The 110541-nt window shown below is 46.4% G+C and overlaps 2 protein-coding genes and 2 long non-coding RNA genes across 4 annotated transcripts; 3 read left to right on the forward strand and 1 right to left on the reverse strand.

Moving 5' to 3' along the window:
• Window positions 1-5433: 5433 nt before the first annotated feature.
• Window positions 5434-19604, forward strand: LOC135369290 (uncharacterized). Its single transcript, XR_010415053.1, has 3 exons — window positions 5434-5537; window positions 8721-8786; window positions 19575-19604. It is a non-coding gene; the product is annotated as an uncharacterized LOC135369290 (long non-coding RNA).
• Window positions 19605-25822: 6218 nt separating this feature from the next.
• On the forward strand, window positions 25823-71423 carry LOC135369199 (uncharacterized). The gene is made up of 9 exons (XM_064602832.1): window positions 25823-25969; window positions 33826-33981; window positions 44177-44447; window positions 49715-49856; window positions 53043-53170; window positions 55207-55324; window positions 55941-56120; window positions 60067-60186; window positions 71180-71423. Exons 1-9 carry the CDS (start codon window positions 25894-25896, stop codon window positions 71369-71371), a joined length of 1383 nt encoding a protein of 460 aa, XP_064458902.1. The 5' UTR covers window positions 25823-25893; the 3' UTR covers window positions 71372-71423.
• Window positions 71424-82310: 10887 nt separating this feature from the next.
• On the forward strand, window positions 82311-86313 carry LOC135369200 (uncharacterized). The gene is made up of 2 exons (XR_010414969.1): window positions 82311-82439; window positions 85838-86313. It is a non-coding gene; the product is annotated as an uncharacterized LOC135369200 (long non-coding RNA).
• Window positions 86314-90335: 4022 nt separating this feature from the next.
• LOC135369129 (uncharacterized) lies at window positions 90336-95681 on the reverse strand. Its single transcript, XM_064602791.1, has 2 exons — window positions 95433-95681; window positions 90336-95210 (listed from the first exon to the last, which is right to left on the reverse strand). Exons 1-2 carry the CDS (start codon window positions 95679-95681, stop codon window positions 90336-90338), a joined length of 5124 nt encoding a protein of 1707 aa, XP_064458861.1.
• Between the last annotated feature and the right edge of the window lie 14860 nt (window positions 95682-110541).

Below are 110541 nucleotides of genomic sequence, written 5' to 3' on the forward strand. Positions count from 1 at the left end.
AATGGAACTGGAATGGAATGGTCTGGGTGCCGCACGGTCAAGGGCGAAATAACCTTGTCTTTGCTTTTTCTGTGATGGGTGATGTCAATCTCCTCTATCAGCACGGTTACCGGCCCCTATTCTTTTATTGATGGAATTAAAGGAATGGAATGGGGTTGCCAGGCCATTCCAGGAGCGGGAATTGGCCATACCTTTTCATCCCTCGGAGTGGAAATGCAATGGAATGGGGGATCCCGTTCCGAAACCCTGGTCGGTAGTGATGAAAAGGCGATGCAGAGAGCGACGGGAGAGTTAAAATTCTCCCACTTTGGCTCCGTCGTCTCCTACATTCCTTGCGCAGATACGCAGCCAGTCAATTGAAGAAGAGTATCTTGTTTGTTCCGTGCTATTGCCGCGATGCAACTGTGGCCATGAGCGGCGTACAGGCATGGACAGATGGAGAGAGGACAGCAGGAAGGAGTAGGGGATAGGGGGGTCAGAATGCGACTTCAGGGGAACCGCGCGGTCATTGGTCTGGAAAGTCTCCGGAAAACTCCAGGGAAAACCGCAGACAGCGCAGCCGGTGGTAAGATTCGAACCCACCACCTCCGAGCCTTCAACACGACCGTGGCTCCCCCCATACGAGCGGGCCGCCTTAACCCGCTCTGCCATGGCTCTCGTGGAGAAGAAACAATGCCTGATGATTGGAAAATTCGCAAGGTGACACCCATTTTGTCATACTAAATATATCGCCCTATTTTATTGACTAGTATTTCACAAACTTCTCGCAAGTTATATGCTCGCACATGGCACTGCTCTTAATAGAAACTCATTTTTGGTTCCAAGAAGACATTATCTTGTGAAACACAACTGTCTTCACTAACACTCGAGCGGCATGACTCACTTCACTGGGGCTCCCAAACTAATTGTACGTTCCTTGATTTCTTTAGAAAAAAGCTGTCGATCAAAGTTCTCCATACCCTCTTGTTGCTGAAGTTAGCTACCGTCAACACAGTCAACACAGCGACTGTCGTGTCAACCATGACTGTCGTCTGTCGTCTGCAAAGCTCTGCCGCATTGTTAGCCGATCACAAGTGTCACTTTTGCTAGTCATATATTAACGCCTTGTGCACAAGCCTATCCCTTCAATAGAATAGAATATATATATGAAACGCTCCATGGATGTCGTGTGGTACGCTTTTCATTCATTGCGTTGTGCCGTGTTTCGTCTCGGGACGTCACGCGCATATTGATCACCCACGGAACGCACGGCCAAAGAACTTGTGTGGTAGACTCGGGTGCTGGGGTTGGGAGGGGGCGCAAAGATCGGAGTGTACCCGCCAGTGCCAAAAAGTTGTCGCAGGCCGTGGCGCTCAACGTATAGACTCGAAATACTGGTTTGGATACAGGAAGGGAGTTGCCTCAGGACAGAAGCCGCCGATATTTCGAACAGAGACTGTTCTTCTTCTGGGCACCGTCCTCATCATTGGCATGGTATTTAAAGGGTTAGGTGTGACGTGTTTAAAGGTTCATGCGAATTGTGGGTCAACAGCCCGGAGGCAAGAAAGGGTCCGTACGGGTTTTTACGGCCGGAGTGAATGGCTGCTTTGTTAGAGTGTGGAGGGGATTATGTGAACGTAGTGATCTAGGCTACAGACCGGTTACAGAAAAATGGAAGGTTCACGAACACGTGGACGGAACGGGACAACAGGGAAGAATTGGCAAGCATAGCGAAAGATAAGGAGGTTATTGGTTACGTGGGGAAACCTCCAGAACGAGCAAAGTTTCTTTTTTTTTTTAATATATATTTATAATACAAAGTTGTGGCATGCAATAAAGAGAGCAGAAAGCAGTGGCCATGCAGAACATAACAGATGATAATGGCAGTAGAAGGGAAAGGCATATTTTATTTGTGAAGCGTTTCTAGGGTGCCTTGTGATTTGTTGATACCGGACGGGTGAAGAGCGTTGAACTTGTATATGAGATAAGACTCTCTATCACGTCTGTCACGTGTGGATCTAAACCCGGTTTCTAGAATATATAGTTTAATGTTGTCAAAATTGTGACCAGGAACGTTAAAGTGTTCGGCGACTGCTTTGGGGAGTTTGTTGGACGTGTCGGTTCTGTGTCCGGTAAGGCGGTTGTTCATTTGTTGGCCGGTTTCACCAATGTATTGCATAGAGCAGTCGCCGCATTCAATGCAGTATATGACATTGGAGCTTGTGCATGTGAATGCGTGGTTAACGGGGTGGGTGTAATTGCTCGCAGTGCTTTTGATGGAGTTAGCGTGTTGAACGTGCTTGCATGTTTTGCAGCGCGGGAGGTTGCAGGGTCGTGTTCCCGTGTATGGGGTGCCCGTTTTGCTGATTTTGGCATTGACCAAGGAGTCTGCCAGGTTTCTTGCGCGTCGGTATGTCACCTGTATGGGATTTGTGAAGATGTTGCTCAGTCGGTCACTGCTTTGTAGGAGGGGCTCGTGCTTCTGTAGAATGGCTTTGATGTTTGGAAGTGCGTTGGAATATCTTGTGATGAAGCTTATTTGGCACGTGTCGGGATTTTTCCGGTTTTCCAGAACCTCGTTTCGATCGAGTGTGAGTGCCTTGCGACGGAATTCGGTTAGGAGGGAGTCTGGATAGTCCCTTTGGGCAAGTGTACTGCAGAGTTCGTCAAGCTTCTCAGCGTAATCTGTGTCGTTTGAACAAATTCTGCGTAGTCTTACACTCTGCCCATTAGGAATTCCAACCTTACAGTGACGCGGGTGGTGACTCTTGAAGTGAAGGTATTGTTGTTTGTCAGTTGGCTTCTTGTACAGGGTTGTGATGAGGTTGCCGTTGTCTAGTGATATCGTGGTGTCGAGGAAGTTAATTAAGTGAGTTGACTGTTGTGATGTGAACTTTATGTTGCTATGCGCGGTGTTCAGTAGATCTACAAACTTTTGAAATTCATGTTCCCCGTGTTCCCATATTATCAGTATATCATCGATGTATCGAAGGTACACCGTGGGTTTTAATGAGAGGGCGCTGAGAACTTTGTTTTCTAAGAACCCCATGAAGATATTTGCGTATGTGGGTGCAACAGGTGTGCCCATACTTGTACCGTGTACTTGTAAGTAGTATTCGCCATTGAACTCGAAGTAGTTCAGTTTAAGGACCAAGTCCATTAGAGCGAGTATGGTTTCCGTGTCTTTTCTGGTGCTTGTTGCAGAAAGGGTATTGCAGAGGGCTGTGATTCCGTCGTTGTGTGGGATGTTAGTATACAGTGATGTCACATCCAGCGTGGCTAGTATTGTGTCCCTACCAAATGTACGAGTGTTGTTTATATCTCTGATTATTCTGAGGAGGTGGGGTGTGTCTTGTACATGCGATGGCAGTGTTGTCGGAATATGGTTTAAATAGTGGTCCAGGAATTTCGAGAGTCTTTCTGTTGGTGTGTTGTTATTAGATACAATTGGCCTGCCGGGGATGTCAGCCGTATAGAGCTCGTTGGCGTGTACCTTGTGGATTTTGGGCAATAAATAGAAACGACCTGCGCCTGTGTGTGATGGGGTGAGATATCTGAGGTCATCACGTGTGATGAGCTTTCGTTCGTGGAGGTCCTGTATGGTATGGGTTATTAGCGCCGTGTATTCCTTTGTTGCATCATGGTCCAGTTTGAGGTAGTGTTGCGTATTGTTGAGTTGCCTATGAGCTTCAGAAATATATTTATCTGTGGGCCAGATGACGATACTCCCACCCTTATCTGCGGGCTTGATAATGATATCATCTCTGTCAGCTAGCGCTTTGATGATGTCACGCTGTGTTTTAGTGAGGTTGTGACCACGCGAGCTTTGGGAAATACCGCGAAGGATGTCGTTGCTTACTTGTTTAATGTACAGGTCTAATGCGGGTTCTCGGCCGTGATTTGGTGTCCAGGTTGATGGTAGTCGGAGGTCGTTGTTGTTTTCTTGTGTTGTATGAGCGAAGAATTCTCTAAGGCGTAGCCGTCTCGCAAAGTCTGATATGTCTTTGTGGATTTCGTATTCGTTAACAGAATTGAGTGTAGGGCAGAATGTTAACCCCCTAGAGAGGACTTGTAGTTCGTCGCTGGTTAGTGAGCGTGATATATCTATTACGGTGCTTGCGTCAGCGTTTTCTCGGGGTGGCTCAGCGATGTTGCGGAGAGTTATGGTTGTGGTGCTGGAAATGATTTGTTCGGCTGCTGCGTGTGGCGTGTTAGTGGGTCCGGTATCCGTGTCGTTGTTGGAATTAGGTTTTCCGAGTTTTGAGTGTTCCTTGTTAACTAGCTCGCGGTTGAGTTGTTGAATGTGTAGTTCGAGAGTGTTTGCCTCCGCGTCGGTGAGATTGATATTGTTCATATGGGCCTGGATCGTAGCGAGTTGCGCGTGGCACTGTTTCTTTAAGATTTCAAGAAATGTACGGGCTGTGTTGTTAAGGGCTGATGCCCACTCTAGCTCTAGTTCAGGTGTCAGTTTTCCTAATGCAGGAACTGTTTTAGGGGTGAGGCCTTTAGGTACTGTGTTGTGAGCCAGGTGGTGGGTGTAGATCCGTAGATGGTGTAGGTATCGGCTACGTTTCTCCATGAGTTTTCGCATTCGTAGAAAGTTCGTTGACTGCATGGTAGGCTGGTGATTAGATAGTCAACGGTGTTTTCTGCGTGATGTGCGCGTGCGTCGTGTCTGTGGGGTCGGTGGCTGGGGAGTCAGTGGCTGTGGAGACTCGCTGTGTTCCTCGATGTCATCTGTCTGTGTTTGCGTGCTTGTGGTTTTCCGTGTCACAGTTTGCGTGAACTTTGTGTGTGTGCGGGTTGTGTTTGGAATGTTGTCGTTTCCCGTGTGTGTATGCGTGGGTGCAGTGGTCGTTGTGGTCCCCTTTGATGCCATCGTGTGTTCTGGCGTGTTTGCGGTGCTGGCACTTAGAGTGTGAGCTGGTTGAGGATGTTGTATTTGGATACATGGTACCTGGATATGGTACCTGGATACATGGATACCTGGTTTGGATACAGTTGTTCTTGAGTGATCATTATCAATTTGTACGCGCCAACAACTCAGATTCCGAACTAATTCCTGTGGTGTCCGGAATCAGTATAAGGCACTTTACTTTTTCTTATTTATAGTAGCGGTCTACCGAAACATTTAAGAAATATTCGAAATATCTTTAAGTTTCCATGATTGGGAAGGTTTAGATGGGTTGGCTCTGCTCAAGTGATGTGTAGCTGGTTAAAGTCCACCATAGTTAATGGTATATTCACAGTTATATTTACAGTTAGCCAGCCATACATCATGATAGTATCGGTAGTTTGAAAAACTATGGCGATGCCATCGACATTCCGATTCACTATATAGTATGCCCCAGGACAAGACGAGGAGGTTGGATGTAAACGCATTGATTTATATGGAACCTGCTATACGATGCATAATATCTCTACTGCTGAGCCACCCGCGGAAGAAGACGCATTGAATGGTCTCGTGCACGTGTGCACGCAATTAATTCGGTTCTTCAGAAGCCAGTTGTTTAGAAGTCTGTCTGCCGTTTGATTCTTCATTTGCAAAAGCAAAATGGGTAAGTGTTCACGTGAACTCAAGCGAACTTCAATAGCTTAGAAACAGCGCCTCTGAGGTCCGCTACTTAGAGAAGGCTCACAACTACGTCCGTATACCGTTACTTCTCACAATGATGTCAGGTCGTACGATGCGCTGACGTTGCGTTTTCAACACTTTTACTAAATCTCGACAACACTAGCGACGAGCAATCCGTGGGCTTAAAATTTCGTCACGGCCTCCAAAAATTTGTTTCATTTTTTCCTTTTTTTTTTTTTGTCGTCATTTAGACCTCCCTTCCGCAAACATTTCTTGTGTCCGACCAATCTGTGTAGCTTATGACAATGTACAAGGTGGGTGTGTTTGATTGCGCCTTCGCATAAACAGTTTCGCAAGGGCTTGGCTATGTTCACAGCAGTCCTGACATATCTAACACTGTAAAATTGTGAGCACCCTTCTCGGTGCAAATGGCGTGTAATTTGGGCCTTAATCGTTTTGCACACCCCTGTTACACCCTTCTGGGCAAAAGAAAAGTTTGCATGGGGGCATTATATGGGTGTAATTACGGAGCCTGATCGTGAGTGGGTATCTGTGGCAACTGGCTTGAAAAGGGTGTAGCTGAGGAAACTGTTTAACATTGTCCTGGAATATGAATGCCGTGTACGCTGAGTCTAAATTTTCCCTCATACCAAAACCAGTAAGAAACACAGACGTTATCTTGATGGTGAGTTGACGCACCAAGGAGTTCCTCACCGCAGTGTTCTTTTGTGGATGTAATCAAATTAAACATAGACATCTCACCCTTCGTTTTGACTGGAAGGCGAGGAGGGATATCAAACTTGCAGACGCGCGCAAGACCAGCAACTTACATAGTGTCTGTTTTCTCTTAGAAAGGAAATGCCATTCTAAGCGAACTTTTGGTTAGTTATACCATTTATGCGATGTTTCCAATTTATAACTAATTTTAAGCGCGTACATCCTTATCTGCATACCAGACATGCATATTAATCTGCATATTAATCCAATAAGGCACCGGTGCTGAATTGCAATTGGGAAAATTTGTCTACAATGCGTTACATTTTCATGTTATGCATTTACTTGCTTTGGTATGCATGATACACTCTCTATGGAAACAAAGCTGCACACGTAACGCCATTGTTTAAGTGTTGATTTACACCGAAAATAGAATCAGTTACGGTACCACTTAATTACACCCCTGATGGTGTCAAATTAGCACCTCTCTTGGAGGACGTACTTCTATCCTCTCATCGCTCATACCTGTAGCTTTTAACTACTACACACTCTCTCTCTCACGTCATCATCATCTCTCACATACTCACCGTAGTTTTGGCGTTCTATGGCCTTTGTTGCCTCTGTGCCATTAAACCCATAATCTCTTTCTCCTCTCTCACTTCCATCTGAAGGTGCTGATCTACACCAAAAACGTACGGTATCATCCAATTACACCCTAGAAGGTGTATAAAATTTTAGAGTAAACAACTACGTGTTTCTTTTCACGTAATGGGGACTGTGTTGATATGCTCCGCCTCACACCACCGTTGCCTAATCAGATTCGGACTTTTTGTTCCTTATTCCGACGCTGTAAGTTCAAGTTCACATTCCTGAGACAGTTTAGGGAAGTTGCTAAGTCAGTTTTCACTGTGTTGCGTTAGGCTTGGGAGTGAGAGAAGGGCCCGTAAAAGCACAAATAATCTTCATGGGTTCTCTACTGGCGCTTGTTGCGGCGGAAAAATTTCGAAAATGCTCTCCAGATTTCTGCTTTAATTAGTGCAATTCAAATGCCGGTCGGTGCAAAGAGCGAATTGTCCTAGTTTGAGTTATAGTCAAGTAGTTGTGCCGAGTTTTATCGTACAGATACGTCGTTATTCCTACTGATCCTTACAAGAAGCAGATCCAGTCCCAGTTACTATTTTTTAAAAACATATTTACTCCAGGCCGCCCGGTTGGCGTAGTGGTAAAAATTGCTGGTGATGTGATTATACAGTATTTACTCGTGTAATTGACGCACTCTAGTTTGTGGAAGAACGTATAGCACCACAGAGGGGATACGCTTGTTACGCGACGAAATTTCTGAGGCATTCGTTCTGTAAGGTGTCGTGGTTGTCATGGGGTGTACGTGCTGAACTTGGGTGCGTGAAAAACGCGGAGGAAAAGTAAGTGCGCGCCAAACTTGGGGATTGGGCTAATTACGCGAATAAAAATTGTTCATCAGCGCAATGTCTTGGGTAAAAGCGAAAACGCCAAAACGGCTGCAGTCTGACGTAAGACTTCTGCCGGTAAGAAAGCCCTAAAAGGACATCTACCGAGTCCCTTTATGGGAGGCCTACCGAGTCACTGCGTTATTAGACATGTATCCGACAGTAAGTTACTTCATTGTAGATGTCATTATTTATTATTGCCTCGTTCTTCGGAGGACCAGTATAGAGGAACCACGTGAGGAAGCCATGTACGTAAAATATGGTCCAGCGTCGGACTGTTTGAGATGAATGTGGATAATGAACGACGTTCCTATACATTCGGTGTCTGTTTTATTGCGAGGCAAGCACGAGCTGTCTCGCCTTGGCGGACGTGCATGCGATCAAGATAAAAATAAGGACTGTTTTGAGGCATGATAAGATGTACTCAGCAAGTTTTTGCCTGGTAACGGTGGCTCGACATCTTTCCTGAACAGAAACCGTTACTGATACTGATGTTACATCAGCGAAAGGACTGTCTATCGAATTCAACCAGAAATAATTGGCGCAGTGACTGTGAGCATTATACAACATGTAAAATAACGTTCTTTTAGCTTTCATTGTGGTCCAGTATGTTGCTCTAAACGCTGCACATAGAGCAGACAACCTAGTGAGCGCAGAAGCATTGGTCATTGTAATCATATCGTGTGCGTGCAAAGAAATCAGATCGAACGCATTGATTCGACGGATCGACGAACGAATGCTTAAGATATGATTACAGGCATGCGTTCAAAGTTAAAATAATAAGACCACCATTGTTGAGCTACCCAGGTAACAATTTAGAGGGCGTCGCCCAACACTTGGGGTTGTATATAGAGGGTCTGTATATTAAATGACTGCATATTTGTCGTTCGCTGCAATGTATTTATGGTATCTGTACCGCCAATGTCAGCCCGAAAAGACAACTGCGCGCAAAATTGATAACATTTCTTGGCTGACCTCTTTTGCAGCTGATATGTCGAGCATGTCAAGCATGTCAAGCATGTCAAGCATGTCGGAGATGTCCGGCATGAGCGGTAAGTCAGCTGAAGTATTTCTAGCTCATTGCGAATTTGATGGCTAGTCACGTGAGACGTTCGCAAAGAGCGTCACGCACAGTGTGGGAACACTGACTGTCTACTCCCTGTGGAAACTGTTGCTGACCAGCAAAATGTGGCTCCCTATGTTGGACGCACAATAGTGGCTCTACAGGGGAGGGGGGGGGGGGAGGATGCGAGCAGTGAAACGGTTACCGGTCACACCATGGATTCGCACAGTTGCATCCTTATTAGCAAGCGGTAGTATACCGCTGATAACGTGGCCGTTAATTTAGCGTGCCTAGTGGAACCAATGACAGAGCTGGATGGTTGCGGTCCGCGCCGGGAACGTGGACGCCCAGTCGGTAATTAGTTTACTGGAGCGCGAGGCTTTCAGAAATACCAAAGTTATAGGACAACCGACCTGCGTTCCGTAGCAGAAAGTTGTGACTTTGGGCAACGCAAAGGGGCATAGCCCTGCGCACGACGACACCGTACCGTCTGGAAGGAAATGGGTTGGCTGAACGAGCGATACGCAACATAAAATTCTACATGACCGTCTACCCTGGTCACCGAGGAGGTTGGAAGGGTGCGTTAGAAGGAGCCGTGCACCACCATAAGAGGTCACACACCGCAGCATTAGGTTGTAGTCTCCACTACGCGGTTCATCGAGCTGCGCCGACGCTCAGGGCCTACCAGGAGTTGGGAATTGCAGACAAGATCCAGCATAGAGAATGTTCACTGACAACTGAGATGGAGGCAGAATACAGGCGACGCACGAAGAGAAACTTCGACCGACTTCACAACAACTTGCTGCCGAAGCTGAAAGTAGACGACATGATACTCGTTCGGTATGGTTTGAGGGGCAGCCGAAACCCGTTCAAGGGTCCGTACCCCGTCAAGAAACTGAAGGTCACCACCTATACTGGACCAAACGTACCAAAAGAGCATCAGCGGAAAACATCATACCCTACCATCCATGAAGGGATGTGAGCGACAAAGAGGATGCGCAAGATCAATAAACGGTCCATCCAAGGAAACGGTTGTCCGGGTCTCTATACGGTAATCAGGCATGCTACATCTTTGTGTCCACCGGGCCGTATAACTTAAAGGTGAGCTATGCCGATATCCCAAATAGTCGAAACGGTTGAGATATTCTGAAATCCCACATCCAGCTCTCCCCAAAATGCACCTTCATTCTCTCAGTTCGGTACGGTACGACGTGAAAAAAAATAGATAATTCATTCCGAAACACACATGGGCGCAGCCATTTTTGTGACGTAATGTACCCGAACGGGCATTGTGACGTGTACGCGCCTTCGTACTTGTCAGTGGATTCCAGCTACGGCTTCTCGCGGCTTCACGTATCTGTGCTTGAAGATAGCGGACAGCCGGGTTCCACCGTTCCGCGATAAGTAAACAGTGCAACAGCTGCGAACTCATCCTCTGTACGATGTTGTGACTGGAATTCGTCGTTTGTGTTTTGTGAGCACGTACAACTTATCAAGTCGCATCTGCGTTAGCCCTTCTACAGCGCTTGCCCATTGTAGAGACTGACGTTTCGACAGCTGTTTTAGCAAGAAAATGCCGACAGCGTTTTATTCTTGCAGGAAAAAAATTGTGCTATGTATGTGAGAAACCGCATACTGCTATGGGACAAGTTTTACGTACGATTTATCAATGTGCAACACCGTCTACGATGGTATGTAACGACGAGAGACGTAAAATGAAATACAAATCACATTTTACACTTTTTGTGGGATTCTGTGCATTTTCCAGAAGCTTTCTTTGAATCACACACTCCCATGTCACGCTGCGTTGTGTGGCACGCTACAAACTACTGCATTTTATGTCTAACATCTGGATATGTTTGTAATGAGCATCGTAGCCAAAAACATGCACACGAAAGCTCCAGAAGCCATGTGGTTGCACACTATGCAGACGCAAAAGAAGTACCAGAGCACATATTGCCACTTAGAAATTGTGTTTTTAGAAATGTGGTGTCTGAAGAGTTAGGGCATAGCATAGATCCTAGAAATCAGGTGCACCTTATCCTTCTGTAGAGTGCTGTTTCTATTCATAACTCAGCCCATGGGGTGTAAAAGTGTTAGAGGCAATTATGTGACTTGTCGTCCTGGGTGACATCACTGGCCAGCCTCGGAATTAATTCCGTGCTCATGAATTATTGTACAAATCACTTTGTATTTAATATTGATCACGTAGGACATGATAAGCAATATGTAAATTGGAACCCCGTCTGCAGCATTCTCGATCGCGTCTTACGTTAGAGACACGTTACCAAACCATTTGCAAAGTGCGCTCTTACAGGGGCCGTGTAATATAAAATTTATATAAAATAAAAAAATTTATAAAAAGAATTTATAAAAAAATTAATAAAATGGCTTCTTAGAAGCATGCGTTAGCATACCCATTGCACATGATGCACAATTATATATGCTTGGACATCATCTAATTAATCTTCTGAACCATATGTGTGGCCGCATACGAAGTTTTTTATGCGCATGCTCTACCTTCCTATTCCTACATGTGCACACGAATAACAGTGAATATGTGGCAAGTGGCAAAAAGCAATGCTAGACTCTACCATCTTTGTGCCCCTTTAACTTTTCCACATTTATGTCTGGTTAACAGGGGATATCTCACTAGAAAAGAAGACATTTGTGCATTGTTTGGCGAGCAAATAAATATATTTATTTACATTTTCCATCAATCAACTATGTTGTGACCTGGTGCAAATATTAATGTCAAGGAGGAAAGTACTTACAAATTATTCATATGTACTCAAATGCAGATATGACAATTCTTTTTTTTTTTGTACTTCAGCACAGTACAGTTTCGAAATTAACAAACTGCACAGCATCAGCAGTCTTAAAGTATCTCAAGAGGAGAATCACATAAAGCTCCAATAATAGACTGTGCAAACAAAGCTAAAAACAAAAACAAAGTACTTCAAGAAAAATATGCATAATCGGTTACCGTTGTGATATGTACTACTATATGCACAGTTCATGAATGGAACATGTTACCTCATTGCATTGACTCCATGTGAGCTTTTTAGGTCGCTCTTTTCGTATTTTTCTATGGTGTTTTTTGTTTTCTGCTTTTGCAATAGCAAGCATGGCCATAGTGAAACACAAGCAGCCAAGGACAGGATGAGACATCTACAATGTGACTGCAAGCTCTCAACTGATATATTTATTAGCAGACCCTGGAATATACACATATATGCTGTTAAGCAAATGACAATTTAACCAATAGAATAACAGATAAGAAAAAAGGGTTATATATCTCCCCTTCTCCTCATTCTATTTCACAGGCTGCCCTAGTATCATTCTGAGTGTGCCCCTGCGTCCCCTTTGAGATAACGTATCTCGGACAGAAGCAAATCCAACAGCGAACTGCTTTCACATGCAACTGTCTTGGACTTCTCTAACCACTTGTTATTTAACTGCTGCCTTGAGCTCTGTGTTCTGGAAATTTAGGCAGCATCCAGAGTCCCTGTAATGTGTTGTCATGTTTCTCGAGGGCATCAAAAGTCTGTCCTTGGCTGCCTGTGTTTCACTATGGCTCTCAGATACAAACTACCCCATTTCAACACAGTAGGAAACACAGATTTGTAAATAGCATATGTTGATTGCACTGTACCTACCCTCCATATAAAGGATCATAGTGGATTCTACATCTTGTGCGATAATGTCAGGAACACAAAAAAGCTTGATTTGAAACCACTCTTACGTCGTAGTAATAGTATTTGTGTGAAGCTACGCAATTCCTGTCCTGCAAATAATTTAAACCATATGTTTCATCTGCCAGCGTGATGATCCCCTGAAAAGCAGTTCACACTTGGCCGGAACTACCGGTTCTGAAACCTATCCCTGACATGTGTAGACGTCAGGGAGGAAACCCAAGGGCTGTGGTGAAAAAGACACACACACCGGGTTTGTTCTCACTGTGTATCAGCTGCTCTGGCTACTGAGAAGAATATGTTCCAAATTAATACAACATGGCTTGACATGATACGCCGGCGAAAGCGAACCAATAAATTAGTAGTTAAATGTACAATACATAAACACTTGCCATAACATGACAGTTTCCTTCCTGCATTCATGCGCTACCATTCAACCCACATAAACAGTGCACCGATTTTTTTATAGTATTACACGCTCGTTTGACAAAACTTGGACAAGATCACATAGCACACGATAAAAGTAGAGTGAACATAATGTGCAGAAAAAATGACTAGGAAGCAAGCGAGTTGAAGATGATGCATGATGTAAAACCTCGAGACTTGGGAACACAAAGGGACGTGTTTGTGTCTGTCCCTAGTCTTGGGGTTTTACATCATGCATAATGTGCAGCTTTCCATTCATGCTTAATGGCCGTAGCAGTAATGCATGAAGGCCACTGCTAAGTTGTGTTGAGAAACATCACTTTATGTTTGACATGTCTAAATGAAACGTACCTGACCTGATCCAAATTAACCGTTCTGAGTCTGGAACACACAAAGAGAAAAACTCAACACACGCCACAACATTAACAGATAGGCAAATGAGCTATGGTGAGCTCCACCTTGGGACAAAGTCAGAAGTAATTCACCAAAAGTCAATGAGTGCCTGAAATGTAACATCTCTGACTAGTAGCCAGGACGGTCCACGTTCAGTTCCTGGTGCCAGCACTGACTGGCGTTTTCATGAATCCAGCTAACAGTACCAAAAATGTGCGAAAGACAAATTAACTGAACTAATGTAACATGCCTCCTACAGGGTGTCTCAGATAAATCCCCGGGCTGAATAATTCGGGAACGGCGCCGTCTATCGGGAAACTTCCTTTTTTGTTACCATCTCTGAGATATCGTCCACTAGCCATGCAGTGTGAAATTGATGTGCGCACTTTCATTAATTAGCTAAAAATAAAAATCAATTACCCGGAAATGACAGCTTTCGAAGTACGCGTCCGACGGTACCGCGACATCTACGCCTCAGAGAAAAAAAATCATCGAGTCTAGTCATTTTCGCGAGTAATTAATTAGTTTCGGTTTACGTATTTCCCTCGCGTAGGACCGCAAACACAAGTTCTTTCACATTGTTATCCGCCTCGGAATTAAGTGTTCTTCCGCATGTTTTGCAGCAGGGAGTGCTGATAGAAAAGTAACAGCCGCAGAACCCGCTACGCCAACCTTCCTTCCTGTTTATCTGATTGATGTACAGTCCGCTCTATGGGGCCGTCGTGTAGTCGAGGTAACCCAAGCAGCACAATGTACTCAAAGTCGAGTGCAATAGGGGTGGACGGTATGTGTGTTATCAACGTTCTTTAGCGCTATGAGTCTGTTCAAGGCCTTCCACCTACCCGTCCACCCCTATTGCACTCGACTTTCAGTACATTGTGCTGCTTGGGAACGTGCTTTTGTCGCCAAAACAAAGAATGTACGCACGAAACAAACAAGCAAAACAAAGGAGTGAAGCAGGGATTCTGTTGTTGTCCTGAGCTTTCGTACCATGAAGTAACAAGCCATCTGACCAATTGACCTTCTATTCACTTTCAATCTCGAAGCGGGAGAAATTATGCGTATCATGCCATTTCCTCACTTGGTTTCGGCTCTGTAATGTCATATTCTCTTAATGTCCATAGACGACCATTGGACGATGTATCGACGGTGGTGTGACAGTGCAGAGAGCGATGTGCTCCTTATGCACCGCCACGATGTATTCTTGTGCTTGCAATCGCAATGAAGATTCGTTCTTTACTTATAATGAAGGCAACCTCTTAAGTTCAAACTACAAAATTAGGAAAACACAAATTTGATTGATTGCGGCACAGAAATCACAGGACGTGTTCAAAATACCTTCCTTCCGCGGCAAAGCACATACGGAGCCGCTTTTCACTAGGTCGGGCAAAGACATTTCGTCGAGGTAGTCTTGGACAACGTTCCCGAGCACTTCACCGATGTACCTATGTGAAGTTAGGTGCCCGTCAAAAATGTATGAGCCAATGACGTTGTCACCATGAATGCCACACCGGACATTAAATGACTACTGCCACTGGTACTTAACATGCAGCAGCCAGTACGGGTTAGTAGGATCCCAGTAGTGCCGATTCTGGGTGTTGACATTTGCGTCCCGCCCAGATCGCGATTCTGCCGTAGTCTTCTGCCCGTTCCGCGCAGATGGCTCTCTCGTATGGGGCGTGACGAAATTGCCGTAGATACACTGCACTGTACATATCCACACTTTCTGCAGGGGAATTTAGAGGCCTATTGGGATGGCGGAAGGGGCTCCGGGGGCTCCTCCCCCCCCCCCCAGATATCCTCAAGGGGCTTAAATATTCCCCTGCAGAAAGAGCGCGAGCTATGACGGTTCGCTATGAGCATGACACGTGAATTCGCTTTGTGTATTCCATTTCACGTAAAGGCTCACCGTGCCAGAGCTCGAAACGGGATACAAATCCGCAGTGCATGTAAGAAGCGCCGCATTAACCTGTGCCGAGGACAAAAGCGTCTGCTACTCATTTTCTTTTCTTTATTTAGACTAGCTCGAGTTTGAGGGACGTAGGCATGAATTGAAAGTGCATGGTGGTTGTTTCTCGGCTGGGGGAGGGGGACACCGTTTAGCAGGTACCCAATAAATTCCGTACGTTGTGACGACCCTGGTGAAGTCAAGTTTGTCTTGACAATGATGTGCTGATTTCACTAAGGTGTGCACACAGTGAGACTGGCCTTGATCAACGCGATCTGCCAGCACCTGACTTCGTACGTGGCATTGATAGGGTAGGATAAATCGCACTTTATCGCACATGTGACACTGATATGTCTTCTTGTTTTCATTGAGCGCAACTTCCCAAGTAGCACAATGTACTGAAAGTCGAGTGCAATAGTGGTGGACGGTATGTGTCTTATCAATGTTCTTCAGTTTCACGAGTCTGTTCAAGGCCTTCCACCTACCCGTCCACCCCTATTGCACTCGACTTTCAGTACACTGTGCTGCTTGGGTTTGGTTTGGAGGCAATAAAAACCCCAGAATATTGCGCCATGTCAAATGTCAAGATATGGGTTCCTACGCCAACGAAGAACGAGTGGACATGATCCTGGCCTTCGGGGAATCTCAAAGGAGCGCATCTTTGGCTGCAACAATTTACGCCCAGAGGTTTCCCCAGAAGCGCCACCCGGATCATAACAAAATATTATCCGTCTACAGAAATTTTTCAATCTACGGCACCTTCGTCAAGCCCCACACGAGAGAGCCATCTGGGCGGAACGAGCAGGTCACGTCCAGTGTTCTCGAACATATCCGCGATCATCCACATGCAAGTGTCCGTTCCACAGCAGCTGCCCGTGAAGTGAGCCGAGCGACAACATGGCGCATATTGAAAAAGGCCGGTTGACATCCTTACCATTCCACATACATCAAGGACTCATTCAGGCTGACTACGCCATGCTAGAGGGCGACGAGGACTTTCTATCAAAAGTCATATGGACCAATGAAGCGCGATTTGGGCGCGATGCAAATGTCAACACCCAGAATCGGCACTACTGGGCTTCTACTTACCCGTACTGGCTACTGCCTGGTAAGCACCAGTGGCAGTGGTCATTTAATGTCTGGTGTGGCATTCATGGTGACCGTGTCATTGGCCCATGCTTTTTTGACGCACACCTAACTTCACATAGGTACGTCGGTGAAGTGCTCGGGAACGTTGTCCGTGACTACCTCGACGAAATGCCTTTGTCCGACCGACGCGGCGTCTGGTATCAGCACGACGGCGCCCCAGCTCATGCATCGCGGACGTCCTGCCTATGGTTAGACTCCGTTTTCGGAGACAAGTGGATAGGCGCAACAGGTCCTGTTCCCTGGCCAGCCCGATCCCCTGACCTGACTCCTTTGGACTTTCTTTTGTGGGGATACATAAAGGACAGTGTACGACACCGATCCAGCGATCCGGAAAACTTGAGGCGAAGGATCGAGGAATGCTGCACACAGATAACCGTCGAGCAGCTACGAGAAACCGTGGAATCAATTGAAAAGCGGCTCCGTATGTGCCTTGCCGCGGAAGGAAGGCATTTTGAACACGTCCTGTGATTTCTGTGCCGCAATAAATGAAATTTGTGTTTTCCTAATTTTGTAGTCTGAACGTAGGCGGTTGCCTTCATTATAAGTAAAGAACGAATCTTCATTGCGGTTGCAAGCACAAAAATACATCGTGGCAGTGCATAAGGAGCACATCGCTCTCTGCACTGTCACACCACCGTCGATACATCGTCCAACGGTCGCCTATGGATATTCAGATAATATGGCATTACAGAACCGAAACCAAGTGGGGAAATGGCATGATACGCATAATTTCTCCTGCTTCGAGATTGAAAGTGAATAGAAGGTCAATTGGTCAGAAGGCTTGTTATTTCGTGGTACGAAAGCTCAGGACAACAACAGAATCCCTGCTTCACTCCTTTGTTTTGCTTGTTTGTTTCGTGCGTACATTCTTTGTTTTGGCGATAAAAGCACGTTATCTCGTCTACACGACGGCCCCGTAGAGCGGACTGTATACTCTTAAAAATGAACTTCACCGCATAGCACGCTCCTAGCCAACCATTATCTCGAAAGATATCGTTATCTGCCCTGATTTGTTGAAAACGGGAGGCGTACGCCTACCGTTTTCAACGAATCGGGGCAGATAACGATAATAACGATTCGAGGTAATGGTTGGCTAGGAGCGTGCTATGAAGTGAAGCTCATTTTTAAGAGTGTACATCAATCAGATAAACAGGAAGGAAGGTTGGAGGAGCGGGTTCTGCGGCTGTTACTTTTCTACCAGCACTCCCTGCTGCCAAACATGCGGAAGAACACGTAATTCCGAGGCGGATAGCAATGTGAAAGAACTTGTGTTTGTGGTCCTACGCGAGGAAAATGTGTAAACCGAAACTAATTAATTACTCGTGAAAATGACTAGACCCGATTATCTTTTTCCTCTGAGGGGTGTGTACACAAGATCCCCAATGCTGTAGTAGATGTCGCGGTACTTTGAAAGCTGTCGTTTCCGGGTAATTGATTTTTATTTTTAGCTAATTAATGAAAGTGCGCACATCAATTTCACACTGCATGGCTGGTGGACAATATCTCAGAGATGGTAACGAAAAAGGATGTTTCCCGATAGATGGCAGAGTTCCCAAATTATTCAGCCGGGGGATTTATCTGAGACATTATGTATACCAGACAGTGAAGCTTGTAACACCCCATCCACAGGAACCAGTGTCCAGACAGCAAAAGTGCTTGAACTGGGAGATAGCAGCTAATCGGAACGGCGACCTTTGTTTTCCACCCTGAAAGCACAGGTTGTAACTTTGAGGGCAGATTTAAAAGTGGTGTCAAGATGTCTGCATGCGAGCGCACATGAAAAGTTGAGCATAGATGAATACTCAAATTATAACATCACATTGTCATACCTGTTGGTGGAAGTAGACTGCAACTGACGTGTCAGCAATTTCTTGCACCAGATGCAAGCCAGATCCTGCTTCATTTCCGCCTTCAGCGTGCACCTGTGATAATTCAGAAGTTAGGTTGTCAATACTATTGTGTTGTTAATCGTGGTTATATCGGAGTAGGTGCAGTAGGACGGCTGCACAATCGATTCATTAAGCTTGCTACTTTTTATATCTGAACCTCGACTTACCTTTTTTGCTCTCGTTTTTTTGCCTTGATCCTCCGTGGCACGTTCAAAATGTTTTGCGTCGGGCACCTCAGATTTCCATCAGACGATTTCGTGCCAAATTGCCTGTGGAGTCGCGCGTAACCTATGATAACATTCGCGGGCGAAATCCTTGCAGTGGAAATTAGGTAACTCTTGAATGCTCCGATGAATTGTTCTATCAGCGTAGCACCGTCGCATCTTCGACAACTTCGCCGTGGCATATCACGTATCATATCGCTCCAGCCCATAAAAGGCAAGGTCTGAACAAGGAAGTGCACTTTTCAGACGACGCCGTGCAAAAAAAATATTCACATGCTTTGTTTCCTGCTTAGCAATAACATAACAGCTGTTCGCTTACGTACGATTCACAGAGGAGGAAACGAAAGAAGCCAAGCGGCCAAGCCAAGAGTCGCATGCCAAGCCAAAGACATATAAACCGAGAGCAGTGACGTCGGTGCGCCAGTGCGCAGGGTTTGCCGACGGTCTGACGGGCGGGCTTGAGAACTACAAAAATGTTTCTAAAAAAGCTACGAACAGTTGGACCAGGATATTTCGCACACATATTCAGTCTTCGCTAACGAACACACAGAGAGTATCGCTCAGTTTTGCGGCACTTCAAAATCGGCATATCTGACCTTTAACCGTAAGCTACGCCTTTAACCGTAAGCAAGCCTTTACCCATGCTGCTCTAATTTGTTGCAACAACAACAAAAAAAAAAACTGTAGTAGCAATGGTACTGTGCAACATCGAACTCAATGTAAGGTTACACTACAATGCATCTATATGATCTGCGGTTCCTATGCGGCACTAATTTACATAGTGGGATTCAGAGTGGTGATCAACATTATTGCGTCATGGGCTGAGGCTCGTTGAGCCCTTCAGGTCATATGACTCCGCGTAGTCCGTGTTCGCGTGACAACACAATGCAAGTGAGGTCGCGCTCTGTGATTAACAACTCACATAGGAGTGCCAGGAAATGCAGTGCCAAGGATGCTCCTCAGTAGGTCAGGGGCTTTATATTTGATAGTAACACCTGCCAGTACTAACATTCTATTATATCCATTTCATTTCATGAATACTCTGTGTTATAGGAATTTCCACAACCGGAGGTGCTGAAGAAAGTAAGTACGTCGTATTTGGAGTAGTTTGCAATCATTTCCATCAAGGTGAATTTGAAAACAAAAATATATCGAACGAATTAATTTGGAATCGAGTGGTTTCTAGCGCGGCGTGAAGAGTACTAACTCTTCCCCCGGTTGCTATATTTTTAACGAGCTGTACCGGGACTAGGAATAGAAGGTGCGACGTCCATCGTGTTTTAATATATATTCATCACCGTATCATACCTTCATAACGATGTACTGGGCTAGTGCTAGGTTCCCGCATCATGCCATGCACATACATTTCAGCAATTTCGAGGGTGCAGGCAGGTGTCGAGTTGAGACAAGCGTTAACGAATCCCAAATCAATACACGGACCGAGCAGCCTTACGTCCCGACTAGTGACTAAATAGGGAAGCAGAGTATCACATTCATTTTTCACTCGGCGTCGCCGTTCATTATTCGCGAATCCAATCAAGTCACGTGCTTTCTCCTGCCAGGTAGAGTCACTAAATAAGCTACGCTTCACAGTATCGACACTGAGTTGAAAGGGAGCACCGTCTTGTTTCCGCACCACACCGGTACCATCCCGAATTGAGGATCAAAGACTGCTACCGTAATGCTCCCTATGGGATAGAGAAGCGTGCATGATTTTTGTGCGATAATCCATATGTTGTCAACCAGTATCGTTACTCTGCTCTCTATTTAGGGTCGACCGACCGGAATAATGCAGTGACTTTCTCCCGTTGTGTTCTCCTTAAACGGACATTCGCATCCGGAAGCGTGTCTTTGAGACCGTAATGTCTGGCGCTGCTTCACACTTAACTGGCTTGCATATTAAATGTACAAAGATAAAATAAAATGTAAACGTAAAGGGTAAACAAGTTAGTAAGTAAAAGTTTGCAGTTCCTCTGCGGATAAGAAAGTCTCAGTGGTATTAACACCATGATCTCGTGTCACACGGTGAATACGCCGGAATCCTCGGTAAATGCACTCAACTTTGCTTACTAATGTGAGTTCTGACGCGGCCTCGTTGCTTAGAACACGGTGCTGTGCTCCTCGCTGTATACGAGCTAGAGCACTGCACAGGCTGCATTCTTAGGCCCAGCCCGACCCAAGATTTCCGGCCAGGGTCTGGCGCAGGCCGGATAAATTTCTAGGTGACGCATCCAAGCCCGGTCCAAGCCCAAGCCCAAGCCTAGTGTAGCCGGCTGTAAAAGTTGCATAGATGTAGACGAGACAAAAAAAATCTCCCGTCTCTGACAGAGGATGTGGATTCGAATCCCACTGCTGGTACGTTCTCTTCAAGTGTCATAATTCAAATGTACCACTTGACCACGGCTAACTAACAGTGGGTCAACACCGGTTTGATCCCGATCGAAGATAGGCAATGCTCGGGACCGTCCTGGCCCATACAGCCACATGGGGCAGACCAGACTTGGACTATTGCGTAAGCTCGAGCCCGTGCACTGCTCTAGTACGAACACGTCCTACGCTAACCAGAAGCAAAATTTCACAAGCCCGTCACAGACTCTAAGCAGATAAGGTCCTTTAAGGTACTCACTGATTGGCCCCACCCCAGGGACGTTTTCTTCCATTTATACGGAGACAATTTTGGTATATACCCTCAACCTCCGTCGTCGACTCTTCCAATGCATTCCATGAAGCTGCACAGAATTAAGCTGCTCCTCTAATTCATGATGACGAAAAGCAGAAAGAAGACGAGGACAGTGTAGAAGTAGACAAGACGACTGCAGACTCTCAACTGAAGTTTAGTCAAGGAACACAGCATCTTAAACGCTAACATCTAGGTCACTGACTATCACCTAAAAATGTACAGAGAGGGCAAGGTTTATGCTGCCGGCTGGGAGATAGTACTCAACATCTTATCTATGCGTAGAAAATCTATTTCCACATCTGCTAACGTGACAGAAGGGGAGCTGACACATCTGTCTTCACACGTGGCAATACGAAATGCCTCCATTATCTCCCGCACCAACTCATCTTTATGAACTGCCGGCACATCGGTCTGATTGAAAACACGACATACACTTACAATCACGGCAATGGACGCTCAAATGACCTGATGGGGTTCTTCCAAGTCTTCCTGAGGCGTGTTCCATAAGCCTAATGTTAAGGCATCTACATGATTGACCAAGATAGCATCTGCCACACTGAAGCGGTATGCGGTAGACGATATGAAGCTTGCAATCCACGAATGCCTGTCGTAGTTTCACATTACATTCTAAAGGCCTATGCCGTAAATTGATTCTTGCGCAAAGAGACTGCAATTTCAACGGAGCCTTAAATATAACATTCACTCCACATCTCGTAGCCACTTTTTTTTAAAGTTGAGATACCCTGTGGATATATGGGTTGGCTACTGTCCTACCAATTATGATGGTCTGCCCTAGCGGGTGACTTACGATTACTGAACTCCCTCAAGAGTACCTCCGCAGTTGACAGCAACACTTGCTCAGGGTAACCCGCATTCCTCATTCTAGAAAGTTGTATCAGAAAACTGGAGGGGGCAGTGTGCACACAGGACTTAATGAGAGAAGATCTCATAGCCGACTTAACTATTGCCCTCTTGACCACCTTGGAATGAGCTGACCCATAAGGAAGCAAGCCCATTTTTGTATGCTGTGGCGTTTACTCCATGTGTCAGTCCAAAAACTGCAAGACATCCTCTCTAGGGAGCTCAGACGTCAACCTGAGCCTTTCGGCACAATTTCTGAACACATCCAGCACTGCCTCGGCTCCTACCTTAGCGGCTTAATCGTATATCATCCACGTACCTAAAGACATGGCACTGACATAAGTTGTTCAATTCCCCCTCAATGCGGTCGTCACATTTGCCAATTAAGATTTCACAGAGTATGCGCGAAACACCTGAAACGATGGGAGTTCCGCATTTTAACATATCTTCATGTTTGATCACCGTAGCCGCAAGGTAGGTAGAGAACAATTCAAGAAATGAACTCGCGGACATACCAGCAGCATTCTGAGAACGCACCAACCCCTGTCCCTCAGTTTGGACGTCTGAGCTCCCTAAAGAGGATGTTTTGCAGTTTTTGGTCTTACACATGGAGAAAACGCCACAGCATAGGTGCAGGATGTATAATCCTAGAACAAAAAAGGGCTTGCTTCCTTATGGGTCAGATCATTCCAAGGTGGTCAAGAGGGCAATAGTTAAGTCGGCTATGAGATCGTCTCTCATTAGGTCCTGTGTGCACACTGCCCCCTCCAGTTTTCTGATGCAACTTTCTAGAATAAGGAATGCGAGCTACCCTGAGCAAGTGTTGCTGTCAACAGCGGAGGTCCTCTTGAGGGAGTTCAGTAATCATCAGTTACCCGCTAGGGCAGACCGGCATAACTGGTAACCCAGTAGCCATCCCATATATCCACAGGGTATCTCATAATTAAAAAAAAAAAGTGGCTGCGCGAGTGAATGTTATATTTACGGCTCCGTTGAGATTGCAGTCTTTTTGCGTAAGAATAAATTTAGTGCATAGGCCTTTAGAATGTAATATGAAACATCGACAGGCATTCGTGGATTGCAAGCTTGATATCGTCTACCGCATACAGCTTCAGTGTGGCAGATGCTATGTTGGTAAATCATGTAGATGTCTTAACATTAGGCTTATGGAACATGCCTCGAGAAGACTTGGAAGAACCCCATCCGGTCACTTGAGCGTCCATTGCCGTGATTGTAAGTGTATGTCGTGACTTTAATGCAGTGTTGTACGCGTTACCGAAATATGGTATCGCGATACCGATACTCGTTACTTGAGTAAAAAGTACCGATAACGATACTTCTTTTTTTTAAGTAACGAATACCGCTACCGTTACTAAAAAAAAGTAACGCGATACTTTGCCCGATACTTTTGTTTGAAACACGAAGATGATGCAACATAGAAATACTGTATCGCTTACGTAAACAGTTTTGCAGTAAAAAGACAGCAGACTTTTATCAATAGCTCGTTCTGGAACTCGTCTTCTGCCATCCTTTCAGGCCGTGGTCTCTCCGGCAGTTGGCAGAGACCAGTATGACAATTACGTTAGTGTCAGGCCCACACACCCTGGAGTCCGATTACCAAGGAATCCTATCCGAAGTTAACAATACCACAGTATATGTGAGAGTGACTCAGTGCGACACGGCAGCTAAGCAGTGGAATCCAGAGCGTACTGTCAATGACTTGACCTCTGTTCGTTGACCTCAACTCTTTTGTTGTGGTTATTTTGTCCAGTTTCTAAGAAAAGCAGTGAACATGTGTTCGGTATAGTAATTCTATAATTCCGGTTACAGAGCACTTGGACATGTCCACAGGCTTCTTGTCGGGGGCTAGGCGAACCATTGACAATGAACAAGAGTGATAAATGTCGTCGGTGAAGAAAGGGTGGGGCACTAAAAAGTATCGGTATCGGTAACGATACGGAGATCGCGTTACCATAAATTTGTAACGGAAATACTCTTCCGATACCAATTTTAAAAAGTATCGCGATACGCACTCCGATACCGAAAAAGTATCGATTACAGTAACGGCGTTACTTGTAACGGCGATATGTACAACACTGCTTTAATGAGACCGTTGTGCTGGCAGTTCATAAAGATCAGTTGGTGCGGGAGATAATGGAGGCATTTCTTATTGCCACTTGTGAAGACATGTGTCAGCTCCCCTTCTGTCATGTTAGCAGATGTGTGAATAGATTTTCTAGATTCATAATAGATTTAAATAGATTCGTCAGCGTTTAAGATGTTGTGTTCCTTGATTAAACTTCAGTTGAGAGTCTGCAGTCGTCTTGTCTACTTCTACACTGTCCTCGTCTTCTTGCTGCTTTTCGTCATGAAGAATCAATACCAACTACCCCGGATTGCTCCTATTGTCCACTAATTCACATCGTGTTTTCGGCGTCTGTGACGAAGGGGGAGTAAAATGACATGGTAGTGTCAGAATGGACTGCGACGTATGCGACTGTCCCTTTAAAGGAAGTTTCTAATGAGTGCACGGAAACGGAAATGACACCCTACTATCTGTAACCAACGATGTTTGCGCAACGCAGTAGCTACCCAACAGTACGCGACATCATAGCAAATGTTGCTACCACACTATCATATATGTTCGTCAGTGGTAGCCGTGTATTCTAACGCATGTGTTTTTCCGTTGCAGAAAAAGAGTAAGATATTTCTTTAACTGTATTGCAATGCTTAGCAAACTAGTGAGGCTATAACCCTAACGTCGTCTCGTTAACGGAATCGTTGAAAGCGTAGTGAAACAAAGCATCGCTGTGGTACAGGGGCGGCGCGACGTCCTAGATTCAGGGGTACCCCAGATCCCCCTTTCATCCCCCACCCTCACAACAATTCATGTCCGGGTTCCAAAAACCCGAGGCTGTCCTAATGCAAAAAGTAGCAATTACAGCTCATGGCACACCTGAGACAGAGTTGTGTAAAACATAATGGAACCGGTGAATACTTTCAGGTCATGTCGTCGCGAGTTCTACCGCATCAACCGACTGATCTTGGAGTGGAAATTTGATCGATTCAGGAAATGGGTTTACGGCATTTTATTTCCATTCGGCACACGAGAATCATTCTGCGTGAACCGCCCGAAAAGCGTCCGAATTGTTTCCGAACCGAATTCGGGACTGAACTGGAGAACATAATTTTTCGGAAAACAGAATTTTGGGCAGAGTTCGGCCCGATCTGGCCAAGCCAAATTTCTCCTCCGAAAGTGACGCCAATCGAAAAAGTAGAAGCAACCAATGGCTATTCAGCCGGAAGGAGAACCAGCAACGATGATGAAGCAATCGGGTCGACTGTTGCCGTGGGTGCGACTTTTATCCCTATGAATACAGGGATTATCTCAGTGAGCTGGATGATTGAAAGGCGATGTCCCCCAAGATCAGAAGTCTTCGGCCGAAATTCGGGGTGCATTTCGGTAGCTTACCGTGGTGCACAGAACAAAAAAGTTCGGTCCCGATTTCGGTTCGGCTAGTTTTTCGTGCCATGCGGATTTGCTTTGCTTCAAACTTTTTTCTACAAAGTGATAGCATTTAAAAAAAAAAAAATTATTAAAACTTGAGGTGAATCAATATCAGTATGCAAAGTTTGAAGCACTAGAAACGACATTTTCTATTTTTACAACGGGACCAAATGTGTTGCTTTTGCTAAATTCACCCTGTACTTCACCGCTGCTGTGCCCGGCGTGAACTTTACGAACACTTCATGTGTTGAAAGTGTCGTGCCTTTGCTCCACTGAGTAAAATCATCTCCAATATTTTCAGCGAGGACAAGAAGAAAGTGATCATGGTCGCGGCCGTTCTCTGTCTATTTTTGCTAGGGATTGGAGTAATCGTGGCTGTAGCGACGTCCGGCTCCTCCAGTAAGTTCAAGGTTTCGTTTCAGCATCTGCCCGGGTACCCTGGTATTGTGCCAGAAAAAATACGCGGATCTAACTTGTATTGCTCGTTCGAACGAGAGGAAAGCAGTGCAGAAGTGCACTCTAACACCAAAGTGTCACCGCATAGCACGCTGTGCGCCAACCATCGCCACGAATGATAGGATTATCGCTTCCGATTCGAGGAGAGAAGGGGGCGTACGCCTTTTTTGTGGCAATTTGGGTATACACTGCTAAAACAGAACTTCACCACATAGCCGAGGCTACGTACGCCTTTTCTGTGAAAAGGCGTACGCCTCCCGTTTTCAACAAATCAGGGCAGATAACGATATCATTCGAGATAATGGTTGGATAGGAGCGTGCTATGCGGTGAAGTTCATTTTTAAGAATGTACGGTGACTGCCACAAAAAGACGTACGGCTTCCTCTCTCCTCGAATCAAAAGCGATAACCCTGTCGTTCGCGGCAATGATTGGCACACTACTTGTTATGTGCTGAAGTTCTGTTTTTAGAGTGTGCTAAATTGAAATCGTGAAGCTTCTGTCGTGTTCGTCAACTCAGTGTTTCTACACTCTTAAAAATGAACTTCACCGCATAGCACGCCACTAGCCAACCATCATCTCGAACGATATCGTTATCTGCCCTGATTTGATGGAAACGGGAGCAGTGCGCCTTTTTTGTGACACTTATGCTGTTCATATTTGTCACAGAAAAGGCGTACGCTTCCCGTTTTTAACAACTAGGGTAGATAACGATATCATTCGAGATCATGGCTGGCTAGGAGCGTGCTCCGCGGTAAAGTTTACTTGTAAGAGTGTAGATTACGATGCAATGAGTCGTTTAATGACGCCGACGTACCGGTAGCATCATAAATCTAAGCCATGTCACTGTATCCCACGTGATTTGTCCGTGATTTGTCCCTGCGCAGTATATTGTTGGACTTGTTGGTTATTACTATACATTTTGCTGAACTGCCCGTAAAGCAGGATACATTTGTTGCAGCGAATACTAAAACCGATCATTTTGATTACCTTTGGTGTTTGATGATATTGACTGCAGAGTTCAAAGTAACTCGTTACAAGTAACTCGCTACTGTAACTAAGTTCCTGTTTTTGGTAACTTGTAACTTAACCCGCTGCTATTGCGCCGTGGTAACTTTCAGAGGAATCGTTCCTTTTTCAGGTAACTTTGGCAAAGTAACTCGAGTTAAGTTCCAAATTACTTTTAACTCTCTTTTCACTCATGTCCACACATTTTCTTGTTTGCTCTCCGGTTCCTTCATGGCATATTTTGCCATAAAACGTGATATTCGATCAATGACAGTATTTTATTCAGGAAGTAAGTACCACTGCCATTGAAATGAAGCCGTACCATTGTGCACCCACAGGGAGTAAGATGCAAAGCGTTCGAATAGAGCTCTACCAGAGAAACGTCATCATGACATTGGTAGACAGACTGAAACCGAAACAAATCAGAAGGAGAGGCTGGGTTCCACGAACGGGCACATGTTCGCTTCCTCCCATTGGAAGAAAAGCAGGACCGAGGGTCGCGTCCCTTTAAAGCGACAGTCCGGACCACCGGGGGTTTTCGGATTGCGACTCCATTCGATTGTGCTCCACACGTATATCATCCACGTAAAATAGAAAGGGTAAAAACTTCCCCGTTTTAGAGAAAATGAATTAAACCCTACGGTTAACCCATATCCGGTTTCGTTTTCTCCGTGACGTCACTCTTGTTCCCGATCTCATAATTATATCTAATCGATCTATCCTATCCTATCGATCTAATAATATGCAAAGACATTCTGCAGAGAGAGAAAGAGAGAGATATTCTATAACATTGTTGTAGGATTCGAATTCTCCTTCTGATAGCATTCTGGGAGTCTTAGGATCTCCGCTATGGCTTGGGGTAGTTCAAATCAGCTTGGGTAGTCAGCAACTTGAGTAGTTGTAACTGGATTAAGCTGAGAAAATGTGTAGAAGCAGAAACGAATGGAACGGAAATGCGAAAGAGCACCGCACACAGTTTCCTGATGGACACAGATGAAATACTTTATTTATTTATTTATTTCGTGGTACGTTAAAGGCCCTTGGGTACTACATATCGGACGGCGGACACAGCACATATAATAACCTATAAGAATATGTAACACACTATGTACATACTATATGGGTTAACATGGGTTATACAATTATAAGTTTACAAAGACACAAAAAGTACCGACTTCAGCTACACACTGTTCTTTCATTGTCCCCCATGATGAGCGCGGTGACTGCTTTTTTGAATTCTAAAGGATCATGAAGCACTGCAATGTTACGAGGTAAATCATTCCAACATTTCGCTATGTAACAACCAAATGAGCTAAGGAAGAAATCATGGTGGCAATGTGTGTGTGTGTGGGGGTGGGGGGGTTAGTTCAACCTTGTAGTCATGATCCAGTCGTGCAGAGATGAACGCCGCATTTCTTAAAAGAGTCTGTGCTTAAGATTGTGTTGTGGAAAACCTTATGAAAGAGACAGAGACTGGATACCTTCCTACGTACGTCTAATGTTGGGATATCAATAGACGACTTCATTGTTGATATACTACTATATGGAGAAAAATTATTTAAAATGAATCGAACTGCGCGGTTCTGCACCGCCTCAACTGCACCAAAAAGATTGGAGTGGGAAGGACCCCAGATGGGGGAGGCATACTCAAGTATGGGCCAGATTCGTGTAGGCAGCTTTTTTTGTTATGGGTGGAAAATAACAAAGATTACGGCGAAGATACCCAAGGGAGCGGTAAGCTTTCGCTGTGATGTATGTAACGTGCTCAGTCCAAGTCATGTCACAAGTGAGGTGGATGCCAAGATATTTGTAGGTCGTTACCTGTTGTAGTTCGCTGGGTCCGAGGTACTATTTCACGATGAACTAAAAGGCAAAAATGGGAGAAGTCTAGCGCTCGCAAGTGAATAAGATAAGCATAAGGAACTGAAACATTTAAATAATGGCACTTTCTTCTTTCAATAAACTTTCGCATGGAGTCCGTCCTTCCTCAGGGGCGGGGAAAAAGTTCAGTGAAAAGTCCAAAAGTTAAAGCGACAGTTAATGTAAATAGTATATTATGAGACATGAAGGGCAGTACCTCCACGAAGAGGCTGTTGATTGCGAGATCGGCAAAAATGCCAGTGCCTTGACATCGTCACGTTTGCGTTCTACACAGATAACTAATTTCCTTCTTGCCATTTCGGTGCCACAAGGCAGACGACCCCCATTATGCCGATATGGTCAGCACCTGGAAACATGCAATCTCTTGCAATCTGTTGAACGCTGACACACGCACCTTATCTGTGCTTTGCCGCGGCAGGTATCAACACGGACGCTGTCACACAAACTTTCTTTGACTGAACCACGCGGAAAACAAAATGGCATGGCGCGCGTAGTACTATCATTTGCTACGGGATATCCTGTGATTAAGCTGGAGGATATTCCCTGAAATACATGACGCGCATCCTAGCAGACGACAGGACCAATGGTGTCGTCTGTTACATACGTCGTCTTTTCATTCTATTCTAACCCTGGGGAATATCCTGCATATCTGTCACAAGATATTCCTTCCCAGACGTCAGGGCCAATGGGCCTTCACCGACTTCAGGGCGGCAACACTTGCGGTAAGGCTTCTTACACGGTTGATCACGCATTGTGAAAATAAACTTTCAAACTTGCGTGACGCCTTTGTGCGACTAAACCATAATCTCTCTTTCTCACATAAGGATCGTGAAGGTTGAACGTTGGACAATCTGAAGCCGTTAGCAATTCGCACTGTAATGTCACGCGCGTCCCAAAGTTGACTGCCTTTTGCGCATGCTCACGTACTCCGCATGTTCTGCGCATGCTCACGTACTGCGCGCTCGCTGGTGTAGTTGGCAGGATGTGCACCAGACACCTGTAGAGGAAGTGGTGTTCCTCTACGCGAGTCCTTGCCGGCGATGATGGTATGTCCCAGCGGGCAGACGTCCGTGGCCTTACACCCGGACGGTGCCGGTGGAACTGGCTGCCATGCGCGCGTCGTTGTCGTACGAGCCGTCACCCCCCCCCCCCCCTCTCATACGCGGAGCGGTAGATGCGGTTGAGGTCCGCGTGGAATATACCATGAGGAGGCGAATGAGGACGACTCGTGGATAATACACGACTGGAGACGGGGCTTGTAATTGTGGCAATTGCAGCAGCAGCAGCGGGGTGGCGGGAACAAGAGCGCTGCAGTCCGGGCGGGTTCCAGAGATAAGGTGTGAGTGCTGAGTGGTTGGGTGCTTGAGTAGTTGCTGGCGATTGTGTTGAGTGACTGCTGATTGAGTTGAGCGGTTGTTGCGTGCGTTGAGTGACCCCTGGTGAGCACTGATTGGTGGTGGGTGCACGGCAATGCACAGGCGTATTCTTTTAAAAACGTCACTTTTGATCCCAAAAGTGTAGCAAATGGTGTGAAAAGAGCATTGGAATATCGACATACACAAATACACTACGTTCTGTCCCATGTCGATCATTAAGGGTAGGGTATAAAGTGAGGTGTTCAAAGGGCTATTTACGTCCTATACACTTTTTTACACCCTATTTGAACTTGGAGTATGGTGTTGAAAATGGTGCTTTAATTCGCGACAGACGAAGCTATACTGCTTTCACAGCTCCACTCAGCAGTCAACCACATTAAAAGAGATAACTAAAGTTAAAGACACATTATTTGATAGGAAAGGATGTCAGGAATTTAGATGCTATCCTTTATTCCTTGCAGCCCTACGTTTTAATTGCACGGACGAATTTCCGTTATCGCTACAGACGTTTTCCGCGCTGCTACACTTAAGGAACATGCTCCCAACAAATTGTATTACAGTATATGTTCCATCCGATAAGCCAATATAGGCTACCGAGGGTGCCCAGGTCTCTTCAAGCTTCCTAACCCGGCGTGCTTGTGGCGCATTGTGCTTCGGGTTAGGTTGTACCAGGGGCGCGAAGCTGTAGTAGAAATCTATTGTAGCTGAAAACTCACGTGACCTCCGGAGCTCGACCAATGACTGAGGACTAGCCACCCTATTTTTTTTCTTTTTTGATTATGTCGCGAATGACGTAAATGACGTGTTATCCGTTTCTCTCTCACTACTTTCCTCCTCTCTGCTCTGCTTCCCGTCTTCTTTTGTTGTTCCTTTTTTTTTTCTTCCATGCACTGTTTTTTTTTTTTTTGGTTCGCGTTTGTCGGAATGCAGTGGGAGTTACAGGAATACGACAGAGCCTTGGTTGTTTGTTTGTCACATGAAGTATTTTTTCGTGCAACATACGGTTATGCAAGCAAGACGTACACAGGATGACATTAATATTGCTCCAGAATTTGCTTGAAGAAGCTTGATAATGTCGGACTGCCTCTGGCAAGGACTGCTACTGGGAACTGGAGCTCAGTGGCTGCAAGATGAAAAAAAAATTGTATCAGATATACGGTTATGCATGTGAAAGTTGCAATGTAAATCGAAAGAATAAAGGTGCTATTGAACGCGAAAAATAAGAACGGTGGTAGGGTTGTGAGAAGCTCGCAGCCATGGGGTGTGATGAGCGACCTTAGTATAAAAAATACCTTTTATTGCGCTACTTCACAATGATATATTCCGACCGATTAGCCTGACAATCTTGGCTTTGGCGCTACGTACAGAACAGCTACTAAGTCAACGCGTCGTACGAAACTTGTCGAGCGAAATCACCAAGAATCAGACTTACAGTAGCGTCATACTGTATAAACAGTACGACGTGAACGGGTATTTAATCATGATATTGTTTCACGAAAAGAAATATAGTCTACCATCGTATCTGCAAAGCTACGCTGTCTGTCTCGGTCACCGCGTATTCCGGTAACTGTTAAGCAACTTATTCACAATACACGAAGTGAATACGATGTTGTAAGGCAACAAGCAACGACAAATGACTTACCTCTCGGCAGTCGTTGACCAGGTATCGGGTACGAGGCGTTCGGGCGCTCGAATGCTTTCTACACCAAGAAGCAGAGCACAAATGTTGCGCAGGCATCTTCCCTGGCAGCTGTTACTGTTCGAGGACACTCACATGATACAGCTTGCGTTTTTAAACAGGAAAAATCAGAACTCATAGTCCAACACAACCGCTACACAACACGAGCCGTCCGAAACGGACGCCGTCGACTCCGTGGACGCCGGTTCCAACCGGCACAGCCGCCGCGCTGTCGCCTGTTCGAGCGCCCGCGAACAAATTTGAAAACGGCCAGTCATCGCTCAGAAAACGAATTCATCCTCATGGCAACCAATCAGTAATCAATAGCCACCGGATGTCTCCATGACGTTCAATTTATGACGTTTTCTGACGTCCGATGACGTGAAACGCATGAAGCGCCTCACTTTAGCCCGCAAAGGAACTGGCGAGTTTCGGGCCCTTGGTTGTACGACGGAACCACACTGCTGGAAGCCTGAAGTGTTCAGTGTGGCGCTTGCCATAGACGCAAGGCCGAACCGTATGTCTCGGTGTGCTGCCGCAGGAGCTTGTATTGCACTAGACATTTGAGAGGGAGTAATTTCGACAAAACAACCCCATCCTGAAAGATGTTTTCAATAGAATACTCCCCTTTTAACGGTGTTTCTTTGTATTTAAACGCTCATTATATGAGTGTCTTGGAGGAATACACCTGATTAAAGCGTGTTCTGGACAACATCATTGATTCGCTTGTAAAGGCAGCACCGAGAAGGTCTGCGCCATGGAATAAGCCACTTACACCAAAAAAGTGTAAAAGTTTACTGTGTGTGTGCGCGTTGCTGAGTGGGCGGCAGTACCGCGACCCGTACGAGAGCGTTGATGCTGGGTGTCACCAGACCGGGGGTTCCGGGGAGGACCATCATGACGCAAGTGAAGGACGGAAGCTGAACTTGCTGTGATGTCTCTGCGGGTCCCAGGTGGAACTGGGGTCCCGGTGTGACTTACCTGCCAGAGGGTGGTTCGCTGCCGGTTTGCCGAAAAAAATGGGATTATGGATGGCCGAAGTACTTCGAACATGGTGGTCGTTCTTCGGGTCACCAAATGTAGAGGAAGTGGTGTTCCCTTACATGAGTCCTGGTCGGCGCATCACGGTAGCGGATGACGATGGCTGCAGATCCGCTACACACTCGTTGAACACACACACAAAAAAAGTTTCTCCAGTGGTGTTCCGTTACACCACCGGGAGCACTAGGAAACGTGGTGTGTAAGTGGTACGTCCCCTTTGCACCCAGAAAGCACCTTTTGTCTTAGAGAGTAAGGGTATTGGAAGGTGTTTACGATAACCGTTCCGAAAATATGGTACGCCAAGCACCCGATTTCTTGCATGGCTGGTCTCTGATCTTGAGAGTTTGAAAGATTCCTTTGTTTTCCGTGCAACGCTTCCCTTGTGCAAACTCCCCAATGGGTACTTTCTTTTGATTACCCTGTCCCGCAAGCAGCTTCAGCTCTCTCGCGTCGCTTGCCCTTTCAACACCTGTCAACACCTGTCTTGTGTTTTCCTCCTCTCAGACGCGGAGAAACGAGTTTTTTTTTTTTTTTTTTTTGTTCCGCACCCACGGCCTAAAACCTTCGCATTAACAGTTGGCGCTGCGAAAAGCGAGAGGAAATTTCCAGATTGAGTTCGTAAAAACTCACGTGATAATAGTTAGAAAATGGCTCCAAGTTAAATAGCGTTCACCTCAGGAGGGGGCAAAAAAACAAAAAATGGCATTGACCGCGTGATTTTAGGAGGCGTAGGTTTGATTATAATTTAATTAGACGTTTTCTGGTACACCTTGTATAAGCTCCTGCTCAGTTTTTACTTTTTGATATGTTGTCATAGCGGGTTCAGGAGGCGACGACACCACTGATGATGCGGCACAAGACTACTACCAGCCAGGCGGAAGCCAGGGAGGCAGTAATGTTCTACCGGCTGAAACGACTATAGTGCCAACAACAACGACGACGACGAGCACTTCTACGACGACTACGACAACCAGTGAGTTGCGAATATGGTGCGCGGATCATCCCAAATATGACAGAATTTTTGGAGCCCGGCGAACCTGATTTGATTGCAACCCGAAGCGAAGGGGGGCATCACTCTCGCTGTGCGCTTTCTTTCTCGTACATCGCGCCGCCTCTGCTGACAAGGAACGTAGCGGCAGGCGCTTGCTCCAAACTCGCTGAGTGTCACCCACAGCGGGGGTTTACACAAAGGTATTTTTAATGGTTTCGAACGGGTGTACTTCCCCCCAGGGTCATTCCGGCTCAAACGTCCCAATGGCGTGGCTCGACCATCGCCGATTTTCCTGAAAAAAAAATATCTGTGTCCTTCTCACTGACGTACATACATTCTGTGTGAAATATTTCTTCGGGATCCGCACGGAATCGACGCTAGGGGGCTTTGAACTGCCGCTCCGAAGTTCAAAGCCCCCGACGCAACGTGAAATGGTGCAACGTGAAACAAATAAATTTTGGAGCTGGTTAGCCACCAAAGCCCCTTTTATGAGGGCCGCAAATGGGTGTTCGGAAAACCTTGCTTGCTTTACTATTATTCCCTGGCTAGGACCAACGTCTGTGTCAGAAATGCTTAATCGTGCATTAGAGTTGAATAACGGTTTACAATTTGTGAAGGCTTGTGTTCCTGCGCTGACTTTTGTGCGGAAAGGAGGAGGGCGCCGCCCACCTCATGCGGCGCGTCGTGAGAGGCGCACCAGGGTAAACTTAAAAATTCGTCGCGGTCGTATATATATAAAAAAAAAAAAAACACGCGAGAACTTTTTTGTACTTATAACTGGGAAACTATGCTACATTTGTGCGGAAATTTCGTTCCCTTAGCGCGTCCACCAATGCCACTTTTTCTTCGGCGAAGTTTTCGATTTTTCCTAAAACTGCCGACTTTCGCATTTTTTTACAGCCTAATAGTTTATTTTTTTCTGGCGTCAAACTTTTTCGGTGGAATGTACTGGTAGGTCCCTACAAATAAAAATATAACTTAGCAATTTATGCTCATGGTGTTTTTTAAGGAAAATGTTGAATTCTTTCGGTTTTACGCCTCTTTCGCGGAAGCGTAGCTCGCTATTTCTCCACTCGCGGCGACTGCAAATCCTATGATAACTAGTGAAATAGACAGCCCGCTCCGAGAAATAGTCCCGAAGTCGGCCAATTTCATTGGGCTTCTATGGACACGAGTATCGAAACAACCGTGCTCCACTTGAACGCGAAAGCATAAAAGTTACAGACGTGGCGCTGTTGCTGCGGCCAATGCGCACAAGTCTGGCCGAACCGCGACGTGCTGCCGATTATGCCAGGTAATCGAGTGCGGAAAAGTGTGCAGTCACTTGGCTCGACCAGATGTTCACAAATCCGCACCCAAATACTACAGTGAGTATGAGAAGAAGTGAACGCGTTTTCAGACGACCAAGCTGTCTCCAACGTGACCACTGTTGTTTCAAGAGCGCATGGCGGCAGTGTGCGGATCAGATGTGTCTCAGTGTTCGTGGGACCATTTTTCTACTCGTCTAGTACCTTATTGCTGTGTAAAATTTAGAATGCTGGCGACGAGGCATGACACGGCATTTTGGGGCTGGTTTATCGCCAATGTGATCAATTTGACCAGTCAAGAGAAACAGTTGTACAGAAACTCGTTTGCAGAGATGGTGAGTAATGTATTATACCTCAGTAGTATTTACTGCTGCGCCTTGCACGCAACTCACAAACCCCTCTGTACGCCACTAAGACCGCTTAATTAGCAATTACGGCCCCCCAGTAATTGGGACCATCCAGTGAGTGACAACACTAATTGGGGAGCACCAAACACCTGTCCAGAGGGCTGTGTGAGTTGTGGGCTAGTCATTATTTCATTCCCCCCACTGGGTAGATCGTCTTAGCAGTGTCGCCCCTGGCGATGCACAATCGTGATGCTTTGCAATATTAAGAATTAAGAACCATGCCAGCGCTACTCTGGAACAGGGCTGTGGCAGCACTGTTATCTTTAAGACAAGAATGGTACTATTTCAAGAAGAATGTTTCTCGTAAAAAAAAAATATATATATATATATACAGCGACCAGCTAGATATGTCGACAAACGAAAGCACGCATTATAAGAATAATGCGGATTGGACAGGTCTGGGCACATCTGGAAACTGCACAAGGAGTTCTGCCACATGGGGGTAATACAGCCTCACACGACTGCAGCGCAACCAAGTAAAGCATGCAGGCATAGAGAAAGCAGTGGTTACAAGAGTAGAGTGGAAAAGACACTCACCAGCGTCAAAGTATTTTGACATCCAGAGCACTCAGTCAAAAACACTCCTTGTCGTACGTCCCCTCGATACGAAATCCACCAGAATGGGCACACACCATCCACCAGTGACGAGCCACATGTTTGTGCCGTACGAAAGGCAAACGGAACGGTAACGGTAAATACAACTGCTATGGACAGGTCCACCTGAAACAATGGAGCGGTACACCACCACTGCATGACATTATCACATCCTGTCTGTGGCTGCACCTGCATGGTCCAAGGATGGGTATGTCTGTACTAGAAAGCGGCGGAGAGGCTAGCCAGCTAGACCCTCCTATAGGTTATTGAATCACTGTCATGGGCGTATTTCTTTTATTTTAGTATTAATGATATTCACTCTTGTAACTCTTACAGAAAAGCAGCTTAGCCACTGTAGATGACAGTACATGCGACTATAATTTTAGTAAATATAAATTTTATTCACTCTTTATGGAAAAAGCATGCATGAAAGCTGCACAAAACTGCCTGTAGCAGTTAAGCATTTTTATCCCAAAGACAACGTAGACATACCAAAAAGCACCCTCACTTCTTTGACAACAGTAGTAAAATTCTACTCATTACGAAAACTGCTACATTCCCTCTCTAGAATACGTAGAAGAAAAATAATACGTGAGGGTGTGGAACGCCCGACGTCATCACTAGGCTTATGTAATGCGTGAGATGTAACCTTTCCTATGCTCACATTCTCTCATTGTCTGAGACTGCACCTGAAATGGCAGCAAGGAGTATCGGGGGGGGGGGGGGGGGGAGGTTGAAGAAGTTTCATTCGCGCATGACCGAGGACTATACAGAACACTTGTAACTCAGAACCTATTTATGATGTGGTTATATTCCTATTATTAATGATTTTCTCTCTTGCATTGCATTTCAGAAAAACTGCAACAAAAGGCTCTTACAATACTTAATCAATATGAAGCACAACTAAAATTTTAGGAGCCATAGTATTCGACTCTCTATGGAAACTGCTGCTGCTCTATAAAATAATTGTGCTATCACATAAATTTCTAGCAGTCAAGTTCTCCAAGATGTCCCACTACCTATCATGCAGTAGTGCTGACTCACACTCAGAAGGAGGAAGATTAATCAATGTGCCAAATATCACTGAGGGTGAAAAGATGGAGACGTGCTTGATAGGAATTTCTATCACACCGCTGAGATACCAGCATTTCTGCCCAATTAGCAAATACCCATAACTGCAAAAAATAAGCACAGCATATTTCATCAACATCATAGTGATCGAGCAAAGGGAATACTGTTAAGCATGACAAACACTCAACAACAACTATAAAGTGACAAACAAGGAAACCCATTTCTCCTGATAGAACACTATTTAGGAAGACCAAGTGGCACAGAGTTCTACTGCATAATGTAAATGAAAAACAAGGGCAGACATTCAGTGGACAGTGAAAAATTACCCAAACTATTGCTTGAATAGCAAAGTGTCAAGCATGGCAAAACACGCATAAAGAGACACATCATTTTCTACTATCAGAAAATTATTGAACAGCATAACACCATATTCTCTGAAGTATCACTAAGAAAACGCACGAGAAATCCAAACACTGACACTGACAAAAGGCGACAACAAGGCAAACACAGGGCCCTTCGTTTCAGCTTCCGGCTTTTCAGTTTGCACTAAAGACATGAGCGACTCGATAAGAACGACGCATGCCACTTGGAAGAGCAGCCTATTCACTTCAGGAACTTCACTTCAGTTCAACAGGAACCACGTCGAAAGCTCACAAATCGCTGTGAATAGAAAAAAAATGATTGATTGATTGATTGAAATCCTGGTAAATTAGCTTGCCCAAAATAAGGACTTCCACCTTGCCAACTAAGCACTGTACATCCAACATAATTGAAAATGTGATGAACCGTATTTTTGAAACAAATGGATCCATCATTAATAGTAGAAATATAACCACATCATAAATATGCTCCTAGTTACAGGCGTTCTGTGTAGTCCTCGGTCATGTGTGAAAGGAACCTCCCCTCCCCCAGACTTCCGCGCCTTCTTGCTCATCGTTGCAGGTGCAGCGTCAGACAATAAGAATGTGAGCATAGAAAACATTGTGTCATGCCTACAGCATAAGCCTAGTGATGGCGTCGGGTTTTTGACAGCCTCACTTATTATTTTCTTCCCATATATTCTAGAGAGGACGTGCAGCAGTTCTCGTAATAAGTAGAAATTTACTGGTGTTGTTAAAGAAGTAAGGGTACTTTTTATTAAGTCATTTAGTAAGTCTTCGGGATTAGCGTGCTTAATTGCTACAGGCATTTTTCTTAGCTTTCATGCATGATGTTTTCATAAACGGTGAATAAAACCTATAGCTACTAACTGTAACAATACTCCAAAAGCCGGGAGACGACATAACGAGACAAAAAAGTAGAGACCTCCGACTTCACATAACAAAATAACAAGGTTTACTCAGCGTTTCGTCCGTCATGCGATGGACATCATCAGTGCCAATCTGAATGAGAGATTACACAAGCGGTGGCTGTATTGTATTGTATTGGCGGTGAGAGTATTGTTCGGGAAGGGGGCCACGGTTTTTGTTACAAACCGAGGGGTCACCGCATATGTGCCCCTAGAAGCTTCCTGGGTCCTCATCTTTGTCCTCGAGCCAAGGTCACTGCGTTGTTGAAGTCGACACAATGTCCCGTGTCCCAACAATGTTCTGTAAGCTACGTCTTAAACCGTGTGGCGTGCGTCGCGCTCTTTACGTCCCGCTTATGTTCCTTGAAACGAGTGTTCCGTTTCCTGCCTGTCTCGCCAATCACGTGTCACAGTCTTGGCATTGTACTTTGTAGACTACTCCAGACTGGTCTTCCGGGGGGGCAAGGTCCTTCGGTTTTGATATGAGACTTCGGAGTTGTGCGGTTTGAATGTAGTCCTGATATTCAACGGACGCAAAGCAAGGCGGATACATTCAGAAACGCCTTTGAGATAGGGAATGACGACGCATGTCTGACTGGTGCGGTTCCCGTCCTGCGGTCCAGATACTTGCATGCGTTTTCGAGTGTCCTGAACAAACCTGCGTGGGTAGCCACGTTTGTCCAAGTAATCGGCGATCGTCGCGTCCTCAGAAGCCAGTAACTCGGTGCAAGATGACAAGTGTTCAGGTCCGTGAAATAATGTTCGTACCACACTCCGTTTGTGCTCCGTGGGGTGGTGTGAGTCAAAACCAAGGGAACTGCCGGCATCACAAAGCTTTCGGTAGACACACGTTTGAATGCCTCCCGAGCTACATCACACATCCAAGAAAGGAACCTTGCCATTTTGTTCCATCTCGTACGTGGAATTGATCGATGGCTGAATGCTGTTTAGAACCGAGTGGAACTCCTTAACGTGGTCACTGTTGAGAATCACGAACGTGTCGTCGACGTAGCGGCGATAGAACTTGACCGGGTGGCAAAATCGTTCCATGGCAGCTTCTTCAATATGCTCCATGACAAGATGACACAGGGCTACCCATCGGGCAACCTTCGATCTGGTGGTAAGTCTTGCCGTTGAAGGGGAAGTGCGTCTGATTGAGGCAAAACCTCAAAAGAATAACCACCTCTTCAACTGTGAGCGACATTCGAGCTGGCAGGCTGCTGTCCTGGCGTAGTCTTGCCTCCGCCACCTGTACCGCGAGATCTTTAGGAACGTTGGTGAACAGAGACACCACATCAAAGGATACCATAACCTCATTTTCATTGAGAACTGGCGTCCGGACCAACTGTACAAACTCCTTCGAGTTGCGGACCGTCAGGCTGTTGTCACCGGTGACCTGAGCTATGAGTTCCACCAAGTATTTGGCTAGGTTGTATGTCAGACCCAACGAATGAGACAATAGGCCTCAAGGGGCATTCTGGCTTATGCACCTTGGGAGACCGTAGAGTTTGGGGGTGGCTCCGTCCGAGGAGAAAATGCGACGATATGTAGCATCATCTATGTGCCAGCCCGTCTTCAAATTACGTAGGTGGTCAACCAACGAGTGTTCCGATTTCGGGGTTGGGTCACGCGGCAAGGCGACAAAATGCGTAGCATCGTCAAGTGTCTCCTCCATCTTTGCATCGTAGTGCTGTCTGTCTAGTACAACCGTACCTTTACCTTTGTGAGCTGGAAGGACGATGACGAATTTATCTGAGCGTAGGTCACGCAATGCCGAATGTTGCTGTTCGGACAGATTGGAAGGCAGTCCTTTCACGTTGTTCAGTGTGGTCGCGATGCGGCTACGTGCCACATTAACACCAGTTGAGTCCTTGACGTGGCGGAGGTTGTCTTCGATTTCCACTACGATCTCCCTTATCGGCACAGAGCGGGGCGCGATGGCGGAATCTAAGCCCTTCGAGAGCAGACTCGCATGATCGTCGGAAAGTGTCTTCGATGACAAGTTGAGGGCATTGTTATAGTTCCGAACGAGAGGTTTCTTCGGCAGGAGCAGGGACACTTTCCTGTCATGAATATCGGTCCGTTTCTGTCTCAAGCAGCTCGGCCTGTTTCCGGGCGCTGAAAATCTGGTGCATCTCGTCGGGTGGAAGGGTCCACAACAACGTTTTCTCGGCTAAGTCAAGTCGGTGATCAGAGTCGTTGAGTTTGGACTTGTTCTCGAGGACCCGGGCTTTCAAGCAGTCGATGCCGAAGGTTATGAGCCAGCTTCCGGTCGTACGGCGTATCCACAGGCGGCCGACAACGGAGAGCTTGAGGGATGACTTTATGCTTGAGGCACTCTTGGTTGAAGCGTTGATGGCATTCCAAGCGAACAGTCTTTGTGGCCTGGTTGCAGTACTCTCTCACACCGCCTATGGCAGCTGAACCGTGGTTGGATCGAATAGATGCAAAAATACTCCAAAAGCCGGATTTTAATGCGAGAGCCAATATAATATATTAGTAGGGTAAAAGAAATACAGTAGGATCTCGATGATACGTGCACTGATAATATGAATTATTTTCCGGTCCCAAGAACCTGTTTAAAAAAACATGTTTGAAAAAGAAGCCAGGTTTAAAAAAAACATGGCTTTGGACAGGCATCCCAGGGTATATGTGCCATAACAAAGATTTAACAACTATTCAATTGAAATAAATTTACAGAATTCAACAATTGTATTTGGTAAGTTAGCCTGGCGTTCTCTTTTTCTTTTTTACTAAAATGGAAAGCGCCATACTAAGGAGTAGAATTGGGGTAGCTGGTATGACATTTTATGAAAAACAGCCACAAAAAAGACAAGGGCGAATGGATGTTGTCCTGAGCGCTTCCGTTTGGCCTTGTCTTTTTGCGGCTGTTCTTCATACAAGGGAAGCCCATTTGGATTTATCTAGTATCGTCACTGAGTGCATTCCCTACTGCAACCGGGAAAAAGCAAAAAATAAACGCGGAAATTGTGGTTTGCAGTCGCACAGTTTGTCAGCCGCTATCTGTTTACTGCTGAGAAGGCCTTACCATTTCTCGTCCATGTCACTGAAAATGACAGAACAGAAAGCAGGAAAGACAGGTCAAATGACAATGCATCGATGACGTTGTCAACAAAAGCAGCTTGTGTGGATGCGGAATCTGAAGGGGGGAGCAAAGGATCCATGTCCGGTCGTGAAGTGAACAGATTGTGGCCGACAATATTTGCACCTGAAAGCTGCGCCATTTCCCCGTTTCTTTTTTGTTTTTGTTTTTCACTGTCTTTGTTATGGCATAGAATGCACTCCGTGACCTTTCCGGGTAAATCTGGCAAGGGCTTTCCATTTCCATGAAAAAAAATGTTACGGCAAGTTGACCAGCTGAGGAATGTAATCTGAAAAATCGGGATTTATTTTTCCTGAAAACCAAAAATAATTTTTGACATCGCCAAGCACCTCAGACATGAATGCTGAAAGCTTCAGTTATACAGTATGTGAGATTTAAGTATATGTATTTGGTGCAATAGAGCAGATATCCTGTACACCTTACATGACGCAGTCGTTAAAAGGTGGAAATAAGGAAATGTGACAAGCAATACCGGAGCGCTTTTTATTTATGTTTATATCCGCGTTTTATTTTGTTCTCAGTTCTTTTATAGTTGTACATACCCCCTGCTCGTATCAGTTATACATTCCTCATTCGCAAAGATAAACTAGTTACTTTGGAGGCTGGTGTAACCTTGATTGGAGACGAAAATTGTTGGCCAACAAAGTCACAGGGAGGTAGGTTCTGTTATACAAGTTAACTGTCCGAGAACAGAATCAACAACTGGCAATCGATCAGCACGGTATTCACTTTTTTTTTTTTCATTTTGAACGTTTGTCTTTGTTTGTAACGGTTCTGTTATTTCAATCATGAGAGGCCAACTGCCACCAGATCATATGCATTGTACATGCGGGCTTATTCTCTCTTGAGTACTGTGTGATACCAGGAACGTTCAGGTCAGAGTTTATTACCAGATTGTCCTAACAACATTTCCTAACAAAGCTAACAAAGTACTCGTCGTCGTATTTTGCAGAAGTCACAGTGATGAAGGGGAGAACTGATGTGGAAGTTCCACTGCCATGCGGACAGTGCACATGCGACTATCCTACGACGTGCCCCGCAAACCAGACTACAAGAGAGACTCGTTAAGTTCAGCAAGTTGTAATCACTGTCTCTGTCTCTACTGTCACTTGTAAGTTGTAACAAAGTTTGATAAAACCCTGTGACTGATGCCTGTGTGTCCTGCGTACTTGATTCATCAAAAAGCTGCTCCTGCAGGACCACATTGAACAGACCACATTAGGTCTCATAAAAATAGACCACATTTGGACCACAATGAAATATCATCCTATGTGACCTCAACCAATGGGAACCTAGAGGACCACCTGAATGAGACCTAATAAGGCTGGACTGAATGAGACACACCGTTATAATCACATATGGGGTTGTGGATCCCATTCTTTCATTTTTTTTAATAGGGTTAAGTCTAATCATAATGTGCGCTCCAAACACGACGCATTTGAGTCTTCTACGAAAAGTATGGAAAATTAATCTCACTACGTAAGCCGCAATCAATTAAATATAATCAGTGATTTTTTCCTCATCTTGCTGGATACGAAAAAATTGATACGCGTGCTCTTTATCGTACGAAGGAGGGTCTGCTCTATACATGTACCGCTAGGCAGATACCATAATGCGTACCGATAAGCGGGTGATTTGTGGTGAGCAGACTTGTACAAAATGCTGCACAGAAGTATTTAAAATACGCTGCTCAAAAAAGTATTCAAAACAGAGCACAACGTGCTCAAAACAAAGTAATTTGAGCACTGAATACTCTAGGAAGTATTGAAAATACTTTTAAAAAGTACTTTTCGGTACCCTTTGCCGCTTACTACTTTTAAAAGCAAGTAGTAATGTATTGGGAGTAAGTGAAACGCGTATTCCGAACGCGTAGCCTTACAAGTGGAAGGAATAAACTTCATCAGCATTGCTTCAGCGTTTCTTTCAGTTGCAAAGTCTTTCGTGTCAAGTAGTAATGCTTGGTGAACTTTGGTGAACTCAAGTATACTTTGTCTATATGTCTTGACTAAAAAACTTCGTAATCGCTCCTGTATGTACGTTCGATCTTTCGACCTCATTGCTTTGGTGGGGTGTCGCGGGGTCAAGTTCCAGTGAGCTGAAAATCTGGACACTTCGGGAGGTGTGCTGGATACGACTTGATGAGGAAGAACGGTATTTTGAGTATTGAGTAGCAAATACTGAACAAAAAGCATTTCAAATATATTAAAAATACTTCTCGCAAGAAATGTACCCAGATACCCGGAAAAAGTATTTAAAATACTGTAGTTTGAGTACGTACTCAGGATTTTCGTACAAGTCTGGTGGTGAGGAAGGCAGGCGTACAGAGCGTATACTTGTTAAACTGCTCGGGTAAGCCAACATGGGGAGTTGCTTTTTCCTGATGCAGCTACGACAACCGAAAAGCCTCAGCTGCGATCGAAGCCATCTCTCTGCACGGTGACACTACCTGTCCCCACAAGAGCAAGGTTTCCTTCTTTGGCGCTCTGTGATTTGATCTTCTTCACACACGTCGTCTTCGACGACGCAACCACGAAGATCAGGGCTTCCACCAAGCAGTTTGAGCCCACGAGCTCCAGCTTTGAGGTCTTCAAGGACTTCGCAAATTCTGCAAAACAGATTCCGCGTTCGTCGCAGTTTGGCATATCCGTAGACGCTGGGTAAGTAGTGGTGCAAAACTAAGAAAACTAACGGTAGCTATTGGTAGTCTGCTATCGAAGATCCTTATGGTCTGTCGACAGCCGACTATGGTACTATCGCCCATAGTACTATCAATAGCCGACTGTCGACAGAAAGCTATCACTATATACAATCGATACGCAGCTACACTCTTCCAACCTACACAAGCCTACACTAGCCAACCATCATCCCGAATGACAACGTTCTCGCCCCTGATTTGTTGAAAACGGGAGGCGGATACTATTCTGTGCCGTGCATAATAGGCACAAAATAAGCCCCACCTACCGTTTTCAACAAATAGAGGGCGAGAATGTTGTCATTCGGGATGATGGTTGACTAGGAGCGTGCTATGTGGTGAAGTTCACTTCTAAGAGTGTATCAGCAAATTATCGGCACTCGACTGGCACAATGCAACATTAGCAGGACGCCGTCCTCCAGAAGCGTCGCCTACACCGCACAGTTTCTACCGAGGAGCAGAAGAAGAAAATGCCTCAGTCCTGCTTGCAGGGCATAATAAATTACAGCGAAACAGAAAGTATGTTAAAAAGCGATAAAAACCGGGTTGTTTGGTGGTACATTCCAAAAGCGACGAAACCCCAGCGCAGGGGACACGGACAGACACAACACAGACGAAACACTGACTGAAAAACACCTTTAATTGCGGAGACACCGCTTAAGTACACCATCTGCATACAACCGACCCCTAGTGGTAGCCAAGACCATCATGTTGTAATCACACCAGTTATAACGCAAACAGGAGCACCAAGCTCAGTGCTTCGTCTGTATTACTTTGGAGGCTGGTGTAACCTTGATTAGAGAAGTCTGTCCGTGTCCCCTGCAATGGGGGTTTATCGCTTTAAGAATAAAACAGAAAGCACTTGTGTCGCACGTAAGGCTGTTTTGGTTCCCTCGTAAGATTTCTCTGCCCACGTTACATTACTGTACGTTACATTTTAAAGCGCACCAAGGCCACGGAGTTAGGATAGGGGGTGGAACTGTCCATAGAAGCAAGCGCAGGCGCGCGACCAAGAGACTGTTACGTTGGGGAAGAGAAAAAAGCAGTTGCTGACTTTACGCGACGGATGGTGGGGCTTCGGTTCGCTGTTTTCGGTTTTGCGCTTTTGCATGGAAAGCTATGGGGAAAACACGAAGGGAGTTGCCTCAGCACAGAAGCCGCCGATATTTCGAACAGAGATTGTTCTTTTTCTGGGCACCGTCCTCATCATTGGCATGGTATTTAAAGGGTTAGGTGTGAGGTGTTTAAAGGTTCATGCGAATTGTGGGTCAACAGCCCGGAGGGAAGAAAGGGTCCGTACGGGCTTCTACGGCCGGAGTGAATGGCTGCTTTGTTAGAGTGTGGAGGGGATTATGTGAACGTAGTGATCTAGGCTACAGACCGGTTACAGAAAAAAGGAAGGTTCACGAACACGTGGGCGAAACGGGACAACAGGCAAGAATTTGCGAGCGTAGCGAAAGATAAGGATTTTAGTGGTTACGTGCGGAAAATTCCAAAACGAGCAATGTTTTTTTGTTTTTTTTTGTAATGCAAAGTTGTGGGTGGCATGCAATAGAGAAAGCAGGAAGAAGTGGCCATGCAGAACATAACAGATGATAATGGAGGTAGAGGGGAAAAGCATATTTTATTTGTGAAGTGTTTCTAGGGTGCCTTGTGATTTGTTGATACCGGAGGGTGAAGAGCGTTGAACTTTTATATGAGATAAGACTCCTTATCGCGTCTGTCACGTGTGGATCTAAACCCGGTTTCTAGAATATATAGTTTAATGTTGTCAAATTTGTGACCAGGAACGTTAAAGTGTTCGGCGGCTGGTTTGGGGAGTTGTTCATTTGTTGGCCGGTTTCACCAATGAATTGCATAGAGCAGTCGCCGCATTCAATGCAGTATATGACATTGGAGCTTGTGCATATGAATGCGTAGTTAACGGGGTAGGTGTAATTGCTCGCAGTGCTTTTGATGGAGTTAGCGCGTTGAACATGCTTGCATGTCTTGCAGCGCGGGAGGTTGCAGGGTCGTGTTCCCGTGTACGGGGTGCTCGTTTTGCTGATTTTGGTATTGACCAAGGAGTCTGCTAGGTTTTTTGCGCGTCGGTTTGTCACCTGTATGGGATGGTCAGTGCTTTGGAGGAGGGGCTCGTGCTTCTGTAGAATGGCTTTGATGTTTGTAAGTGAGTTGGAATGTCTTGTGATCAAGCTGATGGGGATGAGGAGGAAAACAGTTCTTTTCACGAGTCGTACGGCAGCCTCTACGGGTGCAGACAAAGTGATGAACGTGAACGATGTGCACGATGTGAACGTGCAATAAAGATCACGCTTGTCAACTACATGGCGCTTCTTGTTCAGCGAATTCAGCGGAAAACAAGTATCAAAACAATTAACAATCCTTTCGTTTCTCGGTTCTGTTGACAGACCACGGGAGCACGATTTCCGCGAAAGCTTTTCATCTTCTTCTTTTCTAGGGTTTGATTCACGCGTTTTAATCGCACCGCCGTACAAGCGACGGTACCACGTGTCTGCAAACTTGGCAAATTTTGCGTCCTCGTGCAACAGATGGCACTGTGTGCTGGGGCGCGGAGCGTGCGCTCCTTGTACATTCTATTTTCACGGGAGAGAGTAAAGTTTCCTCTTCTAACTCCGTCTTTTTACTCCGTGACCAAGGCCCCTATCCTGAACTCTGACATCGCAGGCGTTCCCTTTTGGTAAGATCGCGCTAGAGCTCGTTGCCAATCGCGGGCGGAGTGGCGATAACGACAAGATCGGGCTTTGGCATACAGTGTGAATGGACGCGGAACGCGAAATACATTGGCGAAATTCCTTGGCATGACACCCTAATAATCCGCAAGTTATGCTTAACATCACAGGAGAGTTTGCGATTTTTTTTTTCGCGCTGAAATGCAAAACGGACAACATGGGCCCCCACTGGCCCCCGCATGATAATTGTGCCTGCACTTATCTCATCGCGAACATTTCCTTCGTGCATAAATCACGAATGCATGAATGTCTTCACTTTTCCTTGCTGCCGAGATAGTGTCCCTTGGTGTGGTCCTCTTATTGCCTAGTTGTGTACTCAGTGAAACATGTTCCCGCACTACTCATACAACGGTCATACAATAGATAATTTTAAAAACGATGCGCACGCCACCATACGGCTCAGTCGTCTGCTTCGGTTATGGTTTGCCCCGTCTGACGCTGCTGCTCCGCTCACCGGGAATGTTATTTTTCTACCTCGGCCTCTGGCCCCCTCGTAATGATGTAAGACGTTCTATGTTCCCAGGAGCCCTTGCGTACCACAGGTGGCGCTTGTTTTTCTAAAAAGATTGTCCTGCTATTTGTTTTTAGGACGAGAGTGGTACTATTTTATAAGTGTGATGCGGGCAAGTTTTCGCTTGTCCCATCTCACAGTTGTCAATACAAGGCGTATTCTTGGCGTCGTACAGAAGCGATAAATGTTGTGACATTTCTTCAGGTGCTGTTAGAGGTAGTGTCCGTAAAGCAGCAGTCTTAAGGTAAACGCAAGATTCTCGCACCAGGGGGTACGTGCATACACGGTACTTTTAAGTGGGTTCGCCCGTCGACACGTTACTTTTGAGATTGGTGTGACGCAATCGGTATCAATACTTTAACAGCTGACGCGTACCTTATCGAAAATGAGTAGTTGAAAACTGTTTTTTTTAATCCCACATTAGGAATTCCTGCTGTGACATCAGATTTCCTTAATGTGACAGTTAACTTGCCTGCTGTGGTGTTAGGTATTCTTACTGTGACCTCTCTAACGTGACGTTAGACTTTCTTAATGTGGCGGTTAACTTTCCTAATGTGGTGCTATGTCTTCTTAGCGTGGCAGTTCGCTTACCAAGTATGGCATGAGGTGTCCCTAATGTGACAGCTACGTGCCGTATTGTGATATTGACCTCCTGATGGAGCACAGCAAGATGATTGTCTCTTAATGTTGCTAAACCATTTCTCTTCGCTGCCTGATTGTTCAAGATATTGAGTACCAGATTTGATAAAAATAATCAGTTTATTTTCTTCCCAATATTTTCATTTTTGACATAAAATGTGAGTTTGCAATGCTGATTTATGATCTCACGTACGATTAACGTGTAACACTATGCAGACTTTAACATTATGATTGATGTCTAATGCTATAATGCCGACATTAGGAGTGGCCTGCCGCAAACGTCGACATTACCATATCAAATGTCAACATTAGTGTTAGGGTGTCCCAAATCACATTAGGCAACATGTTGCCATTTTCAATGGGCTATCTACAGGGTTCGCCAAGATAAACTTCGGGGTTTGTAACGAAGATAAAACAAATTAGAACAGTATAGGAAAGCCAAAGTACATGTTAGAAGACGTATTATGCTCCAAAATTTTATGTCGATAATTTCGCTTGGTCTGTTTCTTTGCTGATGAATCGTTAAAATTAAAAAAAAGAAGAAAAACGCCACTGGCCTAATCGCCTGTACCTGCGTTTCAGCCTCTTTCCGTCAGACGGCGAGACACTCGAACGCGGCGTTGCAGAGTACGAGTTTGCATTCAGTTCCACTTGTTCACTTGGGCTGCGTTCCAATAGCTCGCGCCCGCGAAGCCGCCTGACTAGGCAGCTGAGTAGACCCTTTGCTTGTTACTTTTGGAACAGGCTTGCCTTGCCTAGCCTAGCCTTGCTGCGCGTGTGGCGCCATCTGGTTGCTCACGCAAGAAATGCGTACGGCGCAAGCGCAGCAGGTACTAGCGTTTCCCGCTGTCAGCCATCCCGGCTGTCAGATGGTCAGGCGTATAACTAGACTGCATCGATGCGCACTAGGCGGTAGCCGACTGAATAGCGGGCTTGGCGAGATTTGGAACGAGACTTAACATGGCGGCACTTCCGGTTAGACCGCTAGGCAGTCGACTAACCGGGGTATTGGAGCGCAGCCTTGGTTTCGATGTCGTCTGCAACGCAGCGTTCGACCGTTTCGCCATCTGACGAAAAGGAGCTCACAGGTATAGCCGATTAGGCCGCGGCGGTTTTTTAATTTTCACGATTTATCGCAGAGAAACGGAGCAAGTGGCAGTATCGACATGAAATTTGGGGCATAATACGTCCTCTAACATCTACTTTAGCTTTCCCAACACTGTTCCTATTTGTTATATTCTCATTCGAAACCCCAAAGTTTATCTCGGCGAACCTGTAAATTTCTAATTTTGTGTGTGGCCCCTAAGAAAGTTTGTCTTTTTTCGCGTACAGGTTCTTGGGAGCCTTTAAGAGTAAACTGGAATCAACTCCTGGTGCGAACGAATTTAACCACCTTATCGACAACAACATCAAGCATTTTGGGGTTTTGAGTGTTTTTGGCGGCTCAGAAACAACAACGCGCGACCTACTCCAGGTATGTCCAACAATCGTAAATGGCTACTTCTTTTAGACTGTTGTGACCGTTTGTAACGATAACTGGTTAGTTTGCTGGACCGTTTTGCATAGCAAGAACAATGTCCGTCTAGATAGGGGTGTTAACAGTGGACGTTGCACATATGCGACAATGACCACGCACAGAATGATTTTCACACCGGATCACTGAGCGTCATCTTTGCCTGTCTACACATTACAATGGTAGAAGTGCAAGGGTGCAGGCGAGCTGGTACATTGTAAAAACGACGATAAAACCAGAGACACGGAACAGAACGTGTCGTGTTGTCTTTTTCTGTTCCGTGTCTCTGGTTTTATCGTCGTTTTTGCACATTACAAAATCGTGAGTTCCTTGGATCGTGAAGTTCGTTACTCATTGAGTAGTACCTTCGCTAGATTATGCAAAAAGTGGAGTAGTCTCAAGTGCCGTTCGCATATGCGTCGCTAGAGAACCGATTAATAGCAGCACAATGGATTCCGGACGGCGGAACTGTTCATAATGTAACTCGTTTGCCTCCGCGTGTTACACGCCCTTCAGAAAAGAAAGGTACTTAGAGGTTCTTGTAAACAGTCCCGCGTTCGTGGTAAAAGACCGTCGTAAAAGACTGTCGAAAGGACGGTCGAACTTTCGGCTGCACGTTACATTAATATCGTCGGGATAAACTCTACGAGAAATGCGCGTTGCAAATAAGTTTAGAGGAAAATTGATGTAACAAAGTTAGTAACTCGATTGAAGTATCCCTGCAGAGGGTAGTGTTAAAATATGTCTTGAAGTTGTGGGCAAACTTTTCATTACTTTCTGCCATTCGGATTTCTGACAAAGTGTACCGGAAGCCAACGCTTTCCGCCATTTCTAAAATTCTTTGTGAAACACCAAGAACACAAAAATATAATTGAAACGTGTGGATATACGTATAGCTTAGCATCTTGACAACCCCCATGCGCAGTATCATGCAGCCAGCTGCAAAAACAAAGGAGCAGGATTACATCTCGGCTTCCGGCGTCCCACAAGGAACCATACTTGATATCCTGCTCTTCCTGCTATATATCAACGAACTTCCCTTGCCATGGTAGAAGTGCAAGGGTGAAGGCAAGCTGGTACATTGTATAAAGACCATGAACCTTTGACGCGGAACAGAAAAAAGACAATACGACACTTTCTCAACACAGCAACCATTTAATTAAATTGGTAAATTTGATTAAATGGTTGCTTTTTTGAGAACGTGTCGTGTTGTCTTTTTCTGTTCCGTGTCTCAGGTTTATCGTCGTTTTCCTTTGCCATCTCGTCCAACAGTGCGACTTTTCGCCGATGGTTGTGTTCTTTATCGATCAATCTTGCACAAGGCAATCTTGGCACAGGATCAAGCAGCACTGCAGCCGCATCTTTCAAACACAGCGGAGTGGTGTTCGAATTGGCAGATGCAACTCAATAGCTCGAAGTGCAAAGTAGCCCAGTTTTCAAGGAAGCACATGGATGTACACCACAAGTATACGATTGATCATGCAACAGTTACTTGAAACGTACAAGTACTTTTGGAGTTACACTTACAAATGATTTCGTTTGGGTTGGGCCGAATCCAGACCACCAACGGTCTGCGCTCAATCCTCATTTGATATTTCTCGACACAATCGCACTTCGTTCCTTACTGTGAAGGTGCTCATTATTTCATTCCCCACATCACCACCATCAAAGGGGTTGAGTATCGCCTCTGACGATGAAACTATCCATTCATCACCTTTAAATAAACTCTTTGTTGTTGTTGTATCACCACAGAAGCGAACAGTACACTAGGCTACCCAAAACGCATTCACCTTTCTACTCCGAATGTCCGCCAGCAAGCACATGTAGCCCTTGTCAGACCAAAACTATAGAGCATGCATCTGCAATTTGGAACCCACACCAGCCGTACCTAATCGCTTCTCTGCTCTCGAGGTCACTGAGGCGCATGGTTCTGGTTTCGGTTAACTGACATAGTATCTTTCGCAACAGATATTTCACGGCACACGTTCGTTCCACAACCTTAAACGATAGAATGGCTTTCAAAGAGAATTGTCCTGATTTTGTCCGAAGTGCCGTACTCAGAGGGGTAATGAATTATTTTAGGTAATTAGCTATTTTGTAGCTGCATACTCTCTTGGATAAAATGTCTGCCTGACCGTAGCTCAACTGGAGAAACTAAATGTATGCATATCAAAATGATTAAAAAACATGTGCGTATACTCGTACCAAGAACAGTTCTCGAATATACGGAACCAGATCGACTGCTCATGTTTAACGAATATCATTTGCTGAAAAACGTACAGGGTGTTTCACTTAAAAAGTGATAAATAAGTCTGGCGACGTTTTCACCGGAGGATTGTGAGACTTTTGCGACCATTGAGGAAGGCTTTGGACAGTTTTGAATTGCGGGAAATCTTTTTCTTCAATGCAACATTGAAAATTGCCAAGCGAACCTCACTTTTTTAAACAGAAATATGGAATCCTCGACGGGTAGCCGCGGACACAACAAAAACCATGCCCAGTATCGCAACAGAAATAGTATTAAAAAATAGTAGAAATCGTGCTTTAGCCCCCGTCTGTTCGATTTTCGCAAAGGAGCGCACGCGAAACGTGCGTCTTGAGGATATAATGTCCCCCACTTCATTTGTTATGCCTTCTTTGTGATAAGTTTAAGATAGTTTTGTTCCTTTTGTGATAACACGGTTGTGACCAGCATCAAGGCCAAAGCAGTAAAACATGCGACGAGAATCTCCGCGCATCTTCTGTGCACTCTTCTTTGCAACAATCAGGCAGGCGGCGCTAAAGCGTCATTTTTACTATTTTTGACTATTTCTATCGCGACACTGCGCATAGTATTTGCTGGGTCTGCGGTTATCAGTGGAGGAGTTCATTTAAAAAAATCAGGTTGGCCTGCCAATTTTCCATGTTCGATCGAAAAAAAATCCCGCAACTAAAAACTGTCTAAGGTCCCAAAGTCTTCCTCAGTGGTGGTAAAAGCTTACAGAAGGTAATTGCTGAGCGTACGTCGCCAGTAAGAATTTTTGATCACTCTAGATGAAACACCCTGCATATCTATTAAGAGCAGATGTAAATAGAATGAACAGGTATGTATGTAACGTGGATGTGTGGGGGCACTGTAAGCACTTGCTCGTCTCTTTCGGCTTGCAGAAGTTCCGAAGTATGTGCGACCAACACGATCCTAATCCCGGAGTTAATCACAAAAGCCTCATCGTGATCGGCATAACAGCACGGAAAGGGGCCAAACAGTTCAAGAGATGGATGGAGCACGTTAAGAAGTAAGTGGGGCTCGAACTTTTCGTGAATGGTTTTGCATCACCTCGACTGGTGGCTCGAAAAGCAAGGTGCGGTCCCTCACGAAATGGCTGGATTTCGTCGCCACCGAAGCTCCACGGATCCAGCTCTCGACCTCGCCTTCAGGAATGGCAAGTCCGCCTCGACATTCGTCGCGCCATCCGAAGTCGTAGTGCAAAAACAACGCCTTTCGTACCCAACCACATCAACAGCTGCAGAATAATACGCCATTCTTTTCTTTCTGCAGCACATCGTTGATTTTACCCCGCAGGAATGGGCAGTGTTCACTGACTCAAAATCTGTACTACAAGCTATTGAAAATGCTGGCGTACGAGACTCATCCTAATGACGGCTCTGTTAATGGCTTACCACCTTGTGTACGAAGCAGGGCATAGGTTGGTTCTCCAGTGGGCTCTGCCCTACTGTGGGAATGAACAGGTCGGCAGCGCCGTGGTGTAGCTCTCTGGTCTCGTAGACGCACGAGTATTGGGCTGCTCAGAGGAGGCCGTCGTTCCATTCTTCGAAGCCTCGTGACAACCCTGCTTCCCGCAGTGCTGATAAGAGTTGATGCAACGATCGCTTTCCGCATACGAGAGGGTAGAGAGGTAGCAAGCGAGCTGATGGTATAGATCCATAACTTAAAAACCCGAGACTAGGGGTAAAAAAAAACACAGACAGCGACCTTGTCTCGGGTTTTTAAGTAATGGATCTATACTTCCAGCTCGCTTGCTACCTCTCTATCCTCTCGTTATCGATTCCTCATGCAAGCTTCGTCCCTCATATTCCTCCTGTGTATTCTGTTCCGCCTTCTGGATCCGACCTCCAGTCTCTTCGTCTTCAAGCCCTCTACACACTGTGTAAATTTTGCCACAGTATTGCCACCGCTCAAGCTGAGTTTTAATTCCTCGGCGTCCAGCTTCGGAAGAAAGAGACCTTGTTTGTGTTGTCGTTTGTTTGTCCCCTAGACACTGGTTGTTGAGTTATGGCTTTTCGCATGCCACGAAAGAGCTCTCGTCGATGCAACTGTCTTTCTTCCGTGCAACTGTTTTTGTTTCTATGACACGCCTATGATGCAAATCCTTTGAATGAAACAATACACTATACACTAGATGGCATCGGCGCATAACTACCTAACCGTGAACCCTCTTTCTCCACCTTGTTGCGGTGTTATATAATTCTATCGTTCAGACACCTCAAAGTCTTGCTCACCTAGTCCTTTCCGCACGGGGAAGAGATCAAGCGAACCACGGCCACGGCACAGTCCACGAACCGGTCCTTATGTCTAACATCACATACATGTTTCTCCTCACCCGCCGCAAACGTGCCCGGCTTATCATCCCGCAATGTGCTACATGGGTACGGAAAAATCTTGACCAGCAATGGCACGGACAAAACATAACCAACTTAGCTGTCGAGAACGACAGCCACGCCATTTTGGATTCCGGCACTCGCACTCAATCTGACATGGCAGAAACCAGCAACTGGCAAAAGCAAGCCTCATGTGCCACCAACTGCACTCCACTCGCGTCATGTGCATCAACCTCCACACCTCTGGCGTCCGCCACTCTCCCCTCTTCTCCCGGTTCGCTGCACTCCAACAACCGATTCCGCAACTGACGGTCGCGCGAACGTATTTTTTACGCATAACGGCACTTTTTACAGTGTACCAGGGATGCAGAGTGACTACGTACTCAGTGAAACCCCCAATAGACTACGTGTCTAGAAAGAGCAGACAAGAGGTACAAGGAGTACACTAAACGTCTACAGGAATGTCAAATTAATTTTTACGAAGCCGGAAAGCTTTATTCAATGCGCGGGTCGGAGCTAATCACATCTGTGATGATGCTGCCACAGCCGAACGGGCCGCGCTAAAGTTACAAGGGCCCCGATAATGGAGTCAAAATATTGCAGGCAGATGCTGTGCGGAACGTCCGGGTACGGCATTCAGGAACAATGAGGAATGACAATTGGAATGTTTCCATGTTTCGCTACATACACAAAAATATAATCTATATTTCAGTTTCACCTATGATATCATCCTCATCCATACCCACGTATCCTACTGGGATACCACAAGCTTCACTGGAACCGCTGGGGCCAGTATTTGGGACAGCTCATCCTTTCAGCACTGCAGTATGGTAAGATCATATTGATATTATATCGATTGAGTGATTGATTATTGGATTTACTCTTTCGCTTCTGTGTGTGTCGCAGTGAGTTCGTGCTCACGCAGCTTATGGCAGGAGAAACAGTGCTGCGGTAATTCCTGCTTACTTGACTGGTGTTCCTCATATCGTTACATAAATTAAGATATATACCAGGTAGAAGCGTTTCCCCATCAATGTAATGGAAGTGAGTGGTGTTCACTGTACAAGGTGGTTTGGGCAACCAACATGGTACTCGTGTATGATAGACAAGGAATCCAGAGAACACCAGGAAAAACAAGCAAACCACCAAGCATAGGGATGTGGTTTATATCCAAATTATGTCCCTATATAGAAATCGGCGAAGGGGAACAAAGGAGAACGAGGAAGAATTACTAACACCCCCCTGGATGCACGGGTACCTTGTCCCTCACGTACATTCTAGTGTTTGCTTTGTGTTCTCTTCTTTGTGTTCTCTATCATGCAAAAAGGTGCTCTTCTGTGTACGCGGGTTCCTGTGTTACATCAACATTAAGCGATGGAAAGTAAAACATTATTTTGTGGCACGCTGAGAACGGGTCCTCAGGCAAACTGGAATATTCCATTGCAGAAGGCCGTCATCTCAGATTTGCAGTCCACGAGCTTTGACCTGAGCAGGAATCCTGTTTACATGTTGACGCTCGGTCTAGCAGTTCAGATGTTTCGCCTTCCGTCTGACTGGCCTTCTGGCTCGACCACGACCGGCTCAAGCAAGAAAGCAACGAGCATGACAGTAGCTGATTACACCGGGGTGAGTAGAGAAATCGTCGATTGGTTTATGATGAGCATGTGACAAAAATGATGCAACTAACTTGGTCCTGCTGGCAAGTAACGGCAGCTGTAGAAAAATTCTTGGTACAGACTGGTGAATTGTGTTATGACAAGTAAGTAATGAAGTTAATGCAAAGGTAGTGATGCGGACATGTGTTCATCGTAGTCTGTCAGTACGGCAAAGCTGCAAGCTGGGTCAGATTTCAAGACTGCAATCCCTCTGAGTAAAAAAAAATGTTGCAGTAAATATTAGGTTATCGAAAGTTAGAATTGTGAAATTTTCAGTAACTAATAGTGGAATTCATTTTCCATCGTTGGAGATGACGTAGCAGTGATTGTGACCCACGGCGCGTCAAAGATAAAGCAGCAAAGCGTTCACCGTTCCAAAGAGCGGACCAGAAATGGCGCTGTATGGCAGTTGAACTTACTACACAATACTCGCAATACAATTCAATACAATACATTACAATACCCGCATAGTAGCTCTTCTGCCGCACATACAGGTGCAAACAACAAGAAACTCCATTTTGTGGTTATGACTGTGGAGCTTCATCACCAGAAGGCGTGCTAAACGGATTTTTTTTTTTTTTTTTTTTTTGCGGTAGCGTGGTGAAATGGAACAATGTGTCTCCTCACACCTGCGCGTTACGGGGAAGGTAACAGTGGAAGCAGGGGAAGGTAACAATAGCAGAATTCAACATACAAGAGTTGTTCACGGTTGACAGTGGCTTTCACTTCTGCAAATACAACAGGAAATTCGGGTAGCACGAAACTGAGTTTTCGAAAGCGTTCATCTAGTCCACCGCTAGGTGCCACTGCTATCGCTGTGGCATTTGGCGTAGAATGAAATGGGTTGCAGTCGTTGAAAAAACCCAACATATTTCTGGGGGGCTTCATCTATGTGGAACGTATTTCCTCCAAGGTTATCTATAAGAAGGAAAAATTAAAGGAAACAAAGGCAACCAATTCTAAGTATCTCTGGGATTGAAGGAGCATTGAAGAGGCATGGCCTGTAAAGGCGGTGTCACACTGGGCCAAAAACAGACATAATCTGTCGGCTGACATCCAAAGACATCGTGTCTGTGAACCAAACACTCTGTACATTCAAAAGACGACCCAGAGAGTTGTTGGCTGTCACGGGCTGCCGCTGTCTGCGGAACTTGTAGAAAAGCTGCATTCGGGTCACTAGAGATGGGTGAGATTTCGGACTCGTGGCCAATGATGGGCCACGTTGACACAAGCATCGGGGTGGCGGGGGAACCGGTTGTGGGAACATCGCTGTGACCCCGCGGAGCAATACAGCGCTGAAAACATAGTGCGCACATGAAATGGGCATTGTGGGCTTTTGGTACCTTTTGATCTGGCTACCTTGGGATTGAGGAGTGTAAATATGTTTAGAATTGACCTTACTTCCCGATATTACAACAAAATCAATGCACAGAAATCCCACATTTTGAATGGTACTGATGGTGCGCAACGTCAGAATGAAGTGTGGTTATTTTCGCCAGGGCATCGCAAGGCTGGGTATAGGCTGGTTCACACATACGACAACGGCATAGACGGCTAACGATAACGGCAAGGCGCCGTGCCGCGGCCGCTTGTCGCTGTTGTTCATACTGTCTCTCTTCCTGCCGTGGTCGCCTGCTTTTCCGAACAACATGGGTCCTTCATTATCACCATCTTCTTCCCTTCCTTCTCTCCCATGGCTACACACGGGACACATGGCTACACACGGGGGCAGTTTTCATGGCGCAACACCCATTGGTCGATGGAGAGTGGGCGATGTCACGGCACGCCAGAAGTTATGTCTCAGCTTTCTTTTGCGGTGCCGCGGAGGCTATGACGGCATCAGAACGGCGAGGAAATGGCGCAATTTGTCTTGCCGTCCACGGTCGCCGTACGCCGTTGCTGTATTGTCAGCACGCCTTATGAGGGCTATGAGGCTTATGAGGGCTGTGAGTGCAGTGAATATTCGATCGTTTTGGAGATATTATTCACTTTTCTTGCGACAAAAATGTTTGTTAAACGTCACTGTAGGAAACGAATCACACTGCATTAGAAAAAAGTGCACCTTGCATACCTGTTTATTGCCCCTTTAACGAGATTGCCCCTTTTACGGTTAATCATCAATGAGTTGATCACTAGTCCTGAAGATAGTCACTGTTACGAAGCTCGGGGAATACAAAGCCATAGGTGTATTTTATTTCCTGTCGTGCTATATATCTCCTGCTTGAGTTGGCCTTGGGTGGTCTAGCAATGCCCGTGGAATACAGCCGGCGAATAAAGCGCGCGGAATACAGGCAGGCCGGAGGTCATGTGTGTTTGCGATTGGTCAACGGTGCTCCGAGTACTGACTTCGTAACGTTTAGATTAACCCTTCTCAGCTCCACCCAAATAGGGAGTCTCTGGACAATCGGTCTCCGCAACCGCATGCTCCATTTATTTTGTAGCGACGACGACGACAGGTGTAGTGTGGCTGACGCACATGAGCATATTGCGCTGTCCATCGGTACTACTACCAGAATAAACCATGCCATCACCCCTGTGCCCGACATTCCGCTTCCGTCCCGTCGTTTTAGCCATGTTCACGTTGACCTCGTGGGTCTCTTACCACCATCCAACTGGTCCACCTACCTCCTAACCTGCGTGGACAGATTTACACGCTGGCCAGAAGGGATCCCGATAGAAGACATCAACCTGTCTACCGTTGCCCAAGCTATGGTCGCCGGATGAATTGCACGTTTCGGCGTACCGTCCATCATTAAAACATTGAGAGGTCAGTTCGAATCTACTTTTTCCGACCAAATGAATCTACTTGGCATGACACGGATCCGCACGACAGCTTACCATCCTTCACTCAACGGGTTCGTTGAACAGTTCCATCGGCAGCTGAAGACTTCCCTTCGCACCCAAAACACCAGTCGTTGGACGGAAGTTCTTCCTGTGGTTCTCATTGGCATACGCTCTTCCCTGAAAACTGGCCTGCACCGCTCCTGTGCGTAGCTGGTTTACGGCACCACACTCCGATTGCGTGGACAGTCCCGGCACGCTACCGCTCATGCCTCTGGCGCGCACGTTCCAGAATCCCAGCAGAGGCTTCCAGCAGCTGCGACCGACACCACCACATGCTCCTGCTGATGTCAAAGTCTTCGTCAACCACGACCTGACAACCTGCATGCATGGCTTGCCTCCGTCGTGATGCCACCCGTACGCCACTTGACCTACGCTATGATGGCCCTTTCAGGTTTCTGGGGAGCACAGCCAAAACATATGTTGTACTCATTAGTGGTCGTCGTGATGTCATTTCCATTGACAAGCTGGAGCTGGCCTGCAATGCTGACGATGCTGCTCCTGCAGAGCAACCATCGACATCGTCACTTCTCCCTGCGCCTCCTACCCGAGCCTCAACTCTCCTCGGCCCTGGAAAGCGAACACGACAACTTCGTGTGTACTGGTCTAGTTCCATCTTGTCTCTTCCGCTCCCTCTTGACATCCTTATTGAGACTTCGTCTGTCTAGGAGAGAGCCATCTGTGTAACGATCGCGCAGTCCATCAGTATTACGTCCAGAACAAACCGCAAGTGCGATTTATTCTGACCGCAAGTTCCATTTGTTCCGTCTCATGTTCTTGTTCACACCATGCTGTCATGGTCTGAACAAGACAAAAGTCACCATGCCAAACATTGTCACGCAGTGTAATTCGCAATGGCGAATTACACTGATCATTGAAAGTTCGAACCAACCAAAAACCAAACGAACCAAGACCAAACGAAACTAAGTTTCCCTTCACATGCTGAGTCGCGGAGCGAAAGTTTAGAAAATGAACACGATATTTAGTTGTTTGCCCGGGTCCTTTGCTGCTCATCCCACGTTCTACGCAAGGATAACCTCATGTCGCGTTCTTTAGGACGTTTTTTTATATTGCAGGCCTGCTCCACCGATCTCGCAACGACGGTTATGTCTTCTCAGGAAAAGTACATGGTGTCCTATAACAACATAAGGACATACCAGGTCATCTACGACGACAAAGATACCCTGTTAATTAAGGTTCGTTTGATTTCTCCTTTCACATTTGTTTTTGTTTGTACTTGCAATAATCCCGTGACGCAGATTCACGCAAACTAGTGGAAACCAGGTTATGAGGGTGCCTGCAAATGTTGTCGAACGGCTACAGGGAACATATATCATCCCAGTTCACACCACGGTACGGCTCAAGGCCACGTGTCGAAGTATCGGAATCATGCGAGCTTGTTCGACTTCTTCGTGTTGACGTCTTTCCTGCAAAGGCATGACACTACCGAGCTTTAACAGTTTTGATCGCGAACCGCTCCTCCTCGAACCGTTTCACTGACGGCGAAGTACAAATAACGTAACGCGATACGGACATTCGTTGATACCAGAGAACACCACGAGAACAATGAGAACGAGTGTCGCTTTCGACGAGCTTAGCTGCTCGCATCTGAGCAGCAGCCTTTCCTTTCTTTTGCTCCGTTGCGAAGAGAGCGTATTGTGTACTCAGGCGCACATCTAAGGGGGAGGGGGTTCAGTTGTCCGCACGCCCCTCAATTCCAGACTGGAACATAGTGTTCAATGGACGAATCCCAGCATGCACGTGGTACTTGTCCTTAGCGGACGCGCCACCTCCCCCCCCCCCCCGGAATATCCTAGATCCGCCCCTGGTTGTACTGGTCATTTCACCGAACTCCTCCAAACGACCGATCCAAAATTATTTTTGGAATCCAGTATACCGGCATGACATTCACACACAAACAAAAGTTAGCGGACTCGCATGTTCCCTTACTTTACCTGTAACTTCCGCCGTGGCCTTCGTCAAAGTCGGTTGAAGAGTCATGAAGGAATGTTGTGCGGCAAATGATGAAGGATGAAAGTCACTGAAAAGGTTAGCAAGCTGTAGGACTCGAACCCCTATCTTCTGGGTTACCAGTCCAGGGCTCTACCAATTGAGCTAAGCTAACACGCCTTCACAGCGACTTCCAAGCTGCCGCTTGCATCGATCCCGTCGTATGAATGTGTGTATAAGCGAGCAAAAATGTAAGATTGAAAGGAGGATAAGTGAGAGAGAGAGTGTGTGTGTAGCTGGTTTGTCCCTTCAGATGACACACCCTTGGAAGTCGCTAAGAAGGCGTGTTAGCTTAGTTCAATTGGTAGCGCCCTGGATAGGTAATCCAAAGATGTGGGTTCGAGTCCTACAGCTGGCTAACCTTTTCAGTGATTTTCATCCTTCATCGTTCATTTCTTAGGCAATTTGAGGCTTTGTATGTGTTTGTCCTTTCTATGTTGTTCCAGCCTCAGAACATCACTTCTCTCTTGTTCAACAGTTGCCGCTTGCGTCGATCCCGTCGTGTGAATGTATGTATATGAGTGAGCAAAAATGTGAGAGTGAAAAGAGGATTGAGAGAGAGTGTCTGGTTTCTCCCTTCAGATGAAAGGAGGATAAGTGAGAGAGAGAGTGTGTGTGTAGCTGTTTTGTCCCTTCAGATGACACACCCTTGGAAGTCGCTAAGAAGGCGTGTTAGCTTAGTTCAATTGGTAGCGCCCTGGATAGGTAATCCAAAGATGTGGGTTCGAGTCCTACAGCTGGCTAACCTTTTCAGTGATTTTCATCCTTCATCGTTCATTTCTTAGGCAATTTGAGGCTTTGTATGTGTTTGTCCTTTCTATGTTGTTCCAGCCTCAGAACATCACTTCTCTCTTGTTCAACAGTTGCCGCTTGCGTCGATCCCGTCGTGTGAATGTATGTATATGAGTGAGCAAAAATGTGAGAGTGAAAAGAGGATTGAGAGAGAGTGTCTGGTTTCTCCCTTCAGATGAAAGGAGGATAAGTGAGAGAGAGAGTGTGTGTGTAGCTGGTTTGTCCCTTCAGATGACACACCCTTGGAAGTCGCTAAGAAGGCGTGTTAGCTTAGTTCAATTGGTAGCGCCCTGGATAGGTAATCCAAAGATGTGGGTTCGAGTCCTACAGCTGGCTAACCTTTTCAGTGATTTTCATCCTTCATCGTTCATTTCTTAGGCAATTTGAGGCTTTGTATGTGTTTGTCCTTTCTATGTTGTTCCAGCCTCAGAACATCACTTCTCTCTTGTTCAACAGTTGCCGCTTGCGTCGATCCCGTCGTGTGAATGTATGTATATGAGTGAGCAAAAATGTGAGAGTGAAAAGAGGATTGAGAGAGAGTGTCTGGTTTCTCCCTTCAGATGAAAGGAGGATAAGTGAGAGAGAGAGTGTGTGTGTAGCTGGTTTGTCCCTTCAGATGACACACCCTTGGAAGTCGCTAAGAAGGCGTGTTAGCTTAGTTCAATTGGTAGCGCCCTGGATAGGTAATCCAAAGATGTGGGTTCGAGTCCTACAGCTGGCTAACCTTTTCAGTGATTTTCATCCTTCATCGTTCATTTCTTAGGCAATTTGAGGCTTTGTATGTGTTTGTCCTTTCTATGTTGTTCCAGCCTCAGAACATCACTTCTCTCTTGTTCAACAGTTGCCGCTTGCGTCGATCCCGTCGTGTGAATGTATGTATATGAGTGAGCAAAAATGTGAGAGTGAAAAGAGGATTGAGAGAGAGTGTCTGGTTTCTCCCTTCAGATGAAAGGAGGATAAGTGAGAGAGAGAGTGTGTGTGTAGCTGGTTTGTCCCTTCAGATGACACACCCTTGGAAGTCGCTAAGAAGGCGTGTTAGCTTAGTTCAATTGGTAGCGCCCTGGATAGGTAATCCAAAGATGTGGGTTCGAGTCCTACAGCTGGCTAACCTTTTCAGTGATTTTCATCCTTCATCGTTCATTTCTTAGGCAATTTGAGGCTTTGTATGTGTTTGTCCTTTCTATGTTGTTCCAGCCTCAGAACATCACTTCTCTCTTGTTCAACAGTTGCCGCTTGCGTCGATCCCGTCGTGTGAATGTATGTATATGAGTGAGCAAAAATGTGAGAGTGAAAAGAGGATTGAGAGAGAGTGTCTGGTTTCTCCCTTCAGATGAAAGGAGGATAAGTGAGAGAGAGAGTGTGTGTGTAGCTGGTTTGTCCCTTCAGATGACACACCCTTGGAAGTCGCTAAGAAGGCGTGTTAGCTTAGTTCAATTGGTAGCGCCCTGGATAGGTAATCCAAAGATGTGGGTTCGAGTCCTACAGCTGGCTAACCTTTTCAGTGATTTTCATCCTTCATCGTTCATTTCTTAGGCAATTTGAGGCTTTGTATGTGTTTGTCCTTTCTATGTTGTTCCAGCCTCAGAACATCACTTCTCTCTTGTTCAACAGTTGCCGCTTGCGTCGATCCCGTCGAGTGAATGTATGTATATGAGTGAGCAAAAATGTGAGAGTGAAAAGAGGATTGAGAGAGAGTGTCTGGTTTCTCCCTTCAGATGAAAGGAGGATAAGTGAGAGAGAGAGTGTGTGTGTAGCTGGTTTGTCCCTTCAGATGACACACCCTTGGAAGTCGCTAAGAAGGCGTGTTAGCTTAGTTCAATTGGTAGCGCCCTGGATAGGTAATCCAAAGATGTGGGTTCGAGTCCTACAGCTGGCTAACCTTTTCAGTGATTTTCATCCTTCATCGTTCATTTCTTAGGCAATTTGAGGCTTTGTATGTGTTTGTCCTTTCTATGTTGTTCCAGCCTCAGAACATCACTTCTCTCTTGTTCAACAGTTGCCGCTTGCGTCGATCCCGTCGAGTGAATGTATGTATATGAGTGAGCAAAAATGTGAGAGTGAAAAGAGGATTGAGAGAGAGTGTCTGGTTTCTCCCTTCAGATGAAAGGAGGATAAGTGAGAGAGAGAGTGTGTGTGTAGCTGGTTTGTCCCTTCAGATGACACACCCTTGGAAGTCGCTAAGAAGGCGTGTTAGCTTAGTTCAATTGGTAGCGCCCTGGATAGGTAATCCAAAGATGTGGGTTCGAGTCCTACAGCTGGCTAACCTTTTCAGTGATTTTCATCCTTCATCGTTCATTTCTTAGGCAATTTGAGGCTTTGTATGTGTTTGTCCTTTCTATGTTGTTCCAGCCTCAGAACATCACTTCTCTCTTGTTCAACAGTTGCCGCTTGCGTCGATCCCGTCGAGTGAATGTATGTATATGAGTGAGCAAAAATGTGAGAGTGAAAAGAGGATTGAGAGAGAGTGTCTGGTTTCTCCCTTCAGATGAAAGGAGGATAAGTGAGAGAGAGAGTGTGTGTGTAGCTGGTTTGTCCCTTCAGATGACACACCCTTGGAAGTCGCTAAGAAGGCGTGTTAGCTTAGTTCAATTGGTAGCGCCCTGGATAGGTAATCCAAAGATGTGGGTTCGAGTCCTACAGCTGGCTAACCTTTTCAGTGATTTTCATCCTTCATCGTTCATTTCTTAGGCAATTTGAGGCTTTGTATGTGTTTGTCCTTTCTATGTTGTTCCAGCCTCAGAACATCACTTCTCTCTTGTTCAACAGTTGCCGCTTGCGTCGATCCCGTCGAGTGAATGTATGTATATGAGTGAGCAAAAATGTGAGAGTGAAAAGAGGATTGAGAGAGAGTGTCTGGTTTCTCCCTTCAGATGAAAGGAGGATAAGTGAGAGAGAGAGTGTGTGTGTAGCTGGTTTGTCCCTTCAGATGACACACCCTTGGAAGTCGCTAAGAAGGCGTGTTAGCTTAGTTCAATTGGTAGCGCCCTGGATAGGTAATCCAAAGATGTGGGTTCGAGTCCTACAGCTGGCTAACCTTTTCAGTGATTTTCGTCCTTCATCGTTCATTTCGTAGGCAATTTGAGGCTTTGTATGTGTTTGTCCTTTCTATGTTGTTCCAGCCTCAGAACATCACTTCTCTCTTGTTCAACAGTTGCCGCTTGCGTCGATCCCGTCGTGTGAATGTATGTATATGAGTGAGCAAAAATGTGAGAGTGAAAAGAGGATTGAGAGAGAGTGTCTGGTTTCTCCCTTCAGATGAAAGGAGGATAAGTGAGAGAGAGAGTGTGTGTGTAGCTGGTTTGTCCCTTCAGATGACACACCCTTGGAAGTCGCTAAGAAGGCGTGTTAGCTTAGTTCAATTGGTAGCGCCCTGGATAGGTAATCCAAAGATGTGGGTTCGAGTCCTACAGCTGGCTAACCTTTTCAGTGATTTTCATCCTTCATCGTTCATTTCTTAGGCAATTTGAGGCTTTGTATGTGTTTGTCCTTTCTATGTTGTTCCAGCCTCAGAACATCACTTCTCTCTTGTTCAACAGTTGCCGCTTGCGTCGATCCCGTCGTGTGAATGTATGTATATGAGTGAGCAAAAATGTGAGAGTGAAAAGAGGATTGAGAGAGAGTGTCTGGTTTCTCCCTTCAGATGAAAGGAGGATAAGTGAGAGAGAGAGTGTGTGTGTAGCTGGTTTGTCCCTTCAGATGACACACCCTTGGAAGTCGCTAAGAAGGCGTGTTAGCTTAGTTCAATTGGTAGCGCCCTGGATAGGTAATCCAAAGATGTGGGTTCGAGTCCTACAGCTGGCTAACCTTTTCAGTGATTTTCATCCTTCATCGTTCATTTCTTAGGCAATTTGAGGCTTTGTATGTGTTTGTCCTTTCTATGTTGTTCCAGCCTCAGAACATCACTTCTCTCTTGTTCAACAGTTGCCGCTTGCGTCGATCCCGTCGTGTGAATGTATGTATATGAGTGAGCAAAAATGTGAGAGTGAAAAGAGGATTGAGAGAGAGTGTCTGGTTTCTCCCTTCAGATGAAAGGAGGATAAGTGAGAGAGAGAGTGTGTGTGTAGCTGGTTTGTCCCTTCAGATGACACACCCTTGGAAGTCGCTAAGAAGGCGTGTTAGCTTAGTTCAATTGGTAGCGCCCTGGATAGGTAATCCAAAGATGTGGGTTCGAGTCCTACAGCTGGCTAACCTTTTCAGTGATTTTCATCCTTCATCGTTCATTTCTTAGGCAATTTGAGGCTTTGTATGTGTTTGTCCTTTCTATGTTGTTCCAGCCTCAGAACATCACTTCTCTCTTGTTCAACAGTTGCCGCTTGCGTCGATCCCGTCGTGTGAATGTATGTATATGAGTGAGCAAAAATGTGAGAGTGAAAAGAGGATTGAGAGAGAGTGTCTGGTTTCTCCCTTCAGATGAAAGGAGGATAAGTGAGAGAGAGAGTGTGTGTGTAGCTGGTTTGTCCCTTCAGATGACACACCCTTGGAAGTCGCTAAGAAGGCGTGTTAGCTTAGTTCAATTGGTAGCGCCCTGGATAGGTAATCCAAAGATGTGGGTTCGAGTCCTACAGCTGGCTAACCTTTTCAGTGATTTTCATCCTTCATCGTTCATTTCTTAGGCAATTTGAGGCTTTGTATGTGTTTGTCCTTTCTATGTTGTTCCAGCCTCAGAACATCACTTCTCTCTTGTTCAACAGTTGCCGCTTGCGTCGATCCCGTCGTGTGAATGTATGTATATGAGTGAGCAAAAATGTGAGAGTGAAAAGAGGATTGAGAGAGAGTGTCTGGTTTCTCCCTTCAGATGAAAGGAGGATAAGTGAGAGAGAGAGTGTGTGTGTAGCTGGTTTGTCCCTTCAGATGACACACCCTTGGAAGTCGCTAAGAAGGCGTGTTAGCTTAGTTCAATTGGTAGCGCCCTGGATAGGTAATCCAAAGATGTGGGTTCGAGTCCTACAGCTGGCTAACCTTTTCAGTGATTTTCATCCTTCATCGTTCATTTCTTAGGCAACTTGAGGCTTTGAATGTGTTTGTCCTTTCTATGTTGTTCCAGCCTCAGAACATCACTTCTCTCTTGTTCAACAGTTGCCGCTTGCGTCGATCCCGTCGTGTGAATGTATGTATATGAGTGAGCAAAAATGTGAGAGTGAAAAGAGGATTGAGAGAGAGTGTCTGGTTTCTCCCTTCAGATGAAAGGAGGATAAGTGAGAGAGAGAGTGTGTGTGTAGCTGGTTTGTCCCTTCAGATGACACACCCTTGGAAGTCGCTAAGAAGGCGTGTTAGCTTAGTTCAATTGGTAGCGCCCTGGATAGGTAATCCAAAGATGTGGGTTCGAGTCCTACAGCTGGCTAACCTTTTCAGTGATTTTCATCCTTCATCGTTCATTTCTTAGGCAATTTGAGGCTTTGTATGTGTTTGTCCTTTCTATGTTGTTCCAGCCTCAGAACATCACTTCTCTCTTGTTCAACAGTTGCCGCTTGCGTCGATCCCGTCGTGTGAATGTATGTATATGAGTGAGCAAAAATGTGAGAGTGAAAAGAGGATTGAGAGAGAGTGTCTGGTTTCTCCCTTCAGATGAAAGGAGGATAAGTGAGAGAGAGAGTGTGTGTGTAGCTGGTTTGTCCCTTCAGATGACACACCCTTGGAAGTCGCTAAGAAGGCGTGTTAGCTTAGTTCAATTGGTAGCGCCCTGGATAGGTAATCCAAAGATGTGGGTTCGAGTCCTACAGCTGGCTAACCTTTTCAGTGATTTTCATCCTTCATCGTTCATTTCTTAGGCAATTTGAGGCTTTGTATGTGTTTGTCCTTTCTATGTTGTTCCAGCCTCAGAACATCACTTCTCTCTTGTTCAACAGTTGCCGCTTGCGTCGATCCCGTCGTGTGAATGTATGTATATGAGTGAGCAAAAATGTGAGAGTGAAAAGAGGATTGAGAGAGAGTGTCTGGTTTCTCCCTTCAGATGAAAGGAGGATAAGTGAGAGAGAGAGTGTGTGTGTAGCTGGTTTGTCCCTTCAGATGACACACCCTTGGAAGTCGCTAAGAAGGCGTGTTAGCTTAGTTCAATTGGTAGCGCCCTGGATAGGTAATCCAAAGATGTGGGTTCGAGTCCTACAGTTGGCTAACCTTTTCAGTGACTTCCATCTTTCATCGTTCATTTCTTAGGCAACTTGAGGCTTTGAATGTGTTTGTCCTTTCTATATTGTTCCAGCCTCAGAACATCACTTCTCTCTTGTTCAACAGTTGCCGCTTGCGTCGATCCCGTCGTGTGAATGTATGTATATGAGTGAGCAAAAATGTGAGAGTGAAAAGAGGATTGAGAGAGAGTGTCTGGTTTCTCCCTTCAGATGAAAGGAGGATAAGTGAGAGAGAGAGTGTGTGTGTAGCTGGTTTGTCCCTTCAGATGACACACCCTTGGAAGTCGCTAAGAAGGCGTGTTAGCTTAGTTCAATTGGTAGCGCCCTGGATAGGTAATCCAAAGATGTGGGTTCGAGTCCTACAGCTGGCTAACCTTTTCAGTGATTTTCATCCTTCATCGTTCATTTCTTAGGCAATTTGAGGCTTTGTATGTGTTTGTCCTTTCTATGTTGTTCCAGCCTCAGAACATCACTTCTCTCTTGTTCAACAGTTGCCGCTTGCGTCGATCCCGTCGTGTGAATGTATGTATATGAGTGAGCAAAAATGTGAGAGTGAAAAGAGGATTGAGAGAGAGTGTCTGGTTTCTCCCTTCAGATGAAAGGAGGATAAGTGAGAGAGAGAGTGTGTGTGTAGCTGGTTTGTCCCTTCAGATGACACACCCTTGGAAGTCGCTAAGAAGGCGTGTTAGCTTAGTTCAATTGGTAGCGCCCTGGATAGGTAATCCAAAGATGTGGGTTCGAGTCCTACAGCTGGCTAACCTTTTCAGTGATTTTCATCCTTCATCGTTCATTTCTTAGGCAATTTGAGGCTTTGAATGTGTTTGTCCTTTCTATATTGTTCCAGCCCCAGACATCAGTTCTCTCTTGGGCGGCAAAGTACAGGGCGGGTGCTCTAAAATGTCAATCACATTTTCGCGCGTGACTCTCTATCTACTTCAGAGTCAGGCTTCCACTACCACACAGTGAATAATTTGTGCCAGAGAAACATAAAGAGAAAAAATAGTGGTGGCCGTGCACGGCGTAAAAAATAAATCAACAAATACGACCACACAGACTTTCGTCTTCGTGCTTTTCCTCTGCGCCCATTTTGCTACAGTTTGTTGTTCTTATTGTATTTTGTTACACAGTGCTTGGTAACCACACTTTTTTTCATAGGTTTCTCTGGCAAAAATTCTTTACCGTGAGGTAGCGGAAGTCTGCGCGTCAGTCAAGGAAGTGTGGGGTCATGCACGAAAATGACCGACTTTTTAGAGCACCCACCCTGTATGAACGCAGGCGATCTCAGCTGGTCGCGCTGAGGTGCAGAGGTACCCGACAATGGCATATAGCAACCACAAGGAGAGAGGCTGGAAGAAAAGGCGGGAGAGAGAGTGAGAGTAATTGGGGAGAGCAAAGGCGATACTTTGTGACAGCGCCCAAGTCTTTGAGGCCCCAAACCCGACACAGTGGGCAGTGGGCCATGGCTCCTTCCCCTGTTTTGAACGAATCACGACACAGTATGATATACATTCGGTGTGGTGGTTGGCTAGGAGCGTGCACTGTGGTGAAGTTCAATTTCAACAGTTTGCTGCGACATGTGAGAACGGCGCACTGGTTGGAAATACCAGTTGTGTATCCAGGAGAACATTTCGGGATGAGTTCCGTGGGGACATTTCTGGGGAAGGACCATTTCACCCCCATTTTCGTTTCCCAAGCGCACTACCAAAGGCGCAATTTCTGGCTGGAAGGGTTTGAACCACACCCCAGACCCAGTGAGAGATACACACCCCAGTGAGAGATATCGTTCTTAACGTGTTTGCCTATCGTATCTATCAATGCAGTTCACTCCTTGCGGCTCGCGAGCTTGGTTTCTAGTCACTATGAAAGTTCTATAGACAATGGCGATGTGCGAAGGTTCGCTGCAATTGCATCTGAGCTTTCTCGATTGATTTTGCGGTAGTTTTTCATTCCGTGGTTAGCGCCGCGAAGCACTTGTGGCTATGAGCGGTGTACGGACGTGGAGAGATGGAGAGAGGACGACAGGAAGGAGTGGGGGATAGGGTGTTAGTATGCATCTTGGGCCGACTTCAGGGGAACTGTGCCGACATTCGCCTGGAAAGTCTTCGGAAAATCCAGGGAAGACTTCAGACAGCATAGCCGGGGAAAGGATTCCAACCCGTGTCACCTCCTAGTCTCGGCGTGGACAGCGATCACTCTGACCACTATGCCACGGGAGCTTTTTTTGGTAGTGCGCGATTAGTGGCGTCCAATTGCCCGCACAGCACAGCCGCAATATTTCATGTACGTGGGACATCTGACGACGATGGAGTCGCTTCCCATGGCGAAGGCAAAGCTGTTCAACATGTTTTGTCACTGGCAATTAATTACGCTGGTAATTATGGGTCGAAAGCCTGGTGCTTCTTCTGAGAGTGCCCCCCATTAGGCGAGAGACTGAAAATCCAACATGAGGTACAACATAAGCCGTGTAGATAGAAAGAGGATCTTGCAGTTGCTTGCAATTATGGCAAATACGGGTCAACAGCGTAGCTTCATGTTATTCGCGTCAATGTTTTACTTGCCGGAGGGTTATGGGTAGAGGAAAGGTTCAACTGGATTTCATAATCGTTCCTGGTTTTTACGGTGATATCCGTGATAACGTGGATTCACATGCATACTTACACCCCCTTGTAAAGCTCCTTGATTTTCATTTGCTCTCAACACATTGCAATCATTTAAAGGACCGAAAAAGCCTTTCAAACTCGTACTACAGAAGGGAGGAAAATTCCACGTTGTAGAACGGCATTGTTCGCTTCGATACCAACTTCCCACGTTACTAAACGAACACATTCGCCTTTTCGAAATGCCTGAGTTGAATAGGATCACTAAGAAACGGCTACGCATGTACTGGGGAATGTACGTAGAGGCTTAAGTTGTGTTGTGTTGTGTTGTTAATACTGCTACTGTTCCTATTTTTCAGGTCATCGCTACATGTGAATCCTATTTATAGTGGTATTCATGCACAGTGTTAAAAAGTGTTTTTCCTTTTTTGTCCTCTTTGGTGAACCATATTGCTGTAAAACATGCGTTTCTCGCCAACACCGCCATGTGATGTCGCGGACCCCAGGTGTTCTCAACTACAGAAATATAGCTTTTTTTCCTGGGGCTACCGCCATCTTGAAGGGAAACGGGAAAAAAAAGAAAAAATATATAAAAAATGTACGAAAGCACGAACCTAAATTCTACCTCTTCTCTACCCTCACACAAGAACTTTACCTCTTTTTAGCTGCGAGAAGTGAAAAAAGCAGTGGCCAAGATCTCTGGGCTCCCACGACAAGGATGGGCGATCTTCGACGTGGACAGAGACACTTTCGACTGGAATTGTCCGAATAATAACAACAAAGTCAGGGATCGTCTGCAAACTGTCATCGACTTCCTTAAAGCGGAGGGCGCTGATGTCCTTCCTCCGCATCACTAGCTGTTTTTATATTGTGACTGCAAAAAAATAAAAGAAAAAACTGAAGAAATGTGAGGTACTTTTGTCCACTATTTGTTATTTATTTTCTTGGTACTTGCAGCCAAGTTCGTATTACTCATAACGATTCCAACCTAATCGGAGGATGCTTTCCAAAGTTTATTGTCTTTCAAGAACTCCGAATTGTAGTGATAAGAGCTCCCACGTGGAGTCATTATTTTCAGAGGGTCTTTCCGCAGGCCCATGATAGCGTCTACTAGCCTCTGTTGTATGGTCTGCTGTCTCTCTCACTGCGATTAAGTTTTGTCATTTTGGTGGTGGTGGTGGTAAACTGGCTTGCCGTTGTTGGCATCACGGATGTGGCTGCGTCACGACTGTAGCCAGGATGAGATGAGATGATGTGATAACAGATGAAGGAATGAAGACGGCCGGAAGTTACGATCTAAGGCAGTCACTGCCCTATGACACTGCCAGAGTTGATGAGAAGTCCGAGCAGTGCTCATAGCCTTCGAGCGAGGCCCGATTCCTGGGTTTTGTCATCTTCTTTTCTCGCTAGCACGCTCCTAGCCAACCATCATCCCGAATGGCAACGTTCTCACCCCAGATTTGTTGGAAACGGCAGGCGGATACTATTCTATGGCCATTATGCACGGCACAGAATAGGCTCCGCCTCCTACTTTCAACAAATCAGAGCCGAGAACGTTGTCATTCGGGATGATGGTTTGGCTAGGAGCGTGCTATGTGCTGAAGTTCATTTTTAGGAGTGTAGTATCTTCAAATCACGGTATGCACGTCCTGTTCCCTGGCCCCAACAGATGTTATGATGAGTTGTGCCACAGTTCCCACTTCTTGAGCTATCCTCACACTTGCCAGAATCAGGAACATCACGCTGTGCTGTGTACTCCACACTCAGTGGCCTCGCAACGTAGACTCAGTTATTATATTGTTTACTCCATATGTTTACTCCATACAACCAGGAAGCACTTCCCACATTTCATTTCTTTTTTTTGTATGTGCTTAGAGGAATACAGAAGACCATCCTTAAACTTCTCAGATTAAGACGTTTCTTGAAAGTACGTTAGCGCTGAATAGCGCTAAAGGTTTTGGTGTGTGCAATTTGTCTACAAGAAAAAAAAATACAAACTCACACGAACATGGCTCCGCGCATTCACCCTTGGCGGGCGTTTACACGGGCAAACTTTCTACACCAACTCTGACCAACTTTGGAGTTGGTGGCAGTCGGCCGACATCACCAACCATGACCAACTCGAGTTGCTGGGAATCGGTCGCCGAGCGAAAACTTCGGAGAGTTGGTGGTGGTCTAACCAATTAACGTGAGGAGCATTGCCACGTAACCCTCGAGGGCGTCAAGCGATTTCATTCCTGTCGTACTGCCTGGCATGGCTTCAAATCCTGCAAGGGTACTAGTTTTTCTTTTTTTTCTTTTACTAGCGCTATATAAACATATGAGTAGGCATTTTTTTTAGATACTGGTGACCTTCTGGCGAAATAAAAAGGCTTCGTTTTGATTAATGACAGTTAAAAGAAAGTCACCAGCGGTTGTACTTGAACCCATACTCCCCGATTGCCGTAGGGTTGGTTGTGGGCGGAGCTAACGAGTTGGTACGTGTGAACGTGGAGACGGCACCGTCTTGAAGTTGGTCCAAAGACGTTGCTTCGAGTTGGTCTGAGTTGGTGCTGAAAATCTGCCCGTGTGAACGCCCCCTTAGCTTGCCACTCCGTGTATAACGGGGACGATGAAGTATGATGACACATCACCGATGACGTAAGGAAAACTAATTCTGGGTTGCAGGTCAGTAGGAGTCAGCGCCTTGTCTCTTTGCCGCCGTAAACCAGTTTTGTCAGTTACCCACATAATTGGGGACAGAACGAGCGGAAGAATGATTACCGAGCCAGGAGAAAGGTGTGAAATCGTTCGTTGGGGAGATTCGCTCAAAGACAGGGACTCAATCATTCTATCGCAGCATCATTTATTTGCGACCATGTCTCGCGGTACCTGAAGTAAGAAAGCTACAAACACATACACACAAAAAGTTAACGTGCCCTTGCACGGTCGTTGTCGTCTTCCCTTTCTAACACGTTTCCATCCACCAGCACAAAATTGTTACACGCAAAAACGTTCTAACAACCTCCCCCCCCACCCGAAAAAAAAAGGCTTACGCACATTTTAACCGTCGGCCAGTTCTAGCGGATACAGCAGTTGCACCGGTATTCTTCGCAAAGCCCCATCAGGTAGGCGTATGGTGCAAGCCCTGACTTTCTCATCTCTGCCGCAGAATGCGTCCACAATCCCACGCAACTTCCAGAGCGGCTGTGCTTGTTTCTCATCGTGGATGATGGCTAGTAGTATAGAAAGAAGTCCTATAGCCAAGAGTTTTCTCTAATCCAATTCCAATCCAATTCCAATCCAATTCTAAGCCATAATCCAGTTATAATCCAACACAATCCAGTTCTAAGCCAACACAAGCCAAATCCAAAGCCATCTGATTGGCCGCCATTAGCCCCCGCCCACTTCATGTTGATTGGGCCATGCTAAGCCTACTGATCTGATTGGCCGCCATTAGCTCCGCCCACTTTACGTTGATTGGCCCATGCTATGCCTACTGATCTTTGATTGGCTTACCGTAGCTCCGCTCCTTCATGCTAATTAGTTGGCTTGGCTCCGCCCAGTTCACGCTGAATGGCCCGTGCTAAGCCTTGACTGATCATTGATTGGTTGACTGTAGCTCCGCCCCTTTATGCTAATTACTCGTGTCTGCCCACTTCACGCTGATTGGTGCATGCGTATCGCTGAGCACAGCTCCACCCCTTTATGCCGATTAACTGGCTCCGCTGATTGGTCCATTCGAAGCCTACTGATCACTCTCCACATTTTCCAGACTTTCTAAGCCCTCTGATTGGCCGTCCCCCGTTTAAGCCCACCGATTGGCCCCATTCTAAGCCCACTGATTGGCTGACTAAGTCCGCTGAACATAGCCTTCGTTAGCGCCCGCCAGATGGCGCGCTCGGCAGCGACCCTGCTGCGGCTTTATCTCATACATCCAAACTTACCTCGTGCCACCAGATGGCTCGACTCAGGTGCATCAACTCCGTGCTGTTCCGCTTCGAGGCATCACACGAGCGAGAGAACTTCGTCGAGATGTGCTGCCACATATTGCGCTCCCGTATCACCGCAAACAAGTTGCGGGAAATCATACGCGAAATCTTGGATGAGTACCTGTCGGCTTACAGGGAGCAATCACTGCGCGAGCTTCAGGAACTATGTCAGGAAGAAATAAGAGTCCTGGAGACGATCATCAATCGCTCTAGGAGCTATGGATGAAAATAAAGATGCATCACACCTCGCTACACAGTCTCCTCAAGTTATTCCACGATGCGCATGCAGTTCCAGCACCCTGCTCGAATTCTCATCTCCGGCGCGTCCATGTGTGGGAAGACGGTGCTCACGCAGAATATAATGAGACACCCCGAATTATTTAGCATTCCACCGCAGAAGATACTCTACGTACGAAAGTACGCAGCCGGCTGGGAAAAGGATTTCAACGGTGTGGAGTTTATGGACAGGATACCCGCAGATTGGGATGAGCGATATCCCACTCTCATAGTTATTGACGATCAAATCACGGAAAAGGGGGTTCTATCGGAGGTAGAGTCGTTGTTTGTACATGGTAGCCATCATAAGAATGCGTCCGTGATCCTGATCACACAAGCCTTGTTCTATCATAACGCCGCTTTTCGAACGATATCGCTGAACGCCAGTTATATCGTATTGTTCCGGAATGCGCGGTCCGTACAACAGATCGAAACCTTCGGACGTCAGGTATTCGGGAAACAGGGGCTTTCCTATTTTCTCGATGCATATAACCAGGCGACGGAGAAGGCGCACGGTTATTTAGTTGTGGATCTGCACGCGCAAACACCTCCCTCTCGTAGCCTGCGAACGGGTATTTTACCGCACGACCGGCAGTTCCTGTTTACGCCCGCGAAATGACGGCCGATCTTAGAAGACATCTCACGCTCCTCAAAGTATTGGCCGCCAGCAAACCGACGCACCGCGCAGAGTTACTTAAAGAGCTCAGCTGCGACGACATTCGAATCCTTTCGGAAATCTGTCTGAATATTCTACGCGGAAATATCCCACTTTCGACGGAACTTCATAAAAACCTGAAGAAACACAAAAAAATCCTCCGCTTCCTCGCCTACAAGTCACTTCATAAGTGCCCCAGGCAGTTGAAGAAATATATTAGGGGACAACGAGGTGGTCTCATTCCCATACTTCCACTGCTCCTCTCAGGGCTATCAAGTCTCGTGGCGGGAGTCGCCGGGCGAGCGATATCCAAAGCCATCGGTCATGGCTCATAGAATAGAAATAGGTGAAGTTCTGAAATCTAACGATTCGGACGATGTAAAAGTGGGCAAAATACTGGAAGCCCTCTATTACTTGCTGAAGCGAGCTCACTATCATCCTCCTCCTCCTCCTCCTCTGGAACCTGTCCATTCGGAGCCCGAACCGGAACCCAATCCATTCGATTTTAATCTTCTACCCTCCGGCGTTGATAAAGCACGCGCGAAATCTGTGCTAAAAGAATTGAAGAAAGTATTCACCTGGCAGGCGGATGATGTGCTAGTATATAGAGGGAAGCGAATCAATCGCTCAAACATTGTGGCTCTCGTGAGCTACTTAGCACGTCGTAGCGCGCTCATCAAGAAACCCCGCTGGTACAAAAAAGTATCGAAAATTATAAGCGCTTTGAAAATACAGCGAATTGCTCGCTGGAGCAAATATGGGGCCCTATAGAAAGATCAAGGAGAAAGGGTTAGGTGGAGTTGATCGGTACCGACGTTATCACAGGCTCACGCACGCAGAAGCCGTGGAACAGCTGAAAAAAGAAGATGCTTACACCCTTCACAAGCCAGTGAAGAAAAAATTTAAGCGGCGCTCCATCATCGCAACTCACGTGCGGGATTTATATCAGGCAGACCTTCTGGATATGCGTAAATATCAGAAATTTAACAAGGGCTTCAGGTACATCCTAACGGTCATAGATACGCTATCGAGGTACCTGTACATGGTCCCCATTCGCACAAAGCGCCCGCAAGACGTAAAGAAAGCCTTCCAACGAGTTTTCCGTCACGGAATTCCAAAGAATTTGCTCACGGATCGCGGGAGCGAATTTTGGGGTTCCCCAGTTCGTCAGTACTTTCAGTCGCTACTAAATCACTATAGCACACAAAGCGGAATGAAAGCGGCCTCCTGTGAACGCGTGCAGAGAACAATTAGAGAAAGAATAGCCAGGCATTTCACTAGTACGGGGAAGTTTAATTATATCAACGCGCTGCCGAAGATAGTGGCCGACTATAACGACTCGGTACACTCTGTCACGGGCGAAAAGCCGAAAAACGTGAACGCCGGAACTCTGTACGCTGTACGGAACAGAGTAGCTCTGTTCAACAGATTGAATCGTAAGACGACCCCGCGCGAGAGCAAGTATAAATCAGGGGACCAGGTGAGGCTCGCGTTAGATCGCGGCGTGTTCGCCAAAGGCTACGATCAAAGGTGGACGGCCGAAGTGTTCGAGGTGTCGCGAACGAGAAAGACCGATCCGCCCGTAGTGTACGTGAAAGATTCGACGGGAAAAGAAATACTGGGATCATTCTACGAGCAGGAGCTGCAGCCCGTCCATCATCTTTCCTCGTACGATAAGCGACTCATATCCGCGGTGATTAGAAAGAAGAAAATTAACGGAGTATTGCACTACTTGGTTCGTTGGTTCGGATACGCCAAAGATCACGATTCTTGGGTGCCCGCCAGCGATGTCAGAAAATGAATTTTACGTGTATCTGCTCTCGAACGCCAGCATGGACCTGTACCCGTCCAACACGCTGAATGACTTCACGATCGCGTTAGATAAGCCGCTACACCTGGATGATTCGTACGTCGTCGGTCTAGAGGGGTTTTCCATTCCCAACAGCTTCCTGAACGTGAACCAAGCGCCTGATAACCTGATAACGCTATCAACGGAGAAGTGGCAAACAAAACAGCTCACGTTCGAAGACTCGAACACGCTATTGAATAAAATATTCCCCGAATATGGGATAGAATGGACTTACGAGGAAGATCACTACGTGTTTAAGCTACCGTCGCGCGTGCGCTCGGTGAAATTAATCGACAGACCGCTGCATCTCGCCTTTGGAATCGTCGACATCGATGGAGATCACCCGGAGGGCGGTAGAGTACGCGCTGTCCCAAACGTGTTACCGCTCGCGGAGGAAAGAGCCGTTATGATGCGAGTTCGCCGGGTGATAGTGATCAATAACGATCTAATTTTAGAACCCCGATCGCTCATTACCGACACATTCAACGAATTCTTCAGAGCGACGAACGATACAGAATCACGGGTGGAATACAAAGACAACACTTACTCGCTCTCTCTCCCGGCGAATTTCAACTTGTCGACCGAGTTCCTGGACCTCATTCAGGTGAAGCACATCCATGTTGAAGGATCCCGAAAGCGCATCACGTGTAATCCCATAGTGAAGACGTACCGCATCCACATAAACACTCGAGAGACGGAAAGTCGGCGAATTTCACTTCCACCGAATTACTACGAAACACCCGAAGCTCTCGTGAGCGCTATCCATGAGCGTCTGCAGCCGGAGGCTTCCCTCACGTACGATGCGTGGGCGAGGAAGTGTTCGTTGAGCTTGCGGGAAAACGTGTCGCTTACATTATCCGATTACTTTGCGTACCTACTGGGTTTCGGCGCGAAAACCGTATTTACGGAAAACGATACGGGCGTCGACGAAGTGACCATAGATCTTCCCATTAACTGTATTATGATATACACGGATCTCGTCGCGCCCTCCGTAGTGGGAAACGGGCGGCATCCGATACTGAAATTAATTCCATTCGTATACGATAGAACGAAAGAACAACTGAGTTTCAGCTTTCTACCCGTTCAGTATTTTAAGTTAGTGCAGCGCGAAATTTCCTCAATCACCGTCTCTATACGCGACGACACGGGTCGCAAGCTACCGCTACAAAATCGCGGTAGATCGACTCTGACGCTGCACTTTAAGCATGTACACTAAAGCGGTACCAATCTACGGATTTGGCGTTCCAACGGTATACAGGTCGCACCTGTACCAGAGGGGAGGCAATTTCTTTTCTCAGCTCGGGCGTTTCGCTATTCCACTCTTTAAACGCGTATCGCCCTACTTAAAAAAGACGGCTGTTGCGGCCGCTAAGCGCGTGGCCAAAAATCTGTCGGAGGGAGACTCTTTCCGAAGTGCGCTTAAGAGATCGGCGAAAGATACGGGCCGTGAAATTCTCCGCGACCTCGGGGGTGCTGGCGGGCGAAGAAAGAGGAGAAAACCAGACGTCTTCGACGGCATAAATCACGCTGGTTGCGCGGCCACAATTTAGTTGCGAGATGGACACGATTAACGTCGTACATCCCGACACTCCTCTGTTGGATAAGTCGGAAACACAGTTATTTTCCTTGCCGGGAACGCAGTGGCATATACTGAAGGGGGAATATGAGGTATTCTACCCGGTCGCTGACATATCCTCCGTCATAGAGTTCCAGCTTTCGAATTTGGGGCACCACTATCTCGATTTGAACTCCGCGTACATAGTGACGAAAGTCCGCATCGTACGTGACGATGGTTCGCTACCGGAAACACAGGCTGGCGATCGGACGACCTACGACGAGGTCTACCCCGTCAACGCGTTCGCCAGCTCGCTTTTCAAGAACGTAGCCGTCTTCTTGAATCAGACCATGATTACGAATAATGATTTGTATAGCTATAGAAGCTACTTGGATATTTTGCTTCATGCCAGCACCACGGAGCAAAATACCGTGCATAAAGCAGGTCTGTACACGCAAGAAGAAGCGCGTCAAACGGAAAACAACATTCGCGCTCGTGGACCGGCCGAACGATACAACCTCACACGTGGCGGCAAGACCATCGACCTGGTTTCCAAGATCAACTCGGACATTTTCCTGCAGCCTAAGCTACTCATATCGGGAGTGGAAATTAGGCTTGTTTTTTTATCAAGGCTCCGACGCGTTCCGCATTATGAAGACCGATCAGGAGCAGCACACGCATAAAGTGGAAATCATGAGTGCCACTTTGTACATAAAGAAAATCACCGTGTCTCCCAGCCTATTCCTCGGACACGAAACGGAATTGCAGAAGCGCAAGGCTCTCTACACACTGGCCGGAAGTGAATCGCGTATTCGTTCGCTACCAGTTGGCAACCTGGATGCATGCCTGGAAGATTTATTTCCAGAGAAGATACCGTCTAAGGTGGTGGTCGCATTCGTGCCCACCCTAGCCTACCAGGGAGCATTCAATCGGGACCCGTACCGATTCGTGAACTGCGACATTGAGTCGGCGACGCTCACCGTGAACGGGACGCAGCCAGTAGACACGTTCGACTTCAACAATAACCTGAACCACCGAAGATACTTCAACCTCCTGGAGCAGCTGTGTGAGAAGCACGTCTCCTACGAATACGACCACTACGTTGGAAACAAGTTCCTACTGTACTACGATCTGGATCCCGATCAATCCTCCGTCCACCTGTCACCGATCAGGCGTGGAAACGTTCGTCTGCAACTCAAGTTCCGACGTGCCTTAGCCGAACCCACGACCGTATTGATACTGTCCGAGAGTGTGCGAATTATGTCCATCGATAAGAACAGGAACGTCACACTGGATTAGCAATGTTCGAGCAAGATATCGAGAGACTCCTGAAGTACAACGATTACACTTCGGCGCTCTTTCGCGGTGTATACGCTCGAGACGACCGTCTGCCCGCACTGGATAGACCGGGTATAATCGTGGTGAACACCGATCGGCGACAGCAAGCTGGGGAGCACTGGATTTTGTACGCGAAAATGAAGGATGACCTCATCTACTTTGATTCCTTCGGATTGCCGCCCATCGAACCCGAGTTGAAACGCCTCACCGTCGACGAATATAATGATGTCTGTATCCAAAGCCTGTATTCTCCAATGTGTGGTGTGTACTGTTGTATCGCGGCGACATTGTTGGCGAAAGGGAAATCACTGAAGAGCATTGTATCCCTGTTTTCCGATAATCTCGCCGCTAATGACCTAAAATCAATAAAGCTGCTAGAAAAGTTGTTTGTCACTTAAAAACGCCTGGTGTCCTTTATTCTCTATAGCTCCCCCACAAACTATACTTGCTTAGTCAATGAATACACGCTATAGCTCCCTATCATATCATTCTATCAATACAGCTTCCCATCATATCAGCCTATCTTCCTAATCCATTACAACAGCGCAACACTTAAAATCAGAAATACATGTATTTTTATTTTACTGCTGATTACATATGGGACGCGGACTTTCGCTGGTCTCGCGGTCACTTCTTCTTCGCGTGAGTAAAGATGATGTCGGGCGATGCGACTCTTTTACCATCCCTGAATCTCTCCTTCTTCTCTAGTTTCAGATCTGGTAATTCTCGCATTTCTTGCAAATCTTCATCTGTCAGTCGCTTAAAACGACTGGGTAGGTACACCTTTACGCGTTTATCGTTGTCCATCAGGAGTTCCACGTACACGGACTCCCCGTACATAGTATCCACTTTGCGCAAGTCCAACACGTCGAGCTTTTCGTTGTTCGGAACAGTGCTCATTTTCTGAATGTCCCCATCACCGGGTTTCTTTAGTTTATCCAGCTTCTCGAAAATAGATGACATATCTCTCAGCGCAAGTTTCTACGCACGCCAAATGAACTGAAAATGAGGACAACTATTACCTAACTTTCCTCATCTTCAAGACAATAGTGAAACATACCTTTCTCGTTGTGCGCTTCACCGAGAGTCAACCGACGGAAGTAGCTTCACAGACCTCAAATGAGTTGTATATATCGCAACTTTTATATAAAGCACCCCTGGAGGAGCGCAAGGGTGGTGCGATTCTGTTTACACAATCACGCAGGAACAGCATGTGATTTATGATGCGCGCGCGCGCAAGCGAAGGACATTTGGAACTTCTTGGAAACCAAAGTGCATAAGCGAACCCTTTGTTTTTGGTTACAGAAAGCTTGCTGATATAAAACAGATGGCCCAACTTGTTGAGACATGCAGCGCCGCGGCCGAGGCTCCATGACCTCATTTCTTGACAAGCATGATTTACGACCTCCAAAGCATGGCAGTACGCGAGCTTTGATATAAAACAGATGGCCCCAACGTGTTGGGATGGCCGATGAAGCTCCGTGACCTCATTTCTCCTCCGTGACCTCAATTCTCGGAACACATGATTTACGACTGCCAAAGCATGGGAATATGCGAGCTTTGATATAAAACACATGGCCCCAACGTGTTGACACGTGCACCACGACCGCGGAGGCCCCTTGACCTCATTTCTTGGAACACATGATTTACGACTACCAAAGCATGGGAGTACCCGAGCTTTGATATAAAACAGATGGCCCCATCGTGTTCTGACGTGCAGAGTGGCCGATGAAGCTCCGTGACCTCATTTCTCGGAGAACGTGATTTACGACCTTCAAAGCATGGGAGTACACGAGCTCTGATATAAAACAGATGGCTCCAACGTGTTGGGATGGACGATGAAGCTCCGTGACCTCATTTCTCCTCCGTGACCTCATTTCTCGGAACACATGATTTACGACTGCCAAAGCATGGGAATATGCGAGCTTTGATATAAAACACATGGCCCCAACGTGTTCTGACATGCAGCATGGCTGCTGGTTTATAAGCCGTGCGATCGCCTCAGGGGGGAACAGTCTGCTTTCACTCGCTTCAAAAGTAAGTTATTCGCCTCACTTGTTGCACGTTTCTTACGGATCCGTTTATTTTCAGTGCCTCGGTGTGTGTTCTGCTTTTTTGATCCTCACGATATCGAGGATGAATCGGATGAATCGGACGACGATTCTCGGGACGGCGCACCTCCTACACTGTCTGCTCACGTGATGCGATCGCACCCCGACGTGGATACATCTTTCCTGCCCTTCTTCCAGACTGACAGTGCATTTAGAGGTGTCGTTAAAAGGTACGTGCTATTGGCATCTGTTCACGATCATGGAGTAGAGGATTTGCGACAATATTTAATGAGTCACTTTCACGATATGTTCGCTATATTGAGAGCGCAAAGAATACCCTTTAGGTTTTGCATTTGTTCGGATGTTTTAATGGTAAAGGAAACTCGTGGGGAGATAATCGCGCACATTGCCCACTTTATGGCGTTTGCTCGCGAAGTCCACAGCGACGGAGCCATCGCGAATACCCTGATGGATGTGATTCAGGAGTCCACGGGACGCGTAGAAAATTATCAGCGGGAAGGGAGCGGGTTCGTGTCCACCGACGTCCAAAACGTTCAAATGTGCATTTCCGCCGTGAAAACGAAAAAATTCGGATGCAATGGGACACTTCGCGATCATTTGGCTAAGCGCAGGAACGTGCTAACAAATATTCATTTACCGGCACGTAAGGAGGGTGAGTGTTTTAAATACAACACGCTCGCCCTCCTGCATCCACAGAGTTGGAATACATGGTCAAAAAAATATGAAAATTATGCAGCGGAGTACTGGTGGCCTAGTCGCTTCCCCGTTTCCTACTCTGACCTGGACGAATTCGAAGACAAAAACATGATATCCGTGTACGTATACGAGTACGTCGATCAGGGAGTGCACGTGTCGCGACCTCCAAAACTCGAGTATGAAAAGAAAATTCACTTATTGGCTATAGACCAGCATTTTTTTGGAATCAAGTCCCTCGAGCGGTTACTGATTAGGAAAGACAAGCGTTTCGTCTGCGAGCGTTGCACGCGCTCTTTTAACAAGGAAGAGAGCATGGCGAAACATCGTCGCCTGTGCGCGGACGTAAACGAAATCATATTGGAATTTTGCGAACCGGGCAAAAACTTTGTAGAGTTTACTAAAATACAGTACAAGCAGCAGTACAACTACGTCGTCGCGTTGGACACGGAGAGCGTGCTCGCGCCCAGTGGTGTTGGCATGCAGCGTCACGTCACCTCGAGCTTCTGTGCCGTGCTCGTACGCACCCACGACTCGAAGGTGATGCGCATCAGGACGCACCACGGTGAAGATTCTGCGAGGCAGTGCGTCAGAGCTTTGATGGAAATGCGGGACGAGATGATCGCCCTGAACGCCTGCCCCGCGGAAATGGTGCTGAATGATGAGCAACGAGCACGACACAGAGCTGCCACCCACTGCGCGTACTGCGGGCGGGAGTTCGCGCAAGATCTACCCCGTGTCCGGCACCACGACCATTCCAAGCGTTGTACTGCCGGCGAGACAAATTACATCGCGACGCTGTGCAACCCCTGTAACGTGGCGTGCACGACGCGAGAAAAACTGCCCATCATGGTGCACAATCTGGCCTACGATTTGGCCGGACTACTGCGGGAATTTCACCTTCTCGGGTGGAAGCGAGCTCCCTTCATCGTGGCCAGTTCCATGGAAAAAATCCGATCGTTCGAAATTGGCACCTTCCTATTCAGAGATACCATGCAGTACCTAAATTCGTCGCTGGGAGAGCTCGTGGAAACCGTCAAATCCATGGGGGGCGCAGAGGCGTTCCAATGCCTGAAGCAGGTATTTGGAGACGACTACAAAATTTTGCTTCGTAAAGGTGTATTCCCGTACAGCCACGTGAGCTCGTTCGCGGTCTACGACGAATTGGCTCTGCCGGCAAAATCCGCCTTTCGAAACGATCTGACGGGGGAGGATATAAGCGATGAAGACTATCAGTACGCGCTGCACGTATTTGAACGTTTTGGATGCTCGAATCTGAGGGATTATAATGCATTGTACCTGAAAACGGATGCCCTGTTACATGCTGACGTAATGCAGCACTTCCGACGCCTGTGCTACGACGCGCGCGGTTTGGAATTGCTTCATTGCGTTTCTCTGGCATCCTATTCGTGGCAATGCGCTCTAAATTACACGCGGGCAAAATTGGAGCTGATCATCGACGAGGACATGTACCGGACCATCGAATCGGGTGTTAGAGGCGGACTCTGTCAGGCGAGCAGGCGTCATTTACGGGCTAACAACCCGCTGTGCAGTGGCTACGATCCCGATAAAGAGGAGGTGTACATATCGTACATAGATTGCAACAATCTTTACGGATTCAGTATGATAAAGCACCTCCCCGTCGGCGATTTCGAATGGGTCGAGGATTTTAGCTCCGTGGATTTTATGCGTCATCCCACAGATTCGGATGTGGGATACGTGTACGTGTGCGATTTGGAGTATCCAAAATCTATCCACGCGCTGACGCGGTACTTCCCCCTGGCTCCTGAGAAGGCGGTCGTCCCGAAGGAATGGCTCCCGCCATTCCAGCGAGAGCTCCTCGAAGAGTTAATGTATCAGCCGGCGAACAGCAAAAAGCTGCTGCTCACGTGCAAGGACAAGGTCGAGTACGTTGTTCATTACGCGCTGCTCGCTCTCTATTGTAGACTGGGCATGCGGGTGACAAAAATTCACCGAATTCTAAAATTTCGTCAGGCACCATTCCTGCGTCCCTACATCGAGGACAATGTTGCCAGACGCGTCGCATCGAGCACGACGTTTGAGAAAAATTTCTATAAAATCTCAAATAATGCGGTCTTCGGGCGTACGCTACTAAATAAATTTAATATGCGGGACATTCGAGTAGCCTTCGATGAGGAGACGGCGAGTCGCCTCGGGAGCCAGGTGGAATGCGCGCGAATGGAAATTTTGTCCCCCAATTGCGTCATGTACGAAATGCGCAAAAGAAAAGTGCGATGCGATTTCCCCCTGCAGATTGGCTTCACGATTTTAGAACTGAGTAAGTTAACCATGTACTCGTTCTACTATGAAACCCTGTTGAGTAAGCTCACTTGTCCGGTGATTACGTGCTACTTTGACACGGATTCTCTGATCCTCGGCCTATTCTGCAAGGACTATGAAGATCAGTTACGCGCGATCGCCGACGACCATTTAGATTTGTCTTCCTTCGATCGTGATCATCCACTGTACAGCGAGAGGAATCGCGGTAGACTTGGCGCGTTCAAAAGTGAAACGGGTAGCGTACCCATTGAGGAAGTAATATGCTTGAAAGCCAAAATGTATTCCATCAAATTAGCCGGGGGAAAACAAATTGCAAGAGCTAAAGGGGTCAAAAAGAACATTGTGCACAAACACCTCCTCCATGATACGTACCGCGATACCCTATTCAAGCACGCTAGCGTATCGCACGAACAGGTGTCAATAGTGGGAAAGAAACAGTGCATGTACACCATCAGAAATGTGAAAAGAAGTCTGATGGCATACGACGACAAACGATACCTCTACAATGACGTGGACTCCTAAACGTACGGAAGCTGCGAATATGGTAAGCTCGAGTGGATGACGTATATAGCGAGATTTCACCTGGCGTTCTTTCCCCCCCCCCGCCGCACAGATAATGCAGTGGATGAGTAGGAGTAGCATCATTTGACCTGCGTCACTGGAAGGATGTGGCACCTCGTTCTCTTCTCGCTCGTCTCGTGCGCGCTGGCGCTGGACGCTGGCAACTGTACTGCGAGCATCAAGCTGGAGAAGGATAAGCACACGTACGCGCACGAATGCCCTGGCGACATCTTGGCCATCAGAGAGTGGCACGTGGTACCTATGCGGTCCGGCATTAACCTGGACAGGAACGCTACTCGATCGCTGCGTACGTGCCTTCACTCGCTGGACGTGAGCGACAGCTACGAAGATATCCAGTGCACGCGGATGTGCCAGCTCACGGAGGACGAAATTTTTCTCAGCCGCTGTCCCGGAGACGTCTACATGATCCGTCACTTCCGTGGAACCATGCCCAGCATCAAAGGAATCAATCTCTCCAAGACCGCCATGCTTTTTCTCAAACATGTACTCAATAAACGTTGAAAGGTATTTTTTTCTTGTCTGTCTGAGATAAAGCCGCAGCAGGGTCGCTGCCGAGCGCGCCATCTGGCGGGCGCTAACGAAGGCTATGCTCAGCGGACTTAGTCAGCCAATCAGTGGGCTTAGAATGGGGCCAATCGGTGGGCTTAAACGGGGGACGGCCAATCAGAGGGCTTAGAAAGTCTGGAAATGTGGAGAGTGATCAGTAGGCTTCGAATGGACCAATCAGCGGAGCCAGTTAATCGGCATAAAGGGGCGGAGCTGTGCTCAGCGATACGCATGCACCAATCAGCGCGAAGTGGGCAGACACGAGTAATTAGCATAAAGGGGCGGAGCTACAGTCAACCAATCAATGATCAGTCAAGGCTTAGCACGGGCCATTCAGCGTGAACTGGGCGGAGCCAAGCCAACTAATTAGCATGAAGGAGCGGAGCTACGGTAAGCCAATCAAAGATCAGTAGGCATAGCATGGGCCAATCAACGTAAAGTAGGCGGAGCTAATGGTGGCCAATCAGATCAGTAGGCTTAGCATGGCCCAATCAACATGAAGTGGGCGGGGGCTAATGGCGGCCAATCAGATGGCTTTGGATTTGGCTTGTGTTGGCTTAGAACTGGATTGTGTTGGATTATAACTGGATTATGGCTTAGAATTGGATTGGAATTGGATTAGAATTGGATTGGAATTGGATTAGAGAAAACTCTTGGCTATAGGACTTCTTTCTATACTACTATGGCTATGTCGCCAGGTTTGAGCGCTGATGAGTTGAAAACTCTCGACGAAGGAGTTGACCGCAGTTCGGCCAAGTATTTCTTGTGCCATCTTTTCCCAAAGTGGGCAAGGCTTTGTCAACTTGTCCAAGTTTCGTCTAATGGTAGTTTCGTTGACGTAAGTTCTCTGTATTGTGGGGTTGGTAGAGACGTCTGACGTTTACCGACGAGGAAGTCGCAGGGGAAATTGACATTTCTTCAGAGCTGTTGCTGCAGAGGAACGTTATAGGCCGTGAGTTATTCACCGCTTCCACTTCAGTAAGGATGGTGATTATCTCTTTCGTATCTAGGAGCTTCCTTCCTAGTACCTTCTTCACCGATGTATTGACGGATCGCACAAGTTGTTCGTAAGACCCGCCCCACCAGGGCGCCCGCTCCATAATGAACCGCCATTCAATATTGCTCATCGAGAAATGATCTTTCACCAGCGGATCCCTTAAGACCAACCACAGCTCTTTCAGTTCGCTCCTACTTCTCTTGAACGATAAAAAATTGTCAGAATACACAATACAGCATAGCCCTCTCCGTGAGACGAACTGTCGTAGGGCCTGTAGAAAACGCTTGCTGGAGATGTCCTTGGAAAACTCGAGATGTACTGCCCTCGTGACTGCGCATACAAAAAGGACGATGTAACGTTTCTTGGTACCGTGAGCTTCCTTCACCATCAGAGCTCCGGCAAAATCAATTCCCACCACTTCAAACGGTGCGCATTCGCTCACTCGGTCCACTTGCAAAAGAGCAACCGTTTCGCTTGATGCCTTGGCGTTCAAGCGCTTGCAGGTCACGCAGTCGTGAATGACCTTTTTTACAAGTCGATGAGCTCGGGTAACCCAAAACTTCTCTCGTAGTTGCACGAGTGTATCTCTGATGCCCTCATGAAAAGTTGGTGATGAGCCCGAAGAACCAGTAGCTTCGTGTAATGACGATCTCCAGGCATGATCCTGGGATGTCGCTCATCGTACGTTCCAGGGCTGAACTGTAGACGTCCGCCAGCCCTGATAATCCCGTCGTTGTGGATGAATGCTGTTAGGTCCCTTAATGGCGAGTTGCCCGCAAGTTTTTCGATACATTTCAGTTCGTGCTGAAAAGTCATCCGTTGAACAGTCCTTATCATTGAACTTGAGCCTTTCGATCTCTTCTGTTGATAGTACTCCACTCCTCCTGACATGCGATTTCAGGTTATGAATATAGCGCAGGACCCATGCTGTCCTATATGAAGCTTGAGTACGGAGGTGTACTTGTTGATGCCAAGTACAACCGGTATTGTGGATGTTTAAGTAGCTGTGGTTAGCATCTGGGATTTCACTTCTTCAAGTTCTTCGCATGCAAACTGTGTCGTTGGGGGCTTTCTGGCCATAAGTTCCCGTTTCCATCTTACTGCATAGCCCTAGATCCAATGGAGTGTGATCATACGGTCTCTCCAGAAAAGCACGCCGCTAACGTCAAGCTTGAGGTCACGCTGATGTACGCTGATGTACTGAAATAGGCGTGATGCCACGAGGCCCGCCATCAACTCTAGACGGGGCAGCGTCAGTTGTTTTAGTGGAGCGATTATTGACTTCTTCAGAACCAGTGTCGTCGTCGTCCTTCCTGTTAAGTCCGTTACACACAGGTACACTACCGCGCCGTACGCTGCCGTGCTTGCATCCGCAAAGACGTGCAGCACTCTGCTGCCGGCGACGTCACTTCAGCCATAGCCGTAAAATCGCGGTACTTGTATCTGCGATCCAGTTGGCCAATTGGTGTCTGATGTCATCTGGTAGAATTTTATCCCATCCAAGTTTAAGTTGCCAAGTGCGTTGAAAACAGAGTTTATCGGTTAGAGAAATGTCGGAATAAATCCCCTTGGATCATACAGCCTTGCTGCCGTCTGTAATACGAAGCGTTTCGTATCTTTAGCTTGCTCGGAGAACTGTCTGACACTGTCCACTGCCCATGCCCAAGAATTAGGGACAAAACGTAAAGCAGGCTTCACCTAAAATGGCTCCTATAGAGCCTGTGTATTCTGGGACGAAAAGCGCGTGCTACATATTCTGCTGGCAGCGCTTTGCATTCGTTCTCTAATGGCATCTTGCCTCTGCCAGGACAAAACTTTTGAGCAATTTTTTGGGCATGAATAGTGGCATCTTCAAGGTCCCATTCGGGTTCCAAATTCTGAACCTGTAAAGGAGCCTTCCATCGCCGCACGAGCACGTTGCAGCGAAGCCTACGTTCAAGGCCACGCGCAACGACAGGTTTGGGAAATGGCTCAGCCCAGAAGAGACTACAAGAGAAGACAAACAAGAAATAACAATACGGGGAGCAAAGATTTGTGTGTAACATCACGTGGTAAGGGTATAGGATATAAAAAACTAAAAACTTGACAGCTGTTAGGAGAACTAACATCGTTGAGGTTGTTATAAAGAGCAAAAGTGTGTACATTATGGCTGTTACGAAGTCTGTTGGTATCTGCTAAACTGAGCAATCAAACAAAACATAAAATAAAGGTGTGGTCGGAGTGAACGGCACAACAACAACAACAATAAATGATGACGATGAGATGGGGTGTTTCACCGCGGAGCTGTGTACCCTACACCACTGCACGTGGAACGTGGTGTGAAGATGATGAAAGAAGGATGCAAATACAAGGAAGAACTAAAATGAACGGCAGAAAATAGACCAACGACAGCGTAAGACGACATGTACTACTTTGCACAGGAAAATGTGATATCTGAGGTTCTGCGATGTGCTAAGGTTGTCAAACCAAGTTTATCGAGGATAGGTTCATAATTATAGAAACCAATGTGTCGGTCATAGAGAATGTACAATGACTCCAAGGGCTTCAATGCTGTCATTGGGTCAACTTCTTATCTTTGAAAATTAGTGAAGCTAATGAAGTATACCATTTTAGTTAGCCATCGAACACTGATGCGACCGGCTAGGAAAGATATTCCAGAGGTTTCGTTTTCGTTTCTTCTTTCTCGCTCTCTCCTTTTTTCCTTTTTGTTTGGGGGAGGGGGGAGGATGAGCGGGGGCTGATTAATACCTGAAGACAATTTATGATACAGCTACAGGATGTCACGCTTCCTCGCGAACGCAGGAGCCTCTCTAACGAGGAAAACGCAATTGTACAAGGCGGTCACTTGGCTCATTTGTATTATAACACTGTTAAGGATAGAGGAGGCTGACCCGACCGTATTCTACTGAAGAACGGTTTTTTTTATTGCTCGTGCGAACCCGCTCGCTCGCTCATCTTCCTCCAGTGCCGCCCCCTTCCGGCATACTCAACATCCTCCCGCGGCCGCGTTGGACGAGTCAGCTTCCAGCAGGTACAAACGTTGGGGAGGACGCCGGAGCTGTTGACCATTCGGGAGAAGTACTTTGAAACAGCGCTCGACACCATCTCTTCCTGGGAAGGAACCAACTATGCGTCCGAGTTTCCAAACCAGAGGTGGCAGTGCATTGTCCTCCACTATCACGACGTCGCCGACGCGAATTCGTGGATGTGCCCTCGGTTGACTGTGGTGTGCAGAACGCAGAAGCAGGAGATAGTCCTTCTTCCAACGAGTCCATAACTGCACAAGAAGAGCCTGTCTATGTCGAACTCTGCGACGAAGACCTGCAGGAGTGGAACTGGGCACCTCTAACCCCAGGCTGGCCGGTAAGGCTACGGCGCGCCTTCCGATCAAGAAGTGGGAAGGAGTCAGAGCCTCGCAGTCCTCTGTGTCGTCGGCAAGCTGGGTGAGGGGACGGCAGTTGACGGCCGCCTCAACTTCGAGTAGTACGGTGAGAAGCCCCTCATAGCAGAGGCTACTGCGCCCTAGACAACGTTTCAGTGCGTCCTTGATAGTACGAATGAGCCGTTCCCAAAAACCGCCCCACCAGGGCGCACCTTCAGCGATAAACTTCCACTGGATGCGGAGGGAACTGGCATGGTCTTGGACAGAGTCGTCGAAGAGCGCGCGCAGTACTTTAGCGCAGTAACGGAACGTCTTGGCGTTGTCGGAATAGATGGTGGACGGCACACCCCGTCGCGAAGCGAAGCGGCGAACGGCAAGGAGGAATGTTTGTGCCGTCATATCAATCGTTAACTCGAGGTGGATCGCTCTTGTCACTGCACACGAGAACACAACTATGTACACCTTCCTGTCAGTGTTTTGTGACGCGCGGCAGTACAGTGGTCCGCAAAAGTCAATCCCAACGACGTCAAACGGCATGGTTTCGGTTATCCGGTCCCTCGGTAACGGTGCGGGAGGAGCAGTCTCCGGACGCAAGCGTCTACGACGACACGGCAAGCAAGCGTTCAATACCCGCCTCACTGTCCGACGTCCTTTCAGAATCCAAAACCTGGAGCGGAGTTCGATTAAAGTTAGCTGGACTCCTCCATGAAGAAGGCGGATATGTGCTGCTTCAACCAGAAGCTCAGTGAACCGGTCGTTGCATGGTAGTATCATAGGATGCTTCAACTCCTCCGACGCATCAAGGGCCTGCAGGCGACCACCCACACGAAGCAAACCTTTCTTGTCAAGGAAGGGCTGTAAAGTCAGAATACTGGAAGCAGACTCGACAGATTGTCCGACCTCTAACGTAGCGACTTCTGAAGGAAACGCAGAGCGCTGAACAAATCGTATCCAGTACAACTCTGCCTCACACAACTCCGCGGCTGTTAGCGGTCCGGAGGAGGACGTGGTGTGGAGTGACGCATTACGAAGAAACCTTTTGATCCAAGCGGTGACTCTTAGAACCTTAGTAAGGCGTCCGTAATCATTAATCCTAAGGAGTGGATCGTGCAAATGAGGAGAAGTCGGCAAGCTTAAGCTCTGACAGGCAGAGGTGAGTCCAGTGCGCAAGTCATCGTGCTTTTGACTAGGGCAGAGATCTGTAGGCCAATCCACCTGAGGATTGGTCAACCACGCAGGTCCGGCCCACCAAATTGTCTTGCGCGAAACAAAAGACGCTGGCTCGCCACGGGTAAGTAAGTCTGCTGGATTATCCTGGCTCCGGCAGTGGTGCCAGTGGAATCCTCTGGTTAGGCGGCGAATCTCGGACGAGCGGTTTCGTACAAATACTTCCTGGCGGACCGCGTCACCACATATCCAGTGCAATGCGACCGCAGAGTCAGTCCAAAGGTGAACCACGGCCTGTGAGAGCTCGGGAAGTTGTCTGACATAGTGGCATAACCTGGCTGCCAACAAGCAGGCCAATAGTTCCAGCCTTGGAATCGAAACGGGCCGTAACGGGGCTATGCGACCTTTACTCATGAGGAGCTGTGAAGCGAAACTGTTCTCAGACATGACGCACCTCACATAAACGGCAACCCCGTATGCCATTGGGCTTGCGTCGCAAAATACGTGAAGCTCCTGTCCTTTTGCGCCTTGCGTTGCAGGAGATATGACACAACGTGGGACTTCGAACGATGAAAGTTCGCTAAGCTCGGACGTCCAGGTCTTCCAGTGTTCATGCACGTCCTCAGGTAGAGCTTCTTCCCATGTGCAATTGCGCCGCCATAGCTCTTGGAACAGAAGTTTGGCGCGGACGAGAAACGGTCCAAGAAGCCCAAGAGGATCAAACAGCCTCGCAAAGGTCTGAAGTACAACTCGCTTGGTAGCTGGCTGCGTAGCAACGTAAGATGACACGTTTTGAGTGGTCATTACGATAGTGTCAGCAGATCGGTTCCACGGAAGACCAAGCACCTTGCATCTAACAAACGGTTGACCGATGTCGTCGAGGGAGACACCGTCTGCACGAAATTGCTCGTTCAACGTTTCGGAACTGGAGCACCACTTTCTCAGCTCCATGCTGGCGTCCGCCACAATAGCACGGGCTGTTTGGTAAATGTGGAGTGCTTCAGGTTCGGTTGAAGCGCCGATAACTAGATCATCCACGTAAAAGGCTCTTTGTAGACGCGATGCGATTTCTGGATGAATAGTCTTCCAAGATTCAAGGTGATGCATCAAAGTTGCAGACAGTAGAAATGGGCTCGACGAAGCTCCAAATGGCACCCTCGTCATACGCCACTCGACGATGGTTGGGCAAGGATCGTCACTACTGGGAAGTCGTTCGATCCACAAGAAACGAAGAAGGTCTCTGTCTTCTCGTCGGACGTGAATTTGCAGGAATGCCTTGCGAATGTCGGCGGTCATGACGATGTGATTGCACCTGAACTGCAGAAGAAGTTGCAGCAATTCTGCACCGAGCGTTGTGCCCTTGTCCAGCATATCGTTAAGCGAATGACTTCCCGGTTCATGCGAAGAGGCATCGAACACGACACGAACCTTGGTTGTCACCGCTTCCCGCCGTATGACTGCGTGGTGAGGAAGGTAATACACATGACGGGCACCTTGGTCCGACGGCTCCACTCGCTCCGCATGACCCTCGTTGAAGTACTCGCTGATTGTGCGGTCATATTCTCGCAGCACGTCCGGATGAGCTTCGAAACGTTTAAGTTGACGCTGTAGCCTTGCTTCAGCAACGGGTCTGTTCGTAGTGGACAAAAGGTAGGGCGCCTTGACCATCAAGGGAACGACGTATCGTCCCTCTTCCTTGTATACTGCGCTCTGAAACTGGTCAAATGCCGTGCGCTCCTCGGTAGCTTGGGAATGAGCTGAATCGGTTATGCCAATTGCATCAAGTCTCCACATCTCCGAAGGGTCTATCACTTTTTCGTCACCGCAAGCGATGTTGAAGTAGCCTAAAAAGAGTGCGACAGTGTTGCCGCACATGGGTGCTGGAAGGCTGGAACTTGAGTTGACTCCTTGGACCACCCAGCCGAACATTGTCTCCACGGCACACATGCGGTCGCCGAGGCGCTCGGTACGTCCCGTAACCACGCTCCAGTAGAAGTCTGAGCCGATAAGGACGCTAATGACAGAGTTTTCCCTCGTACAAGAATTAGGTTCGTCGGCGAAGAGCAGATTCTTCCCACTGAGTTCCGGCAGATCCGTGGCCAAGGTAGTTGTTACGGTACATACTTCTGGAACCTCCAGCGCTTCTAGGGTGACTGCATTAGAGGTAAATCGGCTGCTAAGAGTGAGCTTGACTCTTGGGAATAGTCGTTTCGACTCGTGACTCGTTTCGTTGACTCGTGGGAATAGTCGAGCTTCTGGTTGAAGCAGCACATATCCGCCTTCTTCAGACGCCCATACTGTCGCTGTCTGTAGTAATATCGGGTGACCGACCCCGCTGCTCGTATGAGTCGCAGCCACGGTAGCTGTAGCGTGCTGTGGGCTCTGTGGTCCAGATGTGGACTGGGAGTTCGAGGCCCCGAGGGCGGATGACGGTTGTAGACACCTTGCGTCAGGTCTCTTCCATAGGTCGCACAGTACCGTCAGATGGCGGCTTGAACAGGCCCGACATCTCAGTGTCGCTGCAGTGCGGCACTGACGAGCCATGTGCCCACGCTTGCCGCACTTGAAGCAGCAACGCCTTGCTGACAGTCTCCTTCGCTTTTCATCGGTTGATAAGGAGGCGTGGCACTCCTGGGTTGTGTGACCAGACTGGTCACACAAAGGACACGTGAGCTGGTCGGGAGGGGCGGACCCTGTAGCTAACGCCAAAGCAGTCGGAAGGTGGGAGGAGCTCCGTGAATGCACTCGTTCGGTTGATGCGAGATTCGAGTTTTCTTTCACGCGTGCTGCCTTGGTCTCCTCTCTGCTCTCCACTTGGACCCTCAGAAATTCCATGGCAGTGTTCACTTCTTCGGCACGAGAGCCTGCTGCGGAGCTGGACGGTGCATCCTGTTTATCTTGCGTCTTCAAGCGCTGTCTGTAAAGAACAGCGATATCTTCCGGTAGGGAACGCATGAGGACCCGATGGAGAACTACTGCGTACTCCGCTGCAGGAACACCAAGACTCTCGAGGCAGCTGGTGCGGAACTGAATCTGTTCGTAGAGGTCCCGGAGCCGAGTTATCTGAGACGAACATGAGATAGGCGCGATGGCAAGAAGGCTATCAATATGTTCATCGACAAGAGCGTCGGTACGGCCAAACCGCTCGGTGAGCACGCTCACCGCCACCGGGTAGTTGGTTTCGTTAAGGCGAATCCACTCGACTGCACGCCTTGCAGATCCACTCAAGTATGTCTTCAGGTATTGGAATTTCTCTATGTCGGGGAGATCTGGACGTCGATGGATAGTTGCTTCGAAGTGTTCCCAGAACCCCTGCCATTCACGGAGCTCACCAGAGAACACCGGCACTTGGAGTTTCGGTAGATTAACCCGTTGCGGTCAAGAGCGCGAGCTGCTCGCAGTAGCGTTCGGAGCGGCATTGACGGTACCCGACCCTTCGCCTGAGCGCTCTCCTGATTGGTCTTGGGTAGCGGTACTAGACAATGTAGCGCTAGATGCGGTACGAGAACTCAGAAGGAACCGAATCCGACTTACGCAACGGCAAATTTTTTCGTGGTAATCGAGAGCGGTGCTGATTTCTTGCTCGTAGGTGTCGTCGTCAATGAGCTCTGCGACTTTATCATTCAAAGCGGTAAGAGTCCTGTCCTTGTCGAGTAGTTCATCCAGGGTTACCTGCAAGTCAGACGGGGCCGCCGAGGGCTGTTGCAGGAGTTCGGTAGCGGATGACAGGCACCGCGTCACGGCGCCACGAAGGACAGCTCGGTTACGGCGAAGCTTCTCCATGGGTGAATATATGAGAGATCAGCCTTCTCCCGGGTTTCGGCACCAATTGTTAAGGATAGAGGAGGCTGACCCGACCGTATTCTACTGAAGAACGGTTTTTTTTATTGCTCGTGCGAACCCGCTCGCTCGCTCATCTTCCTCCAGTGCCGCCCCCTTCCGGCATACTCAACAAACACATTATACTCTGCTCTCTTTTGATCACAATAATGCTCGTTGTCTTGTCAATGCCATCTGCATTTTTTAGATACCGAAGATTTGTCGTTCACCTCGAAACTACAACAACAACAAAAAAAAAAAAAAAGTTAAGAAATCACGACTTTCTGTTGTTTGAGTTTGTGTTTGATTTGTGATTTTCTGGCGACTTTCTGTTGTTGTCATCTCTCAAAATGTATCTATCAAAATCCGACAAAATAAGCACAATTTCAGACAACGAAAAAAAGGAAAATATTGTTTTGCGTTCCTGTCTTTTATTTTCCATACTTAATACAGCTAACATCGTAGTGGATCAAATCTATTCCTATTGCAGCCTAATGCCGCGTGTTGTTCGACAGCCGTACTCTTGGCTTTTCTTTTCGTCTGTGGAGAGGGTGCTAGCAGGTGTGCTGTCTTACCAGCGTTCTTCTGAAGATTACAATCTTGTTCCAGCCGTACATGCTCGCGCTTTCAGCAGTACTGCTTGCGACTGTGTTGTTCGCTATCGCGTCTTTTTTCATTCATACATCTTTGTTTCTGTAGGTGTGAAGAAAAGTTTATTGACTGGTTGATAAGCAACTGCGTGCACCACGTAAAAGTCAGTTGTGAAGCATCGACTGCTAGTACGTATGAGTCGAATAAGTACGAATGAAGCACGATGAACATTTGATTTACACATCAGAGTTAGTGTCCTCTTCATGTTGGGAAAAACTTCGCATGGCTGCATATGCGATCACAATGTCCTCCTTTAGCTTTGAAGCCAAAATAAACGTGGACACTTCAAACCACCTTACTCAAACTGTGACGGAACATTTGCCTCAGCTTGCCGTCGTCTGGATCTTTGGACGTCGTTCCCGATTTCCGTTCTTAGCTCACCTCGCGTCATAGAGTCCACATCTAACATGCGTGACATGCGCTGTTCGAGTTCGACACTTAAACGGGGCCTCTTACCTCTTGTCTCTTGGATGCCACCTTCTTAGGAGTACGTGACGTCACGTTTCTGATCTCTCCTAGCCTGTAGCGCAGATGCATTTTCTGCTATCCTTTAACATATCTTAGCCCATCCCGTGCTGCGTCCCTTTTGTTTGTTCGCCAATGATGTAGGTTCTCTAAGGCGCCTTTTTTCTTTTCTAGTCCTTGGCTAGAAAGCCATCCTAGTCAGCGCTGCTGCATGTGGCTAATCGCGGCGTGATGCGAAAAAACATGTATATACGGGGTCACGCTCTCCTGTCCGTACCCCTTGCATTTGGTTCCCAGATCTAGAAACATAGTTAGGACGTTTAACGTCTCCTGACGCAGATCTTTCCCTGCAGTATCCTGCTCAAATTCTTTGAAACGACCTCTGAAACGACCCCATAACAACTGTGCTCGTTCATCTCTGGTGCCCGAGGAGAGGACTAGGGTCATAAGGCGTGGTAGATTCTCAAGAAGTAAATCGACATTCTTTCCTGTTAATGATGTGAATTTAGCAACTTCCGTTTTGCTGTCAGTGAGCAGTGTGACATTCGCACCAGATCCCCTTATAATGTCCACCAGCTTTCTCACGGGCGTGTCTTTTCCTTTCGGGTGGCGCACGTATTAGCAGTGTATACGTCCTGCATTTCCAAGAGCAGGTTTTCAAGAAGCCGCTCGACTATTCGTACCTTCATGTGCAAAACATCAGGGACAATGAAGCGGGGTTCTATGGAGAACAATGCGGGATGCCGCACTGAGTTTTTCATGTTACCATACCAGGGATGGGCAGTATTTAAATACATTGTAATTAAAATACTATTTAAAATATAACTATATGTATTTATATTTTGTATTTAAATACAGACTCGAAAAATGTATTTATAATTATATTTAAATACCAATTTTCGGGTATTTATTCTTGTAAATACTTTATAAATACTCTTAAATACAGAATATACTGACTCATATCTTAACGTTGCCCTGCATTTGACCTTTCGGGAAGAAGGGCGAGTTTGGGGCGCAATTATGCCAGGTTTGCGCTAGCATGCGCATGCGACAAACCATTTTAGATGGCGAGTTTTTCACTGTTGTTGCGGACAACTGTCGTGACTACCCGATTACATTGTTCTACGAAGCATCTTCGTCAAATTTAATACAAGCATTTGTTCATCGGCACCTGTGGAGATGCTGTTCTCCTTTGCGAATCTGATTGTACGGTCGAACAGAAGATGCCTAAAAGAAGCAGTCTTCGAGGAATTTCTAATATTAAAATCGCCATGATAATCTAGCAAATAAATGCTATTCTTCCTTGCTGACTTGTCCTGATGATCATTATTATTTCTGTAATTCAAGATGACATCTTCCTCACAGTATTTATGGTGGTAGTTACGGTATTTAAATGCCGTATTTATATTTTGTATTTAAATACTCACGTTGAAAACTATTTATGAAGAGTATTTAAATACCCCTGCCAACAAAGTATTTTGTATTTATATTTAAATACTCACAAAATGTATTTATGCCCATCCCTGTACCATACATAGCCTCAATCTGCGTCTGCTTTCCACTCGCCCGCCACTGCTAACTTGTGAGTGTTTGTTTCACAAAATTGATTATAATAATAATTCCTAAGAGGATCGTTAATCCAAGAGCTTATATGCATTCCATTACCGATGCCAAACAATTTAAGAAATGTTTATGCGACCGCTGGAGGGGGGGGGGGGGGGTGACGTGGAAATTCGAGCGATCTGCCTGCCTACACTGGCGGCACTTTGCTCGGTGAAGGGACGAAGAAGGGGCGATGAAGAGGAAGGCTCACGCGTCTGGCTGACATGACCGGTGCGCTGCATATTCATTTTTCAATTTCCACGTCGTACGTGTTGTCATTGTTTGCTCCAGTTGACTAAAATGTTTCATGTACTTGTTTATTTACCTCCACATATCTGCGCAATTTTTTCATGTGGTTGTAAATCTTGTATGCTGCTATGTTAATATTAGTCCACCAAATGTTAACCTCCTGTTTGTATTGCCTCATGGCCGCGAGGGTAAATAAATAAATTAGTCTGTAGGTCTCACAGCACGACAACCGTCCACCTTCCGCGTACAAATTATTTGAGAGCGATAAATCAGCTTCTTTTGCGGGACTCGCCGATGCCACGCAACAACTGAAGTTTCTCTCTCTCTCTCTGTTTCAGTTTTTCTTTTTTTCTTACAGCGGCCGCAGACCGGCCACTGCTGCACGGCTCATGATGTACTCGTACCGGGGCATCAAGCACGGAATTATCATTTTATCTGTATCGTGTAGAGCTGCCCTCTTCATCACGGCTTCCGCGTTAACCACATGACAGACAGAAAGGCGAGGGCGATTACAGCAGCTATCAACGAAACCCGTGCACAAAAGTACCCAAGCAGCACAACGTACTGAAAGTCGAGTGCAATAGGGGCCCAAGCAGCACAATGTACTGAAAGTCGAGTGCAATAGGGGTGGACGGGTAGGTGGAAGGCCTTGAACAGGCTCGTGCAACTAAAGAACATTGATAAGACACATACCGTCCACCCCTATTGCACTCGACTTTCAGTACATTTTGCTGCTTGGGGGTGCATGGACGGTATGTGTGTTGTCAACGTTCTTTAGCGTTATGAGTCTGTTCAAGGCCTTCCACCTACCCGTCCACCCCTATTGCACTCGACTCTCAGTACATTGTGCTGCTTGGGTAACGACTGACTTATTGTTTTGTTTGATTTTAGTGACTTTTTTTTTCCTTCCATACTTCATCCAATGAAATCATTCCTTGTTCATCAAGGTATCTACTGGAGCTGATAGCACTGCGGTCTTGTCTTGAGTAGGAAGTATGCTAGGACGTTGCCAAAGCTTATTCGCTCTTCGCGCGTTCTTGCTATTGTTCTTGTATACAAGAGCTTTTGTGCCCGTATAGCTCTGCGACTGAGAATTCTGGGAGTCTGCGATGGGAGTACGAACAGATGGGCTTTCCTATATGTCTTCAGACTGTCTCTACACCGTAGAACGAATAATTGCTAGAACGGTAATCCATAATCTGTATGAGAATATGCAAGGAATATATTACACATCCGTGAGAAAGCTGGTGGACATTATAAAGGGATCTGGTGCGAATGTCACACTGCTCACTGACAGCAAAACGGAAGTTACTAAATTCACATCATTAACAGAAAAGAATGTCGATTTACTTCTTGAGAATCTACCACGCCTTGTGACCCTAGTCCTCTCCTCGGACACCAGAGATGAACGAGCACAGTTATGGGATCTTTTCAGAGGTGTGGTAAAAGAATTTGGGCAAGATACTGCAGGGAAAGATCTGCGTCAGGAGACGTTAAACGTCCTATGTTTCTAGATCTGGGAACCAAATGCAAGGGGTACGGACAGGAGAGCGTGACTCCGTATATACATGTTTTTCCGCATCACGCCGCGATGAGCCACGTGCAGCAGCGCTGACTAGGATGGTTTTCTAGCCAAGGACTAGAAAAGAAAAATTGTGCCTTAGAGAACCTACATCTTTGGCAAACAAACAAATGGGACGCAACATGGGATGGGCTAAAATATATGTTAAAGGATAGAAGAAAATTCATCAGCGCTACAGGCTAGGAGATATCAGAAACGTAACCTCACTTACTGGCAAGAAGGTGGCATCCAAGAGGCAAGAGGAAAGAGCCCACGTTGAAGTGTCGAACTCGAACAGCGCGTGTCACGCATGTTAGATGTGGACTCTATGGCGCGAGGTGAGCTAAGAACGGAAATCGGGAACGACGTCCAAAGATCCAGACGACCCGATCCAGCTGACGCAAATGTTGCGTCACAGTTTGAGTGTGGTTTGAAGCAGGGATGGGTATAAATACACTTTTCGGGTATTTAAATATAAATACAAAATACTACATGTTTTCATGTATTTAAATACTGCCTATAAATACTTTATGATGAAAGTAATTAAATACAAAATATAAATACATTAAGACAGTATTTAAATGCTGTAACTACTGCCGTAAATACTTTGAGCCGTTCAGGGACATTATTCTTTTAAATTAGTGTATAAATAGAGCTGCCCGTGGATGCATGTCCGCTGCACACAATGCTCACATATTTCTTTATTTTTCCGTGATGCAGCGTGATGATTTCAGCATCTTGCGTGGACCGACTTTCCATTGAACGGAAACGTCTCCTTGAGTCTCAGGAGCAGCGACGGGGTGGGAGGGGGGGGGGGGACTAGACAGGACGGACACGGGACAAAAACCGACGACGACTCACAACCAGCTAAAGATACCCTATTGGAAATTCCTACTTGACTCCATATGGTATTATGACACCAGGTCCTACATGATGAAGGAACCTACATACAAATAGGATCCTGTTTAATTGTGGGTCCTACATGCAAATGCGATCCTACATATAAACAGGATCGTATTTGGTTGTGGGACCTACATGCAAATGTCATCCTACATATAAACAGGATCCTATTTGATTGTGGGACCTACATTGGGTCCTACATGCAAATAGGTCCAAGTCTCTCGTGGTGATCCTGTATAATTTGTGCACCCTATTGTGCTGTGTATATTAGGAAATAACAAATCATGCAGCTTCTATTTTTATTTTTTATTGATATCGTTCATCATCCCTCTGACATGTCTGTGGAACAATCACACTCTTGCCTGATGTACAGCGTCTTCAACACCTTTACAGATCATGCTAGATGATAGCTCTAAGATATATTTCTTGAAGGCATCTGAAATCAAAAATAACAAAGACGGTTAAGAGCATCAGCTGTTTACTATATACATTAAAAACAAGACTTTCGTGCAGTAGGCTGCACTTCTTCAGGTTTGAGGACCTGTTACAAGTGGTGAAGCATATATCAAAAAACCAAGTCACATGGTACAAGAGAAAAGGGTAAGGGTGAAGAGAACTACAAACGCGATACAAATATCAACAAAAATGAAAATGAAAAACAAAACGCAATCATTAGGAGGTGGCTCGACAAGGTCAGACAGACATACAGACGAGTCGGAGTTGTACGTGGAGGAAACCAGTGAACAGCACATGAATAGGCACAGCAGCCAGTTGGCACAAAAGGCTTTAGAATGCGTACGGGGAATTAGGGCTCAAGGGCGAAGGATTGAGGACACACAGCACCTTGATGGCTAAGAGCTTCCAGACTCTGGGAAAGTAACGCGGAGTTGGTGTCTTACTGATTGTGTATCATCGTGTATGATGTGAAAAATGGCAGACAAGTGATAATACAATAAATAGACTCATAGTGCAAGGACTGTAATGGGCCGCCGTACACGTTGATGCCGTGCGGCTGTAACGTTGCAAATTTCGAAATGAAAAAGGATTCTCGATTTTTGCGTTTGATGTCATTAGCGTACCCGGATTCTAAAATGGTGATAAGTATATGCGTATGCAGATCATGTCCCGGAAGATTAAAATGTAGCGATACAGGTGACTGGCGTTTATTAACAATATCTGATTTATGGCCATAAAATCTTTCACGGATGGTGTTACGTGTTTCGCCTATGTATTGTTTATTGCACAATTTGCATGTAATGAGATAGCAAACATTGAATGAGTTACAGTGAAGAGACTGCCGAATAGAGAAAACGAAACCATTAACAGTGCTACAGGTGGAGGTACATGTTGCAATAAATAAGCAAGTTTGGCAGCGGTTGCTGTTGCAAGGAGCGCAACCGGGACTCTGTTGATTATTGCGTGAGGAAGTGAGTAAGTCGCGTATGTTACGTGATCTCCGAAATGTAATAGTCGGAGCATTAGGGAAAATGTCTTTGAGATATTCATCGGCGTGGAGTATGTTTAAATGGCGTTTGAACACAGATCCTACATTACGGAGTGTGCGGTTGTAAGGTGTAATGAAAGTACATTTATTATGACTTGATGCCTTATTGGATTCACGAGAAAGCAACCTTTCCCTGTCTAGGGAGGTGGCTCTGGCTAGGGCATTGTCGATGAGATCGTCGGGATATCTACGCTCCTTGAAGTCATTGCACATGTCCTTTGCATGCTTCAAAAAATCTTGTGTATTGGAACATATGCGTTTTAAACGTGTGAGTTGTCCAAATGGAATGTTTCGCTTTTGGATATTAAGGTGATGGCTGTTGAAATGAAGGTACTGCCGTTTGTCAGTCGGCTTCTTATAGAGATCTGTGACGAGTTTACCCGACTCGAGAGAAACAGTGACGTCTAGAAAGTTGATTGAATTACGAGAGTAGTTGCACGTGAATTTGATGGAATTGTGTCGTGAGTTAAAATGATCAAAATATGAGAGTAGAGAGGTTTCGTCAGCTGTCCAGATGGCAAAAATATCATCAATGTATCGCAGGAATACTAATGGTGTCACTGGAAAAGACTCTAAGGCTCTTTGTTCAAAAAGGCCCATGAAGAGGTTTGCGTAATTGGGTGAAACACGGGAACCCATCGCTGCGCCCTGAACTTGGACATAATGTTTGTCGTTAAAAACAAAGTTGTTGTACTGCAAGACTAACTCAAGAAGACAGATAATGGTTTTAGTTTGAAGAAGATCAGACGGAAAGGAGGAAAGAAAAAGCTCTACAGCGTTGACACCTTCATCATGGGGAATATTTGTATATAATGACGTCACATCCATAGTTACCAGTATAGCGTTGTTGAGGTTAGGAGAACTGTTATTAATGGAATTTATTTGGGCAAGGAAGTCGTTAGTGTCCTTTACATAAGAGGGAAGTTGTGGAGGAATATGCTTGATGCAGTGATCTAAGACGAGGGATATTTTCCCACTCGGTGTATTAACACCCGAAATTATAGGCCTGCCAGGGTGGTTAATTTTGTGCATCTTAATAAGGAGATAAAAAGAACCAGGCGTGGTGTTCTTTGGCTTAATAAAGTCTGCTATATTGCGCGGGAGAGAGTTGTCTTTGGTAAGTTCTAAGATCTCCTTGTTGATTATTTGGCAGAATAATGACGTCGGGTCGCCATCAAGAGGTCTGTAAAAAGTCTCATCATCAAGGTGTTTGTTTGCCTCATCTATGTAGGCCGATGCATTCATAACGACTATTCCGCCATCTTTGTCAGCAGGTCTAATAATGATATCTTTACGTCTCTTAAGATTCATTAAGGCCGTCCTTTCTGCTTTAGATAAGTTAAAATTATTAGCGTTGTTATCAATGACAGTTAGGCATTTAATATCGTTATAAATCTGAAACAATAAAGCGAGTTAGGAAGCTAGATTTAACAAGGGATAATACATTATGTGTCACATGAAATGTGCCAAACCTCGTGCACAGGTTAGCCAGACTTCCCACATATGCTGTTACTTGAGGTCCAAAGACAATTGTTTTGTTTGTTAGCAGTAAGATCAATTAACTATGACAACTGAGGCTACAGCAAGGGTGTCAGTAAGGCATTACCTGAACAGGATGCAAACAATGCACGTTGACTTATAATATCCGCGATTATTTACATTCTGTGCATATTTCTTCCACACTCGGGGAAAATATGCATGACCCAAGCTGAGTTATTATGAATTAATAACCAAAAAAGGAAGATCTGTATCTTTAGAGCACCGGTACCCTGTAGCAGGGCCGCTGAAGCATCACACATGATATCAACCTGATGTTAAGTGATGATACAGGTTAACCAACAGGGTAAGAGCACACGATTACAGATGGAGGATAAGGCAATAGATAACAATAGGGTAATAATCGCACTGAGAGGATAAAGTTATAGGAACCCACACGCTAGGAAGAATACAAAGCAAAAGGTGCACGAAACATGGCATTACATGCACACAACTAACCTTCAATTCACGAAATCCAACAGCTTTCGGTCTTCCAAGGTACACACACAGAAACAGGTCCAGATACCACTAGTAAGGCATGAAATACAGTCACAGCACTGCGGGGCACCAAAACCACCAAAACTACAACGAAAGACGCTTCCCGAACGAGAGCTCTCTGGACATGCGTCCGAACGCTTCCAAGATTTCCCTTCCAAATGAGCTGGAGGAATCAGCAATCAGCCGCCGGCTCTAAAGCGAAACCATCCGCCGGAAGCTGCCGTTTACGCAATGGTCCAGGGAAAATGGCGGGCGCCCAAACCACGTGATCCCCAGGAGCCACTCACAGCGTCTCCGCTGGCCAGCGCGGGAAAAAAGCTCGGGCCCAGTGCGCATGCGCAGACCGACCTGCTTTCCCTTCTCTCCTCGGGTTTTTCGTCTCTCCTCTCGTCCCCCTTATCCCCCCAGCCTCGTCCGTTTGTCTTCGGCGCTTGCTGTAGAGCAACGATCATGCTGTCCCAAAGCAGACAATCAAAAGGCGATGGTGTATGACAAATCAACTTTATTTGTCATCGGAAACTGCCTCGAAAAAGCTACAGTACATATCTTTTTACGTCTTGTAACATGCTTCACTGGAGCTTTAGGTGCTTCGACATCGAAGGGCAGTTCAAAAGCCAATGCTGGGCTATGTGCGTCGTTGCTGCCGATGGCTGCGGCAGAACTAAAACAAAACAAAAAATATATTGATGATCCGTAACTCTGCACAAAAATCACTGCTATGATAGGCAATCGATCTTGATTTCGTATTTGAACACCAAGGCATTTGTCACGAATGTTCGTAGATCACAGTGAATGAACGGCTGCGACGCGCATGAGGGGCAACTAGCATAACCACACATAATTTGATTAACGGCATATCAGAAACGTACAAGTTACGGCAGCACTGCACAATGAAACGCCGCTAACGTACCGAGTGACTCGTAAATGTTGTACGTAATGCACTTAACGTGATAAACCTGCATTACTTCCTTCAGTCACAAAAAAGTAATCAAACTTGTCTTACCGTTTACCTGCAGTACGTCGGAAAGAGTGCAGACTTCCTATCTGACGATTTCTGCGTCCTTTGGAGGTGCAGGGATTCCATCACATGTTCGTCTTCCCGCTGTTGTGATGATGAGGTGGATGTGCCGTTCCGTTCTCACATTAGCAGTTCGCCACAATCTAAATCTAAAGCATTCAAAACCCTCAAACTACCCCTAGCGTCTGCGTGCACAACGGTTGCAGTCCGAGAGAACACGCGTGGCCGAACAGACGTGATTCTCCTCCGTTCGACTGCTTCCGTTGAGTGGATCGCGCGGTCGCGCGTTCGGATGCTCGCTCCTCGCTCCTCAGTCAAATGACTCTCGCCCAATCAGCGCAAAGGAAATTGACGCCAGTTTTTTAGACCAATGAGCATCCAAATATTTATACATATATTGTGCAGCCAATCAGAGATTGTTAGCGTACGCGCGCCGGTGGCGACATTATTTTGGAGGCGGTGCGTTTCTGCCAGAGCGCCAGAGCCCCGCCTGGTGGCGGCGGCGGAAGGGAAGGAAGATGCATGCTGTTCAGGCGCTAATCGCACTATGGCAAGAGAACGGAAAGTCGCGCGAAGACAGGACTAATACTATCGGAAAGAAGACGCTTTCTCCGTCAAAAAGAGACCTCAATCGCCTTTCTACGCCAACAAAAGCCCGATATCGAAAAAAATGCCCCCGGTCCTATGTATAAGAGGGCCGCCGTTGCCACGGTGTCCTAACTCGGGAACGGAGAGGGATAGAGAGGCGCCGCAAGTTTCTACGCGTTGCCTATGTCGAGTGCGTTTATCCATTAAAAGGAAATTCGCATCCGCCGCGGGCTTGGAACCTGAAAACGGGGACAAAGTCAGGAAATGGTGGTCGGTGTTAGGAATTTCGAGAATGACGCCTTAACCGCTGGAAATGGACGGGTGGTTTGAATGAGAGAGTTGTAGAGCAGAGAACAGAGCACATGCACACACAATTTTGACTGAATCGGACGACGGGTATGCGAGTTGAGACTCCGAACAGTGGGAAGCATTTCAGAGTTGCGCTAGCCACACTGGTCGCCTCGTCATACTCTTAAGCCGATATCGCGAGAACGGAACGTCGCGCGTCTACGGGATCAACGCTGTTCGAAAGAGCACATCGAGACTGTCACAACGAAGGGAAACACGACCATGTCGCAGCAAGGGGAACATTTTTGGGGGGAAAAGCCGTCGGTCCCATGTACTGGGAGGCCAGTAAGCGCGGAAACCTGTAACTCGCTGCTAAAGTTGGAAAAGTGTGGTAAATTTTACCACGTGCAACGCGTCGATAACAGTATGCTCCCCAAAGATACATCATGTCCGACGCGAGCTTATTTCCGAAAAAGGGCCCCGAAGTTCGAAAAAACGGCGTTTCTAACGCGTCTCCTCGTACAACTTCTAAACCACTAGAGATCAGCTGTTAGTGTGATTTCAGCGATCGTAGAGCTATTCCAGACCTGTTCGGACCCAAATCTTGGTCTCGATCCGACAAACGGGGCGAGAGGTACGGGACTTTGGAGGTGTCGGAAGCACCGGCGGGGGCCTTGAATTTCCAAATATCTCGGCAACTGTCAGGATTTCTCAGAAGCCACGAGCATGCAGCCGAAGGGGAAAGAAACAGGAATTCGTCACAAAAAACCGCGTCCCGATATGACAGCTGCAGGCCAAGATATTAGACCCGGAAACCCATCGAGCGATAAAGCACTGTCGCTGGATGGGGTTCAACAACCACTGGACGGTTGAAAAACGCCAAGTACTGTAATATGCCAAATGTGTGCATGGAACGCACGCATCATTTTATGTTTGATGTTTGGTCGATCAATAATGGACTTGTATGTATGTTCCAAAAATGGATCGAATATCAGTCATTTTAAGCTGCAGCTTAAAATAACTGATGAAACACATATCAGCCCTGCTAAAATCAATTTAAAATTCTTACATGTATTTTTTAATTTAATTAATTAATTAATTTCTTAATTTAAAATTTTTACATGTAAACCTTTTGTATTGATTGATTCCTGCACGTTCTTGCTTGTTTCAGGGACTTATAACTGGTCGACAAAGGATGACTCCTATGTGGCCGTATGTGACCCTGTATGACTCCTGCATGGTCTACATATAGGACCCGTGTAACTCCTACATCCTCAATGCAGGAACTTATGGGTCCTGCATGGTCCCACATGACTCCTGCATGGGCTCGTTTAGGATCCCATAATAGCCTACACAGGAGTTATATAGGACCTTATGGCGCCTACATAACTCCTGCATGGACTCGTATAGGATCCTATAATGACCTACACAGGAGTTATATAGGTTCCTAAATAACCCATAAGGATCCTGTAGCATCCTATATAATTTTACACAGGACCTATATGAATTACTTATGGGTTTTTTCAATAGGGTGCTAATCAGTTTCACCTGAGAAACTGATAATTTTACGAGCGCTCATGAAGGACAAAGTAGCAGCCTCCTTCAGCTCGCAGTGAGGAAAGGGGAAGATCAGTTCTGCGACCTGTTATGCTGTGATGTAAGTTCTTGTAAGATTCCATAAGTTCTTATGCAATCCTAGGCATTTTTGTGAACTCCCTCGTCATGGTTTACTGCGATATGTCTAAGTTGGACTTGAATAGTGATATGCTAAGTTTTAACTACAGTGCTGGCTACAAGTACAGTACTTAGTCCGTCCCACTCTGCTATAAAGAATGCATGTGCAGCTATAATGCTGAACAATTTGTTGTCAGTAATAAGCATTTTCCCACACCCTTGCATTCATGCTGCAGTAAGTATTAAAATATGTGTTTGCATATTCTGTATATCTGACTTGTCACCTGTGTTTCTGAAGCCAAGTCACGTTTCTAATTATAGGCACTGTAATGTCAAACCGGCTGCTTAAGGACGTGGCCCGCAGTGAAGCAGAGCATCACATGTCCTGGCTGAGGCACGTCAAAGAACCTCATGACAGGACGTCGACACAAGATAAGGGCTCGGAGTACTACACAGAACAGCGGCGATAGCTGGGCCAATCTGTGCGAAACTATCCAGACCTAGCTTTGACTCTAGATTTCACGAGAGAAAAAAAAAGTGCGTTCTCTGAGAGTGTGGTAGATACACAATTCTTTCCTCTGTATATTTGGCTGCAGACTGAGGGCTATGCAGGTGTTGCCTTCAAAATGAAAAGTGTTATGCCATTGTCATCTCTATGCAATACACATCGACAATATAAATGTGTTTCTCATGTCTAATGTTGGACAAAAAAATTCAGCACATGGAACAGAAGGTGGGATTATGTTAAAGTTTATTCTGTGTAGAGAGCTCGGGAGCAGATCATAATTCTGACAAATAGTTAATAACTTTTTGGTGAGGGTAATAAGCTTGATTGTGAATAATAATAATACATAAAGACAACTCGAATATTGTTCGAGTTGTCTTTATGTTCGTGTGTATTGGAAGGTGACGACAATAGAGCCAGATATAACTTTGCAACATAGAAGGCCGCACATACGTATACGTTCATAAAAAAACAAAAACAGGAATTTTTCTCGCATATGTGACCCCTCAGAGACTGCACTTGTTTCAAGCAAACTCCAAAGATGCCAAATTACACCTCTGCTTAGTTTCCGCGACCTGATTACTAGTCATGATGGTGCGTTTATTTCATTCATGAGCATGTTGTGTTATCCTGAAATGCTCAGAATGTTTGAAATTCCCTGCAATATTTTACAGCTGCCATTGCAGCTCTTGTAGTGTTATCTTGAACACCCAAGCTGGGCTCCTTACATTTCATCTTGGCTGAGGCCAACTGTAGACTACAGAAGAATGTCGTGTGAAGTACCGTATATATGACGTTATTCATTTTATTCATTGTATTTTGTAAAGACTGCACTTGGCTCGCATTGTGATATCGGACTCCTGATACATGTTTCTTGTTCGGGTTGTTTGTTTGTTACGAGATCACGCTGTCCAGAAGGGAGTAAATAAGGATCTCTTTGAAGTGATTGGTATTTTTGTGCATATTGTAGCCAAATAATGTTCATCGGCTCAGTTAAAGAAGACTCAATTATCTGTATCAGGGATTGTGAAAAATGGTTTTGCTCAGATGACAAAGGTGGAAGGCACTTTTGAAGGCTCGTAGTACAACTTACCTCGACCGAAATGACGAATTTCTACATGAATCTGATGTGTACAGCACGGAATTGGGTATGCGGTGTTTGCTCATTTTTGCTAGGAGGTGCTTCGAACCAATTATGTGATGACGGCGTTTACTAGGTGCTACAGCGCATTAATGCGATGACATTATTTACTCATTTATGCTGATTGGTGCTTCAGCCCATTGATGTAGTGACGTTAAATAACAGCACCAAGGTGATGATCCTTTAGTTCCATATGTCATGTGTACATTTACAGAGCCTATTCTAGATAGAGGGATGCCATTTTCGGTCCAAGTAAGCATATCGACTATTTGTTTAGCGTTATGTATATTTGTAACTGCTGGCACAAGAATTGTTCAGCTTTTCCCTGTTATACAAGGCAAAGTGTGGTCTGACCCTGTAAGCCATCCAGCCACTATTAATTCCAAAGCACCCCTTGTGGGCTTAATGACTGAGAAAACAGTTTCTGCTCGTCACTGCTAAATGCAGACTACAAATTGATTTCACCTCTCAGCACCTTCAGATGTTAATGTGATGTAATTTCTAGAGCTTTTATGCGTTCATGCATTGAGCACTTCTCTGCTTTGTTACTATCCAAGTCAAATGTAATTTTCTTTTTATGCATATTGTGTAATATTTAACATTGTGTAGCTATACATCACTTGAAGTTCCTTGAAATAAAGAAG

This window comes from Ornithodoros turicata, chromosome 9 (genome assembly GCF_037126465.1).
Source record: "Ornithodoros turicata isolate Travis chromosome 9, ASM3712646v1, whole genome shotgun sequence".
Taxonomy (NCBI): domain Eukaryota; kingdom Metazoa; phylum Arthropoda; class Arachnida; order Ixodida; family Argasidae; genus Ornithodoros; species Ornithodoros turicata.

Excerpts from the sequence above, each read along its gene's own strand:
- LOC135369199 (XM_064602832.1), top strand. The coding sequence starts at position 25,894 with ATGGTCGCGGCCGTTCTCTGTCTATTTTTGCTAGGGATTGGAGTAATC. Across the intron at positions 25,970-33,825 it reads AGCGACGTCCGGCTCCTCCA|CGGGTTCAGGAGGCGACGAC; the intron begins GTAAGTTCAAGG and ends ATGTTGTCATAG. Across the intron at positions 33,982-44,176 it reads TACGACGACTACGACAACCA|CTACGACAACCGAAAAGCCT; the intron begins GTGAGTTGCGAA and ends TTCCTGATGCAG.
- LOC135369129 (XM_064602791.1), bottom strand. The coding sequence starts at position 95,681 with ATGGAGAAGCTTCGCCGTAACCGAGCTGTCCTTCGTGGCGCCGTGACG. Across the intron at positions 95,211-95,432 it reads ACGAAAAAATTTGCCGTTGC|GGGTTCTGGGAACACTTCGA; the intron begins GTAAGTCGGATT and ends CGTGAATGGCAG.